The sequence below is a fragment of the Rhea pennata genome, chromosome 1 (assembly GCF_028389875.1).
Source record: "Rhea pennata isolate bPtePen1 chromosome 1, bPtePen1.pri, whole genome shotgun sequence".
NCBI lineage: Eukaryota > Metazoa > Chordata > Aves > Rheiformes > Rheidae > Rhea > Rhea pennata.
This window is the reverse complement of record NC_084663.1, coordinates 56,783,706-56,886,655: the sequence shown is the minus strand read 5'-3', so window position 1 is coordinate 56,886,655 and position 102,950 is coordinate 56,783,706. Positions and strand designations below refer to the sequence as shown.

General features: G+C 50.8%; 9 protein-coding genes across 11 annotated transcripts; 7 read left to right on the top strand and 2 right to left on the bottom strand.

Moving 5' to 3' along the window:
- The first annotated feature begins 719 nt into the window (after positions 1–719).
- PDXP (pyridoxal phosphatase) lies at positions 720–3,377 on the top strand. The gene is made up of 2 exons (XM_062569243.1): positions 720–1,315; positions 1,815–3,377. Exons 1-2 carry the CDS (start codon positions 733–735, stop codon positions 2,138–2,140), a joined length of 909 nt encoding a protein of 302 aa, XP_062425227.1. The 5' UTR covers positions 720–732; the 3' UTR covers positions 2,141–3,377.
- A 22,753-nt stretch (positions 3,378–26,130) lies between these two features.
- Positions 26,131–29,804, top strand: LGALS1 (galectin 1). Its single transcript, XM_062569232.1, has 4 exons — positions 26,131–26,229; positions 27,569–27,648; positions 29,013–29,184; positions 29,577–29,804. The coding sequence occupies exons 1-4, from the start codon at positions 26,221–26,223 to the stop codon at positions 29,718–29,720; spliced, it is 405 nt and encodes a 134-aa protein (XP_062425216.1). The 5' UTR covers positions 26,131–26,220; the 3' UTR covers positions 29,721–29,804.
- A 2,591-nt stretch (positions 29,805–32,395) lies between these two features.
- On the bottom strand, positions 32,396–33,553 carry LOC134136919 (urotensin-2 receptor-like). The gene has a single exon (XM_062569218.1). The coding sequence runs from the start codon at positions 33,536–33,538 to the stop codon at positions 32,417–32,419; it is 1,122 nt and encodes a 373-aa protein (XP_062425202.1). The 5' UTR covers positions 33,539–33,553; the 3' UTR covers positions 32,396–32,416.
- A 3,064-nt stretch (positions 33,554–36,617) lies between these two features.
- Positions 36,618–43,819, bottom strand: LOC134136914 (arf-GAP with dual PH domain-containing protein 1-like). Its single transcript, XM_062569208.1, has 11 exons — positions 43,726–43,819; positions 42,480–42,610; positions 41,476–41,567; positions 41,303–41,385; positions 40,514–40,626; positions 39,513–39,659; positions 38,998–39,081; positions 38,574–38,636; positions 37,975–38,046; positions 37,235–37,466; positions 36,618–37,146 (listed from the first exon to the last, which is right to left on the bottom strand). Exons 1-11 carry the CDS (start codon positions 43,817–43,819, stop codon positions 37,118–37,120), a joined length of 1,140 nt encoding a protein of 379 aa, XP_062425192.1. The 3' UTR covers positions 36,618–37,117.
- Positions 43,820–45,527: 1,708 nt separating this feature from the next.
- NOL12 (nucleolar protein 12) lies at positions 45,528–51,668 on the top strand. Its single transcript, XM_062569193.1, has 6 exons — positions 45,528–45,610; positions 45,762–45,867; positions 46,046–46,094; positions 46,609–46,751; positions 47,874–47,977; positions 48,666–51,668. The coding sequence occupies exons 1-6, from the start codon at positions 45,528–45,530 to the stop codon at positions 48,835–48,837; spliced, it is 657 nt and encodes a 218-aa protein (XP_062425177.1). The 3' UTR covers positions 48,838–51,668.
- An 8,328-nt stretch (positions 51,669–59,996) lies between these two features.
- On the top strand, positions 59,997–61,211 carry LOC134148693 (uncharacterized). The gene is made up of 3 exons (XM_062591522.1): positions 59,997–60,626; positions 61,002–61,097; positions 61,200–61,211. The coding sequence occupies exons 1-3, from the start codon at positions 60,096–60,098 to the stop codon at positions 61,209–61,211; spliced, it is 639 nt and encodes a 212-aa protein (XP_062447506.1). The 5' UTR covers positions 59,997–60,095.
- Positions 61,212–62,927: 1,716 nt separating this feature from the next.
- On the top strand, positions 62,928–80,753 carry TRIOBP (TRIO and F-actin binding protein). 3 transcript variants are annotated; one of them, XM_062588357.1, is made up of 15 exons: positions 62,928–63,006; positions 68,043–68,099; positions 68,486–68,554; positions 69,129–69,218; positions 70,158–70,267; positions 71,076–71,175; positions 71,254–71,634; positions 72,344–72,454; positions 74,856–75,003; positions 75,873–75,984; positions 76,549–76,708; positions 77,084–77,191; positions 77,556–77,642; positions 78,873–79,036; positions 79,930–80,753. In XM_062588357.1, exons 1-14 carry the CDS (start codon positions 63,001–63,003, stop codon positions 79,032–79,034), a joined length of 1,701 nt encoding a protein of 566 aa, XP_062444341.1. In that variant the 5' UTR covers positions 62,928–63,000; the 3' UTR covers positions 79,035–79,036; positions 79,930–80,753. The 3 variants fall into 3 exon arrangements, with proteins under 3 accessions (XP_062444341.1, XP_062444333.1, XP_062444351.1); XM_062588349.1 differs by having other exon boundaries at positions 71,076–71,634; positions 80,295–80,753; XM_062588367.1 differs by lacking the exon at positions 62,928–63,006 and having other exon boundaries at positions 68,069–68,099; positions 69,110–69,218; positions 71,076–71,634.
- Positions 80,754–90,492: 9,739 nt separating this feature from the next.
- On the top strand, positions 90,493–91,523 carry LOC134136901 (histone H5). Its single transcript, XM_062569181.1, has one exon. It carries the CDS (start codon positions 90,736–90,738, stop codon positions 91,315–91,317), a length of 582 nt encoding a protein of 193 aa, XP_062425165.1. The 5' UTR covers positions 90,493–90,735; the 3' UTR covers positions 91,318–91,523.
- Positions 91,524–94,868: 3,345 nt separating this feature from the next.
- Positions 94,869–101,680, top strand: GCAT (glycine C-acetyltransferase; the record flags this gene model as incomplete). Its single annotated transcript, XM_062588335.1, has 9 exons — positions 94,869–95,025; positions 95,150–95,280; positions 96,221–96,322; positions 97,258–97,404; positions 97,719–97,873; positions 99,721–99,803; positions 100,196–100,367; positions 100,817–100,938; positions 101,326–101,680. Coding segments are annotated over 9 exons (1,221 nt in total), but the record flags the coding sequence as incomplete, so codon positions are not given.
- Positions 101,681–102,950: the final 1,270 nt, after the last annotated feature.

The window sequence follows — 102,950 nt, the reverse complement described above, 5'->3', positions numbered from 1 at the left end:
GTAGTGCCAGAGGCCAGCAAAGAGGAGGGGAACATGGGGTGCTTCCTATAGGGACATAAACATGGCTGCTGTGGTGTGCTGCACTGGCAGGGCATGACTCAACACCCGGGGCCAAGAGGACGGGAAGAACTTCTGCTCCGCGGCGCCGAGAAGGACAACGGGGTGTCCAAAGCGCTGCTGGCCAGCCACCAGCCTCCACGGCCACCATGTGGCGCCACGCTCCCGCGCGTTGCCATGGGAATACCCAGGCGAAGAACTAGCAACGCACAGGGGCAGGGGGCGGTGCCTTCAGGTATTGCGCAAGCGCAATCAGGCTTTGCCCCGCCTCCTCGCCGTCTTTACGAGCAGCTAATAGGGGAATTCGGCTGCCACTCTCGCAACCCACCTCCCGCCCGAGTGTCTTGGGCTCTCTGCGTCGCTCACTCCCCGCCCCTTCCCCTCGAGGTGACGGGGCAGTGCCGCTGTCACTCCGCGCGCCCTCCGCCTTCTATTGGTTCGCGCTCTCGGCGGGCGGTGCCGCGGGCGGGTCGAGCGCGGCTCCCCGTCCGGGTGGCGGCGCGCGGATTGGCGGGGCGGCTCATGGCGGCCGTTGCGGGTGGGCGGTGGCGGCGCGCTGATTGGCGGCGCGGCGGGGCGAGGCGGGGCAGCCGTTGAGGGTGGTGACGGCGCGCTGATTGGCGCCGCGGCGGGGCGGGGCAGCGCGCGGCAGCCGTTGGGACGGCTGGAAACGGCATGGCGGGCTGCCGGCGGCTGAGCGGCGCGGGCCTGCGTGAGGTGCTGGGCCCGGCGCAGGGGCTGCTCTTCGATTGCGACGGTGTGCTGTGGGCGGGCGAGCGGGCTGTGCCGGGCGCCCCCGAGCTGCTGGAGCGGCTGCGGCGCAGCGGCAAGGCCACGCTCTTCGTCAGCAACAACAGCCGCCGCTCCGTGGCCGAGCTGGAGCGGCGCTTCAGCCGCCTCGGCTTCCGCGGCGTCCGCGCCGAGCAGGTCTTCAGCTCCGCGCTCTGCTCCGCCCTCTTCCTCCGCCAGCGCCTCCTCGGCAGCGGCGGTGGCGACGGCGGGCCCGGCCGCGTCTTCGTGCTGGGCGGCGAGGGGCTGCGCGGCGAGGTGCGTGACGCCGGGCTGCGCCTGGCGGGCGAGGGCGAGCTGGGCTCCGGCGACGCCGAGCCCGTGCGCGCCGTCCTGGTGGGCTACGACGACCAGTTCACCTTCGCCAAGCTGGCGCAGGCCTGCGGTTACCTGCGTGACCCGCAGTGCCTCCTGGTCGCCACGGACCCCGACCCTTGGCACCCTCTCAGCGACGGCCAGCGCACCCCCGGTGAGCCCCCCCCCCCCCCCCCCCCCGTTCTCTCCCGCCCCTGCCGCCACCCTTCCTCAGCCGGGGGAGCAGTGCCAGTCGGCCATGTTGTCCCTCCCTGGGTTTCTCCCACAGCGTATCCCTCTACCCAGCCTAAGGGTGGTGAATGGATGGGGCCAAGGCCTCACCAGGTTTGACCACTGGCTCCCCTTTGGGTTTGCCCTGTTGCCCGGGCCTATTGTTGCCTCCTCAGTGGTACCGCACTGGGAGCTACCACAGGATTTTGTTGGAAGAGTCAGCCCAGGTGGGATTTGCCATGCAAAGCTTGGATGAGGTGGTTTGCTAAGCAACAGGACAGGCTGTGTCTAGTGTGTCTCTAAAAGAGTCAAGATCTCAGAGATGCTGTGTTGCTAGCACTCCACAGCCTATGTAGTCATCCTTTCACATAATGCAAGATGCTTGGCTACTGCTAGTCAGTGTGTGGTTAGCTTGCAGCTATTTCTTTTTCTCCTTCTCCCAGGTACAGGGAGTCTCACAGCAGCAGTGGAAACTGCCTCTGGCCGCAAGGCGATGGTAGTGGGGAAGCCAAATACATACATGTTTGATTGCATCGTGGAGCGTTTTGGTGTAGACCCCTCCCGCACCCTCATGGTGGGAGACCGTCTGGAGACAGATATCCTCTTCGGCAAGAACTGCGGCCTCTCCACCATCCTTACCTTGACAGGTGTCTCCCGCCTGGAAGAGGCACAGGCCTATATGGCTAGTGACAGCGCTGCTGCCAAGGATCTTGTGCCCAATTACTATGTGGACAGCATTGCAGACTTGATACCAGGCCTGGATGAGTAATGTTTGGTACATGTGAGGGGAAAGTGATTGGTTTCCTCATCCCAGATCTCCAGCTGTTCCCGTTTCTCTCTCTCTCTCTCTCTTTCTGCCCTATTTCCTCAATTCCCCCCCCACACACACTTTTTTTCCCACATTCCAGTACCCTTCTTTAGGGGCAAAGCGTGTGGGGGAAGGAGGGGACAGTGTTATCGATGGTAGATAGAATCCTTCTCTCCCTCTTATGCCAGCTGCCAGCATCTCTGGAAGAGAACTGGAGGCCTTGAGGTTGACAGGAACCAAATCAGAGTTTATTTGTGTCTTCTTCCCCTGCAGTGGATAGGGACTGTCTGTCTTATTTATTTTTCTCTTACATGACTAATGGTGGCCTTTCACTGCTGTCCCTTCCCTTGTGTCACTGTTGACTTCTGAGCTGCAGCCCCTGCACTCTCTGTAGTAATCCCCTCCTTGCCAGAGTATCAGCTGTCTTGTCACCCACTCTGTTTCCATCAGTGCCAGGGTCTGCAGAAGAAGCATGTCAGGACTGAAGCAATGAATGAGAGCCTCCTACAACCACAAGTGAAAGGGAGCATCATCTCTTCTCTCCATGTTCCTCAGAGATGTTTCCCCTGACCCCATCCTCTGCCCTGACTCAGTTTAAAACTATACCAGTGAAAACTATGCCAATGTCTGTCTGAAGGACTGTAGAAAGAGAAGAAATACTGTCCTTTTCTGTGCCAAACAATTCAGGCAAACTGTGACTGTGCACAGTGGTTCTGTGATTTTTATTTTATTTTTTTTTAATTTTTAACCCCAGCACCCTCTCCCAAGAGGCTTGTGGAGAGGAGGGGGCTCCTAGGCCAATAAAGCACAGCAGTGGTGAACTGTATGACTTTCTCCTTTCCCCCTTTTAGTGGATTTTGCCATCATATGGTGAGAGAAAAGGGCTGATGGGGGGTCTGTGCTCTAACCGCTGGTGTGCAGGTGGGGTGTTGTTGGTATTGTCACTGCTGTGAATGTGTCACAGCCCTCAAAATCATTCCTTGCTGCTTTGTCTTTCTACTTTTTTAATTTATTGATCTTATTTATTGAACTTACTTATTGTTCAAATATTGTATTATTTATATAAATTATGCTGACTGGTTGTGCCAAGGGGACAGGGCAGTGTCTTTGGGCTTCACTTTACTGTCCATGTCCCATGTTGATGTTCTTACACTTGCCATGTCTCTGTATATAATAAAGTGTGAGCGTAGGCTGGAAATGGCCTCATTTTTTTTGCCTGTGGTCCATGTTGGGCTGGACCTATCGAGGTGGGAATGACGTGCGCATCTCTGAGCCCTTTGAGACTCCATCTGAGCCGGACATAGAAAGACTTTTCCTTACTCAGGAGGTCCTGCTAGGTAGGCAGAAGAGGGATGGACAACATATTGTGGACAATGTTTTCCCTTATGCTATTGTTTCATGCTGCCTCTTACTGAGGCACAAAATACCTTGAAACTAGGGTGGAAGTGGCCCATGGAACTGTGGCATAGGGCAGACAGCTGAATAGTGTCCGACTGGGTGAATTAGAGCAGTGAGCAATGTGAATTTTGCCTGGTTCCTTTTTGCTTCCCAGCAAGGCTAACTCCTTGCCAAGAAATGGTGATTTCTTGTGCTAAGCATGTGAAGTCTGCCTGCTGTTAGTCAGCCAGCCTTCTTTCATCCATATGGCCATACACGGTAGTGCCCAGCTCTTGCACCTGTGGGGCAGGGTAGGGCACGGTATGATCTGGGTTGCTGGAGGAGGGCAAAGAACAGCTCCAGTAAGGCTACTGTAACACTTCCTAGCTACACTAAGCTTTGAGTGAAGGGCAGTAGGGTTTCACCTGGAGGTGACCTTTACTGGACTGGCAGTCACTGTCCTGTCACTGGCCTCTGTCCTCTTGCTTAGTTTGGCTGTGATCCTAGGCAGGAGGGAGAAAATATGGTTTGGGTAAGAAAAGTGATTGAAATCCTTTGAATGTACCTGCCTCATAAGGGATCAAGTCCTACCCTTCAGTTTGTCAGACCTCCTTAATGGCCATTTCCTGCTAACCAAGCATCTCATTTTCCACTTTGATGGATAAGTTGCTTAGATAGACAGCTGACCTACATATAAGTTATTACTGTATTAGGTCATGTAGTAGAACTAGATGCAACTTAATGGCCTTAGATACTTCTATTTGTTGAATGTGGTTTTTTTTCAAGATAACTTCAGAGATGGGCCTCCCAAGTAAAAGAATATCGAGGCTTCAAGCACTCTAAAGACTACCTGTGTCAGCTTAGTCCCCTTTGTGCGCGTCTCTCCCCTTTGTCTCTCCTGTCTCCAGTTAGACAATCAGAGGAATGGTACTTGCTTAATGAGCATCTGGTCAACATTTGCATCACCAAGCAGAGCAAGATCAAGACCTACTGTCTGTTAATTCTAGTTAGAGATACCTAGAGCTCCAGTTTATTTTTTAGAACACTCGTCTCATATCAGGCTGAAACTCAGAGCACTGCTGTTGTGACTTTGAGCCACAATTGTGAATGCTTGGCACGTCTGCAAATCACACAAGTCCATTAGATGTGTGTGTATAGAGGAGACTGTGCATAGCAAGAGCCTACCCAGGAATTCCCCTTTTTTTTCTGCAGTGCTTTGAAGCTGAACCCTTCTTGTGCCCCTCTGCCTTGTTCCTTCTGTCTTTTCCAGCTGCCACAAACAGTGGACTGGAGGTTACAGGGGATGATCTCCCATGCTAGTACACAAGCATATGTAGGGTTTTTAGCAGCTAATTGGATTGTAACAACTCAACAGCCTGTGTTTGGGTGCTCCCTTAACTTTGGGTTTGCGTGTTTTGTTTTGTTTTGTTTTTTCACTCTAAACAGTGAGCCTAGAGAGTATGTTTTCTACAGTGCTGCTAATGAAATAGGACTCAGAAGAGGCAATGGCTGAGCTGTCTCCATTATGGCTAAGTATGCTCCTTTGATCTGATGCAGCCTCTGCTCAGGGACCTCATTATGAAGAAGTGGACTCAGAGCAGAAGGGGAATGGTCTCTACTTGGTTTTCCCCTGATTCTTTATGTAGCTGAGGCCAAGTGCACTGGTGCCCAGAAAGCGCTTCCTCTCCCCAGCAGTGGAAACAGGGGTAAGTGCTCCATCTAGCCAATGAGCTGCTTCTACTGCATCCCAAAACTGAATGGGGGTGAGAGCAGCAATATATGAATCTGTCTACCAAACTTTGGTACTTGTGGCTTCCTTCTGCTACTCTCTCCTGCATGTAATGAAGATGAGAACAGATCTTAACAGAAAACCAGCCTGGAATGCTATCCTTCCCAGGGTCCCCAGGGGATGGTCAGTTCTCCATCCAAGCCCTTCAGATATCTATTCAGCTTCCAGTATTAAAGTACAATACTCATGGGGCCATGGCCTGGAGTTCTGGTTCCCCCTGGGGTGAGCAGAGCATGTCTGCTGTTAAAACTGAAATAAGTAGACACTGATGCCTGGATAGACTGATATGTTGGTCTTAAGCAGTTTTTCCTTCTTGGGTTTACTGTTTAACCAAAACAGTGCAGTTGCCAGACAGAACAGGGCTATGGAGAGCAAAGCTGTGGAAGTGTATGGGAGATGGAGTGGATGGGAAGCCTGACTTGGTGTAATATAGAGAAAGTTATTTTCTCACCTTCAGAAAACTGCACCATTCTTTCCTGCTGTGCAATAAAGACAACACCCTGACCACAAGCAGACTTATTGTTAGCCAAGGAACCTTGTATTCTTCATCACGTAAGTGTGGTTACTGTGACAACCACTAGTTGCATGATGCAAGCAGCAACCTGCAGAGCATTGCCTGTTCTAGACAATGCCCAGGGAGAGGCTAGGGGTGCCCACGTTCCTCTGATCTGGTGTGAGCCACAGGCGTATGGACAGGACCTTCATGTCACCACCCGGGTTTCAGCCATCCTTGAGCACAGAAGGGTGGAGGAGGCTGAGAGCTGTACAAAGTCTCCCTGAGCTCTTGGGAGCATGGGGCAGTGTGGAAAGGGATCAGGCTACCGAGCAGGCTACTCTGCATCCACAGGAAATGATCCCTTGAGTCAGAGTGGACTGAGATGTGTTGCTTCTGTTTGTGTGTAGCAAACTTTTTTGGAAGTCAGGTAACCAGGAGCAGTCTTTCTGTGCTTCTCTGAGCCCATCTGCTACTTTCCTGTTCTGCTGTGTGACCTATGGTTTGGCTGCTCTCACCTGCCTGACTTCTAGCGCACTGAGGCTGTAATAACCTCATATCCCCTATTTTGAAATATTGTCATGCTCTTTTTTTATTATTTTTTTTCCTGGAATCAACATGTTAGCAGGTCTTTTCTATTTTTCTTTTCCTTTACAAAGCCACACATACCAAAGTATATTGCTTTCTTCCCTTTACACTGCAGAAAGACAGTAAATGGCCCTCAATACAGGCCGAAGATGTTAATCAGTGAGTGGATACCTTTAATCCAAGGAACCAGCGATCACCCTAGCTGTGATATTCCTGTATTCAGCCATGTGATGCAGTAAGAGAAATGAGAGGATCTGGAAGGTACTGGCACATCAGAGGAGGCTTTTTTTTTTTTTTTTTTTTTTTTTTCCATGGGAAAACTTCTGCAGAGCCAAAAAATAATCATGATCCTAGGAACTTGCTCGATACTTGCCTAATCTGATGTGAGACTCCACACAGTGGAGGTTTGCCAAGGCAGACACCTCTGGTGCCGCCCTGTCCCGCAGCAGCTGAAGCAGGGAGGAGAACTTAAGAATTCCTGCTCCTGTGTGGCCTGTTACTGCCTGCCTTAGGGAGGTAACCAGCATCTGCTCTTCTTCCAGCAATGTCATGGGTAGAGGTCCCTTTTCTGCAGCAGAGCTTCTCTCCTTGCTCCTCACACAAGGCATGGTCACTTCTACCCCATAATATGGACTTTCAGGTACCCCTTTACCATCTCTATGTCATTACCCATTCTTTCCTTTCCCTCCTTATTTTCCTCTTCTTTCACTGGGCAGATTCTGACCCCAGCAAACTTGCCAAGCAGCCCAAGAGATTTGCATTACTATGGAAGTGCATAAACTGCTGCTGTATTGTTAGGCTTTGTCTGCCTGGAAACTGTATATGGATAATGTATTGGAAGTACTCCTAGTAAACAAGTTATTTTGGCTTTCTACATAACCCCTGTGAGATCTTGGACACCTGAACCATTTGAGAGCAATTAAAAGCCATTTATAACTCCACCAGCTTAGAGACTGGCATTAGTCTTTATAGCTTCTGCGTACTACTGCAGCAAAGCATTGGCAGGGTTGTAAGGCCTGAGCATGGAGCCAGGGGCTGTCTCAGGCAGCTGCACAAGGGTAGCTTGTATGTGGAAGAGTAAGGAATGGTGATGTGTTCTCCTGCAGCATTCCAGTACATCTAAGCAACCACTGGGCAGTAGGGGCAAAGCCATTGGCAACCTGGAGACTGATCGATGTCTCATGAGATGAGATGACCCTACTCTTGCGATAGAGTGCTTAGGCTGCATTTAAGCTGAGCTTCGCAATGCTTGTGGCTTTGCAATTCACCACAGTAGTCTCATTAGTTACCTTCCTTCAACAATTTCAGTGGTGAAAGGATGTGTGTCACTGAGCAGTCCCACATTGCATTGGATTCCTGTTTGGCCACAGGTCATTCTGTATGTCCTTGAGCCAGTGTTGCTGGAAACCTACCTGTTGGTGCAAGTTTTCAGTTGCTTTCTTCCCTGTCATCTGTTCCAGAATCCTTATGTTAAAGATGCTCAGGAGAACTTTCTAGAGAAGTGGTTTTCCTCATCCTGAAGGTCACCACTGGGTCAACAGCACAGTCCCTCCACACTGAAGCACGCTTGTTCCCTGGGTCCGGAATGGTCAATTCAATGGCTGGAGATGGCTGTTCACTGCAAGCAGCACATGCTCCTAGCTAGTGTATCTTCTAACTGGCAAGATCTGAAGCAGACCCTGTTGCTTCTTGCTGGCACAATACAAACCTGTGCCATTACTGCTTGTAGGTGTGATATAAGCTTTCTAGAACAGTGCATCTCCTGCAACAAACAGCAGCAGCAAAGTCTTCTACCTGAACTTTGTTAGTGATGTAGGAAGATAGCTCCTCTGTGCTTTCCCTGGAAAAGGAGACTATGAGTTACCCTGGGACTTCTGGCAGCAGACCTCCAAGCTCAGCAACATGGAGCTATCCTGTTTGTTACCTCCATGCACTGAAATGTTCTGTGATGCCTAACAGTATGGCACACTGCAAAGGCTCATCCTTAGCTGCTCCTTGTCTATTGGACTCCAATGCTGTATTAGGAACAGCAAGTACATTATACATCACTAGTAAGTCAGCTATCATCAGCCTTCATTCAGCTTTCAGCTAAAGGATATCAGCTTTCATTCTCCTACTTCCTGGACTGTCCTTCTCTAGGCAGAAAATAAATCTGGAAACAGAAGATGGATTCTTCCTGTTAGGTTGGCTGGGGACTCATATCAAATTGCCTCTTTCCTCTCTCCTTTCCACTGCAATTATCAGGGACTCTGCTGCCAGTAATTTCCATTTCCACACGATGGAGTGTGAGTTGTTGTAAGTCCCCACAACTATCCACCCCACCAAGAACCACAAGTTGTTATCCTGCTACGTAACAACTGTTATCACACAGCTAGGGAATACCTAGGGGCCACAGTGCTGGGTAAGATAGGATAAAAAGAATATATTGGGTAGAAAGGAGATATGGCAGCTGAAACTGCTTTGCAGCAGACAGCACTTTCTCTGTTGACTGAGACTCCTGTCTGTGTGTCTCGAAGAGAAGGATTGGGAAGTTCCATGTCAAATTGATCTGTACCTCTGCAACCAACATAAGCCAGTGCTGCCTGCAGAAAAAGCTGTTATTTTCATATAATCTAATGCGCAGCTGCAGGAATGCTTCTAATACAAACGAGGAGGTAGTACAAGGCAGAGGCAAAGAGCTGAAGGTGCGAGGTCAGTGTAGAATGGTCTTTTGGAGTGTCACCCTGGTAAATGTGAGCTCACTTGAAATATGGCTTGATAAAAGGCAGCTGGCAGGAGAAAGAGTGTGAAGTTCTGTCCTTTCATGTCCACATTCAAAACTTGCATTCCTCTGGGTTGTTCAACAAGACCCCTTCCCAAGGACTGAAAAACCTGGTTTATAACTGCAGTTTTGGCTGCTCTTTTGGGATTAACTTTCTTTCACTGGCCTTTGTCAACACTCCAGGGCCTCTAATTGTTCCTGACACCCCAGGGTGCAGCAGCTACCCCACAGCTGCAGCTCTCTGCTCCAGAGTTTTTTCTCATCACAGCACTTCTTTGCTTCATCACAAACCATAGCCCCATTTGGCAGTAGATTGGTCAAGCAGTTTCCTCTATTCAGGGCAGCCTGGCTGCTAGTGAGCACAACACTGTGTCCTGGAGAGCAAATCGCACAAAATGTGGTTGAAAATACTGTAGTCTGAAGCCAAGTCACAGCTCCTCTTCGTATACATTTAATCGTCTCCTTCTGTGTTGGACTGCAGTTTGCTATTGGTTGGTATCTCCAATGATGCCTCCAACTGTTCTTAATAGGACTAGGCCTTTCATCTATGCCATATAGTTTAAATGTTATAGATGTATGTTTTCCAGTCTGCACATCATCCTCCCTTTAATAACCATCTTACACAGCTCTTCCTTCATCCTTTGATGGACTCCAGATACCCTCCTCTCTGATTCACTCACTGTTACTCCAGCTGCACAGCTACAGGAATCAGATTTTCTATTTTCCAGGTCTGTAGCATGTTGCTTTTGTCTATCCATGTCAAAATGAAGGGCCCGATCCTTTTAGGCACTACCGTAAAGCCCTTAGCAGTTTCAGGTGCCCAAATCTCTGTGAATTGGACTTGAGCTCTGAATCAGAGGGATAGAAAAAGAGACATACTGACTCTTGTGAGCCATCTGCAGCCCTTTTTGAGGCTGTGCCCAGCTCTGCTGGCTGTTGCTGGTACACTGGCCAAGTTCATGCCAGTTCCTGGCTCCCACAAGAGAAGGTACTGAGCCTGCAGGAGGTGCCCTGTTGAGTCATGCCGGGTAGTGATGATTTAAACAGCTCTTTTCTGTTACCCAGACACCCAAAGAAAAGTGTTATGAGCCCTGGATGATAGGCTGAGACCCTGAGAAGGAGTAGGCAGAGGCCAACTCAGCAATTCCAAATTCAGCTGTGGCATCCCTTTCCTGACCTCTCTGGAGAACAATTATTGATCCAAGCTCCATGAGCAGCCAGATTTCATAGTGCAGCTGGGAAGTGTGTCCCCCCCCGTGACTGTGGATGTTTGGCAAGGCATGGGGATTACTGTTTGTGTATTGCTGGGAAGCTGCACGCATGCAACCTTGCTAACCTGCACTGTTGTAGTGCAGCCCTCACCTTCATCCCAGTTCATTCAATGATGCCCAGCTGGTTTGCTCTGGAACAACAGCACTGAGAGGCAGTGTTTCAAAGGGAAAAGACCATAGAAACTCATCCATAGCGAGGAGCTGGGACAGGGCAGCCACCACCCAGCAAGGCTGCCACCATAGCCTACTCAGCCAGCCTGGCCCTAAGAGAGCAAGGGCTGTGGTCAGACAACCTACAGCCAATGCAGGCATGGCTAGCAGCAAAGTTGGGCTTGGCACCCCTGTGCAGTGCAAGAGACCATAGAGAGGGAACTCTCTGCCACTCTGCAGACAGCCTCTCCCAAGCAGAGCTGAAACACACTGGTGGGACAAAGGTGTATTGGGGAAATACAGCTGGTCTGTGCTTGCTCTATTTGGAAACCGAGGAGGCCAGGGACTCAGTCCACCCAGAGTTAGTGTGATGCTCAGATGCTATCGGCAGCAGGAGCAAGGGGAGCCACCTTGTCAAGGTGCCACCTGCAGCACAGGGCTCTCCCACAGCAGATGCCAAAGGCTCTGCCTTGCCCAAGGAACACAGAACATGCTCCAGCCATGCACAGTTTTGCTGTGACAATTGCCAGTGCACTCTGCAAAACAGCCCATTGAAACTGCTCTGGAAGGCAATGGCAAGGCCCAGAGGTGTAGAGGGTGCTGTTGCAACCAAAAGGGAGTGTTGGGTGTTGGCGTGCCCTGAGCATCCTCCTCCCTCAGCTTAGTCAAGGCCCTTTTTCTAGCAAGACCAGTACAGAATCCACCTGTGGGACATCTCCTTAGAGAGAGTGATGCTTTGGGAGGTTTTCTGCTATCTTGCAATGTCAGGATCTCCATTCTCATCCCTAAGACATCACCTGCTCACCCATCATCCTCTCTCTGCTGGGCCAGGCCAGCTCTCCTTCTCAAGCTTGTGCTACAGTTCTAGCCTGCACTGCCATACCATCTCTGTTTTTGCTGCTGAGGCCTGGTCCCTAGTATTAGAGTATCAGCTAATTTTCCTTTTTGGGGATCTTGGTGTTTCCAGAAGCACATTCACAAAACCCAGAAAACTAAAAAATGTGGCATAAAAAGAAAAGATTTAAAAAAATAGACTGCATTTTGTGTTTCAGCCTCTTGGATGGACCAAAGAGTATCTCATGCTTAAAAACAACTCCCCCACCCTGCAAAAAAGATAAGCTCAGCTGTAAAGCATAGAGCATGTCCTGCTTTCTACATCTGCCTAGGGTTCATCCTTCCTCTGTCCAAGGTAGCTCGCTGCACATACCACCATGCTACAGCCCTGTCTGACATGGTGCTGGAATTCTGGGAAGCCAGGCTGAGACATCCTTCCCTGAGAGTCAGTAGAGAGGGAGGTCCTGCAAATACAGAGAGGTGGTATTCTGCCTTTGGCAGACCAGAGCTGGTCCATGGCAGGCCAGAAAAAAAAAGCAAAACTAGACCTTTCTGAGCCATTCATGAGTCTCCTTGAAGAGTGCAAGCACATGTTAGCTGTAGTAGTCCTGCACACCATTTCCTGCAAATCATGTCCATGCCCATTGCTGCTAAGCTCCTTGTAGAGAGAGACTGCCTTTCTCATCTTTCTCAGAAACTGTCCTGTTTCCCTTCAGGGAGTGTAACTCTGAGCTAGTAGCCACCCGCTTGCTCCCGAGTAGGACAGCTGCTCTCCGTGTGGCTGGGCATCCTCACCAGCTTCTGCTTCTGGGAATAGCAGTGCAGACCCAAAGGTCTTGATTACGCTCTGAGGGGTGGAAACATTTATCTCCCCAATGGAGCTGAGAAACAGCTGTTCTTTAATCACAGATACTAAGCTTGGCCTTTTGGCAGCTCTTACAGCCTCTGTCTAGGCCTGGAACAGGTCAAACATTGATGTTAGTGGGTGGCTCTGGTCTTGCATTGCCTCCCAGCAAGTTGAGCTGAGTTATAGAGAAGGAAGTGGAGATCCCATGATTCATGCTCTTCCCTAGACATCTGCAGCTGCGGTCCAGCTGCAAGCCATCTGGCAGGGACCCTCTCCTGTCAATGGCCTATTTACACCCTCCCACCATTGTATAAATGTCAGAGTGGAAGAGCTCTAGTTTCCCAGAGAGGAAATTCTGACTCACCCAAGAGTTGGTCAGCATCCAGGTCCAATCCTCAACAGCATCCCCTGGGCAGCTGTATCCCACCAGCCTCAGTAGGGCTTGCGCTGGACATTGCTTGCTTAAAGAAGGTTGAGGCTGATTCGACCCAAATCACAGCAGCCTTTTTTGAAACTCCATGATCATCAAGGCTGGGTGTGCATGTGGAAGAGTGGGCCAAGTGACACTGCAGTGCACTGCAGTGAGACAGGATTTGGCAGATTGTGGGGTTATTATTCAGTCGACAGGAGGACATCTTGGTTCTGGAACAAGGTTTCACCCCAGCCTGCCACTGACCTTTTTCTCTAGGGCTGAATGACATTTCTCATTGTCTCCTGGTCTTGCATCTTGAGGCACCAGGTGCTTCAGCTTCTCAGAGTTGGTCATCACTCTGTGGGGAAATAAAGTTTTACTGCAAACTAGCCCCATCACATGATAACTGGCAGCGTTATAAGCAGAGTAGGCACCTTCTAGCCTACATCCCAAATCCCTTCATGTGTCCAACAGCTGTGAGGCTGCTTTGGGAGCAGATCACTGGAGACACTTGACAGCTGTTCCTCCAGCCCCATGCAGATGCATCCAGGCTAACCAAGTGATTGTAGCAACCTGGCCTACCTCTTACACCAGCCAAGGGCTTGATAACCCTTTCATGAAAGAGCCCTCAGGCAAATGTTTTGTAACACAGCACCTTAAACAGCTTGCACTGCCTAGAGCTCCTCTGAATATAGGCTATTAAAAGCCCACAGGGCTTCCCTGGCTATTTGGGGAACTTGAAGAGGTGTTTTTAGGAAACCTCAGCCTGATGGACATTGCATAATGCAAGAAGAGAAGACAGTTGGTGCCAGGTTATCCCAGCTCCCTCCAGCATGGTGTTCTGCCCTGAGAAAGGCAGCCACAGATGTCTGGGGAAGAACATGAATCATAGGATCTTCACTTCTTTCTCTATAACTCAGCTCAGCTTTTCTGACTACTCCGATTGCCAAACTTGGAAGGACAGCTTCAGGTGTTTTGGCCATCATGTCACCTCCTGCCTTTACTTCCCTTGCCAACCTGTGCTATTGCTGCTGAGTGACTCTGCCACATCGCAGCAGGTCCCTTGCCTCGGGGGCTGTGCTTGGGGGGTTCTGGGTAACAGAGGGCTGTCAGCTACACTGGCCTTGGTGGTGCTCCTTGGCAGTTGCTCCAGAGTGAGACTGCATGGGCAGGAGGAGCTCAGCTCTCTTCCCCTCTCCCTCCCCACAGAGGCAAACAGCAAGCCCAAAGCAGCAGGATGGGCAGCAACTGCTGCCCTAGACCAGGGCACAAGGCTAGGCAGCCTGGTGCCAAGGCAGGGGTCTCAGGCCCATTGCCCAGGAAGCGCAATGATGTTGGCACTGATGAACCAGCTTCCAAGCACAGCCCTTAGCACAGCCAGGCAGGACGAAGCAGAGGAGGAAGAGACGGCAGCCCAGCAGTAGCGGTTGTCCCACATAAGCACCCCTCTCCTTCCTGGCCCACTGGTTGTATTACCATGGCTCATGAAGGATAAGGTGTTTCTGTGCTCCCTGTACGTTACTCACGGGCTCCGCACCGACGAAGAAAGGATATAGGCAGATAGAAATCAAGTGAAGTAGAGTTTGAAGGAAGTCCAACTTAGGCACTGTGGAAGATGAACAAACCAGCAAAACTCTGGAGAAAAGTAGTTCCCTATGCCCAACCAGACCCCCTCCTGGAGCTGCCATAAAGGCAGTCAAACACATCCTTGGCTCAGAGGAAGGGAGTAATAAACACAGGGAGAGACTTCACAGGCAAAGAAGGTTTTACCTGTTGAGCAAGTCAAGGAGTATCCTTCTCTATCAGCTAGGAGCAGGGCTGCTGGCTGAGATTAGCACTGTGGGGAGGCAAGAGGGGAATGGCATTGATATGTCATTCCCCCACTATGGACTCCTGTGCAGCCAGACAGGCATGAGGTGGTGGAGGAGCCCAGTGGGAGCCCTGTTTTCTCTTTGATTGTCCAGGCCAAGAATGGCTGAGAGATCTGGAGAGGAGTGCAACACCTAAGAAAGAGTGGGAGGTGTTGGGTCCAACACGGGTAACCAGGTATCACTCGCAAAGAACCAACTAGGGAAGACTGAGGGCTTTCACCATCTTCAGCAGCCTGGCCAGTAGGCACCCTCCTTGGACTTGAACGTTTGCTGTTGGAGAAGCACTCCTGCACATTTGATGGGCTAGCTCCCAGATGCCTTGGCCTGCCAGCCACGACAGATCCCTCTCTCAGTCACTGCTTTCCCATCCCAGCCAGAGCCTCACTCCCTGTTCGTGGGCGCAGGTCCTCCTTGACTTGCTCAACAGGTAAAACCTTCTCTGCTTGTGAAGGCTCTGTCCCATGCTGCCTAGCTTGCACCCTGAGGGCAGCCAAATAAAGCACAATATGGGAAAGGTCCTTTTCTGTTCTCTGCTGCTTCTTCTTCCCTTTACCTGAAATAAACAGGCCTCCACAAAGAGAGCAAAATTGTCTTTGTTTGTCTTTGTTTCTGAAGTTGTAAATGCTGTCAGAATGGCATTTCTCCCTGTATCTTTTCAGGGATAAAATAAGTCCCCAAGGGCTTCGGGGTACCCTGACACATAGCTCAAGTCCTTGCTGACAATGCTGTTGTTAAGAAGGAGTGTGGTGTGTTGGCTGGGGGGGGGAGGGGACGACTGGGGCTGTTTCTCCTACTTACTGCTCTCCAGGAAAGCCATGGCTGATGCCTGCTTGCTTAGGGAAACTTTCCTCCCTGATGGCCCTTAGTCCAAGCAGCCAACAGCCTAGTCTTCATCAAAGGTTGTTTGGGAATCCTTCCCCACTTCTAGCACACGCCACATGCCCTGGGGATGGTACACATCCCACAGGGAGCTTGACACCCCTGTGAGGTTTCATGGTTGCTCTATAGAGTGAGTATTGGCTTTATGCAGAAATCAAGCTCAAAAGAAAAAAGAAGCCACCTTCCATTGCAGCTGTTGAGCAGGAGCAGCACAGCACTGAGCTCAAACTGCTCAAACCAGACCTCTGCACTTGGCAGCATCCATCAGGTTCTTCTTTCAGAAGTTTACTGGCAGCAGAGATGATAGGGTAACAACCCCAGGACACTCAGTCTGCCTGAGGCAGGGATGCATTGCACAGGGGTTGGCTGCTGCAAAGTGCCTGTCCACTCCAGAGCAATTTTACAAGACAGGAACCTCTGCAGGGAATTCTGCTTTTCCCCAAGATTACTTCCCTATCATGGGCTTTATCTGGGGACTTTCCCCATCTCCCACTCTTCCCTTTGAATGGGAGGAAGTATATTATATTACAGCTTGAACCTGCCTGGTTAAATTTAGACAGTGCAGAGGCCAGGAGAATCTCTCTGTTTTTCCCTGTTCAATATGGTGAGAATGGAAATGACATACCCTCACTGTTGCCTATTTCTCAAGCAAATGCCTGAGGGTCTGGGGCTGGTACCTCTCAGATGTCCGGTGTTTTTGAAGCCAATCCACCCTGCACAAGAAAACTCTTAGATGGTAAGGTTTAAGACTCACATGTACATGCAAATCTTGACAGACACATGGAAATGATCTTGTAACTTAGCATTTCACAGACACCAAAATAGATTAGAAGAAGGAGCAGAGTGATTGCTAGAGTGAAGGTGACCCATCACACCAGGGCTAGCTGAGCTCTTCAGCTATTCTTTCTGCACAGTGGCACAGAGAAAAGCATATTTTGATTTCTGAGTTTGCTGATGTTCTTCTTCAGTTAGTTTGTTTGTCTTGCAGGGTTCCTAAGTTGGACTTCCTTCAAACTCTGCTTCACTTGATTTCTGTCTGCCCATTTCCTTCCACCAGCCCTGTGCAGACACCACTCACAGCAAGGAAACCACAGCCTGGCACTTCGTAGAAATCTCTAAGCCCAAAATACCCACCACTGAGCCTAGCTGCTGCCTCCATGTAGACTGAGCCATGCAGACATATGCTTCATTTCTGCCCACATTCAGAAATGCCTGGAGGTGTTTATCCCCTGCCTCCAGCCTGGAACTTGGGCATTGCAACTGAGGGAGGAGAATGGAGAAATGTCAGGGAAATTGTTCTGAGGGGCTTCACACAAGAGCTGCTTTGACCTTTGGCTCCCACAGCAAAGCCATGGAGAAATCATGAGAAAACACATGCATACCTGCACTTGTATCCCCTTTGTGGAGGCCAGCACAGACTGGCAGGGGAAATAAAGGCAGGGCTTAGCCCCTCAGGCTAAGTGGTTGGTAGACCCAGTATATGCTTCTGCTTAGCCTCTTTGTTGGAGGAGCCTTGGGGGAAGAGAATGGAAGTTCACTTGCTGTTGTGCATATGCCAGTGATCTGGTAGCATCATTGGGGAGACTGATTACTGGGGACTGATGATCAATGAGGGGATGGAATTAGACAGGGATGTCATCCCCATGTGGCATGTGAGGCCATGCATGTGTGGGGTGAGAGTGAACCAGTGTGAACAAGCCCTCTGGAGCAAGGGGTTCAGGGGATGCCACATGAACTGTTTCAATATGATTTCCGAAATGTTATCATGGACCCAGGATCTGGGGTGGAGGAGAAGTCAGGCAGGTTTAGTAACCTTGTTGGGTAATCATAGTTACTAGCGGAGACAAGGGGAAGTGAAAAATGCTCCGCTGTATGGACAAGAGTGCTCCTCAGTGCTGGGGCTCTCTGTCTTATCACACCTAAGGGAACATGCCCAGTGCTTTCCTCCATCCTCAGACAATGCTCTCTGCCCTTCTCTTCTGGACAACACTCCCTTGTGTCCAGTTATTTTGCTTTTGCCAAGGGACAAGCTAAGTGCATTAACTACACAGTTGCCTTTGCCAGCTCTGAGGAAGTCTCAAGAGTCAGCACACCTGGAGTGTAAAGGCTGAGCCTCCTGCTGGGGTAGCTGCTCTTGGCTTCCTGGTGTCCCAGAACTGTACACCCCAGAGACGGGCTAGCTATAGCAATAAGAGATGCACAGACTATGTACAGAAAACCTGGCTGGCCAGTAGACTGCCTCTTACCTTCTACCCTAGGAGAGAAGATCATGCTTAAAGCTGTAAGCAGCACTTGCTGCCAGGTCACTGGCACATGCACAACAGCGAGTGAACTTCCATCCTCTTCCCCCAAGGCTTCTCCAACAAAGAAGCTAAGCAGAAGCATATACCGAGTCTACCAACCCCTTGTCCCAGCAGTGACCCCACTCCCTACCCCATGGGCCATCAGTGCTTAATAAAATCCTAGAAGTTGTCTCACCAGAAAGGCATTGAAAGACTCAAACCTATGCATATAGCCATGCAGTCAGTTTGCATTTCAAGATCTGCCCCCTGGCCAAAGTCAAGAATTTGACAGTGCTTAGCCTAGATATTCATCATAATGACAGCAGTGTTAGAACATTACCATGTTGTTCAGTGCTGTGTGTGTCAACACGCTTCCCTCCCTTCTCCCAAACTGCACCACTCTACTGGGATATGAGCTATTCCATGGCTCTTTTCCAAAAAAAAAAAAAAAAAAAAAAGAGAGAGATGGTCCTTTGTTTGGGAAATGCTGAAGAGCCCCACTCTGGAGCACAAGGCAGAAGAGAGAGAAGGTATATCTTTGCTGCCAGTGGTGGGAAAGTGTGAGTTCATGGTCCCAAAGAAACTGTCTATTTTATCCCACCAGATGTTACGATGGAACACAACTCCAGATCTGCCTCATCTTGAAGAAGGGAACTGAAGAGATCCCAAGTGTGGCTCCTATATTTTGCCCTGGGGTCTGCACACATAAGACCTGGACTGGGCTGAGCACCCAATATCAGCTCTTTCCAAATGCCATGTGGACAGGTGAAACCAAGCACCAGTGAAGGCAGGTGCTGGAGTCTGCCCTCAGCCCAGGGAGTAGACAAAGCTGGAGAAACTGGAGGTGAGGAAGAAGGAGCCCTTCTGGGGAACATGATGAGTGGATGGGTGTGTTTGCTGGCTGAGGGGCAGAGATGGCTCTGCAGCAGACTTCCTTGGAGAGACGCTTACAGTAACCCCCAAAGAGCAACACTGCCTTGCCACTGCAGTGATGTGCATATGCTTGCCCTGCAGTGATGTGCATATACTTGCCCCAGGGACTCCCTGGGCCCGTTTGTGAGGGGGTGGAAACCAGCAGCACTGCAGAGCATGACATGTGCCAGTGCTTCCCACTGCATTTGAACCATGATAGCATCAGAGCAGATCTCCCTGTGCTTTCCCACCCCAAACAAATCTCCTTTGAGAGATGGGCCTCTGGGAAGGCAGGAGGCCAAGCTCTCCAAAAACACCCTCCTGCTTCAGTGGCTGATTCTGGGGGATAACAGGTGGCTTATTCGTGAGCTGGTAATTTTTTCAGCTGCCTATCGAATAGGAGGCAGCAGCTGTCTGAGAAGGCACAGTCCACCTAATTGTTTGGGATAGGAACTGAAGGATGGAACATGCAACTGACCTTCCCCTCCTTCCCCCCACCCTGAGGGAGTCTGGGGGGGGGATTTCCAGTCAAGAAGTGGAGGTGAGTCCTGGGCTGTTGGCTTTGGGGTGCTGCCCTTGCATGCAGGATATACCTCTGCTGTGCCACACTCAGGACCGCATGGGAGGGCAGGACTCTGAGCAAAGCAATCCCTGTCCATCTTCAAAATGGGGTTTTGGCACTGAGGAGCTGCCCCTCTGCTGGGATAGCCAAGCAGAAATGGGGAGGATAGGCAGTTAGTCCATAACATAGCCACATCAAAAGCAGCATCAGGCCTGCAGGAGACAGGAGCAGCTTGTGGTGAGCCATTAGCAAGAGGTCCCACCTGGGCCAAAAGCAAGGGCCTCCTCTTCCCTCCAGCTCCTGCTATCTGTAGTGGCCCCCTTGCCCTCAGAAAGGCCAAGCTGGCCTTTCTCCTGGCTTGCTTTCAGCCCTGCTATATTGATGCCCTGTGGTCTGATGCACTTTGGAGGCTCTCTAAGCAGAAAAACATGCACCTAACACTGGCTCGCAAGGCTGGCTGCAGACGAGTACTTGCATCAAAGTTGATGCAATGGTCCAAATGGAGTACATCTCAGTGAGAAAAGCAAAACCAACGCCTGACATGCTCTAGTCTCCCTGCTGGACTCACAAGAAGAAGCTCTGATGCCATTTCTGCAATACATGGAGATAAACATCCTATCTCACAGCATAGGTACTGCTTTACATGTACAAAAAGAAGAGTATTTTCAGGCTTCTTTGTTATCCTTACCAGCAAAACCTTTTCAGAGGAATTCATTTCTTCAGGATTATCATTCCAGACTGTTTTTTAACATATCACTCATTGAAAATGGCAAGCAGCTGAGTTTCGGTCTTAAGGGTGTTACAGGAGAACATGCCTGAATTCCACGAACATACATTTCCTCAGCATAGCCTCTTGGAAAAGCTGAAACCAAAGTCTGGGTTGTCATAACATGTTCAAACACAGCGTCCACTTACAATTTGCATATTATGTGCAGCAAACAAACCTCTGCCCAGCATGTCTCAAAAGTCTCATTAACAGACAAACAGCCTGAGACAGGCAATGTTCCTCTGCAGGTAGTTTCTAGGCTTGAAATAGGCTCGGTAAATAGCAGGCACTGCAAAGTAGTAGATTTGGGTATTACAGCAGTACAGAGCCAGTGTCTGCTGTCGACAGGCTGCTGTTGTACTCCAGCAGTACCAATACATCTGACCATCCCCATAGTGCGTATGGAGTTGCATTGCCCTCTCCTTGCACTCCCTACACAAACCAGCAGCCCATAGTGTAGTATTTTAGTAAAATGTTCCATATCCTTTCTGCAGGAGGCCCTCTGGAAGTCATTAGCCAATGTCCAGACAAGCAGTAGCAATGTTTTCCCCTCTATAGTCAGCATTTGCTGAGCTTGTAGCTCCACTTTTGAAATATGTGATTTCTTAAAGGTTAGTCTGCAAGCCTTGCCTGTAGTGTCTGCACAGCCTGAACAGCGCTTGCTGCATCCCAGCTTATTTTCACTTCTACTTTTTCCTTTCTATTTCTTCAATCTGATGTATTTAAAGAAAAAAAAAGATATTCACTATACTGTTCAGAATTTGATTTCCCCTGTTTTCTTTCAAAACAGAAAAATAACAGCTGTTTCAAACTGCATGGCAGTTATAACGGTCCGTAACTTAACTTTGTCCACAGCAGAACTTAAGTCTTATTCTGTTCACCTTCCAGCTTTCCCCAGTTTGTAGACTCCCTCTGGCTTAGCAGCAATTGCTTGAAATGCTGCAATGTTTTTACTCATTTCCATTTGCAGCTCTTGGTATTCCTCTAAGCACAGCAACTTCCGAGTCTGGGCTGTGTCATTAGGAACAACCTCTCTATATCAAAACTAAGAACTGCTTTTCTAAAGCATCAGGCCACCCCTCCTTGCATTGGTTTGCCTTTGCTGTGATGCTCTATATCAAGTGCTCTTAAACAAAAATGGAAATGACCTGAAGCCTAGTCATCACATTGCTGGATTTAAAGATCTGCTATCTCCATTACTCCGGCCTCCCAGTCAGGATTACTCATGACCAAGCTAATCAAAGGCTTGGCTTTCTGTCAGTATTTTTAGCACCGTCAGGTGAGGAGTTCTCCTACTTACTGCCCAGGCATGGGAGCTAAGCCACATAAGTCAGTGGTTCCCCATAGCTCTTGTATGCGGAAGGGACACTGGAAAGGTTTGGGCAACCACCTCTGTGCACTGACATAGGCTGATCTGCAGCAGCCAAGCAAGACCGAGCACTCCCCGTGGCAAAGCAGTGCTGCTCACAGCAGCGACCTAGCACCCCCATCCCTCCTGCGTGTCCAGACGTCGAGATGAAGACACACAGCAGGACCTAGGCAAGGGAGGGCCCTGTGCTGGGTCCTTGTTTGGGGGCACAGGGAGGACATCCTATCTGGGGAGGTGATGAGTGGCGGGAGGAGAGGCAGGAACCTGCAGGTTCTCCTGTGTGCAGGAGAGAAGGTGGGGAGCACAGATTTGGGGTGAGGCAATGAACTCATCACACACACTTCCATTTGTCTCTAACACTTAAATCCCTATGCTATTTACATGAACAGGAGTTGTTCCTGCTTCCCCAAACCATAATTTCAGGTTTTTCCAGATAAATCACCATGCCCAGGTACTTTTGATAATATTTGCAGAATTATCTTCGCCACTGGGGAACACATTTCCATACTGATTTAATGAAAGCTGAGATTCTGCAGTCAGCAGGACTGTAGCCTTACATACAATTCTTAATCCAGGAAACTGGATGTGGTTGGAAATGTCTCAGCAGGCAAAGCTTGGGAGATCCTGCTGTGGCTCATTCCTATTGTGAGGTTGTGTGTCCTTGAGATAGGGTCTGGATGCTTAATCCTGAATTAAAAATGCCACATCCCACATAACACGAAGTGGCTGAACAGGTACAAAGTCGCTCTCCAAGTGGAAAGGTGTTGCAAATTGTTGAAGGAGTAATTGTAGCCTAAACAGGCTTTTGCTAGCATGGGAGCAGTACAGATGGACTTTGCTCACATAGTCCACAGGCTTTTCAGACAGGCCTTTTTATTCCCTTTCTCAGTGCTCCAAGGTCATGACTCAGGATACTCAGTCTGTCTTGGCATTCCTCAGAAGCAGAACTGGGGCCAGATTTTTCTTCTTCTGCTTCAGACATTTGCTGGACTGAGATATTTCTTCGACTGCTGCCAAAGCACAGTTGGACTACAGCCGTCCAAAAGCTCAGCTCTTTAGTATGCAGTAGCTGGGCTCTACCCCTCAGCACCCAGGATCTTAGTCCAGGTATGCTGAGGCATACCAGTGCCTATCAATCAGATCTGAAGTTTCCTATTTCAACCTAAGCAGAATTACAGGAGCGGCTTGCATGTTGGGAGCAGCTGGAGTGTCCATGAGGAAAGCCAGAGCTGGGCACTCAAGGAACTGTGTTATATTAGCATGGGCAGATCAGCATGGGCATTTTCAGGATCAAGGGGAGTGCAGGAACAAGGCTGAGGCTCTGGGGGAAAGGCTACAAATAAAATTATGGAAAGCCCTACCAATGGATGGGGGTTCCAAGTCCCTTCTACAGGAATGACAGATCACAACCAGCATCAGAGTATGAATTCAGGCCCCAGAGGCAGCAGCAATTCTTTGAGGACTGTCTGGGATTGCTCACTGCACAAGGGCAATTTGCATCTTCCAAGGAGGAACAAGAAGACGGAGATGTTGGGCAAAGAAAGGCTAGCAAGAGGGCAGTGCTCTTGGAGCCAGGCTGTCTCTAAAGTGCAGGCACACATAGGAGGTGCCCAGGGTTAGGACCTGAGGAGGTCCTAACTCGCATAAGGCATGCTTTCTGGGGTTTCTCTTTGCTGTGATTTCTGGCCTTGCACACATGAGCTGTCTGTACTCTGGAATTTGTTCTACTTCTGCCATGGCAGCTGATTCTCCTATATCCCTTTCTCCTGGCTCTGTCATACTTGGAGCACACAGTGACAGTTTTGAGAAAGCAAATGCAGATGCAGTCACCACCTGCCTCACAATTAGGGCTCAGATATTACTGCAGTAATATTTCCAATGGTATTACTCACTTTTCCACACATGTGGCTCCTTCCGGCCAAGAGTTTGGCATGACTAAGGGCTCTGTTCGCTGCAGTAGCATCATGGCAACTTGTAACCTTTGGTTTGGACAAAGAAGCTTTTCTGGATCTCCTTGGATATCTTCTTGGATAAAGAGGATCATCCTGAGATATGATGTAGATCAGTACCACATCCTCTAAATATGAAGCATCTGTATGGATGCAGATGTGCAATGTGATATAGAAAGCTATCCTAGTGAGGACAGTTGTGCATGGCTGAAAGGGTGGAAGAGAGGAGATCTATCTTATTGCTGAGTTCCCACACAGATGGGTAAGCCTGTGCCACCAACATCTGCTGTGATTTGTCTTCATCTCCATCCTTTCCACATCAGATGTGTTGATAAACTTTGGTGTGGTGGACATCCCTTTGCCACACACTGGTAAGGAGAAAAATGATGGGAAATGAGGATCTTCAGCTCTAACAAACCTAGCTCTGCCCTTCTCAGCTCACATTGGCCCTTCCTATGGCATATCCCTCCTGAATACAATAAGCAAGCACCTTTGCTTCTTCAGTGTCGTGTAACGGGTAGCAGTACAGCCAAGTACACCATCCCTGTCTCTGTGGTGTGCAATCACAGTGTGCAGGGACATTCCCAGACAAGGACTCTGAACTTAGCCATATTCAGTGAGGACACTCGTTCTGGAGCTTTAGATATTGTCTCTTCATCATGGGGGTTCTAACCCAGCGGTAGGAAGAGAGACACAGCATTGTACTGATGGAGGTAGCCATGGTCTACGCACTGTGGAACATGCCACAGGCCTCTGGGCCAGCTGGCAGAGCTTGGGCCAAACTGCAACAGGAGATGCTCCTGTCAAGCTAATGTCAGACATATACTTCCAAGCTCCTTAAAAGCCAGTGGAAAGCCCCAGACTCCCAACAGGCAAACACAGGCTGCCCTAGAGAGACTCAAGTCTCATGGCTAAGGGACTTGAGAATATGTGAATAGTTTTATTTTTATGTGAATAGCCATCATCTCCTCTTGGATGATATCCCCTCCCTCATTATCTGTGAGCTGGTCTCTGATCTTCCCAGGCAACTTGGAGGAAGGCTCCTGGACAGATGTGACCTAAAGAGGCTAGTGGCTGTTAAAGCTGGATTACAGCACACACCTGGCAGAAATGCACAGGGAACAGCACCTACCCTTGATCTTTTCAATGTTCTCCCACATCTCCAGCTCTAAGTGAACATGTATCAGGACATTTTCCTTCTCCATCCACCAATTCTTGCAAAAGAACAGTCACTGAACACAGTTCAGCCTCTGCAACGTGCTAGACCTTGGCTCCAGGAGCAGCATATCTCTTTGGATGGATGTCTGAGGTCCTTCACAGCGATTCCATGTGTCCAGTCTCACAGAACTTTGCATTTGAAAGGAATTTATTTAATCACATACACACACACTACATACTCGCACACCCCAAGCATAGGGAAGCTGGTTCTTCTGCAGAAGAAAGAAGTCAGGTTCACAGGCTGAACTCTGAGGTTTCTAGAGGGGAGGAAGGAAGGAAAGGACATATCATAGCAGGGAAGGCCTGTGGGCTTTGAGGACCAGATCTCAGAGATGGAGAATAAGGGCCATTTTGGCCTTTACTCCAGCCTCCTTGTGTCATGGGGTGATGATCTGGCAGAAAGCAGAAGCTTTTCCCCATCCTCCCCAGCTCCAACAGACAAAAGGTTTTCCCTCCTAGCTCTGTTGTCACTTGACAATGTCGGCTAGATATACTCAGAAGTGACAGTCTCTGGGGTCATGCTTGAAGGTGGTGAGAGATGGGGACTACTGTGTTCTCAGAAGATGGGAAACTGATGGGCCTCAGAAAGGGAAGAAGAAAATGTTTCAGAGCATTTCAGTTCTGGGCCTCTTCAGGAAAACAGTGTGTCTTGTGATTTAGAGACAAATATGCAAGACAAGGAAAGCTTTAAACCACAGGCTTGGCCCACTGCCTGAATTTTTTCCCTCCTCCTTCAGCGTAATTACAGTTGAGCCATGTTATAATTGGCTAACTTTTTCCAGATAAATCCTTTCACCCTGAGTGAATCATATTTGCCACAAAGGGATTGTAGAGGCAGAGAACAGACATACAGACCCCACAGATTTATAGCAATAGTGTGTTTTGCCCTACCCCACCCATGTTCCTCAGCCCTCAAAACCTGCTGGGGTAGATACTAGAGCCAGGTATTGAGCTTTCCTGGATAATACTTCCCCATCTCACCAAGACAGATGCCTGGAAGGTTTGTTGTGCCCTATGGCCAAGCTATACTGCATGTTTTTGAGGGCATCTAGGAGTTCTGCAGGCTTGAGGCTATTTTTCCTCCTTTAGTGCCTGTATCTACAGGAGCTGGTGGTAAGGGCAGGGTCAGTAGCTGCACAGCTTCTGGAGACAGAAAGACTTGATAGCATGGCTAGGAGTCCTAGAATCAAGTGTCTGTCTTCTGCTCTTGGGATTCTAGCTTGACCACATAGTTTCTGAGGTATCATGTGTGCTTAGCGATAGATCTTCTGCTGCGGGTTTAGGCAGAGCCAAAGAGCCCAGCTCTCCTCCCTGACCCTTCCCGCCAAGTCTCAATCCATCTGATCATTTTCCACGTGGGATGAAAGCCTTGGATAGTAAACTCATTGTAAAACTATTTTCCATGGACTTCATGGCCACACAGCTGGATCTCCTCCTGGAGTGGCTGACAGCCTTCTTGAAAGGGTTGGATTTAGCATCCTGGAGGGTAAGAGTGGGAGGAGACAGCTCTGTCTAAGAGGTTCTCCTGCCCCCTAACGTTATCCCCTCCCATGCCCCCACCCTTTCCTCAATCTGATTGGCAGGTGGAGTGGAGCAGGGCTGTGACAACTCAGCTCCCCATCTATTTAAAGGCAAGGGTGGGGCTCCCCAGCTGCTTGTCTGGGACTTTGGCATCTTGGTAGAGAGGAGAATTAGCCTGAAGAGTGGCACCATGTCTTGTGTGAGTAGAGAGAGAGATGGGGAGGGCAGTGCATGGCTGCAAGAGGGGCTTGTTTCCCTGGGTCTGCAGGGGCAGCCTTGCTGAAAGTGAGGCTCCACAGAGCGGGAGTTTGGTGAAGGTTTGCTGTGAGGATACTTCTGCTGTCCTCCTCCATCCATTCATCATCCTCTATGTCAGAGGGTCTTTCAGAGCTGGATCTTTGCTTTTGGGGGAGTAAGGATCTCTGCTGCATGTATTATAGGAGGGTGATGCTATTTCTTGTTCTGGCAGGAATATATATTTTTTTTTCTTCTGCAGGATCCCTTTATGGAGATATGGGGGGGGGGGTGACGTCCTTGCTGTGTCGGTTCCTAAACTGAGGTAACATGTTTCACAGCAGTAATGCTCTAGGGGAGCAGCTTCTGTAATATTTAATGTTCTCCAGTTATTTCTTCTCCTGGGCAGGCTTGCCATTCACTTCTTGCTTTCTGGCTGAAGTTTTCATGAGTCATCCCTATCACATCCTTATCACTCTCTCTTGCAAGAAAATGTGCTTTTAGGAAGTGTTGCTAACTCTCGTAAGAAAATATGCTCTTAAGACTATTGCTTGGTGAGTGCCAGGGATTGCTGGGGAAATATTTGTTTCAAAAGAATGTACTTATTCTACTGACTTATCTCACCTTAGATATGGGGTGGGCTGGGGGTGGGGAAAACCAAGGAGTGTCCCAAGTGCAAACTAATTTACTGAATTGGGGTAGAGAGAGGTGAGAAAAGTTCTTAATCTTATGACCTGGCCCTGGGAGTGCTGAAAAGTGAGGCTGGAGCTAGGGCTGACCAGATTTATGGGCTTGTCAGGATATTTTAGTCCTCCTAGAAAGGTGTAGCAGGGTGTATGCATGAAGCAGGAGAATATGTTTTTGCATATGCTGGACCAGCAAAAAACAAGTCCTCAGGAGTTGGGCAAGGCTTGAAGCTCAAAAGCAAGGGAAAGGAGTGGAGGCTCTAACCCTGCAGAGGTTTGTGTTAGGAGATATGAGACTCAAGGGGTACGTGGGTGTTTAGCACGTGCTAGGCGAGGGTGGGTGGGTGTGGTGGGAACCTGGGTTCACTTCACTCTAGTGAAATACAGATGTGTTAATGAGAGCAGCTGTAGGGAAGCTGGGAAACCAGGCATGTGCCCTGTGCAATGGGGGTAACTTCTCTGGAGCACCTCCTTTGCCCTGCCCTAGGGGATGGGATCCTCCCTGTCTCTCCAGCAGTCCAAAGCAATGTACTTTCTCTGCAAGGCAGCAGGAAGAAGCCAGGTCTGAGTAAGTGAGCCAAAAGGTACTGAGATAACCTCTGCCTCTGTGTTCCTCAGGGACCAGTATGCACCAACTTGGGCCTCAAGCCTGGCCAGCGTCTCACTGTGAAGGGCAAAATTTCACCAAGTGCCAAAAGGTAAGCCATGCTGTCTGCCAGGACATGGCTGAAGCATCATGCTGAACTGGCTTTTGCTGGTGAGGAACAGGGAATTCTTCCTGTGGGTGGGAAGAGAAGGAGAGATGCAGCTATGAAAGGGGTTAACACCAACAGTGCTTTCCAGTGAGTCATTGCCTAATGCACATTGCAGATGCACTCCCCTGCCAAATGGCTGAGACAAAGCAGATGTGAAGCTCCAGCCACCTGCACTGGCAGCAGCCACATCCTCTCTAATGTGGGGTAAAGGAAATGGAAGCTGTGCCTATACTGAGATTTGGCTTGAGACCATTCACCCAGCCACATCATCTCATCTGCACTGAGATAGCTCTGCAGCAGAGGCCCCATTACAGTGCCTGGCTGCACTGGGAGGAGGAGGTTACAGCCCAAGCAGCTACGATGATTGCTCTGCTAGCTAGCTGGGTGCTCTGGCTCAATGTTGAAAGATGCTGAGTCACAGCTCCAGCTAACAGTGCAAATGAAAAAGCTGCAAGTGGCATAAGGGGTCCCAGGATACTTAAATCTGCATCCTCCAGTGGAGGTGCCCCTCAGATGCTGATGGTGAAGGGAGGGGGCAAAGGTGGTGAACCAACAGGTTGGTTTAGTAAGTAGAAGACATCACCTAGCTCTGCAAGGACCGGTGGCAGGGCCCCCAGGAAGACCTCCGAAGCAGTTCTGAGCTCTTTCATGGGTCTGTGGCTGTTGGGGGCCCCTTGGTGGATAGGTGGAGCACATAGCTGATGTTCTGGGAGCAGAAGTGTTCCAGGAAACATGTCCCAGCTCTTCTCAATACCTTTGAAGTTTAGTAGCATCAGAGTGAAGCCTCCTGGGGTTTCTCTTACCAAATAATATGCCTCCTTGTTTTTCATCTGGGTAAGAGGCCTGGAGGCAAGGTGGACACTGGGCTGGGAAGCTGTTTCCTCCCACTGCAGTTGCAGATACTTTGGGATAACTAATGAGATGGTAATTATTTCAGCTGCCTGCAGGGTGGAGGAAGACAGCAGCTGTCAAGCAGGGTGCAGCACCAGCTAACTGTCTGGGGCTGAAAGAGAAATTGATGGCACGCAACTGACTCCCCAGAAGCTGTTTTTAGTACAGAATAACTTCCTGTTCAGAGCTAGACACCAAACCTTTTCCTCTTAAAAGTTTTGTGGAAAATAAGCAGTGTCTGTTCCAGCAATATAAGTCAGTAAGGGGCACCTTACACCCTCTTTTGCTACACTGCAGAGTTTTCTTGTAGGTTTTCTCTTCAAACACTGAGTTTGGCCTGAGGGAATGGACCCAGAAGCATTCGTGGTAATGGGCAAGATGTTACCATACTGTCAATGTTTCCTCTTTCTTTGTAGCTTTGTGATGAATCTGGGAAAGGATTCAACCCACCTGGGCCTTCATTTTAACCCTCGCTTTGATGCTCATGGTGATGTGAACACAATTGTGTGCAACTCAAAGAAGGTGGAGGAGTGGGGCACAGAGCACAGGGAGACGGTCTTCCCTTTCCAGAAGGGAGCTCCTATAGAGGTGAGGCCTGGGATATTCTCTCTTTACATGACCTGGTAAAGAGAGGGTATTTGGCACAGGGCACCCAATTGCAGGAGCTGGCTCCAGACTGTTTGTATGGGATGTGGCTGACTTTTCTTACTTGGCCAGTGCCATCATTCTAGACTCTGAGCAGTAGTGGAGGGTGGCAACTGAACATGCACAAGCTCTCTCAAAGATGTTACTGTTGAACTGAGGCAGGGAATTGGCATTTCTTAGGAGACTGGAATAATGCTGATGCTGTTGCAGAGCTGGGTAAGCTGTGAGTAGGTTCATCTGGCAAAGTGGAGGGTGGCAGAGCAACAATGGTGAGGGGAAAGGCTTGCAGGGTATCTGGGCAGAAGCTCTCTCTGACTCTTTCTCTTGTCTTGCAGATTACTTTCTCTATCAACCCAAGTGATGTGACAGTCCATCTGCCAGGCCACCAGTTCACGTTCCCTAACCGGCTTGGTCTCCAGGTCTTTGACTACTTTGATGCGCAAGGGGATTTCACACTCCAGTCCCTTAGCTGGGAATAGTTTCTTCCTATATCCTCTCTTAAAAGAGAGAGAGGAAAAAAAAAAAAAAGCAGATGGCAATCAATAAATATTTGGTCTACCTGATCTCAGAACCTAATTTTTGATGATTTGTCCACACTGTTTGGCCATACTGAGGGTAGGGGGATACCATATGTGGATGGGCTGGACTAGTATGAGGGGAGATTGCGTGGATGAGAAGGCCAGGTTGACACACCCAAGGAGGCTCTGCCCTAGCCCTTCTCCGCTCTTCTGCCTTGGAAGGCAAATAAACTAACTTCAGAGAGGAAGAGGAAAGGTGGAAACATGGGGAGACATCAATAGTCCCTGACTAGGACAGAGTAGAAGTGTTTCTTGGGTACACAATCCCTTCTGAGGCTTAGTCTGACTCATTTCCTGCCTGAGTAAAGGGAGTTGATGAAATATATCCCTCCTTAAACTGAGCATCTCTGCCTGGCAGGTCTCAGACAGCCTGGCATGGCTGTGCTAGGCAAACTGTGACAGGCATATGGGGGCTGGGAAATCCTCAGCTGTGCTGTCTTTGGCCTGCATCTCTCTTTAATGGCCTGTCCTACTGATGGCCTGCAGCCCTCCAGCATCTCTTTGGGATCTCTTAGCACTGCTGTGCTACAGCAGCAGTGGAAATGGGTGTCTTGCTGAGTGCAGGGGAGTTTCTAGTGAGTTCCTCATCCACCTCCTTCCTCCCAATAACTGCAGCAGCCCAAATACAGCTAGGTCTTGGCCTATTTAGCATAGCTGGCAGTAAGGGGAGGAGTCCGGTTGCAATCTGTTTCATCTGCCTGGCCTACTCCCTCTAGAGCAGGGAATGCTGTCCTTCTCCTACCTGCTCCAATGGGCTAGGAGTGGGAGCAAAGCACAGCTGTGGTGTAGGATGCCAAGGATGTGTCTGCTATACTTTTGTTAGCCCTTCATCAGCTTAAATGAGCCTGAGCCCTTCTCAATCTAATCTAAAACTGGCAGGCCCATCCTTCAGTCACTGAGGAGCCAGAAGATGAGGCATGTTGTGATGCTGTAGCGCATTCCTCATTGGGATGTGTGTTACCCAAGTCATCTGACAGCAGCTGCCTTTGAGACTCTCCCAGTTTAATGCTACTTCAGCAGTGCTGGTGGCAGTGGCAGCAGCTGCTGCTGTGGGGAGAAGGTGCCTGGTAAGACATGGAAAGGTGGGAATTGCTCTTTCTAGCTCATAGCAGTTGCCTGCTAGGTTTGAGGTGTAAAGTCCCAATCTCTGGGTCCTTGCTTCTTAGCTGGACCATGAGCAGTATAAAACCCAAACACCTTGACAACCTACTAGGGTACTGAGCCAGGCCAGTTCCCCCCATTAGCCTGTTGCAGAGCAGCTGGGGTGCAGGAGCTCATTTCTAAGGCAGCAGCATCTCTTGTTCTTGTGCTGCATTTCCCAAGGCTCTGCCAGGCCCTTTGTCTGGAGGTACCCGCACAGAGCAAGGCTTGACTGCTAGGATGTGGGGGAATTCAAACTGGAGGTGAGGGTTTGAGATGGGCTTTCAGGCTGGCAGACAAGAACATCTGGGCTTTACAAGATTCATGCTCTGTGGTTGGGTCCCTCTCAGCCCTGTGAGCTCTGCCTCCCTGAACCAGTCTTTTGAGAGTCATCTTGCTTACTGCTTGCGTGTTAGAACTATGTCTATATTAGTAAATGCAACATCTAGTAGTGTGACCCAGTGCCCAGGCACGGCTGGGGGACAGTTTGGGCTGGGCACTGTTCCTGTGGGGTGGTATAGACAAGGCTATCCTTTTGGGGGATAAGAAGAGTTTATCAGGATGGAAGTAAGCCATGTTGAGCCAGCAGGCCTCAAGACAAGAGAACTAGCCCAGTTTATGTACTGGCATTCAGTAGGACAGAGGGCTCAATCGGAGCAGGGACACCATGTTGATGAGAGGCCCCTTCACTGGCTATGATGAAGGGTAGGTAATGGAGCAATTTCCTTGCAGTTTCTCTCTGCTGAGGTGACCTTAAAAGCTGACCAGGACATGTGGTCCTGAGGTCCCCAAGCTAATTTCAGGGGTGTCTTATACAATTCATAATGTCTTGGGAGTCTTTTCTTTTTTGCAGGAGGGGGGGAGGTATTTCAAAATCTTTTTTTTTTTTTGGGGGGGGGGAGGAAAAAAAAAAAAAAAGAAAGATGAATTTTACCACAAGTCAGGGGATGAACTTTATTTCAGGTCTTCTGCTAGCGTGGCTAGTTCTAGAAGTGACTCACTGGTCCCATGAAATCCTGTGACTCACTGTTGTACTAACTCGATTATTTCTCAGCCCATTGCTAGGAAGGAGACGAGGGGTGGCAAGGACTCTCTGGCAGCATAATATAGATGTATCAAGGCTAACTGCTCCCTTCTACCCACTCCCTGGTTTTCTGAAAGGTGATGGCTAGTGTGCAAGAGCTGGAAGAGCCGAGAACTAGCTTACTCCTCACACACGCTGCAGTCAGGATCCCTAAGGCAAGTCTTTTCAAGAGCTTCTTCCACTCACCTGAGGACACAAGCGTTGTTAGATGGGGAAGCAGGAGGGGAGTTATAGTGGCAGAAAAGGTGTGAAGATGACCACGCTGCAACAATGGAGGACATCACACGCTGGCAGAGAAAACACTTGCTTTATTTTCCTTTCCTGGAGGATTCAATCTCAGCAAAAAGCTAGGAGAAGCTCCCATTCGGGGCATTTATTGACACTCTGGGCCCTCCCCACTTTCCCCTGCAGACCCAGACATCTCCCTGAAAACCAGGGAGGAGCCATTGTCTCCTCCCACGCCTTGCGTCCGCCCCTGAGAGGGGGCCCCTGGCCCCGGCAGCTCCCTCCTGCTGTGGCTGGGAGGCTGCCGGTAGTTCCTGGTTAGCAGAGTGTAGAGGAAGGGGTTGACACAGCTGTTGCCATAGGCCAAGCACGTGACCCCAAAGTTGAGGTAGGCCTGGATGGTGGGGCCAAGAACCAGGCCGTCGTCCCAGTACAGCCTCGTCAGCTGCCAGGCCCAGAAGGGCAGGAAACAGGCCCAGTAGGCTGCAATAATGCCAAAGATCCGTGAGGAAAGCTTCTGGGAGGAAGCCCGGCCAGTGGCCAGTGGCCCCAGGCCCAATGCAGAGGCCTGGTAGGCCCGGGCAAGGCGGGCGTAGACGACACCCAGCACCAGGCCAGGCACCAGAACGCTGGTGGTGAACAGCACTGTGAGGTAAAGCCTGAAGGCAGCTGGCGTCCAGGTGGGGAAGCAGATCCGCTTGTGATGACTGCCCTGGTCCCGTAGCTGGATCATCACCATCATGGGGGCTGTTAGCAGAAGCGAGAGCAGCCAGAGAATGGCACTGGCCAGCTTGCGGTAAGCATTTCCAACCCGCCTGGCCCACAGTGGCCTGGTCACAGCCCAGTATCTCTCTAGGCTCATAGCAGTCAGAAGGAAGATGCTGGCATGCATGGTAAGGAGGTCCAGGCTGAGCAAAAGCCTGCAACCCACATCTCCAAAGAACCAGTCATGAGCAAAGTAGGTACAGACCACAAAGGGGATGGTGGAGAGGTACAGGAAATCAGCCAGTGCAAGGTTGATCACGTAGACCCCTAAGGAGCCTGCTGAGCGGCCTGCAATCCCTCCAGAAGCTACCACCAGTGTGTAGACATTCCCCACCATCCCAGTGAGGCACATGACCAGCAGCATTGCACTCAGGGGCCCTGTGACTGTGCTGTCACCTCCCAAGACACTGCTGCCATCACCCCTTCCACTACTCTCCTCTGAGAAGTTATCACCATCAAGATCCTCTCCGGGCCTTGCGGTTAGCAGGAAAGGGTCACAAGACATCTTTGGACACAGGGAGCAAAAGCAGTCAGGCTGTCGGAGACACGTTCCTGCCCTCTGCCTTCACCACTTGCTGTATGAGAAACGTATAGTCTTAGCACAAGACAAGCCAAGGGAAGGAAAGAATTGTGCGACTTCAGTAAATATCAAGATAGTCCACCAAAATCTATTCCTCACCTCCAGCGGTCCAGTCCATTTTGCTGATCTTGTCCATCACAAACTCTGTCCAGTAGTTTTCCTTAAACACCATCAAAGGGTTGAGAAAGACACCCCCTCCTCCTCTCAATGCCAAGCAATGCTAAACCACCTCTGTCTGCCAGGAGGAAACAACTCTGCTCTTCACCCGCTCCTCTCTCGCCTCTTGCCAGTGTTCACTGGGCCCACAGAAACCAGCAGCAATTTATCCTCAGTAGGTGAACGGATTTCTTCTTCTCCCAAGTCTCTGTATCCTCTCAGCTTAAAGAGATGTTGGAGAAGTATGCTCTGCCCCCCGAACCAACACTTGCAGAGTCATCTCATTTGCTGTGCACAAGAATGTGTCCAACTCACAGCTTCACACATCAATGTCAATGCACTCCCAATTTATACTGGGCTTTTAACCACTAGCTGAGGATCTGTGCTGGCTCTCTCTTCCTTCTTTCATACACACCTTAAGAGCGCTTTTTCTTCCCCAATGCCTTCCTCCTACTTTCTTCCTTTTTGATCTTTTTTCCATTTCTATTTCCCATTTCCCTCCACAGCTTTCATCCTTTGAGACAGGATATAGCTAAAATATGAGACTCCACAATGTGGAAGGAGCATTATATTGTAGCTTTAGAAGGGAATCAAGGGTCAGCATCAAAAATGCAAAAGATACGGAGCTGCCGCACTACTCTGCATGACTCTTGGCTCATCAAGCAAAGATGAGAGCATCTGTCCTCCCTCTCTCCTCTGAGGAAAACAGGACCCCTTGAAGTGTAGACAGTGGAGTTTAGCCACTGGTTTTGCAGCCAAAAATCTCCACAGATAACCAGATAGCCCTGTACAGGCTACGCTGAGGGTTGGACTAGATGATCCTCAGAGGTCCCTTCCAACCTTACCATTCTATGATCTGATGTGGTAGGACATGTCCCGTTGCCTATGACCTGGCCCTGTTCCTCCCTTATCCCACAGTCAGCAGGCAATTATGAGCTGTGATCCTAGATCCTACAGACTCAAAGGGATAGATATTTTAGACCCACTTCTTCCTCAAAGATCATACTCCTCCTCCAACCTTTCCCTCTCCTGCCCTTTTTCCACCAGTACCTGCTTCCTCACCTCAGAAGAGGAAGCAGAGGTGTGTGATATAGATACTATTGCCTCCTAGTGGTGTATCGGAATTTCCTTGCCCAGACTTGAACCTCCATCTCAGGGAGCAGACATGTGGCAGTTTGCAGAGCACTGATACATGCCATTACCAAATATGCTCTGCTGCTAGTCCACAGGGAAGTTTCAGGCTGCTCCAGATATACGCTCTTTTGTATCCTCAGTCTAGTAGCTTAGTTCTACGTGAGTCAAATGCCTCCACTCACTTCCAGCAGCAGTATCTCAGCAGCAAAGGGAGGTAAATATCCCAGCAGCAGTGCCTGTACTGCCCTTTTTGCAGTAGGATCCAAGTACCTTCCCAACTGATGTGCTAATATGCAACAGCACCAGTTTCAGCAGGACCATGCCACACAAGTGGCAGTGTATAACACACATGACATTGCATAGAGGGGACTTCAAAGGCCTCCCTCTGTGATATGGTGAGCAGATTGTTGGTCTGGTCGTGGTCACTCTCTCTCCTTCTCATAGCAGAATTGAATGGGCAAGATGTTTAAACGGGCCTTGAGTTTATTTTTTTACTGAACTACTCCACTTCCATGTCATCAGAACCAAAATGGCACTATGTCTCAGAAGAGAAGGTGATAAGCCTTGTGGCAGGCTTTAGTTTCTGGGGCAGTTCATGCTCCAAATTGGGAAAGATGAGTAAACTGCAAAGAGAATGCACTTGTGGTTGAAAAGTTCCATTGTGCCATGGCAGCAGGATTAGTAACACTGCTTCTTGTCTAGGAACTTCCAATGAAAAGTTGATGCTCCCAATAGGTTGTAGTGGTCCCAGCACAGAGAGGGACTCCCAGAGAAACAGAGAGGGAACATGCCTTTGTTCATTTGCTCTTGTGGAAAGATTCACAAAATGCCCTGGGAAATGCCATCAATCCTCACGGCTCCTTGCTCTGATTTTCAGTGTCTTTTTTTTCCTCAAGAAGTAAACTCATGCTTTAGCATTTAGCAGCTCAGCTCACTTAGGAAGCAAGAACTTACAATAGGACTTTTAAGTCATTTCTTTAGGAACTAATTAAGATATAAGTTGCCTCATTAATTCCAGTAAGCTCCCCTTAACACCCTAGATACCTGTTCTCACACTGCCTGTGTAAAATTGCAGACATTAGATACTGCAATCATCAGCAGAACTCAGCTGGCCCTTCCAGCAGGCAAAACAGCTTTCCCAGGAGAACGTAAAGAGATGATCTCTAAAATATGAGTCATGGGTTGATTTAGTTGATAGTCCAACTGTTACTAGAAGGACATAAATATAGTAACTTACTGCTGATACGACAGCATAGAAGTGTTAAAACACATAGGTCAGAATTAAAGTGCTCGGCCTCTGTCATACATTTGCTCCCTCTAGAGCAAATACCATGTATTACTCGCTTCAGACGGAAAAGCCTGGGCTCCAGTAAAGTCAAGAGAGTCTAAAGACTGTAACAGACTTGCCACAAGCTGTTCTCTGCAGGAGCCAACCTCTCTCCATTTGTTTGATTACAGAGACTTATGTTTGACAGCAGAACTTCAAAGACAGGAATATCCCTCGAAGCATCTTCCCTATGCCAGTATTTCCCCTCCCACAATTTTTTTATGTTATGTGCATGCAAACACACACAGATTATCCACATACACACACGCATACACATATGCTGTTGCTGAGCTGGTCTCTTACTCTTCTCAGTAGCAATTAGAAGAAGGTCTCCATACAAATGTCATCTGAAGAAGCTCTCAAGCCCATGCACAAATGTCAGAAAATATGCCCCACGCTTAGCTGTCGAATTACATCTTTTAAGTGACCTTTCTCAACTATAGTTCTAACTGATCAAATATCTAGACGTTTCACTTCTCTGTCCCCAGCAGAGAAACTGTTTCCTGTAATTGAGCAGTCCCTTCTAATCCAGCCACTGCTCCGGCCAGGTGGCTGTTTTCTTGCATAAGGTATGTGGCCCTCCGCAGTTTCATGCAGATGTGACATTAGGTCCCAGGTCAATCATGGTGCCTGCCAGCATACAGTCAGATCACAGCAGTTTAGCAGTGACTGGTTGCACTGAGGGGTTCAGTCTCACAAAGTCTCACATTTGAAAAGAAGCAGCTTAATAGTGCCCCAAAGTGATTTGTCTATGGAAAACAAAGTGCTTCAAAGGGCAGGTTGCAAGAGCACTGTGTTTCTCTGATGTGGATCTCCTCTTCTCTCCTGACACCCTACCCAACAGCATCAGGCAGAGTTGAGTCATAGCTGGGTTCTCACATGGCTTCCTAGGATTTAACCTTGAAGTAGGCTTCAACTGTAATGAAGGGAAAAGTTGGTGTATTAGAACATTACACTGAACTTGAGGGGGCAGGAGGGGAAGAAAATAGCATCCTGGCACTTACTTGCATATTCCTGTGGTATCATGGGCTGGTTGATGACACTAGTGAAGGCTGTGATCCAGTCCAGCTGGTCAGTCTCTGTCTCACAGGTGAAGAGGTATTCCCGGTCGGGGGTGACAATGGTGAGGCCATAGTGCCAAGAGAAGTTGCCCTGTGTACCTGAAGGTAATCCCTTCTGGACGCTATAGCCATTCTCTCTGCTGCCCACAAACACTTCGCCCTTAGCAAAAGCATCCTGCACATCAGAATGGAAAGAGAGGGACTACCTGAATCCCAGAAGGACCAGGGACTAAGAGCAGTGCACCAAAGGGCAGGAGGTGAGTGGTGAGGATGAGGGATGTAGCAGCAAAAGATGAAGATGGTCCAGAGATTCAGAACAGCAGAGATTATGCTCAAAAGCAGTGACTGAAAAGAAAATTAAGAGCACAGATCTCGAAAGGCCTGAGAGAGGAACTGCTCTTCTTATCTCTGCATGTCACCCAGCATGTCATTCTCCTCCCCACCATCACCTTGACACCACTGCCCTTCCTGTTCCCATTGTTCGCAGACAGTGAAACAAACACAGAAAGTGTGGGATGAACTAAGTGAGACGAAAAGGGAAAGACCTAGAGTCCATTCAGAGCAGCTGAAGAAGCTGCAAACATCCCTTACTTCAGAGCAAAGCAGCAGAGACTCTGGCTGCACTCTGACCCTGCCCACAGCACTGTTGCCTACAATGGCCAGTGGTCAGACCTCCCGCTCACCAAAGGGTCCTTGAAGTACATGAGCCTGCGGTGATCCAGCGTGAACCAGCGCTTCTTGAAAGCCTCCTTCTGCTGTGAAGGGAAGAGGTGACATATGTAAGGGGACAGTGCCCTCTGCTGCAAGCCAGGTGAATGGATACCTCAAATTCATCCCAACCACTTCAGTTAAGCTGCTGCTTTAGAGCAATCTTCTCTTCAGCCCTTCTGAGCTGAGAGTGGGGATACATAGCTGGGGTTTGTTTGTTTGTTTGTTTTCAGTCCCAAGTGTTGCACCCAATTCTTGGACTTCTGTTAAGGAACCCAGAGTTCAAACAGGAAAAATCCAGACTCTAAATATATGTAAAGTCACATACACATGGATATATGCAGAAGGATCTGTTATTCCAGGAGAAAGCAGGGACTCTGGCTTCATCCACTTTCACATGCATCCTTCTCCTTCCTTTTATTTCCCCATCCCTTGGTGCACACATACTGTTCCCATGAACCTCTGAAGAGTGAGGGGTGAGGGAAGATGGAAATAGCAGCAGAACACTGGAATAGGGAAGGTCAGTATCTCTCTGGCAGCTCCCTGTTAGATTTCTCCCCCCACAGCAGCTTACCTTGGGACCAGTCTTCTCCATGTATCCCTCTTTCAGGAAATTCCTTGTCAGACGGCTTTTAAGCTGCAAAAAAATGAAAGAGTAGCTTTCTCTTAGCCACATTTTTTGTCATTAACTTTCTCCCCTCAGTTTGGCTCAGCTGCTCTTCCCCACCCTTCCTTCCAGAATTCACCCCTTTCAAATTCATGTTTCCTGAGCTGCCTATCCAGGAGTCACTTCTGCTGCCAAAGTCCCCCAAAATAACAGAGAGTGGCTGTTCTATGGGCATCACAAACCCTTTTAAGCACATTTTCTCCTGTCTGAACCTAAGCACTGTTATCTCCACTTCTGTACCTGAGGATCTAATAGTAAACTAATGGGCTCTTGTATCATGTTAAGCGAATACCAGTAGGAGACTCAGCACTGCTCTCTGCTGCTGCCTTACCTCATTATCACTGGCTATGGGAAATGCTACCTTCAGATAATGGAACTGCACACAGCGAATGGCATTGAACCAGTCCACTACTTCCTAAAAAACGAAACAGCACAGGACAGAAGGATTAGCTACAGTAACAGAGCAATGCAAATTCACCCAGCTGCACCCATTCCTAACTAACTACAGAGTCAGTTCTCCTTTCCAAAACCTTACAGCACATTCCTCACACACATAGCCAACATGTCTGCCGCATTCCCCACAAGCACAGCCAGTACCTCTACCCATCTACAGCAGCTCCTCCCACACAAACCCACAGTGCCCCTACGCTGCTCCCTGCAGCGAATCTCTTCCACAGACACACAGAGCAAGAAACCCCACCCTATTACCTACAGCAGCTCACGCACTCTCCCCCGTTCTACCCATTAAATAGTCTGTCTCAGACTATTTAATATCAGTAGTTTCTCAAATATTTATACAAAGCACCTCAATTGCTTTGCATAGTGTTTGATGTTAAAATTAGATACCTTTCCATTTTCATGGTAGACAAATATATTCCGGGTCTTGTTGTCCTTAAGATATGTGATCTGCAGGCCATTGGGGTTTCCAATCTTCACTGGCTGGAACGTAGCATTGATGACATCTATTTTAATAATGACTTTGGGTTCTTTAGCCTGAGAACAGAAATAGTCTTGGTCATGCACAAGGAATCTTGGTGGGAAAGAGACCTAAGCTACTGAGTTAGTTGTTTAAGGCAGGGTCAGAGTGTTTTAAAAGGTATAACTGCCCCTTCCTATCAAAACTGTGGTAGCACACACCCACTTCACTGTATGGTATACTTGTGACCAAACAGTGGCTCAGCTTCTCCAATTTAGATTCGAGCTGCACCCACTCTGGAATTGCCAATGAGGCACTAAAAGTGCATATAATTTTACAGTTTAGCCAATCTAAAGACTAACTGACCCTAAAAAGAAAGATCCCACTCCTGCTCCTCGCTACCCAAAGCCACTCCCTCCTGTGCAGCAGTAAACTAGCACTTGTCCCATTCAGCTTAGGAAAATAAGCCAGCGGAAAAGTAGCACTACCCAAAACAAACCAACTAAAGAAGACTGCACTGGCTCCAGTGAGGTCAAACCAGCTGTCAGGCTGGTGCCAGGAAAGGGACAGAATTACAGTCAGGAGAGAGATGGAGCAAAAGAGGACCCCTCTAATCAGTAGTGAGCTTAACTGTACCTCAAACCTGTACCCTGAGATTCACTGGTGAGACAAGAAAAGGGGTATCTAAAGGGAATGATAATGCTCCCTATCATCAGCAAAGAGATTGTTCAAAGGGAAGAGCGTATGGAAGCACAAAGAGAGGACATGGGGCAAATATCACTCTGACAGTAGGAAGAGGGCTCCTCTTCTCAGTGACATGGTTCTTCCATTATCATCCCTGGTCTGCGACAAGCAAGGAGTTCTCAGAAAGGTGTAGGAAAAAGGTCTCTGTGACTTCAGTGTCCTGGGTAGAGCTGACCACCGTACTCACATCTTGCTTGGTGAAATACTTCAGAGATCCTTCTCTCTCAGACAAGAGGAACTTGCGGGGTAGGAACTGCCCGTTGTCTCGGCCTCGCTTCCAGAGGATGCCTTCCTTCATGCCTAGGAATAGAAAGGCCAGTTTTAAGAGCATCCTCCCACAGACACAGCAGGCACATCAGAGCTGCACGCAGCAGCTTATGAAGTATTACTGAGAACAGACATCTGAGAAGGGGAGATTTCATCTCTGACTTGCAATACAGAGTGGTGGTGTTCCTGGGTTTGCAGCCCAGATCCCTGGTCACCAAAAGCATTCACAGATTGTTCCCATCTCCTGGGTAGGCTCCTGCTACTGCCTTTGACAGTAAGAGCTGTATCTCCCTATGGACATTACAGCCTTAGCCCATGCGCCCATGCAGATAACTGGCATAGGACCAGAACTCTATCCATTTGACTTTGCAAGCTCTTGGGCACTCAAAAACAAATGCTGTGGTCTGGTGGGGGTGACATGCAACAGGACAGAACTTCTGCATAAGTCTGGCTATACTAGCAGTAAATGCTTTTGAATAATGACAGCTGGTAGTGTCAGGCTTGGAAGCACCACCCCAGGACAGTGCCAACCTGCACTGCCCACAATTTAAGCTCCAACAAAACAAAGCCCTGTAAGTACCAGACAGGTTCTTAAGAGTATTGCTTTAGGGATTTGCAACACTGCACTATGAGCTTTCTCCTCCTGGTGCTCAAAAGCTTCCAGTGAAGGAAACAAGCGGGACCTTTTGAAGCTGCGCTTTGCTCTTACCATCAGAGTATGGCAGCTGTTTTCCTGGTTCGGTGAATTCTTTGCGTTCATATTTGGCCCGTATCCACTGCTCTCTCAGCACTCTAGCAGGGAAACACAACAGGTAGCTCAGAAACAAACTACAGGAACCTAGAACTGCCCTTCCCCACTTTCATTTGTATACAGCAACTTACTGGCAGTCACTGTAGGTTGGCTGGTAATAGTAAATAGGGATGTGAGCTTCATATGTGGCTTTAGTCACAGCATTCCCATGCTGGGCCAGGAACTGTAAAGTTAGACAGAGAATTAGTGCTTTCCCTTTGACGCAGGCTTGTATCGGGCCTTCTTCTTCCCTGAGATACGAGAGGGCAGATGCACTTTGAGCCATAATGGATCACTCACTTTCCCCTCCACTGCAACATCCCAGTAAAGTCTGGCTACAGAAATGTGGGTCTCAAAGGTCTTGTCTACCCACAGAAATTACACTGATCATACTCAAACCAACAGAATGCCTTAAATATCACTTCCATGAGGTTGACTGCATGCACATTTAGTAGATTTCTTGCAGTGCCCCACATCTTCAGAGAGACTGTGTTAAAACACAGCACTACAATGCCTTTTGGGAAGACATTCCAAAGCTCTCAGCTCCTCTCCATAGCCACTGAGATACAGATTATTTTGTTTGTCCCTTCTGGAGATTTTGTCAGTCCCATAGTAGGGTTGGAGGCAGGGGACACATAGCAAGGAAAGCTCAAGTCCCCAAAAATCCCATTATCCCCAAGTGATCACATTAAACCTGGATTGTTCTTGAAGCATGAAATTGTCCAAGATTTTCCTATTGCACTGCTGAAACTAAGAGGAGATGTTGAGACCAGGTGGTGCTGGCCAGTAGGAAATGGATAAGGTGGAGCAGTGTGGACCTTTGGGCCTTGGCAAGATACACTGCAAGAAGATCTCTGTCCCAGCCATAAAGTAATGAGACATGGGGAGACACGTAAGTCAAGTGCATCCTCCCTCTCCGAGTGGGTTAGGAAAATTATCCCCACGTGATTATCCAGAGCACAGCTAGTAGCACTGGGACTGTTCATCAGACCAAATCTCCAACTGTATGAAGCCCAAGGTCTGATTTTCCCAGGACACATTAGTGTATGGCCTAGCCCCAACCCACCTGACATACCAATAAGGCTAAAGATCTCACCTGCACCTGAGCATCATCCCAGTGGTCCATCTTCAGGGATTTGACTTTGCTGATGCTAGGGATGTTGCGATGAATTCCTGAACAGCTGAGGCATATAAAGACACCCAAAGTAGAGGATGCCCAGTCAGGATCTGAGTACAAAAAAAAAAAAAAAAGGTATCAATAGCAGTGGCAAAGTTTCCTGGGATATATGCCTCTACTATCAAGAAACAGAGGTAGGTGACCACTGTTTCATCTAGGCTGATTATTTACCTCCCAGGGTACAGATGCCAGTCTGGAAAAAGAATAGCTATTACTGCCTTGTTCTCCTCACTTCAACTATTTAATCTTAAATCTCTATTGACTTGAACCCTAACAAATTCCAAAGCACTCTGCAGACTCCCTTTATGTAAAGAATCATCCAAGATCAAAATGCAACCACCTGTGGAAGCCGTTTAGTGCAGCACAGCAAACCTACAACAGCACTTAGCTCAGGAAGTAGAAAGATTCAACCTTGAATCCAAAATTCTCCGGGGTGAATTTAAGAAGGTAAAATGGTATTAATTAGCCCAATCTTAATTAGGCCTGAGTGGTACAATCCACATGCTCCTGTTAGGAGGAACACGATGTGCATTTTTACAGCTTTTGTAGGACCTCAAATTGATACTCTTTCATGGAGGCAAGCCCTTTAATAAAACAAATCTCTGGGGGACCTGTGGCAGGTTGTCAGTTTAGAACTGAGTCACAGAGGACGCAATGCCCTTTTGAATCATGTCTTCTTCTGGGAGCAGCTAGGATTTCATTGGGAGCTTTCCTGTCAGGTCCTGACTGGGCCTGACCTTGGTTTGTATTTGAGATTTGACACGATTACAGCCCACAGTATTGCAGTTGCACAGTCCTTACTCATCTGGCACTACAGTATTCCTGTCCTTCCCTCCAGCATTTGGCAGCACCTCCTTCCTCCCACCTTCCTAACTCATCCCTAGACATAGGACACTAATATCCAGACAGAGCAATGGCTCTCCACTCCCTCCATCTATGGGTCCTCCACAGTCCACGCAACTTGCAGCAAACCACAGCATGATGTGCTGCTGGGCTACAGTTTCCAACAACTGCACCTCAGCATTGCCCCTGCCCCTGTTCACTCTCCTCCTCCACAAGCCACCTCAAGGTCTCAAATGGGCCAAAATCATCGCTAGAAACTAGCCTCACTTTCCGCTTCTGACTCTTCCTCCAACAGCATTTTCCAAGGCCTTGGGAGACTCACCCGGCTTCCCACAGTCTGCGCACAAGGAGTTTTCTGCTCTTCTCCACACTTCCTTTAGAGCTTTCATATTCTTCTCGTTGCCTCCAGTCATCATGTTCAAATGCTACCCCTCTGGACAGGGTTGGGCCAAACCAAGAGGGCAGCTGCCTGTCTTCTGCACCTGCAGTCCAACCCGTTGGGTTGCCCTGGGAGAAAGGGACACCACACAGATAGATTTTGCAGGAGGAGGGAAAAGGGGGAGGTGGGAGAAAACGTAAGGTTAATCTAAGGACTACGAAGACCTGAGGAGCGCCTGACTGGCAGAGCGTAGCCAGGGGCAAAGAGGCTGGAGGCCGAAGTGCACCCAGACTGCAAGAGAAGAGGAGGAGGAGGAGGAGGAGGAGGAGAAGGAGGAGGAGGAGAAGGCCTACCCCATGGGCGTGGAGGGAAGTGCAGTAATTAACCACAGAACTGGTTTTTCCGCATTTCTGCTGGTGAGAGGACAAGCCAGGAAAAGAGTGCAAGCAGCAAGTGGGCTGATAAAGCACTAAGGCAGCCCAGGACTAGCAGCCACCAGGCCATGTCAGAACTCGTCATGCTCTGTGGGCTGGGGTTGGCTTTGTCATTGCCCACAGCACCTCAGAAGCTTCCACCAAAGTCAGCAGGCTACAACACAAGCATGACACCCATTTTTAAGACAAGAAACGGAGGGCAAGAAAAATTCAGGAATTCAGCCAGAGCCACTCAGACGAACAATGAACCTGGGAGTCCTGACACTGCCACCAACCTGCGCTAGTAGTACCTCTCTACCATCAACTACAGAAACTGGGGTTGCTTGGAGAAGTCCGGAAGCTGAGCATCGGAGCCAAGACCCATCCCTACACTTGTCCTCCCAAACTAAGATGAGATGCCAACAAGAGGAGACCCAACAGAATGACATACAATACCTTAAATTAAAGCCCCAGACTTTTATTAGAAAGATATGGACACTAACTATTCGTAAGAATGGCAGAGTGGGTCTTGTGGCCATGACCCCCATAGCTGTACAAAGCAAAGCACCTATGACCTTTTAAGCACCTCTACAGGGAACAAGCTGCAAAGAAGTGTGAGCTGGAGGCACCATGGCCTGAAGAAACCTCCTGCTCACCTCAGGCAGGACACCAGGGTTCTGGTGTCAGGCCGCAGATACCACCCGATCTGTGGCAGCACTTTCTCTCTCCCAGCTCCAGCAGGGTGGAAGAAAACATGCCAGAGGCAGGCAAAGGGGCACGCAGAAAGGTGCCCCCCAATCTGTGCAGGGCAACAAGGCAATCAGATCCCTGCTCCACTCTTGCCAACTACTGTAGGCAAAACGGCGGCCCCAAGGGGCCCGCGACTTGCAGCGGGAGCCAGCTGTCTCCCCGTGCACCAGCGCTCCCTCGCTAGGGCCCGCGCAAGGCTCCTCACTCATCGCCCCGCCACAGCTCTGGCGAGTTGCGCCCATCCGCAACCAGGGCCGGCGCTCGGCCCAGGCAGCAGCCGCCATGCCGCGGCAATGCCCCACGTCCGGGGACCGCGGGAAACGGCCTGGGCTGCTCTTCCCTCCCCGCAGAACCCGCTCTGCTTGAAAGCCACGGCGGCACCCGGGGTCGCCCCTTCCCCGCGGCGGGAGCGGGGTGCTTCGAGGCAGCGGCTCCCTCCACCGCACCCGCCCTGCCGCGCAGGGCCGTGGCGGGCGCACAAAATGGCGGGCGGGGCCGAGCAGCCCCGGCACCGCCTCGCGGGGGCCGGGCCGGGTGCCGGAAGGGGTGGGCGGCAGCGCGGGGCCGCGGCGTGGAGTCGCGATGGGCCGCAGGAAGAAGAAGCAGGGGGCGAGCGGCGCGGCGGCGGCGCGGCTGGTGGTGACTTTCGATGAGGAGCGGCGGAGGTGAGGCCGGGCAGGCGGGCCCCGGCAACGGGCGGCGGCCCGGGTGCGCCGGGGCTGGGCCCCACCGGGAGGCCTGAGGGGTTCCCGTGGGGTGAACCCCGCTCCCCGCGAGAGGTGCTGAAAGCTCCGTGGGGGGCTCCTCTGTTTCCAGGGAGTACCTGACCGGCTTCCACAAGCGGAAGGTGGAGCGGCGGAAGGTGGCCCTGGAGGAGATCAGGCGCAAGCTGAAGGAAGAGCAGAAGAAGATGAAGGAGGAGGTAAATACCCCGCCGTGGCCCCGCGGCCGACGCGGGGCTGCGGAAGGGCCGAGAGGGGCGAAGCCGTGGGGCGGGTTGGGGCTTGTGCGGGGAAAGGGTCGTCCTGGGTGGAGGAGTGGGGATGCGGTCGGCAGCCGGTACGGCACAGGTGCTGCAGTGACACATTTCCATCCTTCAGAGGCACAAGGAGTACCTGAAGATGCTGAGCGAGAGAGAAGAGGCGCTTGGTATGTGTTTCTTGTCCCATCACAGCTGGATGAGTGCGAGAGGAGTTCAGAGTTTGTGAGAAATGGGAGAGGTGCCAAACAGGCTGGGAATCTCATGGTCTGACACACAAAGACCATGTCTGGGGGGTTGGAGGTGGTGCAGAGGCACTCGCGTGGCCCGACAGGGTTCACTCCTTCATCAGTGTAGCAATCAGTGTAGTGAGCTGAATGGTGAACCTCTCAGCCCCTGGTCCCTAGCCAGAAGGAGAATTGAGCCTGTTGCAGAGAAGGGAACAAATGGGATGACGTCTCCAGACTGTTACGGGATTATTTTTTATTGGGGAAGGCTTTTGCCTCCCATGCTTGCAATGCCAGTGTTTCAGCTTTTCCACTCTTTAACCTTACATGCAAAGACTGGGTCTCTTTCCTTCAACGTGGCAACGTAGGAATGAGTGTAAGCCTAGCTTGTGAAAAGCTGTGTGCTTTGTAGTGTGGGATGTTTTATATATATAATATATATAATTTTCTTCCCCAGATGAGGTTGATGAACTGGACCACTTGGTGACGTCACGGACGGAGTCTGTGAACATTGACCACCCAAACCACATTGTAACAGTGACCACCATCAGTGACTTGGATCTTTCGGGTGCACGCCAGCTGGGACTGATCACCCCTGAGGTACAGCCTCTTACTGCCTCTCTAGTTTTATCAGCTTTGACCATTCTTGGGGCTGGCTAGGTAGGGCTGATGCTCCTTGATTATGTCAATAGATTTACGGCTGGTTGGGAGCACAATTGAAAAGCACAATTTTTTGTGTTCCTCTCCAATGTATGTTGGATAGAGGGGTGGGTTTAGCTCAGCTGGTTAGAGCATGGTGCTGCTAATGCCAAGGTCGCAGGTTCAATCCCCGTATGGGCTGTGCTGAGGGTTGGACTAGATGATCTCTAGAGGTCCCTTCCAACCTTACCATTCTGTGATGATATGATTGATCCTCTAAACAGGAGAAAATACTCTGCCGGAAAGGCTTGTTCCAAACCTCTCTGAAATCCTTTGCTATTTCCCTTTGATGTTATGTTAGTGAAAGATGCAACAGAGCAGAATGAGGAGAACATGGTATTTTCAAAGTAAGTGCAACACAAGCAGCAAGAGTATAGGCTTCACTGCGTGGACTGGCTTTAACCCCTTGCCCGTGTGCTGTCCAGGAAAAATTGATGCTAGGGTTAAGAGGAATTTCTCTGTATGTGTTCCTCTGCTTGAACCACAAATAAGGAAACCATTCAATTCTGGTTATGGTACCTCCCATTTCAGAACAGAATTTAACTGAGCTCTCATATTAGTTTGGCAGAGGTTTTCAGGCACTATTTGACTTAAATTCTTTTGATCTTTATAAATCGTGGCTGGATTTGAGCTCTTTGGATAACTTCCATGCTGGACAGCTAACCTTTTGAGATTAGAAGATGCCCTTAAAAATTTAATATCTACTTAATGAGGTCATGGTAGTAATTACAGAATGAAAATAACATCTTCACTTCATAGTTTAGACTTGAACTGCATAGCCACTAAGATTCTGCTGAAGAGTTGGATCTTAGAGTTATATTCTTTCCTGGCTGTCCCCTGTTTGAAGGGCTGCAGAAAGAAACCATGAAACTTGGACAGCAAGAGATATGGAAGATTTCTAGAATTTAGTCTGTAACTAGATGTTTCACAAAGTAGGATGAAACCAGGAAGGCAGCAGAAAGACTCAATTAACCAGGTACTGCCTGTTTTAATGTGTCTATTTTTTTAATGCTCCTTTTTAAGACAGGAAAAAGTATCGGATCAGAAGAAAAGAAGGGGGAAGAGGTGGTGAACAAGCCCACAAGAGCAGTTCCCAAAAAGTCCAGAAATCCCTTCCTGTCTGAAAAGTATGTATGAATTTGTTCAACACTTTGCTGCCAGGCTTTGTGAGGTGTTCGGAAGCATCTTGCCCAGCCTATGTTCCCAGAGTAGCCATGTGGGGACGGGGAGAGGATGCTGTACTGTCTAGTTGCCTGTGGATAAGAGCCAGCAGAGGGCACTTGCAGAGTGGGAGCCTGGCTGAGATGCGTTATTCCCAGCTTGGAGTCCCAGCTAGCTGCAAGGCTTCCTATTTTATTGATCCCTGGTGTCAGCAGCAGAAAGATGCTGCTGCAATGCAGGGGAGGCTTTGCACTGAACTATGAACTTAGTCCTTCTGCTTGATGGATATTGCAGGGTACAGTGTTTCCCTGGGATGTAGATAAAAAGACACTAAAGCTTAAAGCTCTTGCATTCCCTACATTTTTCAGCATGCAGGGTTTACAGCTGCTTTGGTGGTACAGAGAATTATTTAACTCTATGGGGGCTGGACTGCCCATTGCTCAAAGAGTGCATTCTGGTTGTTGCTGCGTAATGTAGACTTAAGCTTTTTGTCTCATTAGTATGATGCCCAACACAGTGGGGTTCTCCAGGGATTTGCAGATGCTAGCGTCCGTTTCTGCTGGGCCATACAGGGCTGTCCTGCTATTGTTGTAGTGTCACCTTGCTCCTGCAGATTTTGGTCCTTAGGCATTTCTTTCTTTTTGTCCTGCACAGGATATCATCACTCACTGCCTCACTGCACATGCACAGCCAGAAAAAGACAAGAGGAAAGCGACTCAAACGTGGGCAAGGCCCACGCAAGAAAATCCAGAAAGCCAGTACAGGGCGAACCACTAAGACTCAGCGCCGGAGACTGACTGGCAGAACAGGACGTGACCAAGATTAGGGGAACAACTGGTGCTTGGACCAGCAGTTGGGACAGCTTCTGCATCTGGTCTACAGCTCCTTGCAGCCCATTTGTCATGAGCAAAGGCCTTGTTTACTTGACTTTCTGACAGCGATGAGTCCAGCTTAGCTGTCCTCTCACCTCCTTGTCTGAGCACTGGCCAGAGTCACTGGACACTTTTCCCATTTGTTTCTGCAGTGATCTACAACTAAGAGTTTGGATGCTGTGGAAACTGTCAGAACTTCATAGCCTGACCCTCAACAGGACTCAGTAAGATTCTCTATTTAGCATAAAACCCTCCTGTCCCTGGACCTTCCATTAGAGAGCTGACTTGGCTTTATTAAAGGAGAGGATCTAGGGTTGAGTGCAACAGACAAATCATTAGAGAGAGTTATGGGGCTAGGAAGAGTTCTGCTTCCACTTGTACACAGTGCCTTGGTGTTTCATGGAGGCATGGTTTCATCTTGTCTCACTTCTTTTCCGGGGCCACAACAGGTGCTTGCATTTTTTTTTATCCCAGGTGAGATTTGCTGACTTTGAGTAAATTTTTATATAGTCTTTTTGCAAAGAGGGGGGGAAAATGTGATTTATCTGGAGTGGAACAGCAACAGTGCTAATGCCAGTATCAGTGAGGAAGAGGGGAGATCATTCCTGTTGCTTAAAGGATCTTGAAATCCACTGGTGCTCAGGAAAGAAAAAAAACTAGGAGCTATTTCTGTGGTATACAGAACTAGCCAGAGCAGGAATGGCTCATTTCTTTGTCTGCTGAGTGAGCTGATCTTAATTCCAGTAGCTTGGAGTATAAAATGCTTTGATGCCCTTGCTATACATGTGTGGCCCTCTCCATGATGGGAATGCCAGAGGCTGCCTTTCACCTCTGGGCTATTGCAGTGGTGAGCAGTTGCCTTTCTTCTTGGAACCTCAGTACTTGTGTTTTAGCATGAATGCTTCCAGCAGGAAAGAACTGCTTGCATAGCTGGAGCTGAGGAATGCCAGTGGCAAAACTGGGAGTGAATTCTCTAAGGAAGCTAGGAGACGGAGCCTAGGCAGCACGCTGATCTGTTCTCTGGAGTATCTGTCAGAAATGGTGTCCATTATGCATGTCAGCTCTTCACTCAGCCATCTTCCCTGGACTTGGCCTCCTCACTTGCCGCATGTAAACTGCGGAAGAAAATGACAAAGGGAAATTGCACACCAGAAATTTGGAAGCCTGGCACTGAGCAAGTGAGTAGATTTCCCCATGCCTGAAACTGTGAGGGAGAGCAACCAGTGCCTGAGGCTTCATGGAGGAACTTTGGAACAGTGATGATGACCAGCAGCCTCTAAAGCAAATGGTGTGTAATGGCATCAGCCTGACGTGCCCTTTCCTCTCTGTGTTTTGGGAGGGGAGGTATGATCTCAATCCTGGTTCAGCAGCTACGCAGTTTATAGTAGAGCATCTTCCTCTGGAGGGAGCTATATGGTGCACAAGTATTTGCAGTAAGGAATGAGGCACTGGGGTATTTTCTGGCCTTACTTCATCATCAGGAAAAAAAGTAAATGGCAGGGAAGGAGATCCTGTTACCCCATGTGGTGCCCAGGTACTTGGACTCCACACATCCCAGCCTGGTCTGAGACTTGGCACACTCAGTCACTAATCCAGAACAGCCTTGGTCACATCATGGGTGTGCAGTATGTGTGGTTTCCTTACCTCCAAAGTAGGTGCAATGGTTTCTCCTGCCCTGTCTATAAGAGTGCCCACTCCAGGAGGCTAACAGGGTTTAATGTGCTACCTTACCAGTTTTCCTGGCTTCTCTTAGAGCCCTTCAAAGTTGCAGTAACACAACTTAAGGGCAAAGCTGAAAGTGTCTCATACCAGAATTGAATCTCATCCTAGGTGCATGTCCAGGAGATGCCATATACACAGAATGCAAAGCATGTCTCATCCTGATTTGGAAATTATGTGCTATAGGGCTATTCTCAGGTTGTTGGGTTTTAGAGGGAGAGAAAGAGTAATACACAATACACAATTTTGGAGTAATACACAATGCAAAGGGGACTCTGGCTCAAAGCTGGAGGACAGTGTGTGCACATGCTCACTTGGAGAAGACTATGTTGTTAGTTTTAATGGACAATATAAAGAAACTGCAGAGGCAGGTCTGGGGGAATGAGTAGTAATGAAGATGGGACATTTTGGGGTCAGTTCACCACTAGGATATACAGCAACTTTTCTTTCTTCCCCAGACATTGTGCCTTAGGGAGTGACAGTAGGAGACTGTGACTTACATTTACTCTTGCCCCAGGAGTTTGCTGTAGAACTGGAATGACCATTTTCAAGGAAGATCATAATTCGTGTATTTTTCACAACTGTAAAATCTGCTGAAAGGTGGAGTGTGAACTTGGAGTTGGGTGCCTTCCTGAGCCTGTAGAAGGCCTGAAATGGTAGTTGGAGACTGCACTGATTTACCTCATTATAATCTTGAAGGGATGTTAAGGCTGACCTCAACAGCACTTCAGTGTTGACATTTGTTATTTTGCTGCCAATTGATTTAGAAGAATCACTCTTCTAATTTACTTTTCCCTGGCCCTAATAGCTTCTGAGTCTTTCTCAAGTGTCACTTAAAATCTCCAAAAGGCTCTCTTCCATACTCTTAAAACTCCTAGTCTCTGCTGGAAGTTGTGTTTGTCACGTTTAAGAAGAGAGGAGAGAGTGGGAGGAGGGAGGAAAAAAAGGCATACGGAAAAACTGAAATTGGAACTGTTAAATGCTATTTGGAGCTAACAATCAGTATTGCTCACCCTGTTATCGATTTCTCCATTTGATTGATTAAAGCTTTATTTTGTAACATAAATTACTGAGTCAAACACATCAGGCTAGCATTGTTATGCACAGGGTTTGGAATGGGACTCCTCCAGAATATGTTGGATCAAGGATAAGTTTCCATGTGCAAGTTAGTACATTAAGTATTTGCTGGATGCGTCACAGTTCGTGCCAGGCTGTGGCTTAAAATTCTTGTTCTGATCTGTTGCCCCTCCCCTTGTTTTCAAGACTGATTTGAGCTTTGTTGTTGGTTTTCTCCCAGCTGCTCGCAAACAAGTTCCAGCTGCTCAGGAAGAATATGCTTCCAGATACAACATACCTACAAAAATCAGCATACCAGTGCAGCCTCTCCTCTGAAAAGGAAAAGCAGTGACCAGTAGCTCCATACCTGCGTGTGTGTTCCCCCTTCCTCAGCCTGTGCACACAGTCAGCTTCGTGCTTGGCTCTGCAGATAGGCCACCATGGGCACCTACGTTTTATTTGTGCTCGTGCCTGAGGACTTGCACAGAGACACGCAGCAGGGAGGCTTTGACATGGGCTGCTACATTCAGGTTTCCATGCTTGATGGATTTTGCTGGCTAGACTGCAGTTCTGCTCACATGCGCACACAAAAATATAATTGGGATTACAGAGGATCAGAACCTGACTGGAAGCCAAGAGGGTCAGACAGTTGTGGAAAAATAGGAGCACAGTGCAAACTAGATACAGTAGCAGCAAACGTATGAGCTATGCAGTAACCATTGCACTGTTTGTTGCTGCTAGCACCCCTGCAATTGCATGTCTGGCTCAAGGGTGTACCCAGTACGGTCCTGCTACTGTTTCCAGCTTTGCATTTCAGGTAGGACCTGCAGAAAAAAAGTTAATGGGAGAGTTACAAGAGCTGTTGGAGACTAATAGAATAACAGGAGTAGTTTTGGAGAGACAGGGCTGTGAACTGCCCTGGATTGTGAACTGCCTTCACTTGGTAAAACACAGCCTTTTTTAACATGCACCAGAACCAGAAAGAGTAGTAAACTGAACTGTAGCAGGAGCGATTGAGGATCGCTATTAAGAAACTTTCCCCAGGACTGCTGAGGTTCGAGCATGGCTTGTGCTCAGCAGGATGAAGCCCGGGTTAGACGCATGCCTCCGGGGGGCGTTTTGAGGAGCCGTGACATTAGTGCGACGGAGCGGAGGCGTGGGCACGGTGGCCGCAGGAGCGGCCTGGGGCTGTCATCGTTTGGAGGGGGTCCAGCCGAAGGGGCCGGGGCGGGCGGAGGAGCTGCAGCCCGGTGCCTCCTCCCCAGGACCGGCCGCCCGCCCGCCTCGGGGCTGGCCGGGCCGGGGCTGCTCCCGGTCGATCGCCCGCCCTCCCGCTGCCATTGACGCGGGGGGGCTGCCACACATGGCGCAGCCGCCAGCCACTCAGAAGGCGATATTCAAATCACTGCTCGGCGACAGCCAATGAGGGCTTCGGAGGCGTGGCCTCGCGCCCCGCGTTTCCCACGGCCAGGTTGATTCACCAGGGAGCTCTGCGGGCGGCGAGGTGCTAGGAGCTGCTGGGAAGTGCAGGTACTGAGGGGACTGGGGGCACTGGGAGGTACTGGGTGCACTGAGCATGGCTTCCTGCCTGCTGGAGGCCCAATGGAGCGCCTTCCCGGCAGAGGACCCCTGAACATCTTGTGGGATCTGGGGAGCAGCGCTTTGCCTGTCAGATGGTGGGTGCCTTTGGCTTTTGACACAGGTGACAGTCTGTGGAAAGTGATGTTGGGGTTTTTTTTACCGTGTTCCCCGGCAGGCGAGTGCCACACTCATGTCCAGGTTTTGACGTGGCAACTGAGCTAAGAACTCATGGCCCAGTGCAAGGAGGGAGGCTGCAAGGCTGGCATTGGAGCAAGTTGCAATATTGCAATACAGGTGCCCTAAAAAAAATTATAGCTTGGATTTGGCGCTGAGAATTATCACTGAGTATTTCAGGGAGCTGCCATAATCTCAGTCAGCTGTTGTGACTCAGGTGTCCGTGTTTAGAGGAGTGGTGGCATGTTCACATAGGTGATGGACTGGCTTCTTTTGACACACAGCTTTGGTGCAGCAGGGCAGGGAAGGTGATGATGGGCAGGATGCTCTAGGGAAAGTCAGGACTTAAGGGCAGAGCCCAGCTCTTGTGTTAGCAATGCTTGTACTTTGCACTGTTGCCAGCAGCTTTCCCATGTCTCAGATATTTTAATGGGATCAACAACCTTAGGAAAAGTCTCAGTGGATTTCTAAATTTCCTAAGTTGACTGTAGATATCCCTTTACAAGTAACGTAGTCACGAAGAAAAGTTTCCTTTTTATGCCTTCTAACTGAGCTTGAGGTAAGGAAACTTCCTTCAAGTAGAATATCAGGATGTGAACATCATTCTCTCAGTTCTCAGGCACTTCCAAATTGGGATGTGCCAGTAGACATTTAAGCATGGATTGCAGCATCTCGTTCTAAAACATATTATATGGGTCACACCAATGACCTTGAATCTTGATACCCTTTGATTCCGTCATTGCCAGCTAAGAGCAGCAAATTTCAGTCTGGGAATAACGTTTCTGCTTCTGAAAGAGCTTGAGGTCAGGGGATTGAAAGCTCTGGTTTTCTGCTTCTGTTCCTTACTTCTTTTCCTTCTGGCTGCTCCCTGCCTGTAGCACATCAGCCAAAGCATCTTTGTCCCTGCAATGGACTATGTCGGGTTTGTTAGACGATGTGCCCTGTGAGAGCTTTGAAGCCAACACGTTTGCAAAGAGCCTGTGCCAGCATTGCTTCCAAGTGGCGGGGGCTCACCAGCGTGATAGCCAGGTGAGCTCCACCATCCCACCTGGAGGCTATGAATACTTCATTAAGGGCCCCTTTGTTTGGGGTTGGGACTCCAGGTGCCTTTGTAGATATGGAAATCTCCAACACAAAGGCTCAGCCAGGTTTTCTAGATGTCTTTGGGGAAAGGCTGAGCAGAGCCAGAGCCTTCTCAGGCAGGGGGAATCCATCATTTAACTGTGCCCACTGGCTGGTGTCAAGCCCAAACCAGAGCCCGGAGCTGCTTTAGCAGGAAAGGGCTGGACATGGCGCATGAGGAGCTCAATACATCCTGAAACAGAAAGTAGGATTATTCTAGATGCCAACACAAGTGGATAAATAGTGATAAGGAGGGAAGGGAGGATCAGCAGAGCAGATCCAGACCTCAGTCTCACCTCAGTCTGGATTTAATCCTTGCTGAATCCACCTGCTGCCATTCACAGCCCCTCTCCCCTAAAGTTCTGTCCTGGCAGGTGTCCCTAGGCCCCTGGCTGATGCCTCAGTAGCTGCAATGAGGTGTCCCCACAGGGGAAGGCAGGCAGGAGGGGGAGAAATTGTGTGGGAATTTGGGCTGTGGATACCTCACCCCAATACCATTTCTCAGGCTGGGGTCAGAGATGGAGGCTGCAGCGAGCTGCCTCCAGCCCAACATCAGCCGGTTTCATGTTCGTGGAGGGTTTCGTGTTGTTCAGTATCCTCCAGGAGCAACTGGCCTGGGATTATGAAATAGTAATGAGCTTCCCTCTCTCTTTCTCGCCCTCTTCCCTCTCTTCCCCTGGCCCCGGGTCCTCTCAAGTTACCTCAGCCCTTTGCCTATGATCTGCTCAGAGCTGTCTCCTCTGAGCGAATCCCAGCATGGGTGAGACACTGGAGGGAAAGCAGTGTGGACGGCCAGCTCCGAGGAGCCTTCCCCCCTCCTTACTTGTGAGCCATGAAGGTAACGGGGCTGGGGAGGAGCAGCTAAGCCCCAACGCCAGCACACTCACAAGGCTCAGCAGAGAGGGCTGGGGCCACAACCTTCTCTGCAAAAATCACCCTCCCCTCTTCCCAGCCTGCTCTGTCTCCCTCTCCGCAGGCTGCCCAGGCGGTGCAGGAAAGCGGCTGTGAGCAGCGCCAAAGCTAGCATGGGGAAACATGCAGGAGGCCTCCCTCAAGCCCTTTTCCACATGCTCTTTCTCCATAGTGGCTGCAGCAGGAGAGATGTTCATCGTCAAACAGGACCTCACCAGGCCCTCCTGGCCTCCCGAAGTAGGAGAAAGATCTCAGCAGTGAGGAGAAATGGCCTGGGAGAGGCAGCTAGAGCCCCAGTGCTGAGGGTGCTCTCGGAGGAGGTAGAGGGAGTTTCTCAAAGGCAGCCTTCCTCCTTATCCTTGACACAGTGGTGGCATCACTGCATCCCCTCCTCTTCCCTGCAGGAGCATGCTGTGGAGGCCTGGGGATGTGAGGCTGGCGGTGGTACGGACCCAGGCGGGCCCTGGGACACCCTCTGCATCATAGCACCCCAGTGCGAGGTATACGTGAGCGTGGGTCCCGCGGATGGGACCGAGCAGTGAGTATAGCCCAGAGCAGCAACAAATATGGGAGCAGGGGGTGAGGGAAGCCAGGCCACGGCAGCGAGGGGGAGCAAATGCGTTTCCAGTGACGCTCTGCATGAGATGGCCTGCGATCGAGGGCTGAGCAAGCCACTGCTGCGGTGCCCTCTAACGGATTCCACTTGGTCATCCCAGGAGGAATTACAGACAACAGAGAGGGAGTTTTGGTTTTCATCATTGCCTCTAGAGACCGTTGTGGGGGGGAAGGGCAGAACAGGCTCTACCACATGGTGCCTCTTCTGCAGAATGACAGATTTTGTGTCTCAAGCTGGCAGTGATGCTGCTGCCTGTCCCTGAGCCCCCCAGGCCTGTGCTGACCATGGACTCTCCTGTTTCCCTGCTCCACAGCTGGGACGAGAGCTGGGTATATCCCCTGCTCAGCCCCAGAGTGGAGGATGAGCACAGAGAAAACGGCACTGAGCCCAGCCCCGACCTCAGGACCTGTGCCGACACCAACTCTACACTGACGAGGGTAAGATGGGAAGTAGCAAGAGTCTCTCTTGGTTTGGGCTATTTCATTTTCTCCTACTCGCTTGCTCCAGTTTTTCAGTACCACTTCTGCTGGGTGCTTTAAGAAACTCCTGAGATGCAAGGAGGGGATCATTGGAGGCCTTTAGTCCCAACAAAGCAGGCTCTCCACTTAGCACAGATTTACTCATAGGTTCCTCCACGCAGGGTTTCCTATGTTATTCCTTGGCATGCCAGCTGATGTCAGGCTGGGATCACCTTATGCTCCCCCTGCTCCTCTCCAGGTCCCTTTTCACCAGCACCTTTGGACTGAATGGGCTGTAACTCCTCACCTGTGCTTCTGGCTCAATCTAGCCCGCAAAGGCTTCCAGTGGCAACTTTGTGTCCTCGTTGCAGAGAGCTGCCCTATCTTGTCTTTCAGGACCGGGAAATGACCAGGCTGTGGGGCAGCGTTTTGGAATCAGGCAAGCGAGACAAGATGAACTACACAGGCCACAAGGAAGAGGTGCGGATGCGAGCCCTGCAAGCAGACAGAGCCAGGTGGGGTCAGCCGGTTCCTTCTGCACCCTGGGCAAGAACAGAGTCCCAGAGCTTTAGGAAAGAAATCTGCCCTCTGAAAGCAGGTACATTTGGTTTGCTCCCCTGCTCGATCCTAGTTCTGGCTTGCTTTTCACATGGGGACCTTTATGGGAGTCTCTGAATTTCACAACAAAACTTTATTTAAATTGAAGAGGCCTGAGCCCTCTCAGCATCTCTTCATCTAGTGCCTAATTCTGGTCCCAGAGGACTTAGAAACCGCTTTGGGAACCATGCAAAAGGATAAAGTCCAGAGTCCATGAGACTACATCTCTTGTGTGTCGATCTCAAAATGTGGGTTTCCCGGGTGTTCTCTCTCTGCATGGCTTGGTGTGCCCTAGGTTCACAATGCCATGTCTCAGTGCTCCCAGCCCACCTGCAGAGAGTCTGGGTTTTGTCTGTGCCCTTGAAGATTGTTTCTAGCTCTTTTCTAAAGACCTGCATTGCAGTGGATGCAGTGGCTTTCTCCTGTGTCACTCTTGCCTCCCATGGTAACAGCTTTTTCTCCATTCCAGAGCATGGTCCCATGAGCCAGAAGCCTGAGGAGAGCTGGACAAAGCATCGCATGGAGAACAGCTCTTTCTCCTTGGATCATCAGAAATCTGACCCTCCCTGGGCTTCCTCCACACCACGTGCTAGCCGCAGCACCTCACCTGCCCGCAGTGACCCACCGCGTGCCAGTGGGCGCCTCGCTTCCTTTGCCAGCTCCTCACCTTGGAAGCCTAGTGGGCGCCCCTGCAGTGGGGGCACAGAGGGGCGGCATGGGCTGCAGAAGCAGGAGTACACAACACTGGCCGACCTGCCCAAGCCCAAACGCCTCAGCCACAGGGAGGCTTTTGATCGCAGCAGCTCCCGCACACTCAGCCCTGGCCGGGTGGAGGTGGAGCGGATATTTGGCTGTGAACGCAGGTGAGAAGTAGGATGTGTCTCCATGCTGATCTGGTCGGTCAGAGGTGCAGGACTGCCCTCAGATCCTGCCAAAACCTCCCAAGTCTCCATGCTGCAGGAGAGAGCAGAGCTAGACATGGAAGCCCAGCCCATATTCATACATCAGCTATGCTTACATTTTCTTTAAAGCTAGGGCTGGGTCCACATCCAGCTCCTCCTTGCCTCCATGAGGGCCCTCTGAGGAGTTCCCAGGCCGGAGGGTCCTACTTGTGGCTTGTAGGCAGGTGAGGCCTTTGGAAAGCTGCAGCCAAGCTGAGCTGGCAGAAGCAGAGGGAGCAGCCCACCTTCCTCATTCTCCCAGCCCTGTCCTAGAAGCTGCAAGACATGCTATGGAGTTGGGATAGCTGTGTGAAGGAGAAACACCAGAGGTGGTTCCCCTTCCCACAGTGTCAGTGGCTCCCCAGGGATCCAAGTTCCACTAAGTTTGGGAAAACTGCTGGGTTGTGTGCTAAGCCTGTGATTTCAGGCTCAGCTGTAGCTTTGCTTGCCACTCAGCCAGGGATTGGGGTTGCCCAGCAGTACCTGGTGCCAGTCAGTTCTTGCTTGCAGGTGCACAGCATGGCTTTGGCTTGAGAGCCACAAACGGCTCTAGCACTGACCACCAGCCAGTGGCACAGGGAAGGAAGGACAGGAACAAGGCAGTAGAAGGTATCCTGGGGAGGTTGGATGGGTTGTGGGATTGAAGGGCAGGATGGAGAGAAGCTGGGTTTTCCCTCAAACAATAGGGGGAAAGAAGACATGGGTGAGAAAGTGGGGTGCATAAGCAAGGGTGGTTAAAGTGATGGAGATGGGGTAAGGGAGAGGCTACAGTCTCTCTGCTTGTGTTTGGGACAAGCAGAGATCTGGGAGTCAGACTCAGATGGAGCACGGATCCCAGTCACAGACCGCTCACAAGGTGTCTGCCAGCCATAGCCTCTGAGCCTCAGGGTGAGGGGCCTCTGGCCAGGGCCCTGAATGACAGGTTGCAGCAGCACCTGATATGGACTGTGTGTGCCAGCAGGAAATCAGAGACCCTGGAGGCTTTCCAGGCCCTGGAGGAAGGCCGTGTGGATCGACTCGATGGGAAGACCCCTGTGCCACCCAGCAAAGGTAGACTAGCTCGGAGGCAGTCCAGCCCTACCTTGGCCAGAGAGGTAAGTTGGCCACGTGGTGGGACCTCAACCCTCAATGAAGCTTACGTAGCGTAGCCCCAGCTCTCCAAGCTGGGTTGCTTTTTCCTGCCACATTTTCCTCTATTTTTTCTCATGCTTCTGTTCCATTTCCCCCTCTCCTTCCCTCTATTCCCAGCCCCTTCCTTGCAGCCCACTCCCCCATCACAGGCAAGGACTCTCTGCTCTTGAATGGTAGCTGTTCCTTCACTGTTCAGGTATAAGAGGCTTCTCTTAGGTGCATGTTGGCTCTGCACATATGCTTGCAATTGCTGTGATGCTTTTTGTCTGCAGAGCTATTTAACTAAACTGTCTACCAGTCCTAATCCCACCTTTTCTTCCTCCCTTACTCCCTCTCACCTGAGCAATGTCAGCATTTTTTTTTCCAGAGGACTCTTTGCTCTCTCACCTCCGTGTCTCTAGGTCCAACGGCTCTCCCGGCACCTTGAGCAGCACAGCAGAGAACCCAAGGGCTCCCTGAGCCCGGCTCGGCAGCTGGTGAGGAACAGCAAGAGCCTCGGCGATCCTCTGCGCCCTGTGAGCTCATCTCCACGGGCAGAGAGGAACTGGCGGAAACCGAGAGAGTCTGTGAGCCCTGTTCGGCAGCTGGAGAGAGACAGCAAAAGCCTGCGCTCCACAAGCCCAGCTCGCAGATCAGAAAGGAGAACAGGGGAGGATGTGAGCCCTCCCCAGCGTTCAGAGAGAGACTGGAGGAGCCAAGCAGAGTCCCTTCAATCTACAAATTTGGAGAAGCACACACAGAGAGACCGAGCTGCCTGGCAGAGTGGGAGTACAGGGAAGCACCTGGACAGGAAGAGTCGAGGGGATTCCCTGCACACTGTGAGCCTCGTGAGGAGTTTGGATAGCAGCAGGCTCAGCCGAACAGGGCCTCTGCGATCGGTGAGTCCCGGGAGACAGGCAGAGAGCATGTGGAAAAGCCAAAAGGAGATTGCCCCTGCCAGCCTGGTGCGGAGCACAGAGGGGAAATGGATGAACTCGGGAGAACTGCTGCAAGCTGGGGGCCCCGGGAGGCGCCCAGAGTGCGGCTGGCAGAGCCTCAGGGAAAAACTGCAGCCTTCCATCCTAGGGAAGGGCACAGACAGTGAACGGAAAGGCCGAGGCAAGCCTCTGCGCCCCATGAGTCCAGCGCAACCACCAGAACAGGACTGGAAGAGTCAGGGAGATGTCCACCAAGCTCAGAAGATGGAGAAAGACTGGAAGCACCAAGAGAAGCCCATGTGCCATGTGGACTTGATGCACCATCTGGAAAGGGCCTGGAGGAGCCCCACTAGATGTCTAGATGCAGGACCACAGCCAGACAACAACTGGAAAAGGCCTGGGAGTCCAGCACAGCGGTTGGAAGATGACTGGAAGGGTCCAGAACCAGCCCGAGCCTCAAACAACCCAGAGAAGCCATTGGAAAGTGACTGGGGGAACAAGAAGAATTTAATTTATCTTGTGAGTACAGCAGAGGTGTGAAAATGTGGGCAGAAGGCAGAATTGATATGGACCCCACCTGCCCTTCCACCAGATGTAAAACAGCTTCCCTACCTGCACAGAGCAGGAGGATCCCATAATTTGCAATTCTCCTTGCTGGCCAGGGCACAAGCAGATTGCATGCATGCACTTGTGCACATACACACATTCATGTACAGCTTTCCTGTTCTCCTGGCATTGCCTCTTCTCCTGAACCTGAAGGAGCGACACTACCTTCCCAGAACGGGGAGGAGTTTTTTCCCCTATGAGCTGGCCTGGGGGGTGGATTTTCAGTTCTGGAAAACTGAGGAAAACATTAACCTCCTGGGGCTTAGCTCTTGCTTTCTCTCCCTGCAGTCCCAGCCAGGTGGAGGCACCCTCCCACCACAAAGCAGTGCCAGCTCCTCGGGAAGCCAACACCCATACCTGAATGCCAGCGAGAAACACAACAAGGTAGGGGACAGTCTCTGAGAATGGAATTGGGAGGCATCTGGTTCAAAGCAAGCTGGCAGGGCTCTTTTTTCTATTACAAAAGGTAAACGGCCCTCTCTGCAGGTCAGCACGTAGCTGCAGGCTGCACTCAAGTCCTTGATGCTGAGACTGAAAGGGCTCAGCTAGGTGCACCTTTGCCAAAAGCTGCAGGTGCCTGCATGCCTCTTTCTGCCGCTGTTTACTGGGTGCTGCGCTCACCAGCACACCCTTGCATCACAGGGAAATCAGTCTCCTTGGTCCACAATTTCTCAGATTGGAAAGCTGATGTTTTCTAGCCTTTTACAAGGTCTGGGAGGGGTGAGTGGCGCATTTTGGTCTAAAATCTCAGCTTAGTCAAGTTCTTTCCCTTTATTATTATCTGGCAATAAGATAGAACCAACTGCTTTACCAGCGTCAAGAAGCGGATGAAACTGGCATTAGTGGCATGACAGAAGATACTATCAGTTGTGTTGGCATTCCTGGGAGACCAAAAATAGCAGGAAAGTGGCTTTGGAGGGCTGCAGAAAGTGCCTGGGGAGCCTGTATAGTTGGCAGCTGTGCCCAGTTCTCTGTCTCCTTCCCTGTCCATGTGCGTCAGTCTTGGCCAGGTTGTCCCCCAGGAAGAGGGAGAGAAGTCTATGAAAGGAGCATACATTTGCTAGGGCCTGGCTTATTCATTTTATGGAGGGACAAGCTGCAGCCAGGCAAGAAGGCCTGGCAAAAGCCTCTGAAACTCGAAACTGGTGACTCCCCCCTCCCTCTCCTCACTGCCCCAGGTCAAGTGTGGAGCCCTGAGCTCACAGCACTGTTAGTTCAAGTCCTACCTGCCCTGTCAACCAACGTATTACACCTTGCCACACTGCTGAGCTCTGGGTCAGGTGCATTAGCGATGCTACCTTCAGTTTGGCAGGTGGAAAGAGGCATTGCCTCAGTGTAACTGGTCAGCATATCTCAGCCTTTCTGAGCCCCCTAGATGTTTTCCATCGTGGATTTAGACCCTCTCCAGCAATTCCTATTCCTGATACCAGCTGCCCTTCCATAAGCACCTTTTTGCAGGCCCCTAGAAATAACCAGTTCTCCCCTCTGCACCCGCCACTGCCTCTGTGAAGAGAACAGATCACAAACTGCTGCTTTATGGGTCCTGCTTCTTCGGGTGAGGGGCAGGTGCAAAAACCCAAGGGCCTCAATTGCGGGGGAGCAAAGGCGAGGGCTGCACTGCACAAGTAGGGTCCCCTCGGCCCGGGGGGCCACCAGCGCTGCCAAAACGCCTGCACAGCCCGGAGATGGGATGCCCGGCTTCTTCTTCCTTGGAAAGCGGAGCCTCAGCCATTTCCTCCCTTATGCTCTATTTTTTTTTTTTTCTTGCCTCAGACCTGGCCAAGGGCAGAGGCAGAAGAAGGGGGTTGCAGCGCCCCGAGGCGCCGCCTCTCCTCTCCAGCACCGGCGCTTGCAGAGCCCGGGCGCCCCCCCGCCCCCGTCCGCCCCCTTTGCCCTCCGCTTGCCGCCCCCCACTCCGGGGCCCAAACGCCCCCCTTTTGCCCCCGCATTGGCCGCTCTCCCGCCCTCCCCGGCCGCTCCATTGGCTGCCAGCGGGCGGCGGCGGGGCGCTCCGGCCCGCGGCGCCTCGCTCCCATTGGCCTCGCCGGGCCCTCCCAGGAAGTTTGGGGGGGCGGAGGGAAGAAAAGGAAAGAAAAGTTTATAGAGAGAGAAGAGAAAAAAAAAAAAAAAAAGGAGAGAGAGAGAGAGAGAAAAGTTTGAGGGCGGGCGGCAGAGCGCGGGTCGGGCATGGTGGGGCCGCAGCCGCCCGGCCGCTGAAGCCGCCCTGGCTGCGAGCGCCCGGCGCCGCCGCCCCGGCCCCGCTCCCGGCGCCGCTCCCGGCCCCGCCATGACGGTGAGTGCTGCGGACCGACCCCGGCCGGGGGGTCCCTGGGGGTGGGGAGAGGTCCCGGGGGGGCTCTCTCGGGCTGGAAAGCGGAGCGCCACCCGCACTTTTTTTAAAAAAATATATATAGGTATAAACATATATATAGGGATCTATATATATACCTACCTGGCCGCTACTCTCCCGAGCCCTTCTTTCCTTCTCCCTCCTTCCCGACCCCGGTCCGGGACCGCCCGTCCCCCTCGCTGCCCCCTCCCCCGCCCCCTGCGCGGGGAGCGGGGCGCCCCGTCGGAGCCTGGGGTCGGCCGCGGGGGCCGGATCCTGCCGCCCTCCCCCTCACACTCACTCCCGGCCCGGGTCCTGCTCCTCTGCGCCGGGGCCAGAGACCCCCGGGCCGGGGGTGGGGCGGGGAGGGGGCCGCGGGGGTGGCGCCGCCGGGGCGGGCTGGGGTCCCCTGTGCCCCGGCGGGGCCTGGGGCCAGGGCTGGCCGTGGCGGGGGGACGCCCCGGGCCTGGCCCTGCACCCTGCCGGGAGCTGTCAGCTGCCGCTTCCTCCCCTGTCCCACAGCATCCTGCTGCCTTTCCTCCCCTCCCTGCTCCTCTTCCTCTCCCCCGCAGCTGGGCGGCGTGGGGATGCGGGGGAAGGGGGGCTGGTGGGAGGGCAGGGGAGCACGGCATCTCTCCCCACCGCAGGCTCGCCCCACTGTGACCACCCCCCTGGGGACAGCGTGGCCGCCGCACGCGCGGGGACGTGGGAGGCCTGCCGTCGCCTGGACTCTTGCCCTCCCCTGTGCCAAATGCTGCGGCAGGCGCTAGGTCCCTTCTTGCCACCACCTTTTGGCCTGCTGGGCTCCTTCATTCCTTGCCTGCGGCACCAGTGGGTTCCTGTACAAAGCTCTCCTCCGTGGATGCTTAACAGAGCCAGTTCCTTAACGATGGGCACCACCGCATGTGCATAGATACCCCCCTCCCAGGTTGGTCAGCCGCTGTAAATCCGTGCTTTGTGTAAACAGGGATTCAGCTGGGACCTGCTGAGCTCTAATGATTTTAAACAGCTTTGAAATCCACATCACCCAAGAGGTGAGAAGCTGTTGCCCTGTGCTGGAAAGGGGTGTAGTTTAGGAGCAAGGAGCGACCTGTCTGCGGAGGGAGGAAGGCGAGCAAGCGTTTCTCTGCGTGGATATTTGCCGGCCCTGAGAGGAAGGTTGTTGAGCAGAGCGGAGTAATGGAGATGACAGACCGGGCTGTGCCTGCATGCTTTTCTCACGGAGGGGGAAAGGGAGAGCACGTCGCCTGCTTGTTTTTGCAGAACGTGTGGCTTTGGGAGCTGTGTGTGCTCTCAAGCCTGAGAGCAGTTTTACTTCCACTAAACAGAGCAGTTTGCTTTGTCTTTTGGCCTTGGGCCTTTTCCTTGTGGAGCAAGTTCCCTTTTTGGAGCAGAGAAAACATGCTTCCTGGGAAGCTGAAAACCCTTTATACAATCTTTCTGTGATGAAAAGGAGGTGAGAGAAAGACCTGCGATCCTGAGGAGCTTTGAGGATCAAGAAGGAGGGGAGCCACAGTGACTGCAACAGCTGGAAATTGAGGGAGTCCACCTGACCATCCCAACCCCTTCCCCTGGCTCTGGAGCCTGCAATATCAGGCAGGCTCTCTGTCTAGTCTGGCTCCAGCAAGCCAAAGCAAGGTGCTCCCATCCCTTCCCTTTGGTGGCTGTTCCTTTGACTTGGAGCTTTCTCAGCTTGTTCTAGTGTCTTATGCTATTTTCCATCCTTCAGGGCTCTGCCTCCTTTGTACCACCCGGGAGTAATTCTTTCACCCCCACCCTATTCCCTTTCCTTCTTTGGTGTTTACATTCTTCAAATGTTTGCAGACTGTTATCACGTCCCCTGTAGCCAGTCTTCAACCAGACCAGGCAGCCAGCTCTCTTTAACCTGTGGTTGTCAGCCATTCTTTCCAGACCTCACCGATGTTCCCAGCTGCTCTGTGCTGGACTCTCCCGTGCCTCTACCTGGCCAACCATGCAGTGTGCAGAGCTGACTATAACTGCTGTAGGTAGAGTTGCAACCAGGCAAAATTGCTCTTGTCTCTCAGCCCCAAAGCTCTCCCATCTGCAGCCTTGAGCAGCGCTTCAGGGACAGCAGCTTTGTGTTTTGCTGGGGGTGCATCCGGCCGCATCCTTGCATCTCAGTTATTGTTTGCCAGTACTTGGATCTCTGAAGGTTGCTGCTTTCCTGATCGTTTCCTGCTCCTGTCTCTGGGCCTTTTCCTCAAATGCAGGATTCAGTCTCTGTTCTCTGCCTGTATCCCAAGCTCTTTATTCCAGATGATGAAGCTGAGTTTGATTTTGGAGAGGGGGAGAAAGGGGGCTTTAGATACATCTGCTGATGTCTGGTGCTATGGTGCCAATGCCACTACAAGAAGAATACTTTCAAAGACATTTCCGTAGCTGTGGCTCCGCATCTAAGGGCTACAGGGGAAAAGAGACTGTTTCTGCCCTGTGCAGTTCACATACTTGGGAAAAGCCATCGGGGAGGCGTTTTCTAGCCCTGGTACTGCATAAAGGGCAGAAATAAGGCTGGGATGTGGTGGCAGTGGTTCTGGCAAGACTTGCCTGGGATTTTGTTGGAGTTTTTTCCCAGTGGAGTACGCTCTGTTCATGTCTGTTATTTCACAAATTAATGCTTTGGCTGTGTGGATCTTCAGTAAGATGAGACCTAGTTGGTCTGTACAATAACCCCATCCAGAAATCCTTTCGCTCCCTCTTTTGATATATTGTTCTTATACGTCTGTGATCTCAGCTGTGTTCTTGCCTGCAGGACTCCGAGCCCAGAGCTGCAGTTTATTTTTTGTGAAGACACTTTCCTAAAATCCAAATGCCTCTAGGAAGCTACATTTCCTCTGTCTGCTAGCCTGCTTAATATTGTGGCTTTGGTTTTGTTTTGAAGTGTCGCAAAAAGGAGAGGAGAGTAGCCCCCCGCTGTTCTGCTTTTGCTCATGGTTGCATTTTTCTGTTATGCCCGGGGATATCTATTACTCATCACAGCGTTCCTGGGAAGCGAGCGCACGGACATCTGGTAGAGTGGAGAAAAAGCTGGATGGCCTCTGGGGACGATGGGTGGGCTTGAAGAGAGAAAACGTGGCACTTGCGCTAATGACCCCAGGGGAATCAAATGTGCCTGTTCCTCTCTTGCCTAATGCACGTGCGTCCCAGGGCGGGAGGTTGTTCTTAACATTTTGCTTCCTTTCCTTTTCCCCCTCCGCCCCACCACTCCCGATTCAGAGCCAGAGCTGAAGTCACTGGATTGGAAGGGATAATGGCAAAAAGGGTGGAGCTGCTGCCATGGGGAAGGAATTAATTTTCAGAGTGTTTTTCTTCAGAGCGGCAGTGGGGCTAGCGTGACGTCTAGCTTTGTGAGAGCAGGGCTGGCAGGCAAGAGGCCGAGGGGATGCATGCATCTTCCTCGTTTCCCAGCCCCTGGCAGCTTCCATTACCGCTGCGGGAGGTAAGGCATGGGAGCCTGTGCTGTTTCACTCCGGTATCCTTGTCGGCTCCCTTCCACAGGCACTGAGGCAATTGGACACTTGCGGCCAGGCCTGCAGCTGCAGTGACAGCTGGCCCTCCCCTTCTCCGGGCCTCCCCACTCCCAGCTCTAACCAATAAGTTCAGTAGGGTTGGGGTGGGCCAGTGCTTACTCACCTCCCAGTAACCTTGGGTGTAACCCAAGAGCTGCAACTTAGGGAGATGAAAGCAGGGGAAAGTTTTGCCCAGCTGGGCTTTGGAGGCAGTCAGCTGGTCCCTCTGTGGCTGTTCACTGGGGTTATTGGAGGGCACAGAAGAGCTGTCGACTTTGCTGAGCCACCCCTTCTCACTAGCTTTGTCTTGGGTGGAGAATATGGCACATGGGGGATGCTGAGCTCCCCTGGGGCTGTCAGATTTGGTGCATACCGCTCAGAGGTATACCTTTGGCATTGTCTCCTTTTCCATTGCTATCCCGACCTGGTTTGGCTAGGGAAGATGTGACAGATTTGCAAATTCTGTCCTTGAAAGAAGAGATGTTGCATTAAACTGGTGCGACTTTTCCAAAGCAGTAGAGCTGGGAGGAGGACTAGCTCTAGCCTGTTGGGTTGAGGGTAACGCAAGAGAGAGCTGTTCCCTGAGTCAGCTCTCCAGCTTTCCACCTTTGGAAGGAGATAAACTGGTTGGGATGCATGAGGTTAGGTGGAGCGAGGGAAGGAGGGAGGGGAAAACTTTTCCTAGCATGATGTGATCTAGGTAAAAATCTGATCACGCTCCTCTTCAGCATTTGTGGCCCAAGGCCAGACAGGGGGCAGGACCTGCAGCAAGAGAGAGAACAGAAGGAGCAAGGTAGTAAGAGAGAAGCCCTGAATGTGTCAGAAAGGATTTGTTCACAAGCTCTGGTTGTGACTGATTTGATCTCTAGCTTCGGGCAGATCATTTAAATGTGGTGTGTTTTCACAGCTGTTAAATTGCCTCCTGTACAGTTGTGGTGAGGGCTGTTTCATAGAGAGCTGCTCATGTCTTTAATAAGTGATCGGTGGTGAAGTTACTGGAGGGACATACCTTTGGGGTACAGATGCCCACAGTCTGAGTGAGGTGTGTCTAGCTCTTTACCTTTGCCTCCTTTCCTCTCCTTTCCAAGCCAAGCCTGTTCAGTGGCAGTACAGCATTCCCTTCTGCACATTCTCTTTGCCCCTGCTTCCCCCTCCCATCTCTGAATAAATATCTCCAAGGCACCTTATGGAAACCTCCCTGCTGCATATTTTCCTTTTTTTTTTTTTTTTTTTTTTTAATTCTCTCCTTATCTCCTGTTTCCTCTTACAGGAATGATTGCCTGTTGCTGAGAGCTAGATGCAGTCCTCCTCTGCCACTGGGTCCTAAGCCCCCATGAGTTTCCTGAAAGTGATGCTAGGCTATTTTCACTTATTATACACTCAGCTTCCATCCACTGGCATGAAAAGACCTTTTGTGGGTTGTTCCAGACCTAGCACACAATAATCTTCTGTTTTGTCCTTTTCTCTCTCTAGCCAGATCTCCTCAATTTCAAGAAGGGATGGATGTCTATCCTGGATGAGCCAGGAGAGGTAAGCCTGACATGGAGGGCTGCGTCTTTCCCCAGCATCCGTTGTTGGCGTTCTCCACGTGAGCAGTGGTTTTCCTTCCCTGCTTTTTGTGGTTGCTCCTGCTGAGAGAGAGCCAGCTGACTTCCTGCTGAGGGGAACCTTTGAGTTAGGTGCCCCACTTGATGTGCAGGCACATCATTTCACTGAGTATGTGTTCTTGCTCCTCTCTTAGCTGAGGGACATGATGGGGGAGTTGGAAGGGATCTGGGGGGAAAGCCTTGCACACAAAAGGGCGGAAAGGTGAAGAAACAGAATGTCCCTCCTTGTTCCTATGCTTTCCTCAGTAACTGTCTATCCGTCTCCCTTCTGTTTTTTCCCCTCCCTTCCCCTAACCGATCTGCCTGCAGTGGAAGAAACATTGGTTCGTGCTGACTGACTCAAGCCTGAGGTATTACAGGGACTCTAATGCTGAGGAGGTAAGCACGGGCAGCATTTCTCGAGCCCTGCGTTCTTTCCTGGCCATGTGCAGTGAGGAGGGGAGAGAAAAGCGTCTGATGGCATGACCAGCTCACTTCAAGAAGGGGGAATGCTCTGTCCCAGTTAGAGGAGCCAAACATGGCAAGTCTCTCTTTGATGCAGTTTGCAAATGGGTCCTGAAGAGGACTAGAGTAGCTAAAGTGTACTGACCAGCAGGAGTGGCAAAGTTTGTTGGGGGTCTTTTAATGCAGGAGGTGAAGAGAAGGCTTACCCGTCCAGAGCCCCACAACCAGGCTGCTGTGGTCCTCTGGTCCTTTCCATCTGTGCTGCTGGTTGCCACTCTGGTTAAAAGAGTCCAAGCTGCATAGAAGAGAAGTTGAGACTGTGTATCTGCTAGTGGACTGGGCTATAGAGTATTTGGCCTCCCATGTACCAAATCTACCTGAACTATGCCGAAGAGTGTTGTGAGCCTGCTAAGGCACTAGCTGTGGTGGGACTCTCCACCTTCCAGAGCAGGGGCTTTTTCAGAGCTGAGTTTTGTACTTATGTCCTAGAGGGTGGCTGTGCTTTCAGGCTGATGACCTCGATGGCGAAATCGACCTCCGTTCCTGCACAGATGTGACTGAATTTGCAGTACAACGCAACTATGGCTTCCAGATACATGTGAGTGGCTGGTACCAACCAGGTCTGGTGCTGAGCAGCAGTTGCACTGAGGGCTGCTGAGTGGGAATGCATGCTTTCTTCTCCATGTCTCTGATGTACAGGCTCAAGCAGCACAAACCTTGTGCCACAATGGCAGTCCAGCAAGGCTAGTTGGTGACATGTTTCCACAGTGTTCAGAGGCGTGAGGTACTGTGTGCCTGCAAAGGAAGGAGGAGGTTTTAGTGGGCTGGACCAGGATTGGAGGCTTCCCAGGAGTAAAGTTGAGCACCAGGAATGTTTACTTGACCCATTGGCCGAGGCAGTTTCTCTAGAGCTGAGTGGGAGGGATTGGTAAGCAGAGCAGATCTCAGCACAGTGCAGTTCACCGTGCTCTGAGTAACAACCTGTACCCTGGATCCGGCCCCAGTACAAGTCTGTCTTCTGCTACTTTGTGTAGCAGTGGGAGACAGCTGTTAAAGCAGCACAAAGCACAGTATTTCTTTCTGTACATGTGCATCATTGGGCATTTAATGTCTTGGTGTCCCTGTGGCAAGCAATTGTATCCCAACACTGGTGCTCAGCTTCAAGCATCAAAATGTTCGGACCACGTTGGCTAATGTTTGTCCAAATGCTCTGGCAACATTTTTTTTGTCTTTATTTAGAAATGGTCTCATGGGGAACATGTAACAGGCTTCTCTGCAAAGAGCACCTCTCCACTCCTGCCCCTGCACACAACACTAAGAGCATGAGTGTGAGCAAGTCTTTGAGATAGAGGGTGGTATCTCTAGCTGATATGACAGGAGAACACAAAGAGGGACTGTAGCATTTCGTAAAAAGCTCTTGGAGAGTTTACAGTCTGCCACCTATGCAAGCAGGTGCCCAGTAGTCTTGAAAAGCAAGCAGGAGCTGCCCATGCCTTTGCCTGATGATGGCAGAGCTTCTGTCCTATCTCCTTTACAGACAAAAGATGCCATCTTCACTCTGTCAGCAATGACTTCAGGCATCCGGCGGAACTGGATTGAAGCACTGAGGAAGAACGTTCGCCCAGTCAGCGCTCCAGATGTCACCAAGTAAGAACTGCCTAGCTTCATGCTTTTCTCTCTCCCTTTCTCCCCTTAAAGGCAGAGACTGAGAAGGCTCGTCAGGGATCTGTAAAGGCTAGTAGCTCCTTGTCTGCCCACATCTGAAAGGGGAGCAAGGAGAACAAAGGGTGCACAGAGATTGCTGCTGGACCCTAGGATGGAAACAGTCAGCATGTGATCTCATCTGGACTCTTTCATGAGCAGAAGTTTATTTCCATTCCTGAGTCCATCTTATCTACTGTCAGCCTGCAAGCACATGCTTAGCTCTAGCTGGAGGTGATGCTCTCGAGAGGCACAAATCCCTGGCAGGCTCCCATGCACTCCTGTCTGTGAGCTGTTGGGAATCAGGCATGGGTAGGCCTGGAAGATGTTTCAACCCTGCCCACCGAGCTATTCTCCTATCCTCTACTCTTCCTCAGTATGGCCCAGAGACACCAATCTCCAGCCACAGTCAGCAGTATGGGTTGAAGGCCTGCTGATCACACTTCATGAAGAAACCTATTCTTAAACTCACTTTTTGCCTTGCAACGTTGATTTAGCATGAGGTTTGCTGCTGGATTCTGGTGCAGCTGGAATTTGGGCCTAATTCTCTCCACCTCCTCACACGTGCACGCAGAGCTGCCAAGTGACATGATGTAACAGGCCCAGCTCTACACTCATGGTTTTTTGTAAGGCTGAATTGAGCAAAGGCTTAGCTTTGGGTTAGGCCTGAAGTGCATGGACCATTCACTCTGCCTCTACTGCTGTCCTTTCCTGCACTATGCCTCTGTTTCATGTGCTGCTGCTCTGGTTTCAGGCTCTCCGACTGCAATAAGGAAAACTCATTCCGAAACTACGTCACTCAGAAGAGCTCGCTCAGGACAGAGGAGCAGCAGCGGCCAGGCTCGGGCTCTGAGGTGATCTCCAAAGGCAGTCACTGGAAGGCTGATGGGCAGCGCCATACTTTTGACTATGTGGAACTTTCCCCTTTGCAGCAGGGCCCTGTGAATCAGGGGTCACCACAGAGGACAAGAGGGAGTTTGAGGGTCTCTGACAGAACTCCCAAGCATGAGGATCTGGAGCGGGATCACGCCGTCCGTTCAGAGGAGAGGCGGAAGTGGTTTGAGACCCCTGATGGTGGGGTCCCACATAGTGATGGCCCAATAGGGGACTCTTCCCGCAAGGTGGGAGAGCAGGATGTCCCCACTTCCCCACTTTCAGAGGACCAGCGGGTTCGGCTGAGCGAGGAGATAGAGAAGAAGTGGCTGGAGCTAGAACGTCTGCCTTTGAAGGACTCACGGCGGGTGCCCTTGACGGCACTGCTGAACCAGAGCAAGGGGAGCCATGGAGAGACCAATGAAGCACTGAAGAAGGAGGTAGGAGCATTCTCCTCTGTGAAACCAAGTTTCTCATGGATCGCTTATTGTACTACCGTGGGCCTTTGCCTCCCTGGCAGCGGGAAGCTCTGTGAGAGAGCAAGGCAGAGGTGCAGAGCAGACAGTCATTCTGGCTCCACTGCCTGTTCTGCATGGGCAGTTCTGGCTCCATTTGCCACCTCTCAGGTGCATGGGAGCATGCACTTGTGGTTAACTCTTGTTACCCGACTTGTTCTTACATGCCTTTAGAGATTCACCAGGCCATGTTTTGGCCCAGGATAAGTTAGTTGGTGACATAACTTGTGCAGAGTCTGTTTCCTGGGAATACATTTGCAGCCTCTTTTCTCTGGCTATTCTCAAGCTTACAAATGCTTTCCCTCCTCATCTCGAAAGGAGCAGTGTGCTTGTCTGTCACTGTAGCTAAGGGCAATGTTTTCCATGCAGATGGATCCACCTCTACAAGTGTGTGTCTTAAGATGAAGTTTCCTCCCTTCCCTGCTAGTGCTGGGAACCATGCTGGGGCTGGCTTCACTGGTTTGGTCCCTTTACAGGCTGCCATTCCTGTTGGAAGCACACATCTCCTTTGGCTGTGTATATTCCTCCCTGCCCCTAAGCCCGAGGCCTGGCTGACTGGCAGACACAGCATGTTAGTCTGGCCTCAGCACCTTTCCGCCCGTGGTTGAGTTGCTCTCACCCCTCTCTGGCACAGGTCCAGTCCCTGCGGGCACAGCTGGAATCCTGCCGGGCCCGAAATGAGAGCCTTCGGGATGCGACCAAATCTCAGGCAGACGGCCACGTGCCCCGGGGATACATCTCGCAGGTGAGCAGGGCAGGATCCAGGGCCTAGGAGCAAACCAGAAAATGTCAGAGCCCCAACTGCTCTCATTACCACGCAGGTATTGCTAATCATTGGGTTGCTATGGTGACCCTAACTGGGCCCATTGTAATCAATGTTAATTACATAAAGACCAGTGTGTGTTGCCTGGCCTTAAAGGGACCAGAGTGTAAATGATGTGGAAGATGAGGAGAGTTCAGGTGGGCTCTGTGTCCTGTTTTGTGCTTAGGACCAGTGCAGTGCCTGGTTGTGCAGACTGGAGTGAACTGTCTCCTCTCTTGAACAGATTTCAGTGCCAAGAAGCAAGAGACTGTGGCATACGCCAAGGTTCTTGTTCCCTCCCCAGATATGTTAAACATCCCGCAATTCAGGACACACATCTGTTTAAGTGCTGCAAGCTGTGGACCTGCAGCTTTAATCCTGTGCTGTGTGGCTCTGAGTGATGAAACTGTTCTTTGGCCCTGCCAAAAATAAGCTGTGCTGCAGCTAGGTCCTGCCAGAGTCGTGCATATCCATTGCATAGTTTTTGAACAGAGACAGCAGCTTTATCCTGTGGCCCCTGTGTGTTCACCAGTGATTTGCAGCGTGCCGCACACGGCTCTCACTAATGGGGGCCCAGTGGAGAAGCAGGTTCCCTTCACAACAGGAATCAGTCATTAAAAGCAGGCCTGGGGAGGCCTTCTGTCAGGCCGTGGGGAGTTCCCTTCCCTGCCAGGGCCAGCCTAGCACTGAAGAGCACTGAAGGTCACTTCAACAGCATGGCAACAGCACAGCCCATTCGTTTGCTGGGACAGCACATGAGAAACCCTGCAAATCAGAGTTTGCTCACACTTCACTTGTTGATTTACTTATTTTTTCCCCTGGACTCAGCTACTGGGGGAGGAAAAGCAAACAGGATCAAATCCAACAGGGTGTTCAGCACTCTTTCTAGGGAAGGGGACAACAAAATGCCTGTTTCTGGGAGGAGGCTGTAGTTTGACCTCGCTGATGGGATTTCAAAATTTGTCTTATGTGTTGAAAGAGATTTTAAGGGAAGGAAATTCAGGCTGGTAACTAGCCTGTTGCAGTGGGTTTGCTGTACCTAGCTGAGATAAAGAAAGCCACAAGTCATGCGGCACCAGCCCAGCCAATTAGCTGTCACTCTGTGATCTTGATTACTATTAACAGCTTAAAGGCCTCCTATGGTCAAATAAAAGAAAAAGGAGGAGGGAGAAAGGGCATCTTATCCTCCTAATTACATTGTATCGAAGGGCCAGTGTCTAGTATCTGAGTACAAACATCCCCTTTCCCAAAAGGGCTCTTTCTGTCTTAATTTGCTAGTGTTCACCGCCAGTCTGTGGACAAACCACAGAACTGATCCCTCACCTTTTCCTCTCCTTAGTTTGAGCTGTGAAGCAGTTGCCAGCTTCCCTCATCTCAGTATGGAGGAGCAGCAAGGATGGTTCCACAACACATCTCCCCAGCATCACCCAACATAAGCAGTACTCAGCATTTGCTTTAGCGCTGGAAGAAGGAATGGGACAGCCAGGGGCTCTCGGAGAGCACGATGGCTTCCTTGCTCTACTAGGGTCTTAGAGGCCTTGGCTTTTTAAAGCCATAATCCAGAACAGTTTCGCAAATAAATCTTTCCCAAGTGGCTGGGGGCAGCACTACTGACATCTGCAGAGAGGCTGATCACATAGCTTTTGAGATGGGAACTGCTCAGTTTGCTGCAATACCAGTTAACTCTAGCACTCAGGCATTGAAAGAACAATATTGTTGGTCTCCTTTGGCTCTGACCCATCAAAAAGAGATCTTTCTCAACAACTCATCCCTAACAGGTTTTGGGGAGGGCTCTTTAATAACATCCAACCAAGTTGGAGGGGAATGAAAGGTGTCACTTTTCTGAAGAGGCTCAGTTTTCATTGATTCTGGGGAATGCTGCTTCATTTAAAAGGCAAATACTTACTGATACGTGGTTCTAGCCGTTAATCTCTCTGTGTCAGGCCATGCAGCCTGGTAGAATGACCTTGGCCATGGTGCCAGGAGTGTTATTCCTGGCTCCCTCCCTTGGCCAAGAGAGACTTTCATGTCTTGGTGACTCAGTTTTAAGAAGAACAAGAGGAATGTTTCTTCCTCTGCAAAGCACTTGGAGCTGTGAGATCCGTGGCCCCATTGAACACTTGTGTTCTGCGATAAAAGAAGTACTTTAGTTTTGGAAGGAAACTCCATCCTAGGAGGTGGTCTCATTTCTCTCAAAATGGCCTTGGGCCCAAGTGAGGTATGCAAAGCCAAACATCAACCTGGTTAGGTGCCAGCCCTAACTTGGGCCCTTCCTCCTGCCTGTGTATCTGGGCCCTGCAACTCCTTCAGCCCTCTGCTTGCTGTCCTTTCTGTGGTGTGGCAGGAGGCCTGTGAACGCAGCCTGGCCGAGATGGAGTCGTCCCACCAGCAAGTGATGGAGGAGCTCCAGAGGCACCATCAGCGGGAGCTGGAGCGGCTGCGGCAGGAAAAGGAGCGGCTCCTCGCAGAGGAGGCTGCAGCGACAGCAGCAGGTAGGACAGGAAACCAAGATGTGCCTCTACTCACATGGGTCCTTCTTTCCTCTCCCAAATGCCTTTCATTCCTGCCAGAAATCATTTATGCCACTGCCCTCTTCCTTTCAAAGTGTTGGATTCCTAGAAGCTCAAGACTGGGGACCGTGGGTATGATCATGTAGGGTGCTGAGGACCCTGCTTCCCTGCTAGGTGTCAGCATCTTAAGGATGGCAGCTTTTCAGTTACACCACAGGAAGGCCATGAGACATTGTAGTATGGTTAATAAGGGGCTGGGATCCTTCCTCCTTGGAGCCCTGCTGCAGACCTTGCTGTTGTGACACTGATGCTCAGTTTCAGAGGGAGCTTAGCACTCCCCAAGCCTGTGCTGAGAGGCCTGGTCAGGATGAGGAGTGGAGACATAAAAACACTGTGGAAAGGAAGCCTTATCTCTCTGTGTATGAGTGTGAGGAGGCCAGTGTCTTCTAGTAGGTTGGCTGAAGGTGACAGGTCCCCTAAGGCAAAGGTCAGACATCTCCCTGTGGCTTTGTGCTTCTTTCCATGGTCTAACAACATGCTAGCGTTTTACAAATTGAGCCCTTGGGTTTCTCATTCATACAAGACGTGGGCTGTGCCAGGTAATGGCACTGGGACTGCGCAGGTTGGAAGGCTCTGCTTGTGGCACTGTGACAGGGAGCTCCCAGCAGTGCACTTTGTGGCTACTTCTAGGCAGCACTTGGTGTGCCAGAATGATCTGGGAAGTAGAGAAGGCAGGAGATGCCCCAGGCGGAGGAGAAGGAGCCTGCAAAGACAGGTCTCTGGGTCTGCAGGAGCAAGAGTTTAGTGAGTTCCCTGACTAATCCCACATTCCCTGTTGTCTCCTCCTGTAGCCATCGAAGCACTGAAGAAAGCCCATCGGGAGGAGATGAATAAGGAGCTGGGCAGGACACGCAGCTTTCAGCAGGGCGGCGCAGGCTCAGATGCCCTCCAGAAGCAGCATCAGTAAGAAATCTCTTCTCCCTGTGCCTTGCGCAACGCCTGCTGCCCTAGCCGGCCCATTTGTTGGTCCCATCACACCCCATCCCAGGCCATAACCTCTAGCTGTCCCTGCTGCTGCCTTCCCAACTCCTCTTCAAGGCCAGGGGAGTGCACAGCAGTTATTGTCAGGGTTGTTGGAGTGTAAGACAGGGAGATTCATTCCTTGCTTGGCACCTCTAAACCAGGATATGCCCACAGAAGAATAAACAGCTGCCCAGCCCTCCAGTACTAGCTGAGGTTGTGGTATTCTCCCCCACCGTTTTCCCTCAGCTTGTTCTCTCCGTTTTTCTTCTGCATAGCTGCTCCATTTCTCCCAAATTACGTGAAGCTTCCAAAAGCGCTGTGCTTTTGAGGGAGATGGATTGAAGCCTTAATCCACAAGGAACAAATTTTTGTAACAGTGACTGTTGGAGACTTTGGGAAGAACATGTCCACACTGCAGGGAAACAGTGCAGTGCTGAAGGGACCGCTGGGAGGGGCAAACAACGAGGGTCGCAGAGCAGTGATGTCCTGGCACCTCTTTGGCAGGTTGGACGTGGATTCCTTGAAGCGGGAGCTGCAGGTCCTTTCAGAGCAGTACTCCCAGAAATGCCTGGAAATCGGGGAGCTCACAGAGAAGGCAGAAGAGCGGGAGCACACACTGCAGCGCTGTCAGCAAGAAGGGAAGGCGCTCCTCCGGCAGAACCAGGCGAGAGAGGGGCTTTCCTTGCCAGCAGAGACCACAGAGCGCATTCCTCCCACGGGGGGGCTGTCTCTTGCACAGCATGCCCTATCTGTTAAAAATTCCCCTATTTGTTCATATTTCTCCTCTCCAAGATTTTATCATTCAAAAGGGAAAAAAAAGGGGGGGGGAGGTGGCTACAGATGGGCCTATCCTATGGTGAATGTATTCCTTGCAACTGGAGGAGGATACAGCTGTTTTGTGTGTGGGCAAGCACAGTTACAGAAAGGTCTCTAAGCTGGGGAAGGGGTTGGTATGAAGACCCAGACCCCTTGGCAGGGGCCAGGACAACTGAGAGACTTGTGCTGTGGCTACCCTGACCTATTTTGCTCTTGCCCTCAGGAGCTGCAGACCCGCCTCTCGGAGGAGATTGGGAAATTGCGAAGCTTTATTTCGTCACGGGGCTCCGGGTCTCCAAACAATAACGAGCGGAGCTCCTGCGAGCTGGAGGTACAGAGTGCCGCTAGATTGCCCCACTGCTTCCTGATGGCATGGGGTTTCTTGTCCTCACTACAATTTCATCTTGGAGCCATCACATGCAAGGGAGTGGATGGGAGAAGAGGGACAGTGGGGTCAGGGAACTGAATGAAGCACAGGGGCTGCTGCAGGAAGGAGGTACGCAAGCTTCCCCTCTGCAGCTCTCCTGGGGCACTTCACATCACTTCCTTTCCTGCGCTGGCCCTACTGGCCCTTCCTTCCTATTCCAAGGCCACGCACGCGCTGAGACCTGGTGCCCATGGCCGTTTCCAAGGCAATGGCTTTCTACTTCCCTGCCTTGAGTCATCTCTGGTTCCTCTCCCCCTCTCTGTTCCAGGTACTGCTGCGAGTGAAAGAGAACGAGCTCCAGTACCTAAAGAAAGAGGTTCAGTGTCTCCGGGAGGAGCTTCAGATGATGCAAAAGGTACATGTTTTCCAGGAGCTGTTCCAGCCTACTTTCGAGGGCTGGGTGCTGATTACCTTGCTCCACAAGAGGTGGGAAAGCAGCAGAAGAGTGAGGTGAGAGAAGCAAGTACCATGACTGTGTGGCAGCAGATTTGACCTGGCATTGATTGGACTCTCGGGCTAAACACTCTTGTAATCTGTGCTCCCTGTTTCTACTTGCTTGTGAAACAACTGCAAGCACAGAGCAGCCATGGTCTCTGAACAGTATGGGGCAGTGTAGACTTGCATTGTAGAACACTGCAACCTCAGCCTAGATTTTGAGGGGAAATACCTCAAAATAGGTGGGGACCTTTGAGCAAATATGGTACGTATGTATAAGAGGGGACAGGCCAGGAGCCCTTCTTTGCCAGGCAGGAAACCCTGGTGAAGCCTGTTCAGCACTTTGATTTCCCAGCCACCTCTTCTGTTCCCTGTCCAGCTTCTTCACTAGGGCTTGCCCTCTCGCTGCGTTGACACGTTTGCTTGGGCACAGTTGTTAGGTGTGCTGCTTTCTCTACTTCTCCAGTGGCTTCCTAGCTACAAGTGGCTCTGATTGTAGTGGCTTCCACCATTGCACTCTGGCTGCCTGTTCCCAGATCATGATGTGCAAATTGCTGCCACCAGCCTCAGACTGGCAGCTCTTTCAGAGGATTTTTAGTGGAAGGAGCCAGAGTGGGAGATCTGAAAGATGCTATGAGAGTCAGTGATGACCTCCAAAGTTTATAGCTTTTCACCATTTAAGTGGGTGGTGCTCTTTCAATCTTCAGTGGCCTGCATCTCTGATCATTAATTTTCTGTGTGACTGGCACAGATACATGCGAGTAGTGTTAGAGACCAAGCCTCCTGCTCAGTTTGATGCCTTCAGGCCCACACTGTTGTGGGACCAATAACTGTGTCTTCCTCCCCAGTTTAGAGTGTGAGCACCTTATGCTTCGGAAAGTGAAACCTTGATCCTTTTTTTCCCCGAATGGTTTCTGAATAATGGCTCAGTTTGGCCTGTGGTGGGAGTCCCAGCTGAGCCTTTTTGCCAGCCTCCCCTGGCCTGCAGGGAGGGAAGGGCAGTTTGAGCTGGGCTTCAGATCTCAGGTTGGATCTCCTCTCACCCACTGGCCTTTCTCCCACTAGCCTCTCCTTGCTTTCCACTCCCTGGAGCAAATACCAGTGCAAATACCGGCTTCAGGATTGCTGACTCTTCTCCCTCCCTTGGCAGGATAAGAGATTCGCCTCAGGGAAATACCAGGATGTCTATGCGGAGCTGAATCACATTAAGGTGCGTTCGGAGCGGGAAATTGAACAGCTGAAGGAGCATCTGCGCCTGGCCATGGCAGCCCTGGAAGAGAAGGAGTCCCTGTGCAACAGCATCAGCAAATAACGGTGAGCACTGAGAGGCTGGGACATCCTGCTTAGGGGTTGGTGACTGGGACCCTCTGCCTTGCTGTGATGGGAGGTGCTGGGGTGGGAAGGAGGATGGAGTACCAGCTGACCGCCCTGAAAGGGGCTTTGCCTCAGGCTTTAACCCTTCCTTCCCTGCTTCTTGCATCTCCCTCTCTCACACCTGTGGCCCTCCTCTTGTCCATGACATTCCCCCAATGTCCCTGGCTCCCTTCACCTCATGCTGCCCTTGATGCTTGGCTGCATTCCTGTGGCTGGCAGGCTAAACTGCCACTAAACTGGCCCGATGGGTAGGAGCTGGCCATATGCCAGCCTTTACCTTGCAGTTTGGATGACAGCCTATGTGGGGACAGTTACTTGGTAATCGGCTCCCCACATAGGTACAGGTTTCCTGTGCAATGTGCTCTAGATGGCCCTGCTTGAACCAGGAGGGTTGGACTAGATGATCTCCAGAGGTCCCTTCCAACCTGAACCATTCTGAGATTCTGTGTAATGTTTCTACTGAATTCACCTTTGAAGTGGCTTACATACCACAGCACTGAAATTTTGGGTCTATACCAAAGCAGCACTGACTAGACCCAGTCCTCCTCTCACACTTGCTCTCAGGGTTTCCCTGATGCAGATGACTGTGTGGAGAAGGAAGTGACTGACAGGGTGCTATGAAGTGAACAAGGATGCCCTGTTGTCCAGAGCAATTCTGCATCTTGCCTGGATGCTGCAGCCGTCAGGGTTGGAGTTGGGCAAGGCTGAGATGAGTGAGACTGTAGGAGGCTGTTCTAGGGTCATGCCTGGGGGTAGCAGAAGGGGCAGTGTTTCTGCACTCACTGGAATCCTTCTAAAAAAAATTTTTTTTTGTCTCTCTGTTTTCTCTGTAGGTCTGCTCTTCATTTGTTTATCTGTTCTTGTTTTTTATTTGCTTCATTCTTCACTTACGGGGAGGGAGAGGTTGAATCCCATCCATTATCGCCTTGGCAAAAAATCTCCCTTCCCCATGCAGCCTCCTCACTCCCCTCCCAAAGCTTTTGATGAAGCCCTTCCAAACCCCTTTTGCCTGCATATCTGAGCACATTGTTTGGACTGGCTCCTTACATGCACCTTCTTCAGGATTTTATATGTGAAAAAATATATTTTATAGAGGATTTCCTTTTCCTGGGAAGAGGGAGCATGGGGGAGGGAAAATTTTTTTCATCAGCAGCATCTTCTAACATGAAAAGGAGAATCTGTTTTCCCTCCTTCCCAGCCGCATTCCTCTTGGCCGCACAGCCACCTTTGGCAGGTCCTATTTCCTTCTAAATGTCTCTGAGGCCTCATTGGGATATACTGCAAGGACAGTGCTCCCCCCACACCTTCACCAGGGACCTGCAGACAAGACAGACAAGCCATAGGAGGGAGCTAATGGGCAGTCTGCCATGGATGTGCTTCAAAAGAGGAGACCTTGGCAAAAGGCTGCATGATGAAGCTCTCTCGGTGACTGTCCTTTGGCTTCTTCAAGAACTGAATTGGCCGGAGCCTGGAGCTGCGGGGGCCTTCTTTCAGCTGCCCTGCTTCAGGACAGGGGAGATCATGTCCTTTCCAGGGAACAGGAGCCGTGAGGTGGTTACTGCCCCCAACGGAGCCAGCTCTTGAAGGTGGCAGCTGCTGCTCTGCTGTGCAGTTCAACTTTTAACTTAATAAAATCTTCTCATTTCACTGAGAAAAATGTGTTCATTGTGGGGAAGGCTTGCCAGGGGTTCCTGACCCTGTTTAGTGGGAGTAACTTTTCCTCCAGTCTTTAGTGCCAGGTTTCTGCATCAGTTTAGGGCAGGCATGCTCTGAGCCAGCTTTGCAGCTACTGTTAAATGCAGAGTTTGCCTCTTTTCAGTTCATAGTGCTGAGCTGTGCATCTCAGGCCCTAGCGAGATAACTTCTGCATGGCTTGTGTGGGCAGGCAGTTCTGTTTGCTCAGGGTTTCTACTGTGCTGCAAATTTGCACAACAGTGTTGACTGCCACATCCCTTTCTGTACTGCTCTCCCTCCACAAGTCCAGGGTTAATCACCCACAGCCACTGCTGGAGACCAAGAGAAGTGATGCAGTGTGGTCATCAAGCTGTCTGCTCCTCCTGTCTTTGGCTTTGAGGGAAAATAATCTGTTTTATGTCACCTATCCAAAAGTCCTATACAAACCCTCAGCCCCACAGAAGAAGAGGTAAGCCTGAACTGTGCTGCTGGATCAAATGCTGCCATGACTTGTTTGATGTCTCTTTGATGGGTGACAGAAGTCCTATTGCAAGTTACTGGAAGAATAAAGAGCATAGGGGGCAGGTCAAAAGGTCTCAGGGAAGGGGGAAGATAGGAATCTGAAACATTTTCCCCTGTCCTGTTTCTGGGTGAAAAAATATTGCTTTGGGGGTGGGGGGATGGGGGGAGTTGCTTGGTCGATGTGGTATAGGAGGATGCAGAACCTACTAGTAAGTGGTCCTTGCTCAGCTGGCTGAGCTCCACTGTAAACGTAAGCTTCTGCTCCACAGAGAGGCTTCTGGCAGTTATGAAAGAGTCAAACTGGAAACATTGCTGGCTTGTGCAGTGGGCTGAAGGCGCTGTTTGGAGAGGGGAAGGCAAAGGGGTCAAGCAGGGTTCTTGGAATCAGCGTGGGCCTACAAGATGATGGATATGTCAGCTGGGACGCTAAAGTACTGCAAAAATGGCGATGAGGCATTTCAGTATATGAACAGGAGTGGAGCTTAGAGATACAGTGTCAACTAAGAGATGAGTTATGTCTGTGAGTATTTGCTGAACGCATGATAAGCTAGTTGTGGTATAAACACATGGTATAACTAGGTGATGACCTAGTCTCTGAGGCAACTTTATTGCTGAGAATAAAGAAGAGGGGGATGGCATGAGGCAAATACAGCATCGCTTCTCTGCAGGTAAGCTGCACAGCTTTTAGGCAGGGCTGTCATGTGTGAGCCACTTTCTGCATGTGCGTGTGTGTGCATCCAAGTAGATTTGGTCAGAAAAGGTTCCTGCCTTGCTGACTCCTTTGCTTAGGTAAGAGAAGCCACTTAGTAGGTCACAAATTCCAGTAAAACTGGGTTGAAGGCTCTCATCATCCTTGAAAGGCAGTTGAGCAATGCAGCAAATGGTTCAAGAGGCAACAAGCTGAGCTCAGCTCCCGACCTCACTGCGGGGAGCTGAGCTGGGCCAGGCTCTGCTTTCCATCATGCCTGCACTGATGCAAAATTCAATCTTGGTGACCAAACAGTTTGGCCTTGCACTACAGCAAGCAATTGCTGGGGGTCCAGGAGGCAAACCACAGAAGCCTGCTCTTAGTGTCAGCAGCCTCCAGAAGGCGACTGCTTCCCTTCATGTTGGTGGTAGTCTGCTTCCCTCTGTTGGCTAAAGAGGGTTTCAAGTTCCTCTTGAAAGAGGAGAACAGGAAAATTGTCAGCGTTTCCTGCATGGAGAAACCCCTGTCCCAGCAGTGCCCAAGGTCCTGGCTCTTCCCTTTCATCTCCAAGCAGGTCATCTGCTGCCATAAGGTTTAACCTGGGATGAGCGTTTAGCATGCTGTTGGCCTAGGATAGGAAGAAAAGAGCTGACAGATGCGCTGAAGGCAACTGCTTCCAGACAATGGAGATTAGTCTTGCCAATAGCAAGTAGAAGATACCATCAAGGTAGGAAGAAGAAATGGAGTTTAGGAGCATGTGTTGCAGGTGGAGGGGATGTGCACATCCTTTTTCAGAAAAATGGGCTTGTCCATTCCCATACAAAATGGAAGACAGGAGAGTGACCCCCATGCAGAGCCTACCACTAGTACACTTGCCTGCCTGTCTGGGTGCCAGGCTGCAGGAGATCAGCTCCTTCTTCCACACCCCTAGCCCTACTTCTGCTGCATTAGGTGCTGAATTAGCAGTGGCAGTGGTCATATCCCATCCCCAGGGATGGGAACCTCTGGAAGTGGGATGTTGAGTGCAAGAAGATGGCTGTATACAGGAAAGAAAAAAAAAAAAAAAAAAAAGACTAATGATGTTTTCACTATTTGATACATGACTTGTTGTTCATCAGCTCCTTCCTCAAGGCATCTGGGATCTCAAACATGTGCTTTTTTCTCTTCCTGCCTGGAGGCTGCTGGCCCAGATAAACGTCAAGTTAGTGCAGTCAAAATGTGTCAGTGTTTGACATGAGGTCTAGACACTCCTCCTTGGGGCTGCAAAACAGCAGATCAGCTGTCCCTCAAGACAGACCAGCTAATCATCTCAGGGTGATGTCTGTCTGAGTTCTGGTATGCCACTTCCAAAACCAAGAGTATGTTAATCAAGCATCTCCTCTGCTGGTGTGTGATAGGGTGATAAATGTCATTTCTGTCTTTTCAGCACTGCTATCTTTTGGGTCCAGAGGAACAGGAGGAAGGGAGTTGTGGAAAAAAGAGTCAACCCAAATATCATAGGTGAAAAAATAACAGCCAGAAGAAGGCCCTCTCTTCGTTGCACCTCACATAGCCCATCAAACTTCCCTAAATAATGGGTGTACCAACTCCAATCTCTTGCAATTGAACAGTGGGATTAGAGCTGATAGAAGTGTCCTAGCCTCAAGTGAGGGGAGAAGCCACAACTGTGAGGCTCCCTGGTCACGTAAAAGTAAACAGTCCATGTAGTTTAAGGAGTCACCTGCTTGTAAAAACTACCTAGTAAATCTTAAAAACACTCTTGTCATAACTGCTCCATCGCCCTGATGCCGTCTATTAAAGAGGTTGCTAGTCCCTGTTTAGTAACCTTTATTTGTTCCAGAAGAGCTTGATCATTATTAAAATGATAGACCTGGGGAGAATTGCTTCCTCATTTGCTTTCATCAGCTCCACCAAATGCTTCAAAGTGTTAAACCCCATGAACATGGTTATGCCCGTTCACAGTTTACTACCATCATTAAAGACTATGCTGCTCTTTGTTGCTGTGGTGCTGAGCTGCTCTGCGCTCAGCAGCGCTGCAGCTGACTCTGTTTCTCTGCTAGCAAGGGCCTAGGGGCTCTGGTGTTGCACGCGAGCCCTGAAGGAGAATGCAGCTGGAAAATCAGGTAATTTCCTTGTTTTGCTTCTAGAGAGGCATTGAAGCACTTGAATACGAGTGCCAGAGGTGCTGTATTCCATCACCTCAACTGAAGATTTGTGTATTTGGGGAAGTCTCTGAAACTAGAAACCAGGTAAAACAAACTTTTGCTGTCACGGAATCGCTGGCATTAATCACCAGGACTGCTGCTTCCTCCACCTAATGCACTTCAATTCTAATGAACAACCTTCCTGTCCCTAAAAGGCATCAGTCGTTAGCTGTAGGACTTGCAGCACATCCACGATGTATGTGGTTTGACCATTTAAGAAGATAAAGTCCTTGGCTGGAAGCATATAAATCCTGACAGTCTGGTCAAATGAGGTGCAGGGAAGGAGAAGAATGTAAATGAAGTCATTCGGATTACTTAGCAGATTCATTTGCCAGACTATTTCCCCTGAGGTTTGTCAAAGAAATGGTATTTCTCAATCTGTGACGAATAATGTCAAAATGGTTTGGAGGTGGCCTGGCCACGGAGGGCTGGCTGGGCTCACATACCTGCTCCTAAGGGGTCAAGCGCTCTGCCACAGTGCTCACTCACCACACAGAGCACACCACAGTGCTCTGATCCTCCTTGTCACCTGCTCCACCAAGATCCTGCTAAACGAGGCTAGTGATGGCCGTGGAAATGGCCATCTCAACTGCAGTGAAGGTAGCAAGGCATTTCTTTTTTCACAGACCCTGTGAGGAGCTGTTAGCTAAGAAACGTTAGTTTTCTGAGCCTGCACTAGTCCTAATTTATCCCCAAGGATAAATTAGGCAAGAAGAGCTGGAGAGACTGGGCAGATTTCCTTTTGGTGAACTCAAGGGGAAAGGGAAATCCAATGAGTAAACTACCTGTAGGGCATTGCAGCAGATGGCCTTTGAGGTAAAGATATTTGAGTGATTGTAAGAGGATATTTCAGCAGCAGTGCAATTACTCAGAACACAGCAGTCTGCTTTCCCTGAACACAGTGCGCTATGGAAAGGAATCGCTGGCCAAAGTCTTCTGTCAAAGACAGCAACACAGTTGCTAGAAAGGGTCATGTAGGCAGAGCTGGCACAAGCCCATGGGGAGCTTGGTGGTGGTCTAGGGGCAGAAAAAGAGCGAGAGCCTGCAAAAAAGATGGGGTTGTAACAGGTAGAAAATGTGGCATCTCCCAGGCAGGGCATGGTGGGAGCTGATGTGTTCAGTGGGGACAGACGGAAACTGGTACAACCTCCTGCTCCAGTGCTTACCACCCATCCTCTGCAGCCACAGGGATGTGCCCTTTTGGTGATCCATTTTGTCCCCTTAGCCCTTCTACTCTTTCCTCCTCACTCCATCATAGGGCTTGTGGGTTCAGACGTTGCAAGAGAGCTTGCCCTGATGCAGCTCAGCCTAACCTCCCGTCCTTATCGTGCTCCTGCCCTGCCCAACCCAGCTACCTCCACGTGCCTGGGGCTATCGGACACAGCCAGGGGGACACGGAGTGACAAGGACTGGCTGCTGCCAGGGGAAAGTGGCTAGACAGGACTGCATAGCAGATAAGAACAGAAGTGGTTCCTATGGCCAAAAATACAGGCACAAGCCTAAGTCAGGCACAGTCTCTTACAAGGGTGGAGCAGGGAGCAAATGGCCCACAAGAATATATTTTTTTTTCCTTCCAGAGGGGGTAAAGGAGCAAATGCAAAATGTCCTTCATGCTGAATCCAGGGCCTGTGTGGGTAGGGACAGGCAGTGCTGGACTCCACTTTTGGGGAATGGCAGGCTCACGTTTCCCCACAGCACTTGCTTGCATTGCACTTCCTAGCCACACTGGCCAGTCCAGGGCTGCAGAGCTGGTCCTAATTCTGGCCCAGGCATGTTAAGGATGCAGCAGTGCAGCTCTCCAGGGTTAGAAGGATGCTTTCCAGCATCAAGGGTTAAGTGGGCAGTTTAGGTGTTGCCCAGGCTCCTTTCTCAGGATCCCCTGTTGGCAAGACCAGCAGCAGTCCGACAACCATATGGCCTGTCCTCAGACAGGTCACTCGGGACCAAGCAAAGTTTCCCCTATTTTGACAGCTAAAAATCAGAAACTTCATCCATATGAAAGGATCAGGTCCCCTACATGGAAAGGAGAGGGTATTTGCAAGCCAACAGGTACCTGCCATAGAAGGCTGCATCCCTGGAGGGACTGAGCTGTCCCCATCAGCTGCAGATGGTGCCCAGGTGACTGGCCAAGATAAGACAGCTAATTTTCAGAGAGCTGAAATTAGGTAGCGTGACTCCCTCTTTCCTGGGCAGTGTGGCAGTGTGTTACCCTGATAATTGCTGCCTTTAATGCTGGAGGCTTTGCGGTTAGCCCGCGGCCTCAAGCCATCATAAGGATCAGGGAAAGAGCGGAGTATGGCACTCTTGTTCATGACTCACCATTGTACGCTCTCAGACCCTGGTTTACAGACAGTCTTTTATGCTTCTGACAATTAAAAACTTCAACAAAAATAAAACTAGATGGTGCCTTATCTGCCTATGCCTGGTTTGCCCACGTGCAGGCCGCCAGTAAGTGTTTTATTCCAGGCTGAAGAAATAGTGTCCTTCCCCTGGTCAAAGCGCTACACAGCCCAGGGAAGGCCATCGTGAGCAGTGCTGCCTGCCTCTCCTTGCAGGAGCAGGAAAGTGCTCATCACTGCGTGGCCCCAAATTGCATCTCCAAAGGGGAGTCCAAATAGGGTAGGGAGGCAGGGGCAGAGAGCAGGGTACAATTCAGTATACAATGAAAACAGATGTATTTATTAGATTTTATGCAAATAAACACTGAGGGGTTGTGGGAGGGTGCCTATTCTTCTCTGTAGTTAGGACCTCTTTGCCCTTAATAAAATAAGGTGTTCTGCAGGCACTGCAGCTCACCTCCACCCTCACGGTCTCAAAGCAACCAGCACAAGGGATGCTCTGAGGCTCAGCAAAGCCAGACAATTTTGGCCCAAGAAAGGAGGGCTCTTCTGGAGCTAAATATCCATGTTCACAGCCTGCCCCTGCCTGCCCTCCTCTCTCCTACGGGGAGGCAAAAAACACTCAGCTGCTCTGTGGAAGCATGCGTTATTTTAAAAGTACAGCATGAGACAGCCTTGCAGCAGCTACAGCCTGGTGAAATACAGCTCTGGAGGTGAAATCCAGTGAACTGGGCAGCAGCAGCAGGCATAGGAGACTGCAGGTCACCTGGGCTGTGGGCTTCCAAAAAATAACCCCACAGTTTCGTGGTAGGTTAGTGCAGTCTGGGCTGATTTCAGTATCAGGCCTAAAAGCAATGATCCAATTTTGAAGAGAGAAGGGCACTGAGCAAAGTGAGGCTGTCAGCTGAAAGATGTAGCAAGCGTCCTACTCAGAAATAGGAATAAAAAACCCCAAAAGAACGACTTTTCCAGGCTCTATTCTTTTCTACATTTGAAAGCTGCATCAGAAAAAGGTTCAGCTTCATTAATATGCTTGAGGTAACAGCCCAGGTGACAGGGAAGCAAGCATCTGCTCCAGCAGAGGCAGAGTGAGGTTAATTTATCCAGACACTGCTGGAACAAGGCAGAGCACACCCGTTGCTGTCCCTGTCGCATGTAAAGCAGTTTGGTCGGGAAAGCATTGCCAGATAGGCCTGCTGCTGAGACACTACATGTGCACCTGGTTCATGAGGACACCAAGGAAGAGCACTACCTATAAAGCGCAGCAGATCTTCAATTCATACATTCTTGCCTCTCTTGCAAAGGCCATCCCCAGCAGTGTCCCCCTTTGCGTTTGTCCAAACTATAAGCTCACGCATGTGCGAGACTACTCCTCCGACGGGGAGAAGGCACTGTAGGCATGGCAGCCTACAGTGTCCTGCCCCATGATCTGCTCAGCCCTTTAATTGGGGTGAAATGCTTCAGACTGGCTCTGCTCACCTGCTGCAAAGTTTACCACAGGCACTGGTAACTCAAAATAAATGCAGAGAGCCAGTGCACTGCATTGCTTCAAAGAACAGATCTGGGCACTGCTCTTTCTCACTGCTCATATCTACTGTTCAAAAATGGGCTCACATGGCTTTGCCACTGCAATCCTCTGCATAGTCGGGAAGCATGGTCAGGAAGCAGCACACAGTTGGACACCTGGGGAGAAATAAGAGTGTAAAATGCTCTCCAATCCTGAAGTTTGCCTGGTTTTTTAGAAAGCCTCGTTTCTTTGGTCCAGCTTGCTTGCAAGGCACTTCTGTCTCTTTCTTTCTCTCCCTCAAAAAAAAAAAAAAAAGAAAAAAAAAGAAAAGAAAATGTTTGTAGTGGGGTTTCAAGTCAAGTCCTGATTCCCTCTCCCTGCCTTAGGCATTCAGTCCCTGTGTGCTGGCCTGGTCTCTCTCCTGATTCCAGATTCATACCAGACCAAGCTGTGAGTCAGGGGAAAGGGGAAATGTCTTTTGGTTTGAGTACTTTGGAAAGGCTTTGTCTGGGAGTAAATATCAACCCTTGTCACATCCTCCTTCCTGAGGGAGCAGCTGTATCCCTAGGTTAACCCACATCACCCCTGCCTAGTGGGGGAGAGCATCTCCAGGGGGCAAAAGGCCCTCCTTCCCTACTCAACCCCAGTGCCCCACTTCTGCACATGCTGTCAGCATAACTTTGGTCCTTGTAGGTGGCACACATGGGAACACTATCCTCTTTCTGTGCTTTGGGCACAAGTCTTTCCCAAACTCGTGTCCCCTTTTCCTTTCCCACTCCTCAGATAAAAAAAGCCCAGGCTACATAGAGGAAAAACAGTATGGGGAGGTAAAGGCAGAAGGGGGAGGTCTAGACACATATGACATAATTTCAATCCTGCAACTCTTCTACCAGTAAAAAAAGCATCAAGGGGACAAGTATCTTCCTGTAAGATAGCATTCTGCATCACCCTCATGTAGCACGTATAACACAAACACAGCAAGACTCACTCCAAGAGCAGGCAGCTCTTGGAGTCCAGATACACATACACATACACACACATACATACATTTGGGGGGGGGGGAAGGATATATATGTATATGCGTGTATATGTATGTATAAAAATACATATATATGTATATTTTCATATACATGCACACACATACACATATAATTACATATGTGTATCTTGGTGGTGGCTTTTGTGTCACTACGATTACAGGACACATTAAGGTTATGAAAGGGTGCTCTGTATGTATTTTAACATCCTCCTGAAGGGCCAAGATATTTCAGGCTGTCAGGTTTCAGCTCCAAGCTCCACGTGGCATGTCTCTGTGCACGATCTGTGTATGCCTAGATATTTTTAAGGAAGGAGGGAGAAAACACTATCTAAATCCTACCAGCAAGATGATGATAGCACCTACATTTAATCTCCCAGGAGCAATAAAACACCTACACAGCCTTGGAAATAACGGCTGGTTATCCTTGTCATACGCCCTCCCCAGCCCCTCACACAGAATTGTGTCCTCCCTCCCGCTAAAAAAAGAGGACCATCTTTTATTTGTGACCAGCGCCACTCATGCAAGAGGGACAAGCCAAGGCTGGCCCTGAAGTGCTCAGTCAGGAGCAAACAGAGCAGAGGGGCAGAGGCATTTGGTCAAGGGGTACCACTGCAGAGTCTGTTTTGAGCCTTTGGGGGGTTATTTTGGGGGGAAAAGCAGAAAAAAATACTCTTGTGTGCTTATGCCCCCGCAGGGCCCAACGGCAGGGCATAGGTGTAGTGGGGAACCACTTGTACACCCCCAAGGAGAAAGTTCAGCAGCTTGGGTTGGAGGGAAAGGAAGGACTCCCAGTGTGTTCCTCACATGCCTCCTTGTCCCTTGGCATCCCTCCTCCAGTGTCCTCCACCAGTGTCGTGGTGGTGTTCATCCCCAGCATCCGTCCCTGTCCCCTTGATGTCTCCTCCCAGTGCCTCCCCCCTACTACCGCCCCACGTCCTTCCTTATCCCGCTGCTATCCCCCCCCAGTATCCCTCCTTGCTGCCCTGGTGTCCCCCCTCAGTGTCTCTCCTTGTCCCCAGCCAGTGTCCCCAAGTGTCCTTCTGTGCCCATGTCCTTGTCTCCACTAAGTCCCCAAGTGTCCCTTGTCCCCACCCAGTGTTCCTAAGTATCCCTCCCTGTCTCCAGTGTGCTTGTCCCTCCTTGACCCCTCCCCATGTCCCCCTGTGTCCCTCAGTGACCCTCCTTGACTCCATGCAGTGTCCAACCCTTTGTCCCTCCTTCCCCTCGCAGTGTCCTCTCTAGGGTCCCTCCTAGTCTCCTCGGCGACTCCCCAGTGTCCCCCCCAACTCCCCCAGTGCCTGGTGTCCCTCCCCCCCCCATCGCGCCGGGGCCCAGGGGGCCGCGGGCGGCGCGGCCATGGCAGCGCGGGCGGCGCGTGGTGCCGCAGTCCCCGCCGCGGTCCGCACCGCGCCCTTAAATGGCGGCAGCGGCAGATAGCGGCGGCGGCAGAGAGCGGTGGCGGCGGCAGCAGCAGCAGCAGAAGAAGAAGAAGAAGAAGAGGGCAGCAGTGGCTCCGCACCGCGGTTACTGCCCTTATCCGTTATCCCTCTTTGGAGCCGCCTCCCGCCCCAACTCCACCCCAGGAGCAGCAGTCTCCAGCCCCGGCAGGCAACGACAGTTTCGGGCAGAGAAGGGTGAGCGCGGGTGCTGAAAGACTGAGCCCACCATGACGGAGAGCCCGGCCCCGGCCCCGGCACCAGCCCCAGCCGCCAAGCCCAAGCGGGCCAAGGCGGCGAGGCACTCGGCAGCCCACCCCAAGTACTCGGACATGATCGCAGCCGCCATCCGGGCCGAGAAGAACCGCGGCGGTTCCTCCCGACAGTCCATCCAGAAGTACGTGAAGAGTCACTACAAGGTGGGCGAGCACGCTGACACCCAGGTCAAGCTCTCCATCAAGCGGCTCCTCGCCACGGGTGTCCTCAAGCAAACCAAAGGTGTCGGCGCCTCCGGCTCTTTCCGCCTAGCCAAAGGCGAGAAACCCAAGAAAAAAATAGCCCGGAAGGGCAAGAAGGCCATCAAGAAAGCTGGAACACCCAAGAGAGCAGCTAGACCCAAGAAAGCCAAGTCGCCAAGAAAGAAGCCCAAAGCCACTGTCAGGAAGTCTGGAAAAAAGCAGAGGGCCACACCAAAGAAATCCAAGAAGCCAAAGACCATTAAAACCAAGTCACCGAAGCCATCAAAGCCCAAAAAGGCAAGGCGGTCCAAACCCAGAGCAAAGTCCAGTGCCAAGAAATCACCCAGGAAATGAAGTTGGGAGGCTCGTTTCTGGACTCTCCTCCTCTGTTTCTGTAAATAGTTTTTGGCTTTTTTTCCCCCTTTTTCTATTGCGATATATAAAGAATTGATCTATTCCTGCCTGGAAATAGATAAAATAATGCAATTACTGTGAAAAAAAAAGAAGAAAAAAAAAAAGGGAATGTCTTCATTATGGAGAGTTCCAATTTTTAAGAGTTACTGGTTTGGGCTTTTATTTTGTTGTTGTCTCAGAGATTTCTTGTGTGTCTTTCTTTCTCTCTATTTTTTTAACTTTATGTTGCAGGGAAGGTGAATCCTTGTGTATACTGAGGCTATAAAGGATCTGAACTCCTAAGATCACGCCCCATCTATCAGAGGGCTGTATATTAGTTGGGCTGGCCAAAGACTCTGCCCATGACAGAGAGTGGGAACAGAAAGGCCTGCTGGGGAGACATTGAAGAAAAATCATTTTGGCAGGAGCTCCTTGATCCCACTCCTTGATCTCCCCAGGTCTCTATTGTGGGGTCAAGACATGGGGTGCTGATCCACTGGGGGTGAGGTCTGACTGTGGGCTGGGGGGGGGGCATCTGCCCCATCCTATTTGGCTCTGGGGCTGCCTGTGTTGGGTGATAAAGTGCCTGCACCACAGCAGGGACTCTTCGGGTGGGGAAGGGGAGAAGGATGCAGGGTGAGTCCGCTCAGGCTGTATCCATGTTTGCTTCTTAGGAGCTGGAGCAGCATGTTGCTCTTGCTTGAAGTTTGCTCTTTCAAAAGCAAGCAGAAAGGGATTAACTCTAGGGGGGGAAAAGAACAAAGTTGGCTTTGGAGTGGGTTTTCTCACTGTGCATGAAAGGGGCTGTAGGGCTGGGCACCACAGTGGGTAGCCCCCCGGGCTGGGCGGAGTGGGTGGCTGGGGTAGGGCGAGGCACAGCTGCCAGGAATAGCCCTACCTCTGCCCCAGGCCCTCACTCAGTGCCCTAGACAGGGTTGGCATGGCTCTGGGGCCAGGTTGTGCTGTGCTGGGCGGTCCTGAAGGATGGAGTTAAAGAGAAGCTGCTGGCTAGCCCTGCTGCCCAGAAGCTTCTGACAGCCTTGGACAGGAGATGCCTAATCCCCTCCTGCCTCGAGGTGCCTAATCTCATTGGGCTGTACATGCCCAAATCCCATCAAACTTTGGTTTCTAAATCCCTAGGGCCCATCATCCCTAACTCTATTGGATCTCATGGCCCCAAATCTGATGGGCTGACATGGGGGTGGAGGTTAACCACTCTTGGCTGGAGATGTTTAAAGCCCTTGGACATTGGGATCCTCAGTCACCTGGGTCTGAAACACCTAAATCCAAGGGAACATCGGTGCCCAATTTTGTTAGGCTTGCTGTGCTAAAACGTCTTGGGCTTGTCATGTCCAGCCCCTGCTGGGCTGGTAGTTTCCATGTCCTATTGGCCCAATGATCCTAAGTCACTCAGACAGAAGGTGCTCAAGCCTCTTAGACAACAAGGATCCCAAATCACATAGTTCAGGGTGCTCAAATATTGAGCCTTGAGGGACCTAATCTCTTACGGCTCTTGTTCAGAAGACCCTTGGACTAAAGGTTCCCAAATCACCTGGGTGGAAAACCCTAAACCCCTTTCAAGATTCAGGTGCCTAATCCACCTGGACACAAGGTGCCTGGACCTCTCTGGCCACAAGATCCCTGATCAGCTACTCTAGAGGTGCCAAAATCGTTTGGACAGAGGTGCCTGGTTTAGTCGGGCTTTGTGTCCAAACCCATTGGGCTTATGGGTCCCAATTTCTTTCAGCAAAAGGAGTTAAAATCCCATGGGCTCAGGCACCTAATCTCATTTGGCTGATAATTAATAAAGCCCTTGGACTCAGTGATCCCCAAACACCTGGGTCAGAGGAACTCAAAACCATCAGGTTGTTGGTGCAGCAGCTAGGCTGAGGACCCCAAATTCCTTAGATGGGGCACCTAATGTTCCTGGGCTGGTTGAGCCTCCATTCCTTTGGCCTGTCATTCCAAAATCCCTCAGGTTCTAGAGCCTAATTCCTTAGGATGGTCATTCCTAAACCCTGTTGGTTTCTAAATCATGCAGTCTGGATTCACCCAAATCCCATCTGCTACAAGGATCCCATGTTGGAGCACCTAAACCCCTTGGGACAGAGGCCCCTGTGTCACCTGGGCCAAAATTACCTGTCCACCTCCCAAAGGAAGTGTCCAAGTCCTTTCAGTGGAGGAACCTTTATCCCCCAGTTTCCAAGATCCTAGTCACAGAGGCCAAGAACAAAAATCCCTTGGGAGCAAGTGTTCCACCCCCCTCGATCTGGGGGCTCCCAAACCCATCTGCCTTCAGGATCCCAAATCACCAGGACTGGAGTCTCTGGAGTCCCTCGGAGAGCCTGCAGGGCCGGGATCACCCAGGGTGGGGGGCAACCCATGAGGGTCTGCAGTCCACAAGGGCCAGGGACAAGGGGAGAGATGGGTGCTTTGTCCTCCAGCATAGCGTGTCCCTGCCCTGTCTGCTCTCAGCATGCAGCCCTGGCACCACACTGGATGAAGCTGTGCTTTGACATGAGTCTTTCTCCAGGATCCTGGTCACAGCATCCTGCAGGCACGTGTTAGTGCACCCTCACCAGAGCACCGCGATGACTGCAGTTTTGGCCTTGCTTTCTAATAATCCCACTTGACAGATGCAGGAGATGGGATATTTACTGTTTGTAAAAGCCCTTTGGCTGCCCTTGAGAGTGGTGCACTTGGATTCGGAGCATGAGGTAACCCTTCTTTGACAGGATGCCTGCAGCAGGGCAGAGCCACAGCCCTTCCAGGAGGGGGGATAGGGGGCTCTCTGCACCCTGGAGGTGGCAACTGCCTCCCTCGCTTCTCAGTTACCCCAGGTCCCTGTCATGGAGCTGAGACATGGAGCACCAGCCCAGCAGGGGCAAAGTCTGGCCGTAGCTGGGGTGCCTTGTCCCTTCCTGGCCCCTGCCAGCACCCTCCCTGGGCCAGGAGGAACAGTGGAGAAGACCGTGGCTGGAGCTGGGACAGGAGGGTGCCAAACAGTCTGCCGGAGGCGCTCACACTACACGAGCTCCTGGCATCTGAAACCTTTTAGCCTTTTGGTCCTAAACCCCCAGGGCTGAGAGTTTCCACCCTCTGACCCCAGCCGACATAGTGATCCTGAACCCCTTGGGCCAAAAACCCTCGAGGCACCCAAAGTCCCTTGCACTCAGCACCCCAAATCGCCTGGGACGGCGCCTCCTTACTCCCTGAAGCAGCTGGCACGGCCACTCGCGGCTCCCAGGCCCCGGGGCAGCCGCCGCCGCACGCACCCACCCACGTGCTCCCCGCCGCGCCTGGCCCTTTAAGCGCCGTGGGCCCGTGGTGGGGGCGGAGCCGCCTCGGCGCACCCCCATTGGCCGTCGCGGACACGCCCCCGGCGCGCACGCGCGCCCCAGGCCGGCGCCCCTCGGCGGCGCGGCGGCGGCGGAATGTGGCGGGGGCGGCTGGTGCGAGCGGCGCTGCGCGGCGGGGCCGGGGCCGGGGCCGCGGCCGGGGCCGCGGCCGCCGGCGGCTCCCGGGCCGCCTCCGGGGCCGCGGCGGCCCAGCTCCGCCGCCGCCTGGAGGGCGAGCTGGAGGGCATCCGCGGCGCCGGCACTTGGAAGAGCGAGCGGGTCATCGCGTCCCGGCAGGGCCCCCACCTCCGCCTGGCGGGCGGCGGCGCCGGTGCGTGGGGCTGCGGGGAAGGGGAGCGCGGCGGCCTCGGGCCGGCCCCCCTTTTTGGGCCGGCTGCGGTCCCGGCTGCAGGGCAGCCGGGGCCCAACACGGTGCTTGTGTCCTCTCTTGGCAGGGATCCTCAATTTCTGTGCCAATAACTACCTGGGGCTCTCCAGCCACCCGGAGGTCATCCGTGCCGGCGTGGAGACCCTCGAGCAGTTCGGCGCTGGCCTCAGCTCCGTCCGCTTCATCTGTGGGACGCAGGTACGGGCTAACCGGAGAGCCCGGCCGGTCTGCGCCCTCCGGCAGCTCCCACCCTCGCTTCGTGCCACGCAGGCACCCTCCAATTCCCAAGCAACTGTTGGGCATGTGGAGGAAGGGACCTCCCTGCCTCCCTTGTTCCCCACGTGTAGGTCTCCCAGTGCCAGTCTTGTACCCCGGCCCCTTCTGTGGGCCTGTGATGCTTCCACACTACGTGATGTGGTTGCAGCCATGTGCCTCTCTGCTCCGTGGCTTCCCCGCCCCATTCCCGGTGGAACTGGTCTTTCTCCTCTGTAACAAGCCCTTAGGCTTTTGCAGCAAAAGTGGCCAAACTCTGTATCTCTGCTTCATACAAATCTCCTTTCTTAGAGGCCTCACTCTATCTCCACCTCTCTGCACTCACACATATGCCCAGGCACATTTACAATGTTAGGGTACGCATGGCCACACAGGAAAAACCTGCTAAGCCCTGTCTTATCAAAGATCTGAAAATAAGTCAGCTTAAATCATTACAACCCCCGAGTGGAAAAACAAACAAAACACCACTCTGACTCTACAAAATGAATGTCATTTATCCCCTTTTAAGGGTCAAAATTACAGCTAGTCTGACTTGAAACAGCTCTGCCAAACCTATCTCAGTTTATCCCTGCTGGAGGCCTGGCAACTTCTTTTATAGCCTCAGTTAGTTATGTGCAGAGAAAACTCACAGCTGCTCCCCTATGGGTAGGGAGCTTGGAGTCTCTGTGCTGTGTTTCTGACATCCAGACTGATAACCACATTTTAAGGCCACATTTGTGAACGTTTTCTTAACACAATTAACTTCTTTCCTACAAACCTTTTCTGGATAAAATATGGCTATTTCCTCGCTTGCAGAGAACATCTAACAGCTGCAGATGAGCAAGAAGTTTTTCCTCAGCCAGTGACGCTCTCTCCTTCTCTTTAGAGCATACACAAGGATCTGGAGGAGAAAATCTCACGATTCCACCAGAGGGAAGATGCCATTCTCTATGCCAGCTGCTTCGATGCCAACGCTGGTATCTTTGAGGTTCATAGCACTTTAGTCATGTGTGATGGAGGAAAGGGACAGCAACATCTTTGCCAAGTCTTCCAAAGGCTCTTATGTGAGCTTTGTAGCACAGAGAAGATGGCCTGTGACTGGTGGTGAAGCCTGACTTGGTGCTTGGTGCTGTGCCCTTAAACTGGCAGAGCCCACACACTATGTGGAGCTGTTTAATCAACCTTTGCCTCCCCCTTCCCCACTGAGTTCCAGCTGTTTGCTTTTGGGGAGTGCTAGGGCAGTAGTGCTCCCATTTCCTGGGAGGTCTATGCTGGCTGTAGCTCTACCTGGGATTTCCAGACCAGGGCACACGTGTGGGAAGCATGATGCTTCTGGGAAGCATTGGGTTGCCCGCTTCCAAACTGCGCAACGCATCAGCCTTCTGTAGCTTGTACAATGTTTACAGCAATGTGAAAGTGAAAAACCCTTAGATTCCCACTCAGATAAGATTTCTGGACAAAAATGGAGGCATCCAAGGATATGTTGTGAGAAAGGTGAAAATGGGTAAGATTCTGCCTCTGGTGCAGATACGGAGAGTCTGCACATTGGGAGGACTGCCAAATGCCCTTGCAAATGGGAATGGAATAATAATTTACATAATGGGGATGAAATAATATTTTTGGGTCATGCATGTCTGTACTCCCCCTCTAAGCGTAGAGTAGGAAGAAGGGCTGGAGCGTAATCCTAGGCTTGCTAGGGAAGGGGAGTGAATTTTTGAGCTCAGAAGCCACAGGCAAGAGCCTGGTCTAAGGAAGTCAGGGGAGAAGGTGGCTGGGAAGGAAAGTGCAAAATTTAGTGATGCCAGGGAAAATATGGTAGCTGGAATCAAATGTAGCCTGGCCATCTACAGTGAGGGAGGTTGTGAGATTTCAGTGAAGTGGTGCCTCAAGCAAAGGATGATCCTTTCTGTTTAACCTGGGCAGGCACTGCTGACCCCGGAGGATGCAGTGCTGTCGGATGAGCTGAACCATGCCTCTATCATCGACGGGATCCGCCTGTGCAAAGCTAACAAGTACCGCTACAAGCACATGGACATGCAGGACCTGGAGGCCAAGCTGCAGGATGCACAGGTACAGAGGTGTGACGGTGGGACCATCACAGGTCCAACATAAGGGTGCCCCAATGGCCATGCTACCAGTACAATAACCAGCCACAAAGGATGAGCTTTGCCTTTTCCCATGCAATAGGCCCCCTCTTCTCTGATCACCACTGATAAACACTGAAAGTGGGGAAGCAGCTGGTTGCAATGCAAACTCCCATCTCCATTAGAGATATCCAATTCCAGCAGCAGGTGGGCCAAGGGCTGCATTCCAATCTCCTTTGAAAGTCTTTTGCAACAGGGTGACATCTTCACCCTTGCAGCATGCTTCTCGCCCTCAAACAGAAACATCGCCTGCGACTAGTGGCCACTGATGGTGCCTTCTCCATGGATGGTGACATTGCACCCCTGAAGGAGATCTGTCGGCTGGCTGAGAAGTATGAGGCCTTTGTTTTCATTGATGAATGCCATGCCACAGGCTTCCTTGGGCCCAATGGCCGGTAAGTGGCTGTTTCACTCCTTTTTCTTCACCTGACCCTGGCTAGCTCTGAGGCAAGGCAAAAGGTGGTGATGACTGATTTTTTTTTTTTGTGTAGGGACTTCTGAAGCCACCATTTCTTGATGGCTTTACCCCCGCCTCTGCCTTGGCCTTCTCCTCCTGGTAATACATCCCTTTCTGCTTGGGCACACTGAGTGTATTTAAAGCAGAGCCTTTAGCATCAACCCATCCCAAGAGAACAGCTGCTTCTCTGTGTGTAAGGAATAGTGTGGCCACCTTATCTCCCTTTTCTTGCAATCACTAACCTAGAACACAGTTGGAGCTCCTGATTTTGGAGCCCTTTGCCTCAGCAGCTGTCATTTTCAAATGTTTGGAGGTTGGAGGTTTTGAGGAGTTAGCTTGCACAGTTTGATTAATTTCCTTGAGTTCTCCAAGTGCCAAGCAGGGTGCTTGCTGCAGGTCTCTTCTGAGAACAGACACCTTAGACACTTGTTTTATCAGGCATGGGAGTGCCAAGTGTTCTGTTATGTGGTCCTTCCTTTTCTCTCTGCTGAAAGATAGAGATCCATGAGATCCATGTGAGGGAACATATGTAGGACAAACAATCAGTCCCCCTTCAAATGGAGGGATAGAGCAGGAGTGAAAACATACTGACAAGCCAGTAGAAGGCTACATCTGAAAAAGCCAAAAGTTGCTCTGTAAAGAACTCCCTTCCAGCTCTGGCCTCTCTAGAAAGTTTGCATGTGGAAAGCAAACAAGTCCAGATCAAACTGTGAAGCAGGTGAGAAGTGGGAACTGAAGCAAGAAAACTTGCCTCATTTCCTCACCAAGGCCATGGCAAATCCTTCAGGCTGGATCAAAATGATAGTGCAAGGAGCAACTTTTAAGAGAAAAAGACAACTCCTGGTGTTCCTTCAACACTAACAAAAGAGATGATTGTGCTGAGCTTTTGGAGGTTTCAGAGGCTTTATTTGTATTGAGTTTTCTTAGATTCAGGCCTTCATAGGGAAGAAGATTTGGGTTGTTCTGTCTGTCCTGTAATCTTCCTTCCTTGGAAGACAGTAGCCATCCTGTGAGGTTTGGTAGGCCTTATGCCTCTGTTGCAGTAGAGTCTGTAGTCCCACTAGCTGCAAAAGCAGTTGTTTGAGACCTGGCTGCATTGAGATGTGTAAATGCACAATTGCTTGAGGAAGAGAATGGTTATTTAGTGATTCAAGAATAAAATTAGTTTCACTGTGTCCCTCCAAGCTCACATTCCTGATGCTACAACATGTTTCAAGAGGACCAGCAGGAAGGCTGGGCAGCCGTGCTCCATCCTACTTTTTTTTTTGCAAGGGGAGGCAGAGCTGCAGTATGCCATATCCTGTCTAGTCTACTAGAGTAGATCTTAGCATGAGTGCTTTAGGCCTGTGTCCAGTCAGGGTAGCACATCAGTGATGTGCACAGCCCACCTCAAAGGACAGTGATTATTCTAGGCAAGGAACTGTTTTTCTTGGTGTAGGTAGGCCTAGAACTGTCATTTTAAAGGTGTATTGAAGACCTGCATCAATGGCTAGCATTTTCTTTTAGGCTATTAAACTTCTATGTAGGAAGTTTGAGCACCCTCCCAATCTGGAAGAGGTAAAGAATCCATGCTCTTACTTTGGGAGCTTAGCCTTTCTGCAGGAGCAGGGAAAGCCAATGCTTACCTTGGACTAGCACTAGTGGGGGGAGTGTTCCTCTATCAGAAGTGGGGACACCAGAGACCTGGCTGGTGCTGCTCGGCTTCCGTTGTGGTATGAAGTATGGAGCAGCTTCCCTGGTGTGTGATGGCCTGGCCAATAATGAGACATTCCTTTCTTTCTACAGTGGTACTGATGAGCTCCTGGGAGTGATGGATAAAGTCACCATCATCAACTCCACCCTGGGAAAAGCACTTGGAGGAGCTGCAGGTGACGTAATTCCCAGGGCAAAGCCCTCCATGCCCTAAAGAGCTGCACACCATCCCTTTGGTGTTTTCTCCCTCTATCTAATGAAAAGGACAAGAAATGCATGTTCTCCTTTTTCTCTGGGTGGCCTATGATGCTTAATCTGGGGCCTTGTCACAGGGTCAGGGGAGGTCCTGCCATGGGCTCCTTCTCCTGTCATCTTTGCCATGAAATTGCCCTTGAGGTCAAGGTGGAAACTCTTGGTAAAAGGCATCAGCTGTGATTCTTTTGGCCTGATTTGTACTGAAATTCCAGATTTCCTGCTGTAATGTAATGGAGTGGTTTTATGGAGGGACCCCACTCTGAGTAGCTCACCCTGGGTGTGCCTTCTCCATTTCTCTTTCCTCCATCTCCAGGTGGGTACACGACTGGCCCCAAACCCCTCATTGATTTGCTCCGCCAGCGCTCCCGCCCATACCTCTTCTCCAACAGTCTGCCTCCCGCCGTAGTGGGCTGTGCATCCAAGGCCCTGGACCTGCTCATGGAGAGCAACACCATTGCACAGTCTATGGCTGCCAAGACCCAGCGGTAAGGGGGCCATGTCTCTGCTTGCTTCTTTCCTTTTCGTCCTCTTGCCCAGCTAGGGTGGGAGCATGGGGAAGAGATTCTTTAGAAATGCTCTGTCCCCATGTGTTTATTCACCCTCTGCTGACAGCCATGGAGGCAGTTTGCAGTTCACATCTGTGAGAGTCTCAGGGGAAACTGCAGAATGTACATGTACATGCTAGACAGATGTGTCACATCTGGATGCTCTGTGAGCTGAGATAGGTCTGGCCCTCAGACAGCTGCAGCCACATAGTGCTGAGCAAGAAATGGCAGAAAGCCACACCAAAAAAGAAAAAGATCCCTACCCTGCACATGAAATGCACAATGCAGTGTCCTGCTACCAGTGGCCAGGGCTCCTGCAGCAGAAAAAGGGAAGAGACCCAATGACAAGGATGATGTGCTTTTCCTCTTCCTCTCTTTCTCCTCTCCAGATTCAGAAGCAAGATGACTGCAGCCGGCTTCACCATCTCAGGGCAAGACCACCCCATCTGTCCTGTCATGCTTGGGGATGCTCGGCTGGCTGCAGTGATGGCTGATGACATGCTGAGCAGAGGTAAGCTGAGGAGGGAGCTCTGGATGCAGACACATGACTTGATTGAAGGGATGTCCAGTGGTGCCACCACCACCATTCCTCCCCCATGTTTTGGCTCACTGACCCTTCTGGGAGGAAATCTGTCCATTCCTGGCTTCATACTCTTTCTCTTCTGTGAGAGTTCTACATTAGTCCTTTTGCCCTGCCATGCTGTCCTCATCACTGGCCCTAATCATCATTTCCATCACAGTTTGGGGGCATATGCTATTCACTTTAAATACTCACAAGCCTGGTAATGTTTACTGAGGGGGAAGCTTTTGCAGGGGGATGGAGAGGGGGAGTCTACTACCACATCAGCCTCCTTCCCTCCCACATAGCTCCAACTCTCCATGCATTTCTCCTCTGCAGGCATTTATGTCATTGGCTTCAGCTACCCTGTGGTTCCCAAGGGAAAGGCCCGCATCCGGGTCCAGATCTCTGCTGTGCACAGTGACGAAGACATTGACCGGTGTGTGGAAGCCTTCACTGAGGTGGGACAGAAACACGGAGCGCTGCCCTGAGGGGCCAGCTAACACCTTCTCCAGTAACCTTCCTGCCCAGGACCAAGACAAGTGCCTGTACTGGGGGAAAATGTTTGACTAGCACGTTCCTGAAAGCAGCAGTCTCCAAGGCATTGTAGCCTGTGGGCAGCTCTGGCTGCTCTATTGTGCTGGCAGTGGCATTGGCAACGGTTCTTGCGTCATTAAAGGTTCCCTGCAGTACAGCTGATGTTTGCTCAGCTCTTGCTTTCCTATCCAGGAGCTGGAGCCCGTCTCCATCCTTCTCTTGCTGCAGCTGGAAAGTTCTGCATCATTTGGCTGTGTTTTCCCTGCAGCCTCAGTCTAAGTAGTGAAATGCTACAGCTCCTGGGCTCTTCTGCTGATGCAAGTTAGACTTGCTGATATGACTGAGGTCACTTTATTCCTCCATGCTCTCCTGCAGATCTAGCAGCGTTAACCCAGCAGATCTGCTCTCTGTAATTCCCCACCAAGGTAAGAGGATTTCCTAAGCTGTGTATCAGCCATGTGCTTTGTCCCTCAGCCAAGCACACCACTGGCAGCTGGTTGGGGACAGGGCATGGGCTGGCCAAAGCTTTACTGCTCCTTTCTCCTCTTCCCAGGAGAAAGGGAAGGGGCTCTTTCTCTTCATCTCCTCTTCTTCTCAGCCTCACGTACTGATTGTGACACTCAGCTGGTGCCAGGGCCGGTGTTAAGGCTTTGCCTGTTGCTGCCCTTGCTACATGCAGTACAGACTGCAGGGCTCCCATGCCTTCCCTGTGAGCTGCACCTTGCCATGCAGGCCGATGGGAAGCAGGGAGCCTAGTGCATGGCAGGCCAGCAGCACAGCTGGCCAGGTTGGTAAGAAGGCCTACACCTGTCTGGGGCTGAGGGCAAGAGGAAAGCAAGTGACAGAAACCTGTAATTTTGTTCCATTAACTGCAGTTTTAGAATAGCAGAGAACAGAACAGATAAATAGTCTGAGATCTTGAATTTGTTCTTCCAGGCTGCCCTGAGGTAATGATTTAACACTCAAGCAAGCACAAGTGGGCCCCATAACTACCTGCAGCTCAGGACAGACTCTAGCCAAGATGTCCTTCTTGAGCACAAGGGTATGGTGGGCTTGGATGCCAAAGAATTGTATCACATCAGCAAAGACCTGCTCCTACAACACTACCTGCTGTAGGCAGCCAGAGATTGACAGCAAGGAGTGAGCTGTCAATTAATCCAGGGTTGCAGTGGTTTTCAGTGAAGCAAAGCACAGTAAGGGTTAAGGCAAGTAAGAAATGCATTCTCCATGAAGCTGATGCAGGTTGTTGTTAGAGAAGCTGATAATTTAACTTTGTGCCTCTCTCCTCCCTCCCTCTCCAGGGATGTGAGCTCAGGCTACTGACAGAGACTCACTCCGTTCCCTCTGTGTGGCTCCAGGCACAGGCTCTCCCTCCTTATCAAAGCACAATATTTTGGGAATGGGGCACACACATGGTGAAAAGCCCC

Coding starts and splice junctions, on each gene's coding strand:
- PDXP (XM_062569243.1), top strand. CDS start 733: ATGGCGGGCTGCCGGCGGCTGAGCGGCGCGGGCCTGCGTGAGGTGCTG. Junction 1,316..1,814: donor CGACGGCCAGCGCACCCCCG/GTGAGCCCCCCC, acceptor TCCTTCTCCCAG/GTACAGGGAGTCTCACAGCA.
- LGALS1 (XM_062569232.1), top strand. Junction 27,649..29,012: donor ATTTCACCAAGTGCCAAAAG/GTAAGCCATGCT, acceptor CTTTCTTTGTAG/CTTTGTGATGAATCTGGGAA. Junction 29,185..29,576: donor AGAAGGGAGCTCCTATAGAG/GTGAGGCCTGGG, acceptor CTTGTCTTGCAG/ATTACTTTCTCTATCAACCC.
- LOC134136919 (XM_062569218.1), bottom strand. CDS start 33,538: ATGTCTTGTGACCCTTTCCTGCTAACCGCAAGGCCCGGAGAGGATCTT.
- LOC134136914 (XM_062569208.1), bottom strand. CDS start 43,819: ATGATGACTGGAGGCAACGAGAAGAATATGAAAGCTCTAAAGGAAGTG. Junction 39,660..40,513: donor AGTATTTCACCAAGCAAGAT/GTGAGTACGGTG, acceptor TTCTGTTCTCAG/GCTAAAGAACCCAAAGTCAT. Junction 37,147..37,234: donor GATACCACAGGAATATGCAA/GTAAGTGCCAGG, acceptor CCTTCATTACAG/TTGAAGCCTACTTCAAGGTT.
- NOL12 (XM_062569193.1), top strand. CDS start 45,528: ATGGGCCGCAGGAAGAAGAAGCAGGGGGCGAGCGGCGCGGCGGCGGCG. Junction 45,868..46,045: donor AGAAGAAGATGAAGGAGGAG/GTAAATACCCCG, acceptor TCCATCCTTCAG/AGGCACAAGGAGTACCTGAA. Junction 47,978..48,665: donor AATCCCTTCCTGTCTGAAAA/GTATGTATGAAT, acceptor TGTCCTGCACAG/GATATCATCACTCACTGCCT.
- LOC134148693 (XM_062591522.1), top strand. CDS start 60,096: ATGTGGAAAAGCCAAAAGGAGATTGCCCCTGCCAGCCTGGTGCGGAGC. Junction 60,627..61,001: donor AGAAGAATTTAATTTATCTT/GTGAGTACAGCA, acceptor CTCTCCCTGCAG/TCCCAGCCAGGTGGAGGCAC.
- TRIOBP (XM_062588349.1), top strand. Junction 70,268..71,075: donor AGCGCTCCAGATGTCACCAA/GTAAGAACTGCC, acceptor CTCTGGTTTCAG/GCTCTCCGACTGCAATAAGG. Junction 76,709..77,083: donor CGCTCCTCCGGCAGAACCAG/GCGAGAGAGGGG, acceptor TCTTGCCCTCAG/GAGCTGCAGACCCGCCTCTC.
- LOC134136901 (XM_062569181.1), top strand. CDS start 90,736: ATGACGGAGAGCCCGGCCCCGGCCCCGGCACCAGCCCCAGCCGCCAAG.